Source organism: Pelecanus crispus, chromosome 8, assembly GCF_030463565.1.
Source record: "Pelecanus crispus isolate bPelCri1 chromosome 8, bPelCri1.pri, whole genome shotgun sequence".
Classification (NCBI taxonomy): domain Eukaryota; kingdom Metazoa; phylum Chordata; class Aves; order Pelecaniformes; family Pelecanidae; genus Pelecanus; species Pelecanus crispus.
Genome location: NC_134650.1, coordinates 1,078,411 through 1,221,388, shown reverse-complemented (window position 1 = coordinate 1,221,388; position 142,978 = coordinate 1,078,411). Strand labels below are relative to the sequence as shown.

Sequence of the window (142,978 nt, the reverse complement as noted above, 5' to 3'; positions counted from 1 at the left end):
GAACATCGTACCACTGTATTATCATCTCTACCAGCTCAAATATTGATCTAGTTAGCCAAATTCAGGAGCAGTCCCGCCTAGTCTATAGCCATATCTTGGCCCATCCAGCCACCTCAGTTAAACAGACTGCCCTGCTGAAGCTAAATGGTAGGTACTACACAGCAGATGAGATCAAAGGTCATGTTTTAATTCTAGCAGTGCTCGTAGACCTTGATAAAGACAAAAAACATGTGTCCAGTCGTGCCTAAGCATATACTGAAAGAAACAAAATGTTTGCAAGAGTTGAGCCAAGCAGGGGGCAAAGCACAGATTTGAAGGGAACTGCCCGGGGTCACAGGGCAGCTGCTGAGCTGGAGTGGAAAATAACATCTCCACAATATGTTCTCATGTTTTACAAGCCGGACCGCAGTGCCCCACACAGTTCTTGTCACTTGTTTGGTGCTGGGCCAATACAACTGAAACAATATCCTCCCTCTGTTTTGTCTCTATTTTTGTTGTTTTCTTATGTCCTAAGACTTTACAGATCATTACCACTGCCATTAGTCATCTCCATCTTCCCCTCAGCACGCATACATCACATTTCTAGTATTCTACACGCTCTATTACAGTGTCTGCCCAAGTTTAATCATAGAGAATGAACATAAATGCTTGACATTGCTCCCCAACGTGAAAGAGAAAATACTTCCAGATCCGCATGCGCAGTCACAAATTTAGCCATGGCAGCGGCACTTTGCAGTATTTTAGTCGCATTTGGTGTTCGTGGGGATTCGTAAGCAGAGCCACTGCTAAGGCAGACAGGGCACAGACACTTTGTTCCAATTCTGCACTGCTGTAAAACGGTTTTGTATCGACTACAACATGATTTTCCTTAGCAGTTACTGGGATGAAGCTATCGGAAAGGCAGAGACTTAAAGAAAAAAATAATTTAAAAATCAAAGAGTTAAAGAACCTTTAGTTACATAAACTGCACAGATTTTCACAGCTCTTAACTATAGAAGATACCAGAAGGAACATAATCTTATCTCCTTTAATTTCAAGGTTTTGGAGGGCCTGAGGTCCAGCTGGGATGATGGGAGTTAGCAGCACTATGGAAATCAGCTCCTATTCAAGCACTGAACATGCAGGTTTAAAATGCTGGCATTATTGTTTATTTTGACAGCTCCTCAGTTTTGTTTTTAAAATTCTAGGAAAGTCTCAGCACATATATAGAAGCACCTGTTCCTGAGCCAAGAGCTAAGAATATCTGTCTTTGTAGGATGGTCTAGACAGGAAGAATGCAATACCTGGTATACAAGCGATTAATGCAAATGGCTGTCCTGGAGATTAAATTATCCCCCCTTCCCTTCCCTTCCCATACACAGCACCTCCAATTAAAACCCATGCTGCTATTGCAAGAGAAAGTCCAGCTCTCATTCAGCTACAGATCTCTTAGGTTATGGGTTATTTTTAGCCACACAATATAAATTAAAAATAGTAGTGAACAATGGTCGCAACCGAAACCTTAACGCTAACGACAGCCTTGCTGTGCAGTCATGCACACCGGTTACTCAAAGGAACACTCACAGGTCGTGGCAACAAGCCACGGTTGTGCACAACTCTTTCCCCTCTTTGCACTTCGTAAAGTTTAACTCTTTTCCTGAAGATTTCACAGAAAAGAGTAAAAGCCTTAGCTCATATCCCTAGATGGATCTTACGACAGTAACTGCATTTGCGGAACAAATTGTGTCCTGAACTATAGGCTTAAGTTTTGCGTGATGGCAGGCGCACAGATGGGCAGTTCTGGAAACACTCTTCAAACGTGGTTGTAAAGTGCCCGCTGCAACCAGGCTGCATCAGGAAATCCTCAGAACTGAGGCAATACTTAGTAACCTATTTCCCCCCCCAGCAAATACCCTGGAGTCTTCCTGCATTTAATCATTGGATAGCAAGGTGTTTTTACAGCAGCATTCCTGGGCAACATCTCATCTACTCCTGCTGAACATATTAAGTGTTCCCACAATTCATTACGAGCACGCTATTAGTTTTCTTATTGAAGATTTCACTTCCTGACCGCATCTTCCCATTACCAAGTCAGCATTCTTCATTAATGCATCCTGGAGCCTTATCTGGCACTGGCCACAGGAAAAACAAAGCCTGTGCAGACATGGATGATGTTCTGGGTCAAACGGACTTCATCCAAAAGAACAGGGCAGCCCGGCAGAAATGAGCGGCACACTTTTATCCTCTTCTCTGTGTGTCTGGACGCAGCTTCATCCATGTCCTGGTTTCAGCTGGGACAGAGTTAATTTTCTTCCCAGTAGCAGGCACAGTGCTGTGGTTTGGATTTAGGATGAGCAGAATGCTGATCACACACTGATGGTTTAGTTGTTGCTCAGCGCTGCTTATGCCAGGCAAGGGCTTTGCAGCTTCCCATGCTCTGCCAGGGGCACACGAAGCTGGGAGGGGGCACAGCCAGGAGAGTTGATCCCAACTGCCCCAAGGGCCATTCCATACCATCCGGCGTCATGGGCAGTATGGAAACTGGGGGGGTTGGCCGGGGAGCAGCGATCGCTGCTGGGAACTGGCTGGGCATCGGTCGGCGGGTGGGGAGCAATTGCATTGGGCATCACCTGCTTTGGATATTGTTATTGTTATTATATTGTTATTTTCATTACTATTTTACTTTATTTCAACTATTAAAGTGTTCTTATCTCAGCCCAGGAGTGTTTCTCACTCTCACTCCTCCGATTCTCTCCCCATCCCACCGGGGCAGGGGCAGCGAGCGGCTGCGTGGTGCTGAGCTGCTGCCTGGGGCTGAACCCCGACAATCCAGCGCACCGTTCGCCTGCGGAGCACAGCCTTTTGTCAGCACCCTCAGCCCCCAGCCGGTGGCCCCGCTTGCCCGTCACTGGTGGCCAAGTCCTCCAGGATGGGCTGCGGGTCAGGCAGGTGGGGCTCGCTGCACAGGTCTCAGATGGCATCAGCATCATGCAGCTGATAAAAACAGCTGAACACCAAGCAATAGTGCCAGCCACTGATACAAAACCCCCAAACCACCCATTTGTTATTTAATTACAGCCACCACCCTCAGCGGCAGGCCTGCCCGTGCCCACAGCAGCTGCTCTGCCCGCCAGTGCGGGCAGCGCACGGTCACCAGCCCATCACAGCGGCTGTAGGAGCAAACGCTGCATTTCCTAATGAGCTGTTTTCATAAAATTGATTAACTGCCGGCAGACATGCAATCAACAGGAATTTATGGAGAGCTGGTCTGCAGGCAGCGCATGCGACACTGAAGCCCTGCAAACGTTGGAATGTCAGGTCAGGCTCTTACAGCCATCAAGCCCTAAGTGGCCGCCTGTTCCCGCGCAGGGCCACCGCGGGATTCGGCTCCGAAGGCCCCTGCCCCTTCCGCAGCTGGTCCCATGCACAGCCGACTGCTCACGCCTGAGCACGGCAGCTTTTTTCCCCCAGCACGCTCTTCAGCAAGGTCTCCGATCCTTTTACAATCTTAAAGGTAATTAATCAGCAAAAGGAAAAGCTCCGTGTGGGGTTTTTTTTCTTTTGCCTTTGTGTTTGATTTCTAACTTTTCTTCTTGCTTTGTGAAGAACAACTTCAATTCCCTTTAAAATACAAATACTAGATTCCAACTAGACCTCAGGACTTATGTTTGTTATTGTAAAAACCCTGTAATGACTCCTGGCTTTCTTATTCAAGCGACCTCTTGCCAAACTAGGACTTACTCAGTGCAGCAGCTGAAGTTGGCAGCCACAGCTCTCGGAGAAGCCTCAAGATTTCGCAGAGGATTAACTAAGGTGACATTGAGATTCAACAGCATCTTCGCACCATCTGTTCCCTGATAAAAACCTCCTAGAGGGGAAAATGCACTAAGCAGTTTTGTCTCGACCTCCACGCTCTACGGCGTGCTCCTGCCGCCGGGCAGTCGCGCCCTCCCCGCTTCTCCCAGCTGGGGCTGCCGCAGGGACCTCCGAGCGTGAAATGGGATTTGCTGCCTCTGCTGGGAAAGGGGCATCTCACCCAGGCTGCCGGACCTTCTCCGCATGCATCTGCAGCCTCAGAAGCAGCTAGCACTTTCCTTGGTTTTGCCAGGCAGCGTTTGGATCAGACAAAAGGGCTTTCACCGTTCAAACGTCAGACCCCCGCGCTGCAGCTGCAGGCTTTGGGTCCCTGTTGTGACAATCGATGATATTAAAGGTCTTTTCCAACCTAAACGATTCTATGGTTCTATAATCACCACTTTTACCTTAAGGCACCCCCCAGAATTATTTTTTGTTGCCCTTGGGGGGAAAATGCTCAGAGGTAACCCTTCTCTCACGATTTAAACATAAGCCTGGTTTATTTTCCTCTGGTCTTGCAGCCAGGACCCCAGCCACGGCTCTGCCCCCGGCAGAACCACTCCTTGTCCGGCAGCATTCCCTTCTGTCGGGGCTCAGCCCCAGGCAGCTCAGCCCCACGCAGCCATTGCTCGCTGCCCCTGCCCCGGTGGGATGGGGAGAGAATCGGAGGAGTGAGAGGGAGAAACACTCCTGGGCTGAGATAAGAACAGTTTGATAATTGAAATAAAGTAAAATAGTAATTATAATAGTAACAATAAAATAATAATAATAACAATATCCAAAGCAAGTGATGCCCAATGCAATTGCTCCCCACCCGCCGACCGATGCCCAGCCAGTTCCCAGCAGCGATCGCTGCTCCCCGGCCAACCCCCCCAGTTTCCATACTGCCCATGACGCCGTATGGTATGGAATGGCCCTTGGGGCAGTTGGGATCAACTCTCCTGGCTGTGCCCCCTCCCAGCTCCTTGTGCCCCTGGCAGAGCAGGGGAAGCTGCAAAGTCCTTGACTGGCATAAGCAGCGCTGAGCAACAACTAAACCATCAGCGTGTGATCAGCATTCTGCTCATCCTAAATCCAAACCACAGCACTGTGCCTGCTACTAGGGAGAAAATTAACTCTATCCCAGCCGAAACCAGGACACCTTCTTACCAATGCCCATACCTCGCACCGACAGGTAGGGTGAACAGAATCTCTTCAAAAGGCGATAAAACAACCGCACACCTCCACCACCAGCGGTACCTGGTTTAGCTTGGGTGCCCGAGCAGCCTCTGCGCACCCCGGACCCTGCGCAGGATCGTGCCCCCTGAGGGGAACAGGGCGAATCAGCTGCACGCTCCCACACTCGGCCCCTTTCTCCCACTGCAGCGACCTGAGGTGCCTCCGGCTGGGGTTTTTTGTTTGTTCTGGGGCAGGTTTTTTTAGTTATTGTTTTGCTTTTTTTGGAAGTTGAAGGATACATAGTAAATAGCTTGCAAGTAACGATGCTGTGGGCTGGAGAAAAGCGGTATAGTTAACAGAATTTAAATGATTAGCTGAGCTCAGGAGATGCAGCCACCTCCTAAGTGACTATGAATATTCAGGTAAATACGTTTAGCTGAAATATTGAGTCATCAGCAGACACCACATGCACAAAATGTACTCCTGCCTATTTTTCATTAATTTAAACCACAGTACTGGCCAGCACTCTTGACAGCTTGCCATGACACATCTGTAGTGGTTCTCAGGTATGTTATCGTTCAGGTAGGTTTGCTTTCTTCTGGCATGTTACAGAATACAGAAGATAACAGCTTCGCATACGGCAGCTACATCTGTATAGCTAAAACTCAAAAGCTGGGGTTGGAGCAGGGGGGGGAGGAAGAAAAGAGTTAGACAGCATGTTTTTCCTTGCAGAGAAAAGACTTATTTGCCATAAAACAGTGCTCCTCAAACGACAAGCTGCAAGGATTTCCAGACAGCAAGGATGGAAGTCTGACCCAAGGCATCCACCCTTTCCTGGCTCCTGTGTGCAATGTACGGAAGCACAGAAATGGCAGATAAGGAGTGGGATGAAGCGGGAGCATTGCCTTGCTCCTTGTGCAATCAGAGGAGCAGTGGGCACTGGGCAGAATAACATTTAAACAGAAGTAGGCAATGCTTGAGGATTAGGAAATGGAGATCAGACTATGCAGAAAAGGAACGTCGGGGTGGGGGTGCGGGCAGAACAGCATTTTCAGGGTAATATTTTTCATTAGTTGCTGAGAAATGGGGAGAGCTGAACTGGCTTGATGAAGTTCTACACAACCGCAACAGAATAAAGACAAGAATTTTCCAGGATGCTAGAAACAGGGAAAACCGGGCAAAATTAGAGGAGGAGCTAAGCAAGGAAGAAGTCTGAAACAATGGTCCACAGCTGTTATGAGCATGATGGAAAGGAACTAGAAAGGAGCACAGGAGGCAAGCTGAATCCCCTGCTCAGCCTGCTGAGAGCCAGTTGGCAGCTCAGCACATTGTGCGATACAAGGACCAGCTGAGATATGCGCCGTGAACTGGCAAGAGGAGCCGTCTCATGTGTTTCTCACTGAACTGTTTGAAATGGGCTTATACTCATTGTTCCAAGACAGCATTTGTTACACATCCTTGTCCTAACAAGTTGTTTTGAGTCATACATTGTCTGATCCCCCTGACAAATCTGGCCCCATATACTGATGCAACAAATTGCAGACCAACGTGCAGGCTGGAAAGGTGGTGCCTACAGGTCAACTGCCAGCGCTCCGCTGAACTTTGGAAATCTACAGCAGCCTGCACCAGGGGAGAGACAAGTGCTGCACTGATTTTTATTTATTTGTCTTAAAATAAATCGTTACTGGAGAACAGGAGCAGCTCCTGCACAAGCCCCTGCTGATGGTCCCACACCGCCGGGCTGCCGAGCAGGAGGCAGAGCAGCTCGGGTCACGCTGCCGCAGGGACACGCACCATCCCGCGTGCCAGCCCCGCCGACCTCTCCCCCCAGACAGCACGACGTCAGCTTACGGTGGCAGTGGCTTGTGGAGAAAAACATCATTCTGGTAATGCCAGTGCTTGGCCATGCGGCTCCCCCACTGGTCCCTGCCTTTCTGGTTTGGAGCAGATGCTCAAGCTGCAGTTTTACAGCCTGCTCTGAACAGAGGCCAATATAACTCTGTCGCTCTGGGACAGCACTAGGAAGTCAGACAAGTAAAGCAGGAGGCAAAGATGTGACTCAGATCTCAAAGGGAAAGTGTTTAATCCATTTCATTTAGAAGCCACATTCTCCCCTCTTCGAGTCTGGCAAAGCTTGGAGGCTGGCACTCAGCGGGGCTCTGGCAGTCAGCATCGGCATCTCTTCCCCTCTCAGCACACCCAGGGCTGGCTGAGGGAAGGGGCATTTGCTTTTTTTTTTTTCCTTTTTAAAGTCCATCTATTCTTCTAGAAGGGTCTACAGCTACCACATCTCTCCTCGCTCTGTGTTCGATTTGGAAGCCACGCATTCATAGCTGGAGAAATCCCTGTTCCTGAAGGACACGGCATTTGCCAACGTCAACAAATGGTTTGTGTTTGTTTCAGTAAACCCTGCCATCTCATATTTTTAATGTGCTTATGGAAGAGGACCAAAACTTTCCTTACTAGCTGGTGTAGACTTCAGACTGTCTGTGATCTATTTCTATAGCTTGGCTACATTAACTTTTCCTCCCAAATCTCTTGTTTCTGCTGCATGGAGTTTATGCTTTTGTTCAGCTGTCGTGCAACTCCAGTTCTTTCTGAGGCTGCGTACGGCCTTTGGTCATTCTGTGCTCAGTTCCCTATAAGAAAACCTCATCCACCATACAAAGCCTATATTGTTATGGAAGAACATCTCGAGTACTACGTAACCCACGCTATCTGCTGCCACTTCTCCAAGGGCACATTAAAAACACGCACTCTGCATTTTCAGAGTCACTCACTGGAAAGTTACCACCATCCGAAGCAAACCCATTTACTTGATATTGCCTTCTAACCCAGCCTTACACGCAGCAGCAGGTGTTCCCTGTTTTGGGGAAGACGACATGAGATGGGAGAAGAGGAGAGGCTATGCATTTTACTAACAGGTCTGGGCTAGAAGGTGCACAATGGGATTTCTTTAAAGCCTCCTTTGGCATCTTAAGAGAACATTATCTTGAAATTTGACCTCTCATCCCCAAGCCAGATTTTTTAATCTTACCAATAGAACGTGGTTCACATAGAAGCCCAATTTACTGTTGTGATTAACGCATGTCTTTACATCCCCCCTCATTTTAACAAGTGGAGGCTAGTGTCTATTCAGTGCAGATTTAACATGCAATACACTCATCTCAAAGCTTTCTGATACACAGTTATGCCATAGCCTTTCTTACCTGAAGTACAAGTGATATGAATACACTTAAAACAACGCTAGCGTCGCCTTGCCAATTTAAAGAAGTCTTCTGAGGATGAACACAAGAGGACCTCACCCTGCCACAGGGAAATGGTATCTCAAACCTGTGAATATGTGAACTAGATACCGCCAGGAACCACACCACAGATGTCTGCCTCCTGATGTGTTTCTCCAAGAACAACAAAGAAATTTAACACAGACCTGCTAAGCAGCTACTGCTGCATCACAACTCACCCCACGAAAGAAGGAAAGCCCAGACAAATCCATACAAGCCATACGACCCAGGAGGAGACAGCTTCTTCAGTGGGTCATCTCCTCTTGTTCAAACCAGCCGCACTATGCAACGGTTCAAGCGCTTTGTACAGCTGATGTCTGGGAAGTGTTGGCCTCTAAGGACTTGTGCTCAAAGCAGAGTTGCAGGTACCCAGCAAGAGGGAGCGGGCAGTAAGCAATAATAAGACAAGAGCAAGACACAGAGTCCTGCCCTGGTGTCCTGGTTTCGGCTGGGACAGAGTTAATTTTCTTCCCAGCAGCAGGCACAGTGCTGTGGTTTGGATTTAGGATGAGCAGAATGCTGATCACACGCTGATGGTTTAGTTGTTGCTCAGTGCTGCTTATGCCAGGCAAGGACTTTGCAGCTTCCCCTGCTCTGCCAGGGGCACAAGGAGCTGGGAGGGGGCACAGCCAGGAGAGTTGATCCCAACTGCCCCAAGGGCCATTCCATACCATCCGGCGTCATGGGCAGTATGGAAACTGGGGGGGTTGGCCGGGGAGCAGCGATCGCTGCTGGGAACTGGCTGGGCATCGGTCGGCGGGTGGTGAGCAATTGCATTGGGCAGCACTTGCTTTGGATATTGTTGTTATTATTATCATTATTATACTGTTACTATTATCATTACTATTTTACCTTATTTCAATTATTGAACTGTTCTTATCTCACCCCAGGAGTGTTTCTCACTCTCACTCCTCCAATTCTCTCCCCCATCCCACCGGGGCAGGGGCAGCGAGCAGCTGCATGGTGCTGAGCTGCTGCCCGGGGCTGAACCCCAACACCTGGTAAGTGCAGGGAAGGGGCCCAGTGCTCGAGCGGGACAGCTCATAGGGACATGCTCCACTCTTGCAGCCTCCAGCAGCCACCGAGTCCCCAGGGAAACCACAAATGCAGCGGGGCAAAAGAGAAGCTAAACTGCAGGCAGTGATGGCCACTAACAGTCCTTAAGAGCTAATACGCTACTATGCTGTCCTATTAATTATCGTTTAGTAAGAGTGGAAGCCTCAGGAGGGCTTCAGCCTTTTCCAACATTCATGAGCTTCTCTGTCCTCTCCATATCCCAGGCATCTCCCAGCTCAGCGTCTGGAGGACAACCATCTCCTGAACATCCACAGCAGCCGAGTCTCTCCATGGCATCTTGTGTGAACTTGGCACACTAGGACAGATCCCTCACCATCCTCCCCAAGGGGTCATCAGCCTCAGAAGTCCTGAGGGCTCGGCCCCACAGCCGCTGCAGTTTCAGAGAGCTTCACAACCTAACGGTTTAAGGAGGAAGGTACCAGTAAGGCTTGAGGTAACGTTTTGGCAATAAAAACTCTACACCACCCGTAAGTGGAGATTTAGCATGCATGGAGTATCTCTCCGGGAAATTGGTTAGCAAGTGGCTAACAGCCCTGGAAGACTAGTTTGAAAGTGAAAGGTCCCCGTTGCTGAGGTTAGCTAAGGAACAAAGAGAGGCACAGGGTAGCGAGGCTGATGACAGCCCAGCACACTGACACTGCACAGCCAGCTGGGAAAATAAGTGTTTGATGAAGCAAAGAATCCCTAGCTATGCCAAGCTCTTTTACTGACCAGCAGTGAAAAAATAGATTGTTAAGGAGCGGAGAGTATTGATAATTAATCTCTGGCACTTCATCATAATCGCATTCAGCAGAACTTATGATTTATTTGTTTTCAGCTTTAAAACAATCTTTACTAATAACACCTCTGGCTTGTTTTGCTATCACTTTGACTGACTCCTTTAATTTGTATTCTCCTGCCATTCCCGAGCATTTCCCCGCTCTCCCCAGCCGGCACTGTGCACTAACCCTGCGTAGGCTGCTGTGGTATCGCCAGCTGCATTGCTCATCGGCGAGAGCTGCGAAACACCACAAGATCAAGTTTGGTACCCAGACAGACACCGCTGTCAAGAATTCCATCTTTAGAAAGATTTTCATCCCCCTAAGGCCCACGACAGCCTCAATCGCCTGCAATGGTCACAGTGAGCAGAGCTGAACAAGGGCAAGCGCTGGTGAGCCAGGCGCAGGCGAAGCACACAGCAGCACCTTCCTCCTCCTCCCGCCGACGCTGCAGCGGCTGTCCCCGTGCCAGCCCCGCTCCGCGCGGTGCCGAGCTCCTGCGCGGGGCTTTCCTGGCCGAGGGCCATCCCTGCAAGGCTTGCTGCAGCTCCCGGCGAGGGCAGGCTCCTGCCGGGGCTGGCATGAGAAAACAAGCAATGCAACACTGCCTGGAGGGGAGAGGCTGGAGCTGGAAGGTCTTTGTTTGACGGCAACTCTACTGCTCGGATTGGCTTAGTTGTGAAGTCAAGCCACACCTTGAAGACAGGTTCTACGTGTGCAAACACAACTGTTGTAGGATCATTAAACATTATTATGCCGTTCACCTTAATAACCCCAAGGTATACGGTCCCGCTCACAACGGTAGCTCTGATGCTCCTCTATCCCAAAGCTGCCTGACTTCAGCCTGTTCAGAAAAGCTTAAACTCTCGCCAGATAATCATCCCTGGGGGCCTATAGAGCTGGCAGATGTTTGCAGCAACACAGAAAAGCTTGTTTCAGAGCAAGACCACCTTTTTTTTTTTTTTTTTTTTTCCACTCAACTGGAACAAGATGCTCAGGACCTTAAAAAGCAAAGTCTGTGCAAGCGAGAGTCACCCCCTTCCCCAAGGTATCCCAGACCCGTGATACCCTGCTCAGTACCGGCACTTTTGTCACCGCCTCAACGCCACAGGACCTCCTGGGCCAACAGTCAGTGAAAGTGAACATCCAGACGATGGTTTCAATTATTGCTAAAGAGCAACTCCATTTGCATACTGGCAACTCTTTACAGATCAACTACATTCATCCTGATGCCTGGATATTTCATCCCCAATACTATGAAAGGGAGAGAACAGAGTTCCGTAATCTCCTTAAAAATAATCCAGCCCTTTCTCATTATCTGTGAACTGGGGGGGGGGGGGGGGGGGGGGGGAGGGGGGGGCGGGGGGGGCAGAATATCTGTATTATTGACTGCAGAGAAACAGCTGTATTATCTCTAATCTTTGAGTAAGCTGTGTTGTAGCACTCAGTGAACATTTTCTTTTCACTCCACAAGCTCTTCTCACTTCACTCAACACATGGATCTTATTTAAACAGGCTTAGTGGTATGAGGAGTAACGGAGAATGGGGAATAAAAAGTGGTAAGGGGGAAGTTAGGAGAACAAAAAAGTAACAAGGTCCCAAAATCTTACATTTATTTACAGTTTTCTAACAATTTCAGGTCTGCAGGGTACAGAAACGTATGCTTAGGAATACCAGCCTGCAAAAGTGTAACAATTAAGAAAAATGGTTAAAAAGCAAACTTACAACAGAAAAGGGCAAACCCAACAACTAAGCACATGCAAATTTCCATTAACTTAAGAAAAATCAGGATTTTGCCCAAAAGTTAGTAGAGATTTAGCCAATAAATTGGCCAAGGAAAACAAGGTAGAGTTAGGAATGCCCATAGTCTTCCAAACGCTGGTTTAAGTATAGCGTATGGATAATACTGGACTTACTTGAATCGACTCCCACTTGGCAGGAAAGCTAATCTTTTTTCCTCCCACAGCTGTCTATATAGATGTCCTGTCTTTTTTTTTTTAATATGTCTAACATCTAATTTAATGCCTATTAAGTGTTCTCAATCAGATATCATTGCTTTCATTTTAGGGGGGGGGGCAGGGAAGAGATATAGCAAACACACAGAGTTTGCTCGCACCGCAAAAAGAGCGCAGAGACATTCACAGAAGGCTGGTTCCCAAGGAACGCTCCTGCGGGGCCACCTCTCTACCAACCAGCGGAACGCTGCGGAAGCTGAAGATAGAGCCAACGGAGCAAAGCCTGTGCCAGCCTCGGGCAGCAAAGTGCTGGAGGTCCTGGGGTGCTCAGTGGGTGTTCTCTACTTCCAGAAATACGATAGCACCTACAAAACGTTATAACAAGCAAATATCTGAAATGGTTTTGTGAAGGACTTGGTTACGTAGCATCACTGTGAATGAAAGCTGGCCCACTTTTTTGATGGGCAGGCTGAGAGGGTAACTCACCAAAATGTCTCATTACAAGCATTTCAAATGTTTCTCTTCAGTTTCAGCCCTTTAACTTTTTTTCCGGTGTAAGTTACCTACGGTTTCAAAGTGTTACTCCCAGCTTAACAGGTCATCTTCAAAAAGGTCCTCTTCTAAGAGCTTAAATTAGAAGACTTGGAAGAAACGTACCATTTTTATGAACAGTTTTTGGTTTATCAATTACTGTTTTTCCAATGGAAAAAGAGGTCTTTAAAACATTCCAGACACTGCCATATGCAAAGTAAACATTGCGATCACTTTGGTCATCAGAGACATAATGACTCCTATCATATGTTCCCTCAAATTCTGGTACCTGCATGCTGCTTTTCCATATTGTCCCAATAGCTTTAAGACCTGACAGCATTATTCTTCCCTGCCTGTCCCAAACAGCCAAGCGTATGTGTAAAATATGCACGCTTCCTCAGACTGTGGGAGGTGGAAACCCCTCTCATGTAGAAAATAAGCCTTGTTGAGTCCATCCAGATCAGACATAAAGAAGGCCAAGCCTATTTTGAAATGAACATAAAGCCAGTAAGATTGTGCCGCTCATTCTCTAACGAGGCTGGAGCGGATCGAGGGCACCTCTCCCTGCCTGGGCAACAGCGATTCCTTTTCTTTCGGGTGTGTTTAATTATTCCAGTTACACGACATTCTCGCCAAAAGCATCTAGCAAGAGGTCAAAATTTGAGGACACCATGCAAGTTAAAGGAAGCAAAACTTACTGAAGAGATGTATTTAGATGAACACTCTGAACTTTATAGAAACACACCTCACGCTACAGAATATATTAGCATAGCCTACGTAAGGCATGAGTGACAGCTAATGCTGCTGTTCTTTGCCAGCCCTATCCACGTTATTGGTATCAATGACGGCAACAGGATATCGGAACAGCAACCAGTTGAAACAGCTGGAAGTGCAACTTTTTGAGCCTGCTCCACCCCGTGTTTCAATAGTTTTAGCCTTGCATTCAAGTATAGCGACTCTTCAGTAGCACAGAGTCTTCCCTGGCAGTTCTAATAGCACATTTGTTTGCTAAATAATGACACTTCATCCATCAGGCTGTTGGCTTTCAAAAGAGTCCTAAAGGTAACATCATATTTTTACTAAAAGTTTGTTTCAAATCGAACTGGTTTTCTATATTTCAATACATGCATTGCTGTCCAGCAAGGGCACTTGAGGATAGAGAAGTCACCATATGGAGACACAAGTCTTGGTCCAGAGAGCAAACACTCTTCATAGAAAAGACTGATGGAGTAAATAGGGCAATAGTTCAAGCGGCCTCTTGGTTCAGCATAAAATGCAAACATCAGTGTCACACTGGCTTAGATCTGTGGCTCTCTGCCATTTCTTTGGATGTTTATGTAGCTACGCAGCACTGCAAAATAGAGGCCACGACTTTATTGACCTCTTTCAGGTGCACCAAGTGCCTATATCTTATGTTGCTTCCTCTTAAAATTAACGGTAGACATTTCTGTAAGCTAAGGGCTGGCATTTATTATCAGAGGTTTTTTTAGCAGAGTAAAGCTATTGGAGAAAAATAGTCTTATAGTTGAAACACAAGGTTGGAGATCCTGAAAAGTAGGTTGCTTTACAAATCATGCCATACATTTTATCTGCCATCCAGTAAAGATGTCAAGATCCTTCTGGACACAGACTCCTCACGTAAAAATGAAGCTGCAAATGCCTGTATTGCCACAGACAGCTGTAAAAGCTTTGACCTATCAAGTGGAAAATGTTTAAGTGTTACTTTAGGATAACCCAAGCTCCCAGCATTTACAATACGAGACAGAGGATAATCCCCCCCTTTTTTTTTTTACACTGGGGAAGCAGACCAGTCATTGCCCAGGCTGCCCCCCAGTAACCAGTGCTGGGAGCACAGGGGAGTTTGGTGGCACGAGACTGGATTCCCTCGGGACACTCATAGCCCCCAGAGGGTTTGGGTTTCCCACTTAGCAGCAGCCCTAAGAGTCCAGGGGCTGCTCTTACCCCTCCCACAGCCCTGAACTGGGACTCTGGTGACCTGGGGTTGTGCCTATACCTGCACCTACGCACAAGCTCGCCAGAGCCTCTGCAAACGCTGCTCCTTTTCACGAAGGGTAAAGGGCAGGAATTGCAGGTCATTAGGAAAGAAAATACTCCGGATGCAATGCCTCCTATGTAACCCACCCCTTGCCAACAGGGCTGAGCCCATCTCCCCACGCCCACCCCCCTTTCCCACCTCCTTCAACAAGCAACTTCCCTCGCTTTGAATTGCCGCAAGCAGCCCAAACCCACCGCTCCGAAACGAGCCAAGATACGCCAGGCATCTCCAGCAGCCTTTGACTGCTCTGCTACGGGCAGGCTCAGCCGGTCCCATCACATGAGGTTTTCTCAGCAGCTGCTGCTGGGCCCCCCGCGCCCCGGCACGCCAGGCTGCCTGGAGCTGAGCCGCGAGAGCTGCCCCACGCAGCCATCGGAGGCCCTTTCATCCCAAAAGAGCAATAGGAAAAAAAAAGAGGAGATGAGGGATGAAGAGAAACAGAGCAACAGTAGAACTGTGGAATCGCAGCAGGAGATTTTTAGAACCTTGTGCAGAAATCACAAGTTTTACTATTACCCCAGAATGCCACATCCCACTGCAACAAGGGAATGACTACGACAACCAGCAGACATTTGCTGCAGTCTCAGAAGAATGATCAAACAGACACAGCATCAGTGAGGGCTCAGACGCTCATTAAGAAAACACGAATCAAAGCCCAAATCCAGGAGGGGCTCCTTAGTAGGACAAGGCATACAAGGAGAATGCTCAGAGAGGGTGGAAAAAGCCCAACTTCTGCAAGCACAGCACCGCTGTCAGGCCATTGCTTCTCCGATTCAAAGCACTTCCTATCACAAGCAGCCTCTCTCCTCCATATTTGCAATTTTTCATGCTGTTGCAATATAAACAGTAATGACTATGGGTAAATGTTAGCTTTCAATGACAACCACTGTACATATAGATTTCATACAGTTTACTTTTCGTGTTTTGGTTAAAAGGTCAGAGTAGTGCTCAAATATTTGGAAGAGGCATGAAATTTATAGCACCTAAGAAATTACAGCACATAGTAAACACACATGCACCCTATTTATATGCCTATACATATAAAGAGAAACAGCATGGCTTTGGCAGTAACTTGTTCCTGCTGGAAGGCAGGATACAAGAAGTAAACTCATGCGCACAACCTCACCCCTCCATGCTCTTTGGAAGTGCCTTCATTCTATGGCATACATTAAGCTAATGCATATTTCTATTTACATTATCTTTATTTAATTAAATGCCGCTTTTCATACACACATACTATTTAGCTGACACTCACAGCTCTCCCTCTGAATCGAGGAAAATTTCCTTTCTGTGGCCCCTTCTCCAGATGTTTGCCTTTCAGCAGCGGCACAGGATTAACCCAGCTGTAGGAGAAGCAAGCAGTGTGCCTGAAACCATCCCCACCTCAACCCCAAACGTGCCGGGGAGGTGCGTGGTCCTGTCCTCAGGCTCCGGGTCAGGATAAAGGCAGCAGAGGGGCTGTGCTGCGTGCCCCCCCGGGCTGGCTCCCACTGCACCAAGCACCAAAAACCTCGCTCCTGACCTCCCCTTTCCCTTGGCACACTTTGCCATGGGCGGGAAGGGCGCAGGTTTTTCCCAACTTCCACACAGGCAGCGAGTGCTGGAAGAGCAAGAGCAGCGTCCCAGCCCGCTGGTGGGTGCTGGCTCCGGAGGGGACACCCCACTCTCGGGAAGGGTTTGCTGCCTCTCACCGCACCTATGAGGCTATGGAGATGTTTAATTAGGAAAAATTTCTTTACGGAAAGGGTGGTCAAGCATTGGAACAGGCTGCCCAGAGAGGTGGGGGAGTCCCCATCCCTGGAAGTGTTCAAAAAACGGGCAGAGGTGGCACTGGGGGACATGGTTCAGTCTGGTCTGCCCTTGATTGGTTTAGTGTGGACTTGGTAGTGTAGGTGAATGGTTGGACTGGATGATCTTAAGGGTCTTTTCCAACCTAAACGATTCCATGATTCTATGATTTTATAATCGCAGCACCACAAGTCAAGAAACCCCAGCAGCAGCTCATGCCCCTCTCTCCTCCTTGCACTGGATCCCCAAGAAAGGGCAGGGGTGGAACCTGGGAAATCTGCAGGGAGCCCAGGGGCCCCGCTGCCATCCAGGGAGGGTGCTACCTCCGGCCGTAAGGCATCCACCAAACCGGGACCTATAGGCAGGACAGGCAAAGCGCACCAAGCAGCCCCCTCCAAGCACCGTGAAACATGGGCGGCTTAACCCCGGCACACGCATGAGCACAGGAAGGGGCAGAGCCATGTCCTGCAGCCGGGAGCTGCCTATCTCAGCAATCGGGAACAGCACCGACCCCGGGATTTCCAGCTGGGTCACTGCAGTCTGCTGGGATAAGGGTGGAGATTCCATTCTTCAGTGTGAATTTGCTGTTCTGGCAAATGCTGTGACCAAGCATCCTCCCCGCAGCCCACCTTCCTGGCAAGGGAATTATTGCTCTCTCCGGCCGGCAGAGTGGACGGGAGCCCACCTGCGCAGCCCAGCTAGCACGTTCATGAGCAACCCCATGAAAGTTTAACTATGATTAATAAAAGGACTGCAGCTGCAGCTTGGATTTTTGACATAATAAAACTCATTTTCCAGTCATTCCAAGAATGACTGAAGTTCACTGTTCTTTGCAATTCCAACGTTAGTTCCCAAGCAGCACCCAGCGGTAGGAACAGCGGGCTCTTTCTGATACAGTAGAGCCTTAATGTTTTGCAATGCAAACCAGCTATACTTAGCGAGTCCACCAAAGCAGGAATTTGTTTATTATTATTAAGAGAAAACAATATACTCCATTTCAAGAATTGTCTTTCACTCTACAGAACTAGTAGAAAAAGCAAAAAATTAAAAGCTTCCCCTTCCCTTGTAGCCCGGGTCAGAAGTCAGCCAGTTCTGGACAAATACAGCACATGCAGAATAATGCAACCGGATGAAGATTACCTATAAAGTCACTTGTTCATAATGCCAATATACGATTATTGGGATTAGCATAATAATTGTTGTTATTTGCCTATACAACAGCCAGCCCAGAAGCCGTATCCTCCCCAGTATTTGTGGATCAAGTCATAAACCAGCTATTGCTGCTGCCCTGGCTGCTACCACAAAGTACAACGGGTCAGTTTTTGCTCACAAAAATTTTTAAGTTGTCCCAGAGATGAAGCTCCAGTTTCTTTTCCCTCAAATGGATTTTTATGACTATACATTCATATTCCAAGCAGGCACCCCCAACAGATTTAGTTTCTGGCCTTTATATTGCAGCATGGCAGCTGTCACCATGGCTGAGCTGCTGCAAAGGCACGGTAGAGCTGCCACTTGGCAGCCGCTGCAAACACTTTTGCAGTACCTGACTCCTTCTAGGCTGTAAGTTACAAGGGAAAACTTGAAAATAAACTTCAGAATTGTTTGCATAGAAAGCATTTTGAAAACCCCTCATAACTGAAATAAAATGTGGTCATTTTGATGAACATCATCTCTTTTTCCCTGGTTTAGTTTTAGAATTTTAGTTGCCGTAACAACATGAAGTATTTTACTGTACAGTACATACCAAAATGGGTTTGTTCTTCCTTCTAGTGCACAGCAGAGCCCTGACCACCATCTGTGCCCAAGGGGGAGGAAGGCTCCCCCTGCTCCAGGGCACTCCCAGGGTGCCCACAGCACCAGCGCAGAACATTGCTGTACTGCATGTGGCCAGCAAGAACAAACCCAAGAGCCAGGACTGCAGCTACGGTAACCTGGGCACACACAGCAGAGAAAAAAACAGCCTGAGAAGCAGATAGTGAGGTCCAACAGCATCAACCCAGCCATCTCCTGGGTTGCAATACCCATTGCACAGCCCCCAAGGAGCCCCTCTCTTGCCCCCCTAACGCATACCCCTGCTCCCCAGGCAGTCCCTACCCCAGCTCCCCCAGGGAAGCCCTTACCTGCACCCAGCACCCTCGCTGCAAGCAAAGCAACCCCCAGAAGAGGAGCAAGCCCCCAGGCTGGCTGCACAGATAAGCAGGGCTGCGTGGATGGGGCTCACCTGAAGCGGTCAGGCACTTGGACTAGATGGTTGTTGTGGGGCCTTTCCAACTGAAATAGTCTGTTCGAGCCCCTTCTGCTCCTTTCACCTGTGTGGATAGGGCACGCTGTGGATGGGGCACACCTGCGTGGATAGGGCACACCTGTGTGGATGGGGCACACCTGTGTGGATGGGGCACACCTGCGTGGATGGGGCACACCTGTGTGGATGGGGCACACCTGTGTGGATGGGGCACATCTGTGTGGATGGGGCACACCTGCGTGGATGGGGCACACCTGCAGTCCTTCTGCCCCTTTTAAAGCAAGCCCTGCCCAGCCTGCAAGCAGCACAAGCTGGAAGTGAGCAAGGTGCTCTGTGGCTGTGTTTGCTGGAGGTCTCCTGCAACAGTGAATGGGCTGAGTGGCAGCTGGGGGGCCTGAAGCAGGCAGCAATGGGTCTCCTTGCTGCTGTCCTGCCTCAGCTCCCCGGCCCTCATCCTCCCCATTTGCCTGCTCTGATTGCACCTGGCCTTTTGAATACAGATTTTTGTTGGTAAAGAGTGCTGTTGCTGTAGCCACAATGACCTAGGGCTGTAAGCAATGGAGGAGGAGATGCTAACGTGCCTCGTGTTGATGTTAATTGCGTACAGCTGGGGACCAAGGGGCTTGTTAAAACTTGTTCTGCCGGCCAGAGAGCTCACGAGGTGCAGGGGGAGCAGAGCTTTAACCCCTTCACTGGGTGCTTCGCTCCCAGTCCAGTGAATGCAGGAGGGCTTCGATGGGGTCTGCTGCCACCAGACCCTGGCAGCCGGCAGAGCCTCCTCGGCATTAGTCGTGTATATAAACTGTTTGTTGTTTCAGAACATGCTTTGTCTGAAATGCATTTCTTCTGCTTCAACAGTACTTTGCTTCCCAAGGGCTGCCTGGTCACCGGGTAAGGGAGCTGTGGATGCTGAACCTAACTCAGGTAGCTGCATGATTGCTAAACACAGTTTTTAAATGTTTTCAAACACTGACTTTCTTCTGTATCCCTTCTTTACATCAAAAATGACAGCGTTATTTCAAACAAAATAACCCAGAGGCAGTGACAGCAGGTTAACGCTCCTGGATACTCCTGCCATTTCATAGAATTGTTTAGGTTGGAAAAGACCTTTAAGATCATCCAGTGCAACCATTAAAAATTCCAACCATTTCAAATCAGTATGGAAAAGCTCTGCGGATGGCAGCTCCGGCAGCAAAGTAGGCTCCCTCGCCCAGACCCGGCGGAGACGGGTACGCTCAGACCCAGTGCGCAGCCGAAGAAAGCACATTCCATGTTCAAGCAACTGAAGGACTTTAATTAAAACCAGTGAAAAGAGTTTTAAGTATAGAAAATACTGATCTTCTCCAAAATTATTTGCTCTGCTTGAAAGCTAATGTTCTGCTTTAAGTCTGTTTTTAAATGTCTCTTGGACTTGAATTACGGCACATTAATTAGAGCCAGAGGCGATGAAGAAGTGTTATGCCTTTACAAAGAAGATGGAGAAATTCAGTTAAAAATAGATTATAAGACTGCGCTGTCAGGCGCAGGCATTTTCCTGCCTCTGCTGGATTTCCGTTTTCCATAGACCAAGGAGGAATTTGCTCACAGAACATATGGAATTTTTGTATTACTCAGCATAATTAAGTGTAACTGGTTAAATGAGTGCAGTGACTGTGGAGGTCACTAGAACAGCCGTTAACTTTTCCCTGCTAAGTGAAGTGGCAGTTGGCCAAAAAATCATTCTCTTGTTCTGCCCCTTTTTTTTTTTTTCTTTTTTTCAGTATTTGTTACACAGAATTTTTAGCTTCTGTTGGAAAGGATGAGGAGAAGCTGTGTGCACATAACACCCAAAGCACCCGAGTGTGCTGTAGGACTGCGTTTGCAGCATGAGACAGAATTTGTTGCAAGATCCAAAATCAGACCTAGAGCACCAGCCTGAAGTGATCCATTGAGTTCGTGTAGGACCTGGTGCCACCTGGAGACATTGCTGAGCTTTATTCGACAGGAAAGGAGTACAGAAACAACAAATGCCTACCACCACCTTTGGAGGAAGGATGGAGTTTTCTTTAAGCACGTAAGCCATGCAGCAAATGGAAACTTTTGGCAATTCACAGATCAAAGTAAGGATTTCTTTCCTTATGCTCCGACATATTAGAAAGTATTCTTAAAATAGCATCACTACTTCAAACATTTATTTGCTGGGCCACCATGTCATCCAACGCAGCTGAAGAGGATGTTCTGGCTTGTTCCCCCACCCCGTCCCCTCCTCTCGTGTTCTTGTTGCCCTGCCACAAGTCTGAGATCAGGGAACCGATTCAGCTGAAAATTAACTTAATCCAGTGAAACCAGAGCCAGTCCTTAGCAGAAGCAGTTCCTTGGTCCAGCTCCCCCAGCCCCGCACACCGGCTCTGGCACCCATGGTCCGGCATTAGCACTTCCCAGGAGAAGGCATCCAGCGGCCTCGGGAGCAGATCCTGTGATCTAGCAAACATTGTAAGAGCTAAGAAAAGTTGGTATACACAGATTGCCATCTAGTGGCATATGAAAATAGGCGCTCATAACTTTCCTCGCTCAAGTTTTGTTGACAAGGGATGCTGACCGAGCCTAAATATTGCTGGAAGGCTGCTCTGAAATTGTCTCACCGTTCCTCCCGCTGCCTGTAACAGTGTCCCTGCCACTGCGATCAGCAGGTCTGGAGGTCAAATTATATTTGCTTTGCTTTCTTCCTTTATTAATCCCGTGTTTAAAATTTTCAGGATATTTTGGGTAAAAAGTAAGGTCAAAGAGTGGCTTTGGGAAGAAGGTTCATTACTGGTGCTACTTCTCCTGGGTGAAACACAGATTTGAGGTCAGGGATGCTCTGACCACGCTCACGCTTTACACCGGGAGGTTTAGGGAAACCCGAGTGGCCTTGTCAAAACCCCCATGCATGTGGCCAGTGAGCATGGATCCGCAGGACGTTGCATTTTCAAGCAGCCAGCTTGAATTCAGCAATGGCACTGGGTCAGCGCGGTACTGCCCAACTTCTAGTTTGCTACGGAGCACAAGGCTCCTGCTCGCCCCCAACGGCCTGAAGTCACAGGTGCCACTGGAGACGCCGTAAGGCACCGGAGATGCCCTCCCGCCCGGAAAACTGGACAGGTGCTCTACACGAGCCAGCGGTGCTAAGCAGCGTTCTGCACACCTCCTCCTGCCTCGGGAAGGACCCATCTCGCAAGGTCTCGTGTGCGCGGCTGAGTCACCCTGGCTTGCCTTTACGGTCAAAGGGCGTGACTCATCTGACTTCCCATGGTAGTCTACTTTGAGATAAGAAAAGTGCCTTATAGAGCCTATTTCTTTCCATCACCTGTAAAGCCTCAAATGATTTACTCCTGTATCTACATCAGCATTACGGATATCTGTCTAATCGGGCGAATCCCACAGTAGGTGAGTTGAAACAAAGGCTGAAAACTGTGAGAAGTACTGAGAACCACAGCAATATAAATATAGCAGTTAAAAATAGTTTACTGGTTCAGAGGACGATGCAGATAAGTTGAATCATAGAATCGTCTAGGTTGGAAAAGACCTTTAAGATCATCCAGTCCAACCATTAACCTACACTACCAAGTCTACTCTAAGCCAATCAAGGGTAGACTAGACTAAAATTGCTGATAATGGTCTAGATTAATGAGCAAAAGGTGAAGATACACTTTTGTTCTGGTTTTGTTTTCTCAGCAGAACTGGCAACCTAGACTGTGGTTCTGCTTTGCCTGCTTAGTGTCCTCCAGAGAAATCGTTCCCCTTCTCCATGTCTCAGTTACTCTCTCTGTGATACAGAGATGATAATAATTCACCAACATCTTTGTAAACTGGATTGACTGAGACCGGGGAAAAAGGGAGAAGGCATTTTATAGTAGGAGAAAACTGGAGCAGAATTATAATCCATGGAGCTTTGTTGGCTTTCCAAGCTTCATAGGGTTACTCTTGTACTTGAAAGTCAACGCTCTTGCCAAGATGCATCACCTGAAGATTTGCCACCTTGCTGAGCTGCAGGCTGTAAGTAAAAGAAACTTGATGATAACAGAAAAAAGCTGCAAGGGCCAGAGCTGGGCAAAGACATCAGCTTTTTGCATTGCATGACCCGGGTCCGAGCCCACCCTGCGTGTGTTGCGCAAGCCACCTGGCCCAAGCCATGAGCAACGTTGAGGTTGGTTTGCGAGGGGCTGGAGCTGGGAGAGCTGGATGCACTGCAAATCACAGGCAACACGGCCGGGCTGCGAGCAGGCTCCGGCACCACGCGATGGGGTGGGGATGACGGGTGAAAAAAAATCCGCAGTGAGAAATCTTGGCAGCGGTGCGGAGGGGATTGAGATACTATATAAGCACAGGCCAAGGCTGTTTATACTGCCAGAGTTTCTTGGAAGAAACGAGCAGCGTTTCTGCATCTAGCAAGCCCATCTCTACCCAGCGCGCTCCATGCGGCATGTTCATATACCAGTCCTCCAACCTCTTGCGATGGTTAGGGTATTAATCAAAAGTTATATGAAAAAGAAAACAGGACCATAGCAACCAGACTAACATAGCCGGGTGGTATCTAAACATCAAGCCTGCATACACCAGAGTGAAATGAGTTGTTTGGGGGATTACACTTCAGGTTTCCATGGAAAAAATCTCCCATAGAACATACTTCTAGCCGAATTACTGTGTAAACTCAAGAGAGGTTTCAGAGCTTCAGCCTGATGTTTTTAATGAGTATTATCTAGCTGCTGCCAGCACTCTACAATTTCAAAATTTAGCTTAGCTGTATTTTCTCCAGGGTCTAGAATTCTGCCTGTATTTGCTTTGAAAATAATGAAGGAACAAGAAATGGCCTCTGTGGTTATTCAATCATCTGCCTAGCAATCCAGAGTGAAAACAAGCAAACAAATGTGCCGGAGGTAGCAGCAGGGAGAGCCCTGAATGTGACTGCTTCAGAGCTACTTACAGCGTGAAAACATCAGTAGCTCCTCAAAAACGCCGCACACACACAAAGAGCACGCGGACTCATACAGACAAAACAATCGAAAGAAATAGGCGCAAAAATCCCTACAAATCAGTGAAGCCAATTAATTACAGACTGTGGCAGAAAGGCAAAACCTGCTGCTGAGTTTCTCCAATGTATATTCAAGATGCTCTCGAGTGCCGTGGTTAAAGGGGAGTTCATCATAACTTAAGGAAGGTTCCGTCTCCGTTTGGGGATGCATCGCCTCCTCCCGGCACTGCAGCCGAAAGTCATGAGCGTGCTTAAGGGTAGCCTGCATTATGCACAGAACGGAGCAGCTCTGCATTGGCAAGGAAAGGAGCCACATGATTTTGAAGACTTCTTTTTCTTACCTCTGGTATTTGAAGTCCATCAGGATCGCCAGGATATGAAACTCTGCTAAGTTTCAGCCAGTGAGGTTCTCCAGGTCAGTAAAATCAGTTTTCCCACCCAGAGCTGGACTCCCAGGTAAGAATAAGGTATTGTGCAGCAGAATTACCGTACTACTGGAAAACAATATTTTTCGTATCAACTTGATGCATATTTCTGGCTGTGAGTTGCAGGTACTGTACAGTATTGCTAGGATATATTTTAATGACAAAATAAGAAAGTCTTCCTTGCTTTTAAAAACATGGTCTGAAATAATCTAATTTGAATATTTTCATGCTACTTAAAACGGTATAATTTTAATAGATTATGAATACTTACCGCATTCATATGTAGTTTATGATGGAGAGAAATTATTTTAATAATATTTATTATTTGGGAATAGGAAGGAATATTCGGTATGACTAGGTAACAGTTACAAAAGTTAGGTTGACCACGGTTTTTACTCCTCCTGTGATTCAACTGGAAATAATTATTTTCATAGCTCCTGGCCAGTTCTTCCCCCTCTGCACTCAGCAGCACGTAACCTCAGTGACGGCTCCTCGCGCCTGCTGAGCGGGGCGCTCGGGGCGCAGCGACACCGCTGCCGTCTGCGTGCCAGGGAGACAGGCCGAGGTGAAGGCAATAACAACGGCGCTCGCGGGCACCAGGCACGGCCAGAAGCGCCCGAGCTGGATCTGCAGGAGTGCAGACGTGGTGGGAGCTGGCAGATGTTGCCGCAGCTGTTTGTGCGGCGCAGCTGGGGGTGAAGCCTCTGTCCTGCTTGCAGCCGTGTCCGGGGGAGCGGGCGGCAGAGGGAGGTGGGGAAGGGCGAAAGCCCCGCGGCCGCGTCCCCAGGGCAGCACGGGCGCCCGTGCCCCCCGCACCTCCCGGGGGTCCGGGCTGGTCCGTGCGGGACCGCTGCCGCCCCAGTTGGGACCGGAAAGGCGGCGGGTGCGCTGGTGAGCAGCTGAAGCTCATCGTAAAGGCTGGTATCTGAGCACAAGTCGCATGCACGCCAAGTCAGACTTTGTTGATAATCGATAGTTTAAGAACTTTTAACTTTGCCTGTTCACCTCTTCCCAGTGTTGTCCTCCTGCTTCTTATCTGTATTCTGCAATAGATAATCTCTTCACGACCCCAATCGGCTTTAATGGCAAATTAACGTTCTGTTCGTCTACTTCTCTGGTTTTGGATTGGTTTCTGCCCCGCTAGCGCGGCTTTGCTGCGAGAACAGCGACGGGCAGGCTCGTAGCTTGTGGATGAGCTGCAGAGCGGGCTCTGCATCGCGTGAGCTCGCTCCGTGAGCACCGACTTCTGCGTGAATGCACCTGCCTGCTTACGGACGAGTACCTCGCCGCAGAACTCTTATGCTGGCCTAAAAGAGAAATGACAACTGGCTAAACGTGCTAGATCTGTGTTCAAAAAACGGGCAGAGGTGGCACTTGGGGACATGGTTCAGTCTGGTCTACCCTTGATTGGTTTAGTGTGGACTTGGTAATGTAGGTCAATGGTTGGACTGGATGATCTTAAAGGGCTTTTCCAACCTAAATGATTCTATGATTCTATGATCTAGATTTGAATTAGAATGTATCACTGTTACAGCTCTGCCTGTAGAAAAATTTCCTTGTAATTTATGGGAAAACTTTCATTTTGACTGTGATGCCAGGAGACAACCCAGCTCTTCCTTTTTTTGTCATCCATTTCTCAATCCCAAATAAAAGGAACCGCCAATAAAAAAAACAAAACAATACAAACCGCTAGTTGTTTCACCATTTGTGTGCACACAAACAGAAGAGGTGTTATTCTTTTCATCCTGTATTCCCTAATTAAACCGATCTGTTTTTTTTTTTTTTTTTACAGGGTAATATTTTGGGTCTCTTGTATAAATATCTGAAAGATATTGAATGCAAAAAATGCAAGGAAGAACCAAGCGATGTTTTTTGTTGGGGTTTTTTTTTTTTTTGGTTGGGTTTTTTTTGACCATTTATCCTCTGCATCCTGTCTGCAGGCACAGGCAGACGCTGGCAGGCAGGAGGCAGAAATCTGCCTCAGACCCCGTTATACTCGGACAGAAAGGGACAGGCTTGCCGTGCCTTCACAGGAGGCTTGCCCTCCACTTTGTGCGAGCTCTGCTGCATCCCCCTGCGCCGCTCGGCCGCCAGCCCCAGCCCCACCGACAGCCAGACACCAGCCAGGAGCATCCCACGGCCGCATCCTACAGCAGCAGTCCGGGACCGCATCCCGCGGCTGCTCCACGCACCACGCCCGGGATCGCACTCCAGCCTGGCATCGTGCGGAGCTTGGCACCGTGGCAGGGGAGGGGAGTGCGGGGCGAAGGGCTCTCAGGCTAGAGTTTGCTACGTACCACCACATCCACTGCGTACGCTGGGATGATTCATTTATGCAGGGAAAAGCCAAGAAAATACTCCCGGGCTGGACAGTGCTCCTGACTCTTACATTTAAACAACTTCATAGCCAGGGAATGTGTTTTTCCTCTCTCTTTTCCTGTGTTTCTATGATAATTTGTTAAATATATTACGACCCACTATTTACCTCACTCTGAAGCTCCGAGACCTTTCATGGCTTTATTCCCTCCTGGTGTTCTCTAAACAAACCGTGTATTTGCAACAAATCTTATGAGAAGCAATAGCAGCAACATGTGGAAAATGTAATCCCATCCCATACGTGCATACGTTGAAGTGATCTGCTGTGAACCTGCCTCAGCAGCTGAGCAGCGCGCCGGCACGGCTGCGCCGCATCCTCCGTCCCCGCGAGAAAGTTCGAGCCTATTCGTGGGAGCAACTAGTGGGTGGGAAAACTATCACTAGCTAATAGGTAGACGGGAGGATCATTTTCAAATTTAAGCTCCACATTCATTCCAGGACTGAAACAAAAATAAGAATAGATCTGAGGCAGAATTAAGCCTTTTAAGCTCAATTAAAGCTCAGGCAGAACATTAAGATCTTCATACTTACCACACGAGTTAAGATCACTTGATTGCTGCAAATTTATTCCAAATTAACAGTGGTGCGAAGGAGTGAAGAATTAATCCAATGATGTGGGCCTGGACCCATCAATCATTTATAATTATGATCTTCTTGCCTTTTGTCAATATGCATATTTAAAATTTAATTCTGATGCTTTATTCAGATATGACAGTGAAATCGCCAGAGATTAACGAGTGAAACGAGAGAGTCCTGTTCAATTAAAAAAAACCAAATACCCCCTGCAAACCTTGATATTTAAAGCAGATAATGTTATTTAAACATCAAATAAATGAAGAGAAATAAACTACCCCATGGCATTGGAATCGTTATCTTGATTGTGTAAACATGTGAATAAACAAATGCATTCAGTCTAAAAGACACTGAAATTAAGTCAACATGAAACATCTGCGTCTCTCAAAGCTGTTACTGCCACAGAAAACTGTGAATTCTCAACCTCCAGATCAAACCTACTATTACGTGATAGTTAAGTACATCTGGTTTAGATAAAAGGATTTCGAGTGTAAGAATTCCAGGAGAGTATAAAATAGCTGGAGAAAACATGACAGCCAATTGCAGCTAATCAAGCAGATGTTCTTGGTACTGAATCGTCGCTACTGAAACCCACGCCTGGGGCATTCTTCGTCAACGTAAGATCATGTTCACAGGCCCCTTTTCATTCTTTAGCTTTTAAGAACAATACAACTGCTGTGGCTTTTATTCAAATAAAATGCAATTAAATGATTTAATTGTTTTACTGAAGTGCTGGACCGATAACTTGCCCGAGCAGACCGCACTCAGAGCACGGTGCTTACCTTCAGCTGCTGTTAGAACCGACATTGCTCCTTTTGCTTCTGCTACTGCGCGCCGCCTTCAGACACCCCCGCTCCTCCGCAGATTGCTGCAGCTCCACAATTAGCAAACCCATTTTACAATTAACTGAACTCAGGCCAGTTAATTCCCAGATTTGTTTAATTCAAGGCTGGCTGCTAAAATCAGCATCCTGATTTGCAGAGCATTGAGCAAATATTCCTCTAAACAAACAACAACTCCAAGCGAAACAAGGACCCTCTTCTCGTGGGTTGCATAATCCAAAAGCGCTCAAAGCCACCGTTTTGCATGTACTTAAAGACTGAAGTAGACCCAAAATATTCAGTGGTGAAATTGTATGTTTGAAAGGCATTGAGTAGGTTAAAACACGGCACGCTATTTTTGTAATACTCTGGTCTGATTATTTCAGCTTCTTCTCTAAATAACATCTCAATGGTTGATGACAGTAAGCGAGGCCAAAGAAAATTTGGTGCATATTCTTCTGGTAAAGACGATGAAAAAATAAGCAGCCTATGCTGAGGTAAAAGAGTAGTAAGTGATAAGTGATCAATAAACGAAGCTGCAAACAAGGCTAACAAAAGGTGTTATGAATATATTAGAAGTAAAAGCGAAGTGTAAGACCATTGCTTAGCGGGGAAGGAACGGCAGTGCTGCGTGATGAGGAGGTTAGCGTGCCCTTTCTAAGTGAGCCCTCACCAAAACACCAGCTGGGACCAAAAGCTTAAACCCTTAAAAGGTTAAGACTATTTCTGTAAATTGTGTGTCTGTGGAGGATTATTAAATGACAGTAGAGGATTCTCAGGGATACGGATAGAGCCATTGCTCAGCCACCTGCAACCATCCTGGGAACGCGGGCAGCAAGTGCAGGGATGGGGCCACAAACGCTGTCGTTACAGAGTAAAAGTAAAGCTCTTTTCAAAAGGAGGACCCGAGGAACAAATGCTAATGCCTATAAGGAGGCTGGAAAATAATTAAAAGAATCAGTCCATAAATATGCAGAAGAAAATGAGGTGATAAGAAGCAGCCAAGATGGAATCGTAGGAGACAAAGCAGGTTAGGAAAACCTAGTTACCTTCTTCCACAGGTAACTGGTCTTACTAAGGATGGGGAAGCAGCAGATGTGACAATGCGATTTACAAAGAACACAGTTCAGAAGAATTTACTATAAAGGTGAGTGCAAAATGATGACTGCATCACTATTAAATGCAGGTGATAGACCCCACCCTCAGTCCCCACTATTCACTATTTTAATCAGCTTGGAGGTGAAATTTAAAGATGATAACAAAGTGGAAGGCATTGCAATCACTTTGGGAATGGGATTAGAGTTCAAATTGATCTACATAAATTGGAGAAGTGATCCGAATTGTTAAGATGGAATTCAGTACAGCATCCAACGCCATTTTAAAGAAGATATGTCAATGCCTGTAAACAAGATGGGTAACCGTGGGCTCAGTAGCATTTCTGTAGAAGGGGATTTGGGGATTGCAGTGGAGAGTCAAACAGGGTTTTTTCAAGAAAAGAGAATGACAGGGGAAATTAGAACGAGTTCACCATTATGTAAGGGGCTGCTGCCAAAAGGCAGAGAATAAGCTGTCTTTCATGTCTATTGTGGATTGAATAGTAGTAATAAAGTGCATTAAAGGAAGGAAGAAATAAGCCTGACATCATGGACCATTTTCTCATCATAAAGTTAGCAAAGCACTGACAAGGTGTTCAAGGGAGATTGTGTCATTTCCCTCCAGCCGGAGTTTTAAAGGACAGGTCAGACCCATCTGTCAGAAATGAGTTGCTCTTGCCTTTACACCAGGCGATGGGCTTCCCTGGGCACCATCCGGAGCCGAGAGCAGAGGAGGGTGTGGGAACCGCAGCCTTCACGGGGACGGCCAAGGGAACAAGGCATGGGTGTTAATCCAACAGGAGGCATTAGAAAACCGGCGCAACACCGGAGGGCTCCGCGTTCAGCCCCACACGCGGGGTCCTGCCCGCTCTCCCACGGTGGAGAAAGGGGGCTTCACCCTGCCGCACGTGCGCACCCAGCCCCGTGACGGGGGACCGGAGGAAGGGGCTGCCCCGGGGGAGCCAAAGTGAGGGCTCGCAGGAGGGCGATCAACAGGGCATCCATGTGATCTTCAGAGATCGGTTTTGAGGCCTCACTTCAGAAAATCTGGATCCAATTCCGCGAGAGCGGCCAGGAGACTGATCTTGCGCCGAGTGCGACGAGACAGTGACAAGCGAGCCAGAGCTCTGTGGTTTCACGGTGTATCTGCTGTGCAGAGAACCCCATCTGACTTTCCTGGAACAGGCTATTCCAAAAGATAAAAAACACTCTTTGTACCCTCAAGGGGCATGTTAAAATTTCTCAAATCCCATATAAAATGATTAAAGGTAATTCTGTACCTTGTAGGCTCAGAGCTTCGAAAATAAACCAAATGGGTGTTTGGCAGAATTTGGGTAAATGAATCTGAAAGAAAGAAGAGTGGCAAGTAATGTGACATCTGCTGTTGGCATTAGTTAAGTGCAGATGCTGCCGCCTTCTTCAGATCTCCTAACCTTGTCTGAACGAGTCATTTTTAATTGGGACAAAACACTGGAGTGAGAAAGTCATCCTGAATGTAAATGTCTCCATCTGTGATTCAATAAAGCAGCCATATTACCAGCAGAGCCTTGCCAAGATGCTAGATTATCTTTTCCTATTGACAATTAACATTTGAACTAGCCGCTAAAACAATCAGAAGATCGACTCATGTTAATAAAGTGAAGATTAAATGAAGAAAGGAAAAGGCACTGAAGTCATTAAAATCCTCCATAACCTGTTGTGAGTCTTTGGTGTTGGTCTTGACGCTCTGAGGACAATATGAGCTTCAGCTTTCTTGGGTAACTGAACATGAACAGGTTAATACAATAAGATTTTAAGATGGATTCTCACTTCTGCAGCTTGTATCCTTTAAGAAAAGTCCTCTATGAACATACTTTTCAGACTCTGTGTACATTTCTGAGGTAAGGAGCTGGCATCAATCTATCAACACTGAAATTCTTTTCCCTGTGGATGCAGCGAGTCCGAGCACAGGCTGGGGAGGCTGGGCATCGCTTGGCTCTGACGCTGACTGGAGTAGAGGTACTAGCCAAGTGTCCTAGCCTGTCAGGTTTATTTGTAAATGAGGATATTTGTCCAGATTTGCCTGACATAATTATTGGCCAAATATTCATCTTGTTGATTCAGCTAAGTCTCCTGTCGAGCTAAATGGGAATTCTGCCTGGAAAAGAACTGAGAAGCTGGCACCCACCGGAGTGGGATAAATCACGCCCCGAGTAAGAACGTCTGGATTTTACCCTGAGGCCCAAATGGCCTCGAGTTTGGATTCATAAAAAACTGCTGAAGATAAGCCTTCACTTGTGCTTGCTGCCAGCAGGCCTGGAAAGGCTCTGCCAAAAAGTCCTGGGAGCAGCGTTCCGCCGGACCATTGAACTGTGCATCTGCAGCGACCTCCGTCCGACAGGCTCACCAGCGGCCAGGCTGCGCGGGAGGAAACCCTGCGCAGCGTTCAAAAAACGGGCAGATGTGGCACTTGGGGACATGGTTCAGTCTAGTCTACCCTTGACTGGTTTAGTGTGGACTTGGTAGTGTCAGTTAATGGTTGGACTGGATGATCTTGAAGGTCTTTTCCAACCTAAACGAGTCTATGATTCTATGATCTCGGAGGCGAAACGTCCTCCTGTAATGCACTCAGCTACGTGAGATGCAAACCAGGCGCTTCCAAAGGGGAAAAGACCCTGTGCGCCTCAGGAGCTGCCTGACGCTGTGTGCTGGGGAACGGGCGGTCCAGAGAGGGAATTTCCCTGCCTCCTCTTCAGCAGTGAATCAGACCTTATCGCTCTCTACAACTCCCTGAAAGGAGGGTGTAGTGAGGTGGGTGCTGGTCTCTTCTCCCATGTAGTTAGCAATAGAACAAGAGGAAATGGGCTCAAGCTGTGCCAGGGGAGGTTTAGGTTGGAAATTAGGAAAAATTTCTTTACGGAAAGGGTGGTCAAGCATTGGAACAGGCTGCCCAGAGAGGTGGGGGAGTCCCCAGCCCTGGAAGTGTTCAAAAAACGGGCAGAGGTGGCACTTGGGGACATGGTTCAGTCTGGTCTACCCTTGATTGGCTTAGAGTAGACTTGGTAGTGTAGGGTTAATGGTTGGACTGGATGATCTTAAAGGGCTTTTCCAACCTAAACGATTCTATGATTCTATGATTATTCTCCAGCCTTGAGAAAGCACAGGTAGGTAAAGAGTGCCTTTGGCAAAGTCTGCTTCAGAGCCTGATGGCAACTCCACGCCACTGCAGTGGCCACGTGCAGTAGGGAGAAGGGCCAGCGGGAACTGGGGGCTCCTTGCCGACAGAAGCACAGAACGCTTCTCACCTTTGCCTTCAGCTCTTGCAGGAAAGCGGACACAAATTCCATGACTGAAAAGCGCATAGGTCTGGTAGGTCAGTAGGTAAGGCAGGTATCCAAGAAGATCAGATTTTCCTTTGCTAACTGCAGAAAAGCAAGAACATTGGGAAAAAAAACAAATAGAAATATATATGGCAAGAGCATTGTAATTCCAAGAACGATGTGGTAGAGTTCAGCGTGTAAAGAAATAGAGCAACGCCCTTCTTCCTAAAGACACATAATTACAGTACAATTTTTGAGAGGCCTATTCCAGGACTAGTGTCTAATTTCAGACAATCTTCCACTTCACCATTCCCGATGAGGACCAGAGAATCCTCGCTTTTCTAAGGTCAGTCCTTCCTGCAACACAGCAAAGAAATAATAGGAGGAAAAAAAAAAAAAAAGCCCTAAAGAGCACAATGCTTGCGGTCCTTCCCAAAGCGTGGACTGCTGTTTGGCCAACGGCCTGCTGGCTTTCATTAGGCAAGCACAAAGCTGGCAAACACAATCAACAGACTTTCCAATTACAAAACCTCCTCCCATTTTCAAACTGTATCCCAGAGAGCTGGACTGAGAATTCCCCCCTGGAGAAATACCCCGCTATGTTCTGCTGGCATAAAGATGGTCGAATGCAGCAGGACTTACACAAATTACATACATTGCTCCATTCCCCATCTACAGCACAGGACGACAGAGCTTCCCCATCTCCCGGGGCACTCGAGGATAACCACACACGAGCTGAGCTCCTCGCATCTTGACGCGTTGGGGCTTGCAACGCCTAAACAACAACAGAAAAAATCAAAACTCTTCTAATCCCATAGATTTTGTAAATAAATTGTTTTCAGTTCTGAGAGGGATGCTATTTAACTAAATTTAAAAAGTATCGCAGAGGAAGAATGCGTCAACTTACAGGGACAAAATGTACCGAGACAGTGCTACAACACAACGTCATCCACACTAGGGAAGAGCTTGCCTGTCGGCATCACCCAGCAGTCGGAATGGCAGTGAGTTACCCAGAGAAAAAATAATTTTATGTGCTTTTGGACTGCGTACAGAAAACTAAGGGACTTCCTGGTAACGTGAAAAAAAGGCCGGTCAGAAATATTACAGCTTTATACAAAGAATGAGAGGCAGCCAAGGCTCCCCGTTGCCAGGAGCGCTGCCCAGCACCTCCGCGAATTCGACAGGCCACGACCGAGACGAATCCCTTCCCCGCTGCAGGGAACGGGAACCCGGCTTGACAACACCAGCGGTTTGACCACCTGGGAACGCGATTGCTCCTGATGGTGTGGGAGACGAGGAAGGAGGGGAGAGGGAGGGAAGAGGCTTCCTGACGCTGAGCGGCGCCGCGTCCCGCCCGGCAGCGCACGGGGAGCATCGCGGCGCAGCGGACGTATCTCAGTCCATCGGATATATTGCAGGCCCACCCAGTGGAGAAGCAGGAAACAGCAAGCCCCAGTTACTCCATTCCGTCATTTTTTTGGTAAGATGCAGCATGTGACATCAGCAGCAGACCCCCCAGAGCATCTTGGTGCAGACGCAGAGGCTGCAAGCTTGTCCGGGTGAATCAGCCGGCACAGCGAACAGACGCTCCCGCTTTTGCGAACCCTGCTTCCGCCGTCTAACATGCGCGTTACGCCCCAAAGCGCTGGCTGTTCTTTTAGCTGGGTTCCGAAAAAACGTTAGCCAACTTTCAGACGATGGCACTGATAGGAAGTAACACGCCGCCAGCGCGTCAGCGAGCGACTCCCTCCCGCGGGCCGTGACCCAGCCCAGCCCTCGCGCCACGAGCGTGCGCCCAGCGGCGGCCGTGGGTCCTGAGAGCGGCGAGAGGGCCCGTTCCTTCGTGCACGGGTTATCCGGTGCAAATGTCCCGGTGCCTACACCTGGAGAGAGGTCTAGGGCTGCTCCAGCTTCTCATTCCAGGGCCAAATGAACGGCCTCTGCAGTAACCCATGGACCGCTCAGCTCCATGGAAACAAGGAGATCGTTCCGGAAGAGGCAGCGCAAAGCACGAGCGATACTGGTGCTCCCCATACAAATCCCGGATGCTCCTCTCCAGCCATGAGGATGGAGGAACATCTGGCTTCACACAAAATACCACATCAGTCCCTGCTCTCTGCAGCTGCTGAAGGTATTCATCCACCGCTAAACAAGCAACAGCCCCTCAAGAACACCAGTGCACGGATGAAAGGCGTAAGAGCAGAGAAAAACCATGCTTTTTAGTAAAGGACGTGCCGTGTTCTATGATTCTAGGTAATTTGTTGGTACTTACAGAAACCTTGCCTATAGAAACAAACTGATCTGCAGAGTGCAGCTGCCTCATAGCAAAACAACTGACCTGAAAAACAAAGTCACTGCCAAAAACATCGACACGGTGGGACAAAACATGGACAAACCGGGAAAGGCAACTTCTCACTTTTGTAGAGTAGGAAGTAACTTAGTAAAGTAAGTAAAGATTGGGTGTGATAACAAAAGTGGTTTTAAAAAAGCAACACCAGCATTCGTATTTGAATGCTTTAAGCTGAGTAACACAAAAATGGCAAGAGAGAATGCAGGATGGAAGCAAGTAATGTTAGTATTTCATCCGAAAACTAGATGAGAATACTGATGTTAACAGACTGTGGGGGAGAGTTCAGGTTTAGAAAGTAAAAAGAAAAAAAAGTCCTACTAAATATGAAAGGCAAATGTGGGAGTAAATTACAGCATCCAATCTTGTCACTCTATGTGATAACAAGATTAAATCGTCTGAAATGTAACTAAAATTGAAGCAAGACGTAGGACAAAACATTATTACAGAAAATCAATGGAATCAATTTTGGAAAGGCAATAAACAGAGTCAATGAAATCACATTAATTAATGTACCAGAAATTTGGGATATTTAAGTCTAGACATAACATTGTGTTTTTATAGAGTCCTCTATCAACAAAAGTGTTTGACCTTCTACTGCCACCCGCTTCTCTCCTGCCCCCAAGAGTCCAGGCAGCAATTCACTGCTGCATTCTCCACAACGCGAGCCGAAGAACGCAAGATGCTCCTGAAATTCACTGGCCAAACCTCACCGCTGGAGTAGAACACGCGTGGTATCCGCTCCTGCCAGAGCGAGCCCTTTGTGAACATCAACATCCAAATCAATACCTGCTCACGCGGTCTTTCCAAACTCAGCAGCTGTATTGCCAGCGCTATACCCAGACAAGCTAATTTTCCTGGTTTTCCTATGCGCTTAGTTTGCTCGCACTGCGGTGAGAGAAAAAGTTATTTTTAAGTTTAATGCAAGTAATCACCCTGGAAGCTATCTGCAGAATCAGTGCAAACTTAAAGCAATGAACTGTGTTCGCATATGCAAGGTAAGCTTAATTAGCCCGCTTCACAAAAATACAATATTTGAGTATTAGAACCTGATGTGCTCAAGAAAGTATGTGAGCTTTTATACTTACTGGAGCAATTCTGTATTTAATTAGGGCTCGCTAGTAAAGGTAATCACTGTAATTTATTTGCACAAATACAGGACATCATGCTCCATCAGCAGGTAATGTTCTTCATTAAAAGGAGTAAGAACTTTGTGCGCCAGGGCAGACGTGGTCTACTAATCCAAAGAAGTCAGAACTACAGAGGAAAGCATTTTGCTAAATAAAATCAGCTCACTGCTTTTATTTAGGATTATAATTTGTAATAACATATCAAAGCCGAAAATTGTCTGGGCTCTTGGATTTGCTCTGGAAGGAAATCAAAGTTTTTTATATGTGTGCGAGTTTTAAAATTCATTGTAACAGCCAGTTACAGTACATAACACAAGTCAGAAGAGTTTTGTGCGTCAGCGTTTGGTTCTTAAAGGCTTTACGCTCACACGACGCTTCCCACGGCTCCCAGTGACACGAGCAAAAGCTGGCCAAAGGACCCTGTCAGTAGCTTCTAGTGGCACTAGGAAGATACTTTTAGGAGAACGTGCAGAACTAAGGGAAGAGTAAACAAAAATGTGTGCCGAGCCTTTGAAATTATTCATTCGTGAGTCCGTAAGATGAAAGCTTTCCTTTGAAGATGCGTTCGCACAGTCTTACCAGAAGGTGTTAATGTTAACGCGTCTGACCAGCGATTCATCTCCTGAAGTCTACGAACAGATCATTCGATGGACACGACAGGCGAACATCAGACTAACACCTGTGGTCAACTTAACGAAACGAGATCCCCTGGATTAAACTACTGAAGGAACGGTAGTTATCAACTAGCACTTTGTTAGAACTTTACTGTTTCCAAGGCGGGGAATTGCTATCTGAGTAAGTAACCTCCCCTCCCCAGTACGAGTTAAAATACGTCTGCATCCTTTTCTCACTTATTTTAAGAATTAGCAAGTGCTTACATGAAGAACAACCATTTTTGCTTTCCCGCTTCTTATGCTTGTAAGCCTTCTTGTAAGTGACTAACATCACAAACTAGATTATACTTCTCATCTAAGATTAAGTATCTGTGACTAAAGCACGTATCAAATCCACTGAATAGTTTTAAATATGATTTTGCTTCAATACTGAGGTTTCTATTTTAGTAACTGAACTCCATTAAAAAAGAAAGATTAGAAAAATCAAACACCTTTTTCAAAATTTCAGGAAAATTTAATCAATATGCCTTAAATTATTTTACAGTAACTACAATACTGACAAGCATAACATTTTCAAAATGGTGTTTTTCTTGGAAGTACTGCAAAAGAGATTACTCTTCATCTACTAGTATGTGCACCATTAGGAAAAGAAACTCTAGTTGAAGTCACCTTCAGAAATCCAAGTTAACATACAGCTACTCAGACATCCAAATGTATTCATACTTCAAGTGTGACAGAATTACAGATCCCTTTAACTTTTAAGCATCTGTTTTCTAATTCATAATTTAAGTATCTTAAATCCTGAAATACTATCACATCAGATGAACAAATAAATGAGACCAAAGACCTTAACAGTGTATTTGTTAAAATATAGAAAATAATTGCTTGTGTTCATTTGTGCATTTTGCTTTTGGTAAGAGAGGACAGGAAATAGGTTCTTTATTACTGCAGATTTATTCAAAGAGTACCCCAAATCTACAGCATCTGCAGTTCTGTAACTTTTGCTGATAAAAATTTATGAATTTGTCACTGCAATCCTTCTCCCTCCCCTAAAAAAACCAAAACAACAAACAAAAACCCAAACTGCCAAATAAACAACCAAAAGTTACTTTTCTGAAGATAGAGGAATGGGAAAGAAATTACATTAACTTGTTAAGCATGAACACTTATTAAAGCTATAGACACCTCAGGTCAATTGAAAACAGTATTCAAAGTCCTAAAAAAGTGAACACGAGACATTTGTTTTCATTGTTCCAGATGATTCAAAACAGGTCTAAGTTTTGCGACAGCAACACTATACAGTTGTTTGCAGCTGTTTCTGGTCCAACTAAATGTTCCAAGTTGCTGTTTTCCTTTTGGCCCACTGGAATCCAACAGTTTGGACAGTCTATTCAAAAGACAGAAATGAGAGCAAAGACTCCATACAATAAAGCACAGGGGTATGCTACTAGAAGTTGTTGTCCTTCCATTGCTAAGGCAGAAATAAAGATTTTGGAAGCAGAAAAACTGCACCAGCCAATGATTCCAGCCGTGAGAATAATCCCCATCATTCCCCTGTAAAGACAGAAATAAAAAGAGAATTCATGTAAGACTTGTGTATATACGCTTATAGAAGTCGTAACTGGACCCCTTCTAACACCTTTTACAGATTATAAGATGAACTTTAGCTTTTATCTTTGACTTTTTAAATGAAATAGTTGCAGCAAAGACTTCAGAACGATAGTATTCAATTATGGCTGCATTAAAAAAACCAAAATTAACTCTGTACATATGAAACGTAAAAGTGGTGAGGGAAGTAACTGTAGCAAGTTCTTTCTTTTCAGTCCCTATCTCACACAGCTATGAGTAATCACACTGATCTTCTGTTTGTCAAATTCAAATCTGCATCTTAAATAATAATGACTTTTAGACTTTACAGGTACTGTCAGATTCAAAGCTGACTGAAAAGAAACTGGATATTGTATTTGAGTCTATGTATTTAAAAGCTGTTAATTGACTTACAGATAAAACCAGTATTCACCTGTCTTTCACCCAGTAAACACCCAAAGACTGTTGATATTAACGTTTTTACACTTACTACAAATTCCTGTTATATTCGAAGTATATGCAGCTTCATCACCAAATATGAAAAATCCTTTTAAGAACTTCCTTCACCATCTCACAGGAGAGGAATTTATTACCAAATTATAAAGTTTATGTACTTACTGCAAGGAAAATACAATTGCAAAAGTGGAAAGCAGGATCATAGGAAGAAGACAGTATCCAAGGACGCTGGCAACGCAGCCAAACGAGACACCCGTCATGCTCATTAAGTTCAGGAGACAAAACATCCCTACACAGCCAATTGCACTTATTCCATACACGTAACCAAACTGAATTTTACCAGCCTGAAAGTTAAGCAGATTGATGCATGTTAATTACCAGAACGAGTAATGCCTCCCACAAACAAAGGGAAAAGGAAAGAATGTTTACACAGTATCTTAATTTTCCCCGTTGTACCCAATTCCTACATCCACATTCAACAGGCAGTTATTGTCCCACAACCTGAATTCCAGGACACCTGTATATTCCACGCCCCCAAGAGGCACATTTATCCTAACTTTACCTATCTTGATGAACAGATTTTGATCGAATTGTTATTCTTTGATTTGGGCTGCAAAAGCCTATGAATTCTTCAGGGTTTAATCCACTAACTTCTCATGCCGATTGATTACTTGCAATAATAATCCTCAACGGACTAGTGTATAAAGACCAAAAAATTGTAATTCAGGAATTTCTTGACTAATCCAGAGCTAAGGCCTTTAATTTGTGATAGACTCCACAAAGTTATAGCACAACGTAAATTATATAAAAATTCCCAGAAATAGTTGAAGCTGAGCTGTAAAGCACTGTATAAGAATGGCAGAATTAACTCACATGACTTTTTAAAAAGTCAAAATCAGAATTTTGTTTACTAACAAGTATGCAGAAAGCGTAAATGCATTATTTCAAAACACGTGTATCCTATGTCATCATGTTTTTCCACCGAGATCAATGCTTCCCTTATAACATCTATCAAAACGCGCACAATGCGCGACGTCCACCCCCACGGGAGCACAGGACCAGGAAGTTGCTGCAGCTACAACGGCGTGTAGCTCCCAGGTCTGTCTCCCACTACTAACTTCCAAACTAAGTTTACTTAGAACCCAGCCCTCTTCTTCCTCAAGTGCTGTAGAAAATCTTATCTGCTTTAATCTTTTTGCTAGGCTAAGCTTGTTTTCTTTCACTACACTCAATATATTTAAAAAAAAGAAAAGCACACAGAAGAAAGCAATCATTTCTCAGGAAAAGAACATTCAAACATATCTATTATAAACACGTGCATTAATTCTACTGGCCTAGTTTCCATAAATAAAGGTTACTTATAGAAGTAGGCTTAAAGTCCCCTTGGTACCAAAACACCATGTTCTAAGCATCGTAGCAATGTGAAATTCTAGGCAAAAATTAAATGCAGTGCCTGAAGACACTTACAGAAAAAAAAAACTGATTAAAAATATTGAAGCTTTCAATGACAAGGAAGACTGTCTGCTGCTACTCTGTCATTTCATAATTGACACTTCTGAGACATTAAAGCACAATCTTATTTCAATTAAGCTCAACTAAAAAAACCACCAGGCTTCAACAGCCGCTGACCTATTAAGAAGCATAAACAACATGAAAGCAGGTTTACTTTAGAAGTGTTTTACCAGACTGACTCTTGACACTGAAAGTCATGCCTAATGTATCAGTGTTTATGAAATCACTTTTTACACATGAATTTTGAGTTTCCTTGCCTCTTGAATATCAGTAAAGAACAATGAATAAAGAGTATGGAGCAAAGAAATACAATGAAACAAAACAGAGAAATCAAATCAAATATTAAACGCAATAAGAGTTAAAAAATAAAAGAAACTCCTAAATGAAGAAATTAAATAAATATTCAAATATTTAATGTGAGCATTGTTCTGATTCCTGGTAAGACAGAAGGTAACAGAGACGCTGCAAGAAGACAAGGTATGATTCTGAAAGTAAAACATCTCAGTCTATAAAAAAAATCCCAAACAGGTTAAAATCTGAGAACACGGGTCACACCCATTCATGTGACAAAAGGGAGCCATATTCCTCAAAAGTATGAAAATAAATATGAATTACAGGCATAACTGCCATGCAAAAACCAAGCACAAAGACTCGGATTCAAACCTCACTGAAATGACCGTGAACTCATTAATTTCCGTCGGCGGTGCATGAAGCCCCAGCTCCTCTTCCATTTAGCTACAAATTCTTGGTCAGGATGTACTTTTTTGGCCTCCACGCCAAGAAGGCACTTCCAATAAACTTACAGGTAACTTGGCTTTTTGCCCCAGTGTTTCCAAGAATATCAAAGCACAAACAGTAATATTTTGCAATCAATATCTTACCAGTAATAGTGTGGCTCCAAAAGCTAGACAGAAGACCATTGGTCCAGCCAAGTCAGTCTCGTTCATGATGCTGCCATCTGCTACTTTCAACGGGTGCAGCACTGTTAGTGTCTTCTGCCAGATGTGGTCAAAATTGATCCCCAATTCTGCAAGTTACATGAAAAGAATTATCCATATTTATTTCAAATTTTCCCTTCCTGTCACGCCAATTTGCTTCGCTCTTAGTTTTCCCTGCCTCTCCACTTATAAATCTCCTCCAGATACCATCCTATGAGGACCAGAGAATTGAGTCATTCCATTTTCCCTCAAGCTACTGAGTGTGCTGCCTCCACAGATTCCAGGTCTCGAATGCTCAGAACTGACAAGGTGGTTTCTAAAGGACCAGGTAAGAGCGTAAGGACAGTGTTTTGGGTCAGCCCAAAAGTTCATTAGCCCAGTACCGTGTCCCCGTCAGCGGCCAAAAGCAGGTATGTCCGAAAGAGTACAAGCACAGAACATGCAGATTCCCCAAGTCTCCAGTGACGGGTGGTCAAGGATTTCTAATTCAAAGTAGTTTCTCTGTAGTTAATTACCCTCAGTGGATTTCTCTTTCATAAACCAGCCATTGAGCCTGCTAAAAAAACCCACCCACCCCTTTTAACACTCAGCATCTCATGACAAGGAGTTTCACAGCTCCCTCCAGCTAGATACGATTTCAAGTCTCCATCCATACAGTTTGACCACAGTTGTACGTCAAAAACTAATTATGAATGCAGCTACTATTCACCCACCTCAGGCTCTGCGAAGCATCTATGTAAACAAAATAATTTTTTGAAGAATACAGAGAAAGCACAGCAGGGTGGAAAGTATCGTGACTAGGTATAGGTGACAGCTATCAGGAATGCCTCTCCCTAACCAGTAACAGTAAGGGTTTCTTCAGTTGTTTGGTACTGAACAATGAGCTGGAAATTGAAACCATCAATCCAGACACTAACCACGTATCTCTTCTGGCATTCTGCACAGGCTGTATTCCACACAGGAAATTCTGCAGTGTTTAGCATTCCTCTTGAGTAATGAAAGACTTCAGTTCTAACCAAACAATCAGCTGAAACTAACTGCATCGATTTATTTTACAAAAAGTGGGCAATTTTAAGTATTATTTCCAACAACAGAAATAGTAAGTGTTTTGTCGTAAGTCAGGTTATCCATTTAATTGAATATGTCCTCCACAGAACAGCTGGCACGAAGCAACAAAACACAATTCTAAAACTGCAGAAGTTCACACAAGAACACGTATTTCATATACCAAAATACAGTTAAATAAAAAAAAAAAACCCTAATGAGAACTTCAAATCAACTGTGCATCTTCAGAAGTAGGGAACACACACCCTGCTACTCAACTTATCCCCAAAATGGGAAGAGTTTTGGATTTTGGCCATAAGTTATACCTTCTAATAGAGGAGGCTCATCCTCAAAATTACTTCCATAAAAAGACTGTGCTGAAGTTGGAGTGAATGTCTGTGTTGGCTGGTAAATCTGCCCTGTGTAAGGCTGCTGCTGCTGCATCATGTCGGGAGGGACAAATCCACTTTGTTGAGCGTATTCATAGCCTCCATACTGCCTACAAAGAATGACACCGCATTACGGACAGATACAGACTTTTACGTTAAACACCTCCTGGCAAAAGCTAGGCTTATTTTCAGTAAATAAGTTGCACCAAGCAATCCTTTCTTCTTTTTTAAAAAGTCACATTAGATGATCCCCTACTCGGATCCAGGCCCGTTAGGCACACAGCCACACCCATCAGCTAACCCCTTATAAACACAACCGTTAAGCTAAACAAGGCAATTCTTGCCATACATGCTAGTATTGCTTTTTGGGTTTAAGTCAGAGGCCTGGAGAAATGAGCATTACCCATTGACTGAATTAACTGTAAAAGAGTAGGAAAATTTTACTTCTCAAACTTATTCAAATATTGTCCATTAATTACTACTGACTTCCCATTTGATGCCGACATTATTTTCCTATTTAGAATGTTTATTTGCAAACTCACTATTAGGGAACAAAGTTGCTCACGCTATCACTTTTGTTACCCTCTATATTTAAAAAATTAACTTAGTTAAAAAAAAGCAAAGCGCTGCTTTCCCCTTCACTGCAGCACCATGTGTATCAGATAGCATTATGACATATAAGGAGGAATTATGATACGGACATTGAACACATAATGACAACTACCTGCGGGAAATGACGCAGAGGAAAAAAAGGGCAATTTTTCAGATTCTATTTCACATATTCTCAAATATTTACTAACGAATCAATTTATACTGCCTTTAGAATACTTTCTATTATAGATTTGATATGTATAAAAACGTACATTGCTACCTTTAAAAAAAAGCCTAATCAAAGCTATCTTCTGTTCCCAAACAAAATCCTAAGTTATTCCTGCCACTAACCATTTCCAAGCCCAACTACAGAGATTTCAGTAAATGAGTCCACAATATTTAACTACGTAAATATGAATATAAAGAAGGAAAACCCAGAACTCATTCTCCTTTCTTTCCTTGCGTTAGCAGAGTTCAGCCTCATCACAGCACCGTAATCTTTTTCAGGACGCAAACAGGCATCGGCCTGCTCCGTCTACCGCAGGGAGCACACGGGTCACATAACCCACCAAACCCCGCGGCCTGAGGCTGGATATTTGCAAAGCGCTCAGAGCTCCGAAGAGCTCCCCTGGCCTAGAAACGCCCGCCACGCTTTCCTACTAAAGCTTAGGAATTACTACTGACGTCGCAGGCTCGCTGATGTGATGCGGTAACTAATTTTTTACTCCCTGAATGAGTGGAGATGGGCTTGCAGAGCAGCAGTGTTTCTCTTCCCAAAGATGTGTAGATTATTCATATAATTAAGACTACTCCTATAACCTTTCTTCCACTTTTCTAATCCTGGCTTTGAAACGCAGAAGGCAGAGCGTTCAGCACACAACTGCTCTGTGTCTCCATTTACAGAATGGAAGTTACGCTCTGTGTAAAACAGAGCGACGGGAATTCAGTCCCAGGCGAGAGCAGCCGGCTGACCCGCCGATCCCCCCCGCACACCCAGCCCCTGCCCCAGGCGTCTCAGCTCGGGCCCGGCCGCGCACGCTACGCGGGCTCAAAAGGCATGCACAAGTTACTTGCTGTACGGCCTCCCGCTGTAATCGTAAGTCTGCGTCTGGTCATCGATGCTGTAACTGGTCTGGAAGAAGTCCGTGTTGAAGCTGTCAAACCCGGACATCGCAAGCTGTCTGCAAGGGAAGGGCCAGGTTTGCTCGGCGCCCCGCCGGACAGGGAGCGCGGCTGCAGCCCGCCCGGCCCGGCCCGGCCCGGCCCTGCCCGCCCGCTGCCGCGCAGCACCCACCGGGGACCCTCCCTCGGGGCCGCCCCGAGCTCCCACAGCCCGCGCCGGGAGCGCCGCTCCCCGCCGCCCAGCCCCGCAGCGGCCCCCGCCGCCCTCACTCCGCCCGGCCGCAGCCGCCCCAGCCCCCGGGGCCCGCAGCCGCGCTCCTCCGCGCAGAGGGGCCGGGGGAGGCGGCGGGCGGCCCCACCTGCGGCCCCTCCGGGCCCGGCCCCGCTCCCGCCGCCGCGGCCCCTGCGACGTGTCACCGCGCCGCCCGAGCACTTCCGGCGCCAGCGGGGTCGCGCATGCGCACGGCGCGCTCGGCGGAGCGCCGCCACCGGGCATGCGCCGCTCCCCGGCCCCGCCACCGCCCCGCCCACGCCACGCCCCCTGCTCGCGTGACGCCGCCGCGTTGCCAAGGGGACGGGGCGCGGGGCGGTGGCAAGATGGCGGCGGGGCGGTGGCAAAATGGCGGCGGGACGCGGGATGGCGGCCCTGGTCGGGGGCCGCTGCCCGCACCGTCCTGCTGCCGCGGGCGGGCTGCTCCGGCGGCTCCGGGCTCGTCCTCGTCCCGCCGGAGGGCTCGGCCACCCCCCTCGGGGCTGCGGGCGGCGGCGCAGGCCCCTGCAACGGGGGGAGCTGGCGTTTTTCCCTGCGCTGCTAGGCCTGCCTGGGAGAACTGAGGCTTCGTGGCTTCTGTCTCCCGTTGCTTTGTTTAAAATCTGAAGAAAGGCAAACCATTGGCATTTAAGTACATGCAGAGAATAAAGTTCTGCCTGTATTTCACTCGGCATTAAAGCTTTAGCAGTCAGTGCCTCCTTTTGCTGCTTTGCCTCATCTTAGAATCATCGAATCGTTCAGGTTGGAAAAGACCTTTAAGATCATCCAGTCCAATCATTAACCCAACACTACCAAGTCCACCACTAAACCAATTAAGGGGAGAGTCATAATTAATTTCATGTTTCCTGCCTTGGTGACTGGATTGTTTTTAATGAAAGTAAAACTAGGAATCATTAAGGTTGGAAAGGCCCTCAAAGATCATCAGCCCAACACCACCGTGCCCACTAAATCTTGCGCGCCGACGGTCAGGTACCCCAGCTGTGAAATAGGAAGAGTAACACCGATTTATTGAGAGGCGAAGCTGTAACGCACCGTGTAACCGCTGGTACTGATTTTTACTGTTCCCTCCTGCTGCAGCCACCGATGACGTGTAAAAAAATTAATTGCGGTTGTAAATCCTCGCATCAATATCACCCTGTCTGAAAAGCCTGCAGAAACCCAGCCGCCAAATCTTGCTGTGGTCACGCTGAAGGCTAACTCTGAAACTTAGCTAACGTTGCATCCGGCCAAGATGTTTTTGTAAGCTGACGAGTAAAGGACACTTAATCATCCCCCATCAGAAGAACAAACATTCGGAATCCTTTAAACCAAAGACATCCCGGAGCAGCTAGACCTTGAAGAAGTACTGAGAAACTGATAAAAGGGAACATCCTACCCCAGCAGGTGCCGGAAAAATTGGACAATTGCCGAAAAACAGTAAATGCGGGAAGGGTAATTCTGGCAAGGGAGATCACGACCACCGACTCAATTTAGGACCAAAAGGATTTGCCTCCCCTAAGGAGGCTCCCTAAGGAGCATGCGTGCTAATTTACATAGCAAGCGAGGCTAAATAGAATATAGCTGACCAATAGCAGATGGGATGGTAATTACTAACCAATCATCGTAAAAAGGTTAATTACTAACTGTAAGTTTTGTGATAAATAAGGTGCAGAAAGTCTCATTCGGCGTGCCAACTTGGTGGAATTACCACCTAGCACCCATCTCCGCGCAGCAATGAAGTAAAATCGCTCTCTCGACTGGGTGTGCGGATTGGAGTGTTGCACACCGGGTACGAACAACCTTTGTGGGACAACACCCGCGCCTCCCTCCCACGCCACGGCATCCTCGCAGGGCCGGGCTGCTCAGGGCGCCGGGACGCGCTGCAGCCCCGGCAAGCAATGTACTCGCTTTTCATGTAACGTCCCGACGTAAAGCACGAAGGCTTATGGCATAGTGCCATAATGCCATAATACCTATACCATAAATACCAGGCTTGTGGCATCTGCCAGGGTCGCTGTGTTTCTTTACGCTCAGCGGCGGCACCTGCTTTCAGCTGGATGCAAAATCCTGGTTTCGCTACAGTTTACGTACACAGGAAACATCAGAAGGTTTTCAGTAAGAGTTTGGTATTAACACATTTGAGGTCACAGACTAATTTATTACTAGGCAACTTTTTAATTGTCAAGAATTTCTTTCTTTCCAGGATTTTTTTTCCCTGTTATTCATGAAAAAAAAAAAGGTATTGTGAATCCTTGTATAAATGTGGAACAGAGCAGGGATGAAATGCCGTTCACGTGATTCAGACAGAATTCTTGTTGACGTCAGTGAAAGTAAGAGAGTAGACTTTGGCCCTAGAGATATTATTTTGCGTAATGTTCATTTCAGGTTTTTTTTGTTTGTTTGTGGTTTTTTTTTCCCTCAAGGCCACAGCTTAGTTACATGAAGTGGTTTTGCCAGCAAGTTTAGCCCTTTGCCCCCTGATCTGTCGGGATCTCCTAAAGGGAACAGGCTGTGCTCTGCTGCATGGATGGGACAGTTCATGTGAAACCGCAGGTACTGAAGGAAACGGAGCAGGTGATGGTGCTGCTGAGTGAAAAGTAAACAATCGCTGTCATTTAGTATTAGACCTTCATACCCTTTCACGTATCCACATTAAATAAAATTAATACTTTCCTGAGGCCAGACAAACAATTTGCTAGAGCCATGAATCTTCCTGTCTTTACTAAAGACCAGCTGTTAGCCTGTCCCTCACAAGTAAGCTGCAGGAGCTGGGAATGCTGTAGACTTGAGAAAAACATGACTGGGACCATGAAGACCTTCTCATGTGAAGAAGCTCCTTTCCTTCAGTCTGTTGTCACTCTGTTTATCCCCCTAGTTTCATTATTTTGCTCCCTTTTTTTCATGTAGGGCCAGGGGGAAAGGCCGTACTCGCACTGTTAATTACAATTGTTTTTTGTTACCTACCTAAGGTCCTGGTGCTGAGGCAGGAAGATGTGAGTGTGCACTGCTGGCTTCGGCGGGCTTTGTCGTGGACAGAGTCGGGGAAAACCCTGGCTGAGGTAGTTCAGCCGAAAGTGAAACGAATCGTGATTGCTGCTTTATTGGTGCTGCTGAATAGGTACCTGGTAATGAGGTTTAGAAATGCGTTAGCTGCTGTCCTGGTTTCAGCTGGGACAGAGTTAATTTTCTCCCTAGTAGCAGGCACAGTGCTGTGGTTTGGATTTAGGATGAGCAGAATGCTGATCACACGCTGATGGTTTAGTTGTTGCTCAGTGCTGCTTATGCCAGGCAAGGACTTTGCAGCTTCCCCTGCTCTGCCAGGGGCACAAGGAGCTGGGAGGGGGCACAGCCAGGAGAGTTGATCCCAACTGCCCCAAGGGCCATTCCATCCCATACGGCGTCATGGGCAGTATGGAAACTGCGGGGGTTGGCCGGGGAGCAGCGATCGCTGCTGGGAACTGGCTGGGCATCGGTCGGCGGGTGGGGAGCAATTGCATTGGGCATCACTTGCTTTGGATATTGTTGTTATTATTATATTGTTGTTATTATTATTATTTTACTGTATTTCAACTATTAAAGTGTTCTTATCTCAGCCCAGGAGTGTTTCTCACTCTCACTCCTCCGATTCTCTCCCCATCCCATCAGGGCAGGGGCAGCGAGCAATGGCTGCGTGGTGCTGAGCTGCTGCCTGGGGCTGAACCCCGACAGCTGCGCACACATAAGCAGTTGCAATCCCATGCTTGACGTAGCCTAACTTCTTAGATGCATGCTGGAACCGAACGCTTGCCACTTGGGCACACGTGCTTCTGCAAGTGCGAGTCCCTGTTTTGAAGTAGATGTACTTTTTTTTTTTTAAATCATTTTGGCTCAGGACACGATTACAGTTATTTTGTTACAAACTCATGTATGTAATCTTCTAGTGAGATTACTGTATTTAAATTATAGTCCTGTTACAAGCCTCTCCTGCAAAACGTATCTTGTGGTGCAGCGTACGTGGTATCTCCTGAGAACAGCTTCCCAGAAAATATGTGTGTTTGTTGAACTAAATGAAATAATGGTGGAGGAATTATAGCCACAGATAATAGAGATCAGTGGCTGTGGCATAAGCTGCTTCTTGCAAATTTACACTCTAGGTAAGTTAGTGGCTGGAGGCTGAGAAGATCCCAGCTTTTACGGGAGACCTGTGGGGTGTGCAGGCTGCATCTGATGCTGATGACTTAGCGCTACTTTGCTGAACTGTGTGACTTCGTTGCAGTTCACTGGGCAGCAAAATGAGACCCAAATCCCAGGCAGTGGGCTGTGTAATTGTGATCTGCCAGCGAAATTCTCTTTGGCTAGAAATCTATTTGGATTTGCTTAGATTATTAGAATTTACTCACAGCTTAGGCTGAGCTTTCATTAATTAGTTCTCTGCACTAGGCATCTCGACACTGCTTTAGGGTGTCAATTGTTTCGGCTTTGCAGGACAAATCCACACTCGTCTGTAGCAGTGTGTAGTCTGATGCAGGCCCGTGGGTTCAAGGGGAAGCGAGACGTCGCAGCTATACAACTGCTTGCTTCCTGCATGACGCGGAAGGGGCACTACGTGAACAGCCTGTCGCACCGCGCCTAGCGTGCAACCTGGCAAGGCACCAGACATCCCTGGCAAGCACCGTCCCTTGCTTGAGGGGCCAGCTCCAGCTGCAGCTGTGGTTCTCTCACAGGGGATCCAAGAGGCCTTGAAACGGCCCCACGATGGGAAGAGTAAAGATACTCAGTTAGTACATGGGTTGCATAGCGCGGATATCACAGTAATGCTACCCAGTGAGGACTGACCGCTGTTTCAGCTGTAACGTTAAAAACTACACTATAGTTTCACCACTGTTAATAACGGGATAATTTGAACCAGACTGAGAATAAAAGTATTATTCACACAACTTTGGGAATGTTGGAGGAAGGGAAAGAGGAGGGGGGGAAGAAGTCTGCTGAAGTAGGCTTTGCTGTGGCAGAACGTGCGAGAGAGAAAGGAAGTCCCTTACAGAAGGGTGACTGAAAACAACCATTTTCATTTGAGTTTAATCCTTGGATGGTGATGTGAGTGCGCAGGAGGTCTCTGTCTGCCTGTCCATGCTGGGTCTGTTGAAGTGTCAGAGACCCCCAGGATTGTTTGTATAGCGGATTGCTTTGTTGAACGGTGTCTGTGAAATTCTAAAGGATTTGTCAGCACCGGATATATCAGTTCCTGGTCAAAATGTTCTCTGATGTACAGCGATTGTTATCTAAATCAGTTGAACATGATTTCCCCTTTACTGTCAGTTTTTGAAAACCTAGAACCTTGTGCAATGAATTTGCTCTGGATTTGGTGTTTGACAGAAGGAGCATACGGTTTTATTTGCAGAAGCTCTGCCCACACTCTGTATGTTACATGATGGAAAAAAAATGTTGTCGCATGTCTTCTATTTGAATTGCCTGCCTTGCACCATGCCCGTGCTCACGTCCTGAGCAGCTGCAAAAGATCTTCTTCACCTTTGCCTTTTTTTGATGCAAATACATTATGAATTGAGTTATGAATAAAAGATCAAGGGCAAACCTGTATAATGCTTCACTACGTACTTGTTAATAAACCCTACTTTATGGCACTCGCGCTCTTTTGCTAGCAGATCCTTTCTTAGGGAGATTCTGCCATTTAGTGTTTCTCTACGCTTTTTCTTCAAAGTGAAAGATTTTTTAGGGCTTCTTATTCACACATACTGCTGGATTTCAGCAGATGAGATTTTCACTGTATGTAATTCACACTGCTGGATCAGAGGATAACGTGTTATTTTAGCTCAGTATCATACTTTTTCTTGCCTGGCTCACTTCTTGGGAACTCAGTTTATGGAGCTACCTGAGCTACCTGAGCGATGTGAAGAGCACTCCACGCTAGGAATGATATACCCCTTTTAGAGAACTGTCTCGGTTAAAGGTCTGTGACTCTGCAAGAGCCTGGAATTTATTCCCACCAGGGCTCTGTGACCGTTCTTTGCTATGGATTGGGAGAGATTGGACTGGAAGTCTTGTCTGGAAGCGCTAGCTTCTGCCTACAGGACCTGGTGCGTGGTCCTCACGGAAGCCCCTGTCCCTTTACGTTGCTCTGACAATAAGCCAGAATCGGGCCCAACACATCTGCTGGGGCCAGACACCTCTTTTTCTCTTTGCCGTGCCACGCTTCTCAGAAACTGCACTCTTCTCTCTGCCTTGATGGAGTTTTGCCCTGGCGAAATGGCACGTTGGCTCGGTATTTAGGTATGAGACTGCTGAGGAGCGCTGAACGTTACAGGATAGGTGGCTGAAGGATCTTTAGGTGGCACCTTGAAGTCCTTTCTGAATCAAAGTGTAAGCCTAGAACTGCAAGTACTGTTTTTCTTTCTTCCTTTTTTTTTTATTTTAGCTATTATGTGTAAAAGTCACCCAGAGTGATGAACGTTCCCACGTGGCTTTTTAGCTGAAATCTTCTGTCCAAAATCCAACTTAGATTTTTTTTTTTTCTTCCCGGAATTACTCCTTCCATTTCTGCTGGAAATTATTGCTACTTCTCTGAGTGCCTTGAAGTTCCGCATGGTGTTGCTAAATGCTGATAAACAGCTTCAATGGTTCTCATTATGCGTGGGCGACTTGATTCGTATTTATAGCTTGTGTATTCACACTGCAAGATGTGAGGTGATACGTATACGTACCGTTGCTACTACAGACCTAGCTGAATACTACCCTTGCTTTCTAACATTCACTGCTGCTTCTTTTAAGACACCTTTTTTTAGCACCCACAGAGTTTGATGAAGTCAGTTGTCCCATGATTTCCTGAAAGCTCGAATGCTAATTTAGCACTTTATCATAAGGAATGACCTCAAACCTGTGAATGACGTCACATCATTCGTACACCGGGTTTCAGCATAGCTCTGCGGTGACTTTTGGAACATACACTTTAAGCTCAGGCTAAATTTTCCCCGAGCTATATTGAAGGTTGTGTAGGCATCTGTTAAAAGTGGAACATGCTTCATCCTCCCCCCTTTGATAGATGCTGCTTTTCTTTTCCATCAGAGCCGTAGCTGCTCTTCAAACGAGCTGCACTGGTTCTGCAGCTGAATAGGTAAGAACCGTAGCGTGGTCCTGACACATATTTTTACATTTAGGTCACCGGTGGATTTGGCCCAGATTTTCAAGTTTCACTCTTCTCAGGCTGCATTTTGATGGATTTGGCCAATGGCTTGCATTTAGCAGGGAAGCGTTACGCAATGCTTTTGCTAATGTGGTCATTTCATCAAAGGAAATTATACTATGTTACAGTAAAATGGTTGGAACATCCTGTGTAAAGAAATAAAAGCAGGAGTTGAATTCCTTTCATTTGTTATTTGAAAAGTGCAGATGCATTTCTAAAGCCATTGTGATTAAAATGCTAAGGTTTTTGTTCTTTTCAAAGGGCAATTCTGATTATAATTTTTCAAAAAGTCCTAGAGCTTGAATATCTCTGTATTCACTAATCACATGGTATCCATGTCAGAATGCTTCATGGAAGCTTGTCAGGAATCACAATTTTTTATAAGACTCTCTTATCCCCACACCATTGCCTAAGCACCTGCACGTCAGACTTACTGTGTTGTCTCCACTCGGCCCCCAAAACTTCTACCCCATCGATCTTTATCCCCCCGCCTCGGTGGTTTGGATCTTAATCGTACTGTGCGGTCACAAATGGCTTTGGCGCTTATTTGAACAAGATCAATTTTTACTGGGCAGAGTGAATTGATTCTTCAGGCCCTGCCAACATGACATCACCGGCTTTATGAAAATTGATTTAAATATTATTACAGCATATTAACAGCCATTAATAACTGACGTATTTGAAAAAGCTGATGCAGTACTCCTTGCTTTGGACAGGGGCAGCACTAATGAGCTTAAATCCCCAAGGAAGCTATCATTTCATCTGACCGGTCACGTAGATGCTAAAGCCTGTACCAGACTCTTAAAAAAGTAATGAAGACATCTAGGTTAGCATCTTCTCACAGCCCACCTTTAAATCCGCCTTGTAAGGGTTATTTAGCAGGGAAGCGTTATGTGATGCTTTTACTACTGAAGTCATTTCATCAAAGGGAATTATGTTACGTGACAGTAAAATGGCTGGAACATCCTCCGTAAAGAAATAAAAGCAGGATTAGGGATGAGGGTTGTGGAGCACTTGCCGAGCACTTCTGCTGCTGGTCCACCGGAGCTGCAAGTGAGGACGCACCATACTTTAGCTTTTCTCTTTCCGAGGTACAACGAGCAGCCTCCGTAGTACCAGATTCTGCTGGTTTGCAAATTAGAAATCAGATCCAAAAGTAAGAGGCAGAACCTTGGCTCAGGAGCCCGGCAGTTGCTTCAGAATTAGTGAATTAAGGTGAAGACCCGAGGGTTTGATTAACTGTTCAGCTCTCAGGTTTGAATTTGAAAAGTCTGTGAGTAAGCAAATTAATGATTTTCTGCCTTAGCCTTGAAAATTGTACTTTTTACGTTAGCATGTTATGTTAACTATTTTTTTTTTTAAATCATGGCCAGGTTTTCAGAAGAATCTTGCTGAAGTATCAGCAACTTCAGTGCAGTCAGCAAAAAAAGCCTGCACAGGGCAACTTCCTCACACAAAGATTTCGCTCTAAAGCTTCCCCTCCCGGTTTGGGTTAATGTTTTGAGTAAAAGGCTTTATTTTATCATACATCCATCATTCCCAGTAACCCTTTTTTGCCCAGAACCGCTGCGTGCTGGACGCAAAGCCGGACTCCCGTCACCGCTGCCCGACCGGCCGCGGAACTGCGGATGGGCGCGTCCCGTGCTCGCAATTTGGCGAGCAGTTGGTGCCTTCGTTTGGGGGCCGGTTTGTGTAACCCCAGCCGAGTGCGGGCCGGGGCGGGGGGTCCGGCCAAGCCCCCCCGAGCCCGCAGCCGGCAGTGGGAAGCGCCGCGAACGCCGCTTGCCCGGGGGGTCCCGGTCGCCTTTGTGGCTGCGGACGTGAGGTGGCGGTGCCGGAGCGCCCACGGCTCCCCACTCCCCCCCGCCCCGTGAAAAACCCGGCAAATGAAGTGGGTGCGGGACCACCGAGCCCCACGGAGCCTCCTCGGGTGCCCGCCTCCTCCCCGCCGCCGTGGCCGGTCACCTTGCCGCTGGCTCCGGCCCTTGCTGGAGGGATGCTGGGGGGATGCTGGGGGGATGCTGGGGGATGCTGGGGGGATGCTGGGGGATGAGGGGGGCGAGCGGCCTGAGCAAACCGCGGTCCCGCGGGGAAGCCACGGGCCTGCCCGCCCCCGTCGGCGGCTGAACGGGGCACCGCTGCCGGTCCGGGGGGCGGGCGGGGCCGGGGGCTGCCGGCGGGAGCGGGGCGGAGGGGAACGCAGCGCGGGAGGAACTTTCCCCGAACGCGAGCGGAGCGGGGCTGCAGCGCCTGCCGACCCCCGGAGCGGCCCCGGTGCTGCCGCTGCCCCCGGCGATGCCGCTGCCCCGGCCCGGGCGCTGGCCCCGGTGCTGCCGCTGGCCCCGGTGCTGACTCCCGACCCAGCCCCGGTGCCCTCCCCGGTTTCTGCCGCTGTCCCCGGTGCTGTCCCGGCCCCGGTGCCCTCCTCGGTGCTGCCGCTGGCCACGGTGCTAACGCTCGCCCCGGCCCCGGTGCTGCCGCTCTCCCCGGCCCCGGTGCTGCCGCTCTCCCCGGCCCCGGCGCCCCCCTCGGTGCTGCCGCTGTCCCGGTGCTGTCCCGGCCCCGGTCCCCTCCCCGGTGCTGCCGCTCTCCCCGGCCCCGGCGCCCCCCTCGGTGCTGCCACTCTCCCGGTGCTGTCCCGGCCCCGTTGCTGTCCCGGCCCCGGTGCCCCCCCCTCCCCGGTGCTGCCACTCTCCCGTTGCTGTCCCGGGCCCGGTGTCCCCCCCGCGGTGCTGCCACTCTCCCGGTGCTGTCCCTGCCCCGGCGCCCCCTCCCCGGTGCTGCCGCTGCCCCCGGTTCTGCCGCTCTCCCCGGCCCCGGTGCCCCCCCCGGTGCTGCCGCTCTCCCCACCCCGGTGCCCCCCTCCCCCCCGGTGCTGCCGCTGTCCCGGCGCCCCCCCCGTGCTGCCGCAGCCCCGCTCCCGGCGCGGCCCCGACCCCTTTAAGATGATGCAATCGGCATCGCCCTCCGCGCCGGCCCCGGCCCCGGCCCCGGCCCCGGCCCCGCACCGCTGAGCAGCGCGGCGGGAGCGGCCCCCCCGGCCCGGCCCAGCGGGGCGGAGCGGAGCGGAGCGGGGCGGCCCCGCAGCGCCCCGGCCCCGGCCCCGGCCCCGGGGAGGCGGGGGGGGGACATGGGCGCGACGGCGGCCGCGCTGCCCGGCTGGCTGCGGGCACGGGAGCCGCCCGAGCCCCGCCGCCCCTAGCGCAGCCTGCGCTGGGCTTTCTGCAAGTCATCTGGGGCAGCTCCGCGCCCGCTCCCACGGGGCCCGGCCCCGTTTATTCGGGGCTTCTTTTATTGGGGGATTGTCGGGGTTTTGTTGCCCTTCTCCCCCATCGCGCTGCGTGCGTCGGTTTCGCTTCGTCGCCTGCCACGGTTAACTTTCCTGCCACTCGGTTTAACTCCTGAGGTCGCCGTGGATGTCGCTACGAGCGCTCCCCTCGCCTTTGCCGCCCCTCGCTGGGGTCGGCTTTCCTCCTCCCTGGGCTCCGTGTGCCTGTGCGTGTGCTCCGAGCCTCCTGAAATCGCGCTTTCCTTTCCAAGAGCTATGCATTAATTGTAACAAGGTAAGGCTCGCTGTTCCTGCTCCCTCATGTGCATGTCTGAATACGGTGTTTCCTTAAAGGCGAACTATGTATTTGCTTCTGAACGGTGGAGTCGTGTGTAGTCCTTCCATTGATTAGTACTTGTGAAAAAGAAGCGTAGAACTTGCAAAAAAAAAAAAAAAATAGACCTATTTAGCAGGAGGTCTAGCTTGGCTTTCTAAACTGATCTGCTTTTCTCTGTTGCAGCTTCTGTGATGCTTAGAAGAATAATCTCTGTCTTATTATGTTTTCCCTTTTCACAGACCTGTGAATGACCATAGGCTTGGCTTGACCTTGATTTTGATGGCTTTGTTGGAAGATCTAACGACGTGATTGCGTTTCATGAAGTGATTGCTCTCCAGCCTCTGTGGCTTAGCGTATAAGCCACTTCTGCCACACTGTCACTCATGGACAATTCAGATTTTTTTTTAAGCAAACCTTTTGGCTATTCTTCTCTTCTCACTTCCCCGTTCCCCCCTGTTTCTCCTTAATGTTGGGAGCCTTATTCTATGCTTCGATGTGATTGATAGTCCTGCTGCTTCGTGCTGCCGGTTTCTGTTTTAAAGTACAATGGCTCTAAGTGGCAACTGCAGGACTTACCTTCCTCCTCGAGAGCAGGGGACTGGGCTGCACTCCTTCCCGGAGGTAGTGGAGCTAAACGTGGGCGGCCAGGTTTACTTCACTCGCCACTCCACCTTGGTTGGCACCCCTCACTCCCTGCTGTGGAAAATGTTCACCCCAAAGAGAGACACAGCCAACGATCTGGCCAAGGACTCCAAGGGAAGATTCTTCATCGACAGAGATGGTTTCCTTTTCCGCTACATTCTGGACTATCTCAGGGACAAGCAAGTGGTTCTGCCTGACCACTTCCCAGAGAAGGGAAGGCTCAAGAGGGAGGCTGAGTACTTCCAGCTCCCGGACTTGGTCAAGCTCCTGACTCCCGACGACAACAAGCAAAGCCCCGACGATTATTGCCACAGTGACTATGAAGAGGTCTCCCAAGGCAGTGACACGAGAATATGCCCACCCTCATCGCTCTTACCGCCTGATCGGAAGTGGGGATTCATTACCATCGGGTACCGGGGGTCGTGCACTGTTGGCAGGGAGAGCCAAGCAGACGCCAAATTCAGGAGGGTCCCGAGGATTTTAGTTTGTGGGAGGATTGCTCTGGTCAAAGAGGTCTTTGGAGAAAGTTTGAATGAAAGCAGAGACCCAGACAGGGCTCCAGAAAGGTACACCTCCAGGTTTTATCTCAAGTTCAAGCACCTGGAGAGGGCTTTCGACATGTTGTCCGAGTGTGGATTCCACATGGTGGCCTGTAACTCCTCGGTGACAGCCTCCTTTGTCAACCAGTACACAGACGACAAGGTCTGGTCCAGCTACACTGAATATGTCTTCTACCGTAAGTACAAGACATTTCTGAGGGAAATGCAGCTACCTGCTTTAAGCCGCTCTCTTCTGCTGACTGTACGATTCTCAAAGCACAAAGAGTGCAAATTTCCTTCTGTCCGCTGCGGACTGAGGCTTTATTTAGATCTGGAGGGGGGATACGCTTCAGTTCAAGCTTTCAAAACGTAAAGCAAGGCTGAACTCAATGGCTTGGTCTTGGCTAGGTGGCAGCACAGACTGCCGAAAGCGCCCCGTCCTGAAGGATGAGGTGGCTGAAGGGTGCTGCTCTCTCCGGCTGCGTAAATCAGCCGTCCGACTGCCTCGCACGCTTCCCCCGTACGTGCGGGAGGCAATATAAGCCTCGCAAACACACTGCAGATTTAATTACAGAAAATCTTCAAATGGGATTCAATTTACAAAGGTAATAGCTGCTTGATAATGGTCAAGCACAGTCAGCCAAGCCATCTGTCAACAAACCTGACGCACTTGCAGACGGGGAAGGGAAAACAAACCCCCATCCCCATGGCTGCTTTTCAACAGGAGGCCTTCTCGGAGCCAGCTGATGTGCTCCGAAAGGAGGGCTCGGCGCGGAGAGAGGCAAGTTGCTGCGCCTTGTTATGCAACATGCCCACGAAAAACAAACTATCCTCATAATGAGGAGTATCTGCCCCGCTTACCGCAATCACATCAGATCACATACTGTTGTGGTAATTTTAGCTGATAGCTCTAGCAGGCTCATTAACTTTGTAAGTTGATATTCAGGTAGAGGCACCGTTACCAATGGTAACACGAGGGTAATTTTGATTCTGTAATTCTGTATCAGAAAATCATGCCACAACTGCTGTGCTTAGATATTTGAGAGCTTCATGAGGCTGTTTTCTTCCATTTTCATTTTGAGCGGGTGAAGGATGGAACATTTCCCCCATCCATTTGTAGAAATGGGCTTTAGCCAGCTGCTGCCTTGGACGGTGGGGTTTAGAGAAGGATAACGCTTCGCCGGCGGACCTGCTGCGCTGTGTGCGCTGCTTACAGTTGGCAGGCTCGGTAATGTGGAGAGCTGACAAAAGTTTTAGGTGAAAGATGTATCAGGAAGTGAATAGTTTGTGTGTAATGCTGGATTCAGTGCCATCTACCCTCGTGTCCGGGCTCAACAGGCAGCCCTAATCTGCTTAGGTAATGATGCTTAAGTTAGCATCCTGAAAAACCGTCTGTATTTTTGACATGCAGAGATTTACTTAAAATTAGTTTTCTAGCTGGATTCCTTAGGAAAATGCTTCTAAGGTCATGGATCTGCTTATATTCTGACAGGGATGGGTGATTTCTGTTATCAGGCTGCTTCTGTTTGAAATCATAGTGCCTTGTACAAGTTATAGGAGCAGAATTAATGTAGTTAAAGGAATGGATTAGAATAAATTGTGTTTGCATTTATATTTCAAATCAGAAAAAAAAAAAAGTAAGTTCGTTATAGGCACAGTGGTTTTCTAATTGAAGAGAGGATGAAGGTAGGTTTTGCATGAATTAGCATAGACTCCTGATTTTCATATTACTCAGATTTTCACCTTCAAGGATTGCTCATTGCTTCCACATCCCTACAGCTGGGGTTAGGAACCGAGATGAGGGGTACCTTAGAAATTTTGGAGAGTGAGAGTCTACAGTCGGTGTCACAAAATCTTTACTCACCAATGCAGGGAAAGCCCAATCCAATTAAAGTTCCTGGAAAGACTCTTATCCAGTTCAACAGGCTTTGCATTTGGCTCATATCAGTTTTGTGGATTTTTGACACCGATACAGTTTCAAGAGATGGATTTTTCAAAGGGTCCTTCCCTAGGTAAAAGCTAAAGCAATGACCGTGATGCCAAATCACTCTCTTTTATCTCGATCCAAATCGTTCTGTTACACTTTGGGCCATTTTCTGCTTGCTGGCATAAAGCTGCCGGTGGGCTGCAGAGCTTCTCCAGCCCTGTGCTTGGGGTCTGGCTGCAGTCAGACGACCTGAGAGCAGGCACCATACCTACAGAATTCACCTGGAGCCAAAGAAACCCCTTTCCGAATTTCCCAAAGTCATTTCATTTGAAACTTTGAGGACCAATAAAATTGACATCTGGCTTCCAGTGGAACATTACAACTTCTCCGCAGCTGCTTAGCCATAATTATTTAATTAGAAGTTGCCAACTGTGTCTGTATAAGCATTAATTCATCAAGCTGTTGTGATCAGGTTAATGTGCCTAAACCTGGGAGGTGTCTAACACAACTGGGTAGGCAGATGCAGAGGTGGTCTTTGCAGAGCTGCTTAGCAGCTCCCGTGAAATGCACGGTTGGAGGGACTCTTCACAGCTGGGAGAGGATGATTATTTCCAAAGGAGGAAGAATAGAGGGAGGAATATTTTTTTGAAACGCCAAATACGCTGTATGCTCCAAATACTACTCAGAAGGTGAATGCCTGTGGTTGGCATGAAGATAAAGAACATTCTTCATGGGCAAATCCTTTTGAAAGTAGATCAGATGGACCGAAGGGGGTGTAAACTGTGCAGCTACTCACATGGGTACAGTGTGTGCTGTTAACAGAATTGCACGATTAATATTGCATGACGTTTTTCTCCCCGTGTTCGAATTTAGGTGCTATTAAGGCTAATGGGAGATTCATGTTCTCTGTGGAGGAGGCTTTCCCGAAATGCAGGGCATGCAGAAAGCATCCAGCACAGCAAACCTGCCGCTGTTTTTCTGAGTGGGCGGCAAGACGGGCTGCAAAGCCGGCGCTCGGGGTGACAGTGCGATCCTGGGAGCGCAGCTGGGCTCCACTCCCGTTTCAAACAGGCCGATGCAAAGGAGGGTTTGGAGACAGGCTGTGTTGATACAGTAGAGCCATAATTAAACAGTTCTTTGAGACACGGATCCTGCGTGGTGGGCAGGCAGGAGGCACAGCCTGGCTGCTGCTCACAGGTGGAGTATGAGTTGAGGAAAGGAGGTGAGGTTCTGCTCATGCATTTTCTTTCCCTCCAGTTTCTTTTCTGTCAAAGACGTTTACTTAAATTTTATACTGGCTAAGGTTGGATTTCTGACTTGAACCATTTTGTGGTGTCCCTCCCCCCGTGGTTTTGATGATCTTGAAGTAGAACCTCACCTCCAAACACTCTCATTTTTGAAGAGGGTGATAGCCTGTGCTTGGATCTTAGTTTTTAAATGTTTTTGACCTTTATGACGGGATGAATCAAAAATATGCACTTGAACATCTGATAAATATTGTGGTGGGGGTAAGGGGTGTTGAAGCATGTGGGCTGGCTCAGTCTTTTGTAGCCTGGCCCCATTCCTGACTTCGCAGCGGCAGCAGCACGCTCTTTTCCACCACCTCCCATAACCTACGAACCGGCCCTTTCTGCCTGGTTCCAGGCTTGCAGCATTGCCAGTGGGTGACAGCCCTGCACGTCGATGCTGTGATTGCCAGAAGAGCAAAATAACAGGTTGGAAACAGAGAAGGCTGTAGCTTCAGACAACGGGTCAGCAACACGGCAGGCTCTGTGCGTGTGTCTGCAGAGCAGCTGGGAACCGAGTGACATGGCAGTGGGATGGAATGGGATGGGATGGGATGGGATGGGATGGGATGGGATGGGATGGGATGGGGAGAAACTGCATGGCAGCCCCTGTCTGCATATTGCTATTGCCCCCAAAACCCTGATGTCATGTCCCTTCTCTCCCTGCTTGTCAGCGGCCGAGACTGCAATAGGCTCTCAGAACAGCTCACAGTACAGAGGGGAGATCTTGACTCTAATATATCACATCAAACCACTCGCTTTTACTCTCGTGGCTCAGCTGTGGGTAGCACCGATAAGGAGCGCGGTTGGCACCTCAGTGAGCAGGTTGCCCTCTGCTCAGCTGGAGCAATAAAGCCAGGGGAGAGGAGAGCTGCTAGGCAAAAAGGAACAAATATAGAAGAAGTACAGATGGAGGAAAAGGAGAGAAAATTCACACACAATCTGGAGAGAAAAGACTAGGGAAAAGATGCGGGTACTGACAACTATGCCAAGACACGGCGAGGGGGAATTTGTTAGATACATCAAGCCTTCAGTTTAACCCAAATGTTTTCCCGCAACAAGCAGGTGGAGAGGGGTTGACAAATGCTCCTTCAAGTTCACTAGCAGACAAGAATACAGAGATTTAGACAGCTGATGTCCCTGCCCTTCCTAAGGCCGTGTTTCAAAGTCTGAGCAAGCACGAGAAAATCAGGACGATCGGTCTGATTTGCTTAAGCCTTGCCTTGCGCCAGCCACTTCACATCTGCACACGTGGAGCAGCTCAAGCACCTGCAGTGTTCAAAGGAAACTGTGAGACGTTCCTGGCACTGTAGCTCTGAAAGCCAACGATTAATTAACAAGGCTCTTGCTCCTGAAGGACATGTGCTGCCTCTGCTCGCTCTACGGATAGTTGTAAATTTTGGCCTTCTCACTTTACTCTTTCAAGAAGATGCTGGCTGGCGTGCTTTTCACTCACTGGTAGGAGGCTGATGGGCAGAGATGTTTGTTAAGTAGGTTTCAGATTATCCTGGGATAAACAGATGAATCCTCTGCGGTGGGGCTGTGCGGGAGCGAAGAGAAACACCAAGTGGTACCCTCTGCAAATGCGCTCTGATGGCCATTCGTTGGGCATGTATCTTGGGATAATCCTGGTGTCGTTTATATGAGATGATCCACTCGGGATTAATGCAGCCAGCTGCAGCCCGTGACTGTGTATGCGTGAACAGACCTAAAAGATCCCGTACTGATGCACCTACCACTGACTCATAAATGACTTGTGTGGTAGAAATTTGACTAACAAAACTGAATGCCCTTGCACAGTGACCCCTACAGCTCTGCTGTCAAACGGGTTAGATGTGGAAGAGGAATATCACCTATTTTCCTTTCTCTTTAAAGTGATACTCTTCTATGTTCTAGTAGTTCGTTCTGTCTGGTTTTATATCAGTGAATATCAAAATAACCCGAAAGATAACAAAATAAACTCTAATCCAATGAGTAATGCAAGCTTCCTTTCCTGTTGACAGGAGATGTTTCTGTTTCCAGGTAATTATTGTCATCATCAGTGAATCTGGTCCATCTTGCCAAACAAAATTCTCTCGCACAAGGATGCTCGTCTGCAGGTGGCGGGGCTGTAATCAGCCAAGTCTGCTAGCATACTCGTGTCAGAAGGACCTTGCTCCTAGCTTTTTCGGTCAGACTTGAGTGATGGTTGATTTTTTCCTAGTTTGTCATGGCAGACTGAAAAGCCTGTAGAGTTTGCTGGCTTGATAAGACTTATTCCATAGACGAAAAATGCTATTATTTATTAGAAACCAACCGTGTCAAATCTGATTGTTAGATCAGTCTAACAGTCTCCAGCTTAATGGATAACTGGAAGCAAAAATTGGTAAACAAGTTGGTTGGATATAGGACTCGGAGTTCATTCTAACAATGTCTGGGTAGCGATGTTCAGGAACGGGCAAGGATGGCTTTTGGGTACTGGCCTTTGACTCTACCCAGTATTCACGGCATGGCTGGTTATTTCATAGCCCTTGGGATACAATCTGCATTGGCCTGAATGTTTGAGAGAAACGTTCAGCATGATTGTCCGGATCTGTTACCTTACTGCTCCAAAATACCACTTGGCAACGCAAATCCTCCCTCTGTCACAACACCTGCGCAGCAGCGAGACGGATTTCCTGCCAAGGAAAATCCTTACCCCTCTGTCCCGTGCCTGCGGAGCGCTCTGCGGTGGAAGGGGGTTTGCGAGTTCAGGAGATAAAACCAGCGCTGCCCGAAGAGGTTGTTGAGTGGGTTTTGATCTGGTCTTTGCATCTTCTCTCTCCTTCCAAGCTGTCAGGAGGGCTTGGTGCAGTGCGGGTATCGGGGAGGCAATGGAAATGTGCGCGCAGGGTTCAGCGAAGCGAGGGCCTGGCCGCGGGCATGGGCTGCTTCCCCAGCCACCGCCTCTGCGGCTGCGGGATCAACAGGTACGAACGGCAGGCAGAACCTCGCCTGTGAAGCTTGCATCGCTGCTGCTGCTCTGCGATCCAGAAGAGACTGTAATGGCTAAAGGATTAACCAAGGAGGGATGGCATTTAGGGGAAAAAAAAAAAACCAAAAACCCAATGTATTTTAAACTGCAGTCTTGAGCGGGATGTTTTCCAGGAACAGCGTGCGTGAGGTCCCACAGCACCGTTTCGGTAGGCTGATCAGAGGAGGGGGTTGCTGTAACAAGTGATGTGTGCCTGTGAGGTGTTCCCTCGCTGGTGTCCTGGGGAGGTGTGGAAGTAGGGAATGCCCAGCCTGCTGCCCTGGGATGGCAGAGTCACGGGTGGAAGTGGCCCGGCGTCCTTGGGTTGGTCTCTGCGGAATGGTGTGGAATGGCTCCCACCAGCCGCTTTTCTGCAGCTTTATTCAGCCTGGTGAGGTCTGGCCTTTTTTAAAATTTGCTGAAATGTAGTTGTGGTTCTTATGAAAACAACATCTGAAAGAGCAAAGGAGTGTAAATAAGAAAACATAACACAGATATTTGCCATTCAATGAATATCTGCAACATATTGTATACGCAGACAAACACTTCCTTGTAGCAGGTTGGGTTTTTTTTTTTTTTTCCCCCAACCATCCTGGATTTGTTTGAATTTGTAACCACAACATTTTCTCAGTTTCTTTGCCTTTTTTTCGGCTTTTCAAGTTCAAGGCTAACATGCAGTAAACAAGGAGAGAAGCAGCAAAATCTAAATTACATCTTTGCAAAGAGCGAGAGTAACCTTTTATGAAACTTGTTCAAAACCGTATTTTTTGTAAAGGAAGAAAATAAAATGAAGTGAGTTAGACTTGGTGGAATTGCTTAAATTGTCACTAAGGTGTAATGGCAAATGAGTTGGCTGGCCCAAGGAATCCTGCTTGAGTGATTTCACCCTGCTACTTTCAGAAGATGTGCTCAAGTTAATGCTGGAATCCAATAAAACATTGCTGCCGTTATTATGCCTCCTAATGTTAACCCAAGGGCTTCAGGAACAGTGGAGCTCGAGCTTCAAATCTGATGATGTAAGGGAGCATGTTGTTTTGATGATTTGGGAAGTGCTGAACACCTGCAATGCCTCTTCAGACCATAAAGATTCTGGTCTGAATGTGAATATGCAATATAAAAGCTTAGTGCATAAGATAATGTCTTCCTTCACTGGTCCAGTTAGGAGGCTGGTGTTTATTTCTGTGCTAATGGCCCTTACCAAGGCCTTCCTAGGGACTTTGGACTTTTCTTTTGGTACTAATGTCGTTTGGTTTTACCTCTGCTAGTAGGATCTGGGTAAATAAGAGAGAATGAACAGCAGTATACTGGGCATCAGAGTACTGTGTAGGCTGTTTTCCTTAGTCTTCCCAAATTAGCTTGTTATATTAGCTTTCTATTAATGTTTAAAGGAAAGCGAGAAGTCTAGAATTGTGAGAATATGTTTTACATTTCAGTAGCGGGGTATAAGCTTTATCAAAATACGCATAAATATAAGCTGTTCAATTAGAGTGTGATCCTGTTGACCACTTTCTATTGACTATCCCTGATGTAAAATGCCTTTCCGTCCATAAGCCCAGTGCTGGCGTGAGCACTCTACAGCTGTAATAACCGGCTCGACTTAGGAAGCCGGTTCATAAATCACTAGTGTTACAAATTTTCCAGTGCTGCTTCTGAATCTACTAACAAAGCCATTAGCGATTTATAGGAGCTCATTGATTAGCTGCTAAGGCAGCTAAAAAATTCCCCTACCCAAAATATAGTGAAGAAAACCCTGGCCATCCTGGTTTGCAATCCATCCTGAAAAACCTCGAAAACAAACTCCTTTCAGTCTGCAGTGAAGATTTCTATAGCTGTGCTCCAGACACAGGGCTCCGGAGTTTGTCGGAAAAAAAAAGTACAACATGCCCAAACCTTTAATTTCAAAGAGGAAAATGAACCTGAGTTTTGGTGCGTGCTTCTAGAAGAACAGAATTACTTTGGAGGGAGCGGCAGCCCGAGGGACGCTCTCATCCTGGCTCTGAGCTCGGGCTGTGGGTGGGAATGGAGAACCAGCACAGCTGTTCGGGCGTTAGTCTTTGGCCAGGGCCTGAAAGCCAAATTTAAAGAAAAAAATCTCACTCTACATGTTTTGGAGGAGACTTATTTCAAGACTTCAGATTGAATTTCCATCAAACTGAACCAGAGTATATTTTTACACCAGAATTAAATCAGGCCGAAATAGAACCCAGTGGAACATGCTCATTTGGACTGAATTTTGCACTTTAAATATTCTCAAAGCCAAAACTCAAAGCAAAGCTTTGGGTGAGCAGAAAGTATGTCATCAGAGAGCTTGAAAAACATGTTTATTTGGGCTCCTACGAAGGGAACTTCACTGAATTTTTCTCAGCTCAGGGTTTTCAACTGGTGGTGTGGGAAAGTCCAACGCTTTGTTCCACAAAGGACCAGAGGGATTGCAGAGGCTAATCCCGAGACTGGGAAGTGAAGGTGGCTCTTTGCAAATTTAGTATTTGCGTGCTCGTGTGAAAATGTGATTACTGATCGTCAGTTAAACTAAATATAAGATCTGTATCGATAATGGCTGTTTTCATATTACATTTGAACAGTTTTCTCTTGCAGTGCTGCTGCCTCAGTGCGGTGTCATATGGCAAATAAGCGTAGGCTGGGCATCAGAGCAGAAGACTGGGGCTTCTGAAAAAACTGAGATGCTTCACTGAAGATCTAAAACCTCCTTGCTTATAACATACAAAAATCAATAAGGAGGAATTTGATAAGTTGCTGATTATTTTATAGGTATGTTGGCTTTGGTTTTCTTTGGTTTAAGTTCTTAGTTTTTAAGTGATCATCAAAGACAGTGCAGGGAGCTGGTCCTCAGGAGGGTGCCTGGTTCTTTCCGTTTGGTACGATGTTGCAGCATAATTGTGGGGGGAAAAAAATTACCACTGTCTTCTTGCAGAACTGAAGAGTGAATTCTGTTTCTGAATTAATGACCCAACAGTGGTCAGTGGTAATGTAATTGTAATGCATAAATAGTACTGTTTATTATATTATTTATTACATTTATGGTTAATATTAATAGTGTTATACACTATATTTATAGGCAGAAGAGCAACTATGAAGAGCTCAGGTTAATGACAAAAGCTCTGCTGAGCCCAGTAGAGCTGCACCAGCTACCGCAGCTGGAGGCCCGGCCAAGCATTTCTGCAGCCCATTATCCCTGTGCCGCTGCTTACCCTGACAAAAGGGAACGCTCCCATGTGGTTTGGCTAATTAGAAGGCTTTGCTATGGAAGATATCTCATTGTTTGACATAGCAAATATATTTAATGTACTTTATTTAAGTACAGCTGTGCTTTCTTGAGAGGTCACTATTGGAAACATGTTGCTGACAATTTCTTGGAAGTTGGGTTCTTTTCATCTCATTAGTTTTATCATGACGTCCTATAAGCTGCGTGCTTTCCTCTGACTGATTTACCTCTCTGTCACTCCTGCCAGTATTGGATAGAATGACTTTCTCTCAGTCCCACCATCCCCTCTTAAACCACAAGACTTGCAGGTTAGAGAGGTTTTGTACCCGTGGCTCAAATAAATTCTTTCACTCCCTTGGACATTGTTTAACCTAAACCACATGCAGCCCAAGGGTGTCTTTACTTTCCCTGGTGAAGCCACAATTATCAAGATGCAAAAGCATGTGTTTCCTAGCTGGGGGAAGAGTAGTTCCTAGGTGTTCTTGATTTCATTCATTTGTGAGCATTCAAGAGAACGAATCCTCTGTTCTCTCAGGTCAATGCACTTATATTATGTGAGGATTAAATCATTCCCTTCCTTTAACTCAGAGTCTGCAGATTGAAAGCTGGTCTGCCTTACTTTAAGTAGACAAAGAATATTTAAATAAGGATGCCGATAAAATGCTTTCACCAGTAAAGATTTGATGAAAGACTCTGTTGCTTTAAAGAGTCCTGTAGGTGAAGGCAGAAGTCAAAAGATACCATTTCTTGCAGAGAGACTGAAAAGTTGGTTTAAGTTTGGTCTGTGGGAAGAAATTCCACAAGCCAGTGGTACCCCCACTGCTGGGGAGAGACCAGGTCCCTCCGCGCTGGTCACCGTGCTCCTCCGCTGCAGCCCCAGGGCGGCGTTTTGCTAAGGCCAGTTTGCCTCTGCCAAGTGGGGCAAGGATGCTTCTGCTTTCAGAAGTCCAATGAACGTTTTCACATGTCATTGTAAAGATGAACATTTAGTAGCAATAGCGTTTGTTCTGCGCGCTGCTTTTGATGTCCTGCCTGATAGAAATAAATAAAGTAACCTTCCTCCCAGAAGGACAGTATTGTCACATTATTTGGACTTAAAATAGAAATGGATGTCACAACCAGTTTTTTTCCTGTTTTATATCTGTAGTTGGTTTGGATTTTTTTTTTTTTTTTCGCTTGCAGGATGGGCAATGAATACAAATGACTCTACCTCCCATTATAAAGATAAAACAAAATTTCCCAGGTATGGGATTAGGCAGCCCATGGTAGTCTGCATCCTGTTGAGACTGGCAGATCTACTGGAGGTCATTAATGGGGAGAATCAAACCCTACCCTAACTCCCACTTTTAAATCTTCAAAATACTTGACTTGTACCCAGGAAGCATCAGTATTTACTTGATAAAGATTTTCTGGGTTTAAGAAGTCAGAATAACCTTTCCTGTGCTGAAACCCGAAGGACTGGAGAAGATGATCCATTTGAAACTCTTAATAATTGCATCCTTTCTTCTCCAGCAGCAGCCCACGTTTCCAGTCAGGCTGGTACGTTAGCAGCCAAGTCCTGTTCACGTGGGCAGGATCGCTGGTTCCTCTGCCTCTCCCCGGGCATCTCTGCAGTCTCTGATTTCAACAGATAAGCCAAGGGATCCAGACGTCTGGAGTCTGAGGCTGCGCTGTTCCCTGGCCATGAGATGTTTCCCATCCCCTTCAACCGCGCGTTGCATGCCGCTGCATTGCTGCCCTGCCCAAATAAATTCGCTGGAGTAGCACAGAGGTTTGAGCTTGTCTATTCGCAATTCAGCAACAAGAGACTCGGGATCAGACCAAGTCTAGATGCAAACAGGCAAAAGCCGTGGCTCCCGCAGCTGCTGGCGGCGATTCTGAATTCTGTTCACTTGTATATTCCTTGTCCAACTTTTGCCAGCGGCTTTGGTACAGACGGCATTGTACTTGAAGTGCGGCTTTGCAAGAAGGCCGTCACATACAGACGGGGAAAGAAGAGCAAACCTTCCCGCAAACGCTTTGAGAAGCAGCCTCTCTGCTGCGCGCCTGCTCATGAAAATGCAGCGGAAACCAATCATTTTCTGGATGAAAGCTAAAAGCTACGTGGCAGATAGTAAATAAATAATTGCAGGGAAACATTGCACATAGATTTCTTGGGGAACAGGACTTAATTAAATTTTGTGAACATGCCTACGTTGTTCCATTGATCAGGAAAAAACGGGTATGTGCTAGGTCTTTAAAATTTACTCGCTTGACAGTGTTTTGCCTTCCTCCCCTCCCTCAGTTTCATTCAGTTTATATCCTGCAGTGGTAAGGGAACACGTTTCTATTTTTCTTTCTTGAAGAAATTGATCCTAAGAAGCACAGGACATGACATATGGTTTGTAACTCGATGGTATTGCTAAGCAAAAAAAAAAAAAATCACCGAAGAAGGCTTGGCAGATATTATATTAATATCCATTTTGAAATGGATTTTTTCCCACTAGGACCAATAAAAAATATGCAAAGGCTTTCACCAGCTTCTCTAGTAATAATTAGCTAAAAGACGGTGTAAATCTTGCTGGGTTAATTTAGCAAAGTAGGTTTTTTTAGACACTTCACAAGACCTTTTTTGCCATTGAATTCAAACTGATCCCTGAAATCACGATTCCAGCCAGTGGGGGTCCTGCCGGGATCTCGGCATCTCCTCTTCGGTCCGTCACGGAGGCAGACGGGGCAGTGGAGGTGGCCACAGTGGAGGTGGCCACGGCTGGTGCCTGGCAGCAGTGCGAGGCTCCGGGCAGTCACAGCCCCCGCCGTGGCCCGGCAACGGGCACTGGGTTGTGCCGGGGCGCTTGAGCCTCGCCGCTGGATCACCGCTGGATCTCGCTCGTCTGAAGGGCTTCGCTGGGGCTGCCCACTTTGCAGGATGGCAAGCGCGCTGCTGTTGAGAACAAAACATATTCCACGGGAATCCGGAGAACTTTTTCTGTTTATTTTTCAGTCTTCAGCTGTCCTACCCCAATTGCCTTTTTACCTCAGGGCCGTGAGGGCGGCTCCCGCGGTGCCACTGGGGGCACGGGCCTGTTCCCCCACCCTGGGGTGAGCAGCAAGCACCCGCATTCATTTGGCTCCAAGCTGGCTGCTCTTCGTTCCGTGTCTCATTAAAGCGTGGCAGCAAGTTGTTTGGTAAATGAGGAGGCTGCTGTCCTTGCTAGCATAATTGTGGTTTGGCATATTGGTACAGTATTAAAATTCCAATTGAACAGATGGTGTCAGGATTTTAACTTGGGCTTATGAGATGCAGATGGTCCAAGGAGTGAACTTGTACACTAGTTATTTTTATTTTGAACAGGTTAAGAACAAATTACTTTTTGGCTATTGTTATTATTGCTCTAGTCGTCACCTTTTCTTCCCCTGTGCACGCGTGCGTGCGCGTATGTGTGTGTGTGCGCACATGTGCAAAGCTTCTCACGATCTTTTTCCCTTGTAGCAGCCCTATTTCTTCCTAGAAGTCCTCTCTGTATGTTTGCTGTTTCCTTCCCAGTGGCCCTTTGATTTCCCCTTGGGCCTGTCGCTGCTCTCCTTGCGAGGCGCGGGGAGGACCTGCTGCAGGGCTGCCGACGGGAGCTCTGCAGAGGTGCCGTGCTCAGCCCAGCCGCCCCGGGGCAACGGGCCCCGTCCCCAGGGCGAGCAGGGAAGGCGGCCGCTCCGAAACCTCCCGTGGCTCTGAATCCGGAGGCAGGGCTTGCGCAGGGGCGTGCTGAGTGGGCCATGTACACCCCGTGCGACGGAAGCTGCTCGGGCAGGCGTCTGGTCTTGGTTGCACTGGAATAAATCCAGATTGACCCCACTTTTACGCCAGTAAGGTTCTGATACTTATCTAATCCTGTCTTGAAACACAGGGTTATATTTTTGTCATAATTTATAAGCTTATTTAATCTTTTCTAGAAAAAAAAAAAATACAATCTACCGCTACAAATTATTAATGCCTACCTGAATATTTTACATCTACTACATAGTACTAATTTTCATGCAAAGATACCGGTGTTCTGCATAAAGCACCTGTGTACATTTTCCATACTGTTTCCCCTGCCCCACATCACATACTCGGGGGAAGGACTTTGGAGCCTTTTTTTTCAGGCAAGTCTCTTGATGCTGCTTTGGCTTCGTGTCTGCTGGGGGCTGCAGTTGGTAGCGCCTTCTCGGCGGGGTGAGGTTTGCCGTGGCTCGTTGATCTTCCTTCTTGGCAGGGGGGTTTGCTGTGTGCAGCTGGTCACGGGGAAGCTTGTGCCAGTCTGTGGTGTTGGTGTTTAATTTAGAGCCCCATCCAGAAAGCAGGAGAGTCCCAGTGCCTCCCGCATTTCAAACAAGCTGTAGATATTCGAGCTCTGTAGGTTGGGGAAAACAGCAGTTCCCAAGGGTTAAATCATTGAGTAAGTGTCTACCCAGCTTACTCCTAACAAGGGAATGTATTTCTGAGGTCTGACTCCGATCAAGGGACTGGACCAGCAAAAATAAATCTTAGTCTGTTACCTGTCCTTGATGCATTTCACGTGTACATCCTGGCAATATCGGCTGCAGGGAAGGTTTCCACGAAAGGCGATGCAAACATATGGCGTAAGGGCAAAGACGCCAGTCGCAGGTGTAGGTATAATCAGGTTCATTTATTCCTCCCTCGTGCCTGCTGCCATTACTCATTCCTCTCGCATGCAAATGTACAAATCTCCCTGCTGCTCATTAAAGCCCACGGTGTTTTAGAAGACGCTGTTCCCGTCCTTAAAACACAGCGGGCCCGGGAGCACTAACGGGATGGAGGCACTTTCCCACGGCAGGGACCCGGCACCCAGGGACCCCATCTCCCCAAGTCCCCACTCGGGGCCCTCGGTTGCCATTTCTTCTGCTTCCTGGGAAACGGGTGGAGAATGTGAGGGGCTTTGGTGGCGGCTGGGCTGGAGGGTGCAGCAGGGGCTGTTTGGGGGCTGGCTGGGGGCTGCAGGGACGCTCGGGCAGCCTGCAGACCAGAGCGCTGCTGGAGCGCATCTCCGAAGGCTGCGAGGTGTCTCGTCCCCATGGGGCTGGCACGTCCCCTCTTGCTGGGGCAGCCGCGCTGATGCAGAAAGAGCTTTTGGGATCGCCTGGAGCGCAAAAAATTGTCTTCCCACCTATTTCTGATAATTAGTATTTTCCATAATTATCCTGGATAACATGACATTGACCGAGAAGCCCGTGCCATAGCCAGAGGTGTTTGAGCTAATTTGGTTTTCCTCGGAGCACCCGGGAAGGGTAGGCTATGTGCAGCGCCGGGGCTGCCCAGCACCGCGCCGTCGAGGGGCACGCATCGGCCTCTCCGCTGCTCAGGTGCTTAAGTACGAATGGGGACCGGTGAGTGGGGATGAGTGATGAATATTTCACGGGAAAACATTACAACACTGGTGTACGAGAGCAGCTGACTCCATCACATCCTCGCAGCTGCCTCCTTGCTTTAGACAATGTGTTTTTTCTCTCTGGTTACGTGATGGGGAGCTGTCGTGGTTCAGCCCCAGGCAGCAGCTCAGCACCACGCAGCCGCTCGCTGCCCCTGCCCCCATGGGATGGGGGAGAGAATCAGAGGAGTGAGAGTGAGAAACACTCCTGGGCTGAGATAAGAACAGTTTAATAGTTGAAATAAAGTAAAGTAGTAATAATAATAATAATGATATAATAATGATAATAATAATATACAAAGCAGGTGATGCCCAATGCAATTGCTCCCCACCCGCCGACCGATGCCCAGCCAGTTCCCAGCAGCGATCGCTGCTCCCTGGCCAACCCCCCCAGTTTCCATACTGCCCATGACGCCGTATGGTATGGAATGGCCCTTGGGGCAGTTGGGATCAACTCTCCTGGCTGTGCCCCCTCCCAGCTCCTTGTGCCCCTGGCAGAGCAGGGGAAGCTGCAAAGTCCTTGCCTGGCATAAGCAGCGCTGAGCAACAACTAAACCATCAGCGTGTGATCAGCATTCTTCTCATCCTAAATCCAAACCACAGCACTGTGCCTGCTGCTGGGAAGAAAATTAACTCTATCCCAGCCCAAACCAGGACAGGAGTGAGCCAGTGAGAGGAAAGTCACAGTGCACTGATCCAGGCTGCCACCTTCTCCCTTGCGATCATAAATATTTGAAAGTTTGTGTTGCTGCTTATGAATGCGGGGATTAAAGAGCTCTGAAACATTAACTTCTTGCACTTTATGCTGTGTCTGAAACATTGCCTTCAAAACCACAGCCCCTCTGCTCCGTGGGGTGGGAAAGGGGTCTCCCTCTGCCCCCGGAGTTTACGGCAGTGATGACCCCGTCTCTCCATCCCCGGTGGAGATCTCCAAGGTGTTGGGGCCCTGGTCTGCTCACTGGTGGCTGGGTCCTGGCTGCAGGGAGCAGGTTACGGCTTTACACCATCCCTTCTGCCCGCTGGGAGCCTTGGGGACTGTCCCCTGCAGCGTGTCCCCGTGGGCATGAGCGTTGGTGGCCGCTCTGCCACCGGGGTTTGCCGCCAGCAGCTCTTCTCCACGCGGGTGAAGCTGTCGCTAAGCTGTCTGCTGGCACAGCCTGGCACTGGGTTGCTTCATCCTCGCTAACGAAGTCCCATGTCCCATGTCCCGTGTCCCCTCAAGCACACGTGCACCTCCTGCCTGCTCCCTGCCAGCTGTGCCCACGGGATCATCGTCCCACGCAGATCTTCCCATGCTTCGCTCCACCTACATCTCGGCAGCTTGAAATCAGACCAAGCCTTGAAATCGGTGTCAATACATCTGCTTACTTTATACAGCCATAAAACCAAAGCTGAACTCCAATATCGCATTCCCAGTGTCCACCACGCTGTTTAGTGACATAAACTGTCACCCTGGGGGGAGAGAAATTTTCCTGTACTCGAATTTCCTGTGCCTGACCCTGCCAGGTTTCTCCACTGCATGAAGAATCCCAGAAAAAAATACCAGTGATGAAGACGTTTGCAAGTTCTGTGACCTGATTTTGAATGTATTCCAAAAAGAAAAAAGTGAAATTTAATAAGTAATATATTAGCTAGAATGAGTTTGCTCAGCTGTAGTGACAACTTTAGTCACACACTGTATTTTTTGTTTGCAGGTGCAGCTTTTAGAGAGCCATGGCTATAGGAGAGATTAAACCTTTTTGGAAAAAGTGATCAGAGATTTTGTTTGCAATCATGCTGTAGCTCTTCTCTAAATATTGGAAGCATTTTAAATTGGTTTGTATTGATAATGGCATTGTAACGCCTTTTCTTGCTTGTACAGATTGTCAGTGTTTTAATGTGCTTATTCCCAAGGGATGAAGTGACTGAAGAGAACAGATTAAGTTAAACCTTAAAGAATGTTTTGTTCGGGAAAATCATATTTCCTCTAAAATGGCTTTGCATAAGGTTATTAGATATTTGATTGTTTGTATTTCTTACTGCTTATGCAAACAGTGCTCATGGCTAGAGCACGGTTATCAGTTTTCTGCTGCAATGCTATACATCCACATGCATCAATATGCATGACCTAAGGCAGGGATATTTCAGGAGCCCTTCAGGAAAGGCTGTTCCCACTGCGTCCTCTCTGTGGGACCGGGAAGTTTGTGCTGACCCTGACCTCCGCCGTGCTTTTCTGCGCCCGTCCCCTCCCTTTTCCCTAGCAGGGTTGTGTAGGAGCCAGCTCCTGCCGCTTCCCGGGCTGAGGGGAGGCAGGCTGGAGCCTACGGACCTCAGCAGGCACTGCATTTTTAATGTAAAGCATTTTCTTTTGCTCCTATCTGAAAATGCAAACCAGGGGATGCTTGCGTGTATGTTGAAGTGCTCGTCCGTATTTTCGCCTGTCATACTACGCTCCATCACCTTCTGCGCTCACTTGGCGTGCAGTGACACAGCCACCTCGGAAAGGCAGATCAGCTTTGACAAATTCATAAAGACACAGTTTGCCAAAAGCTGTTTGGATGTACAGGAGTCACATTTTTACTGAACTGTTCTGAACACGTCCACCTGGATATAACCTCATATAAAACAATTCCCTTTTGCAGGACAGGGACGTGTCCCATATGTCCCCCAAGGAGACCGAATCCATCTGACGAGCCCTCGCTCGTCAGCCCTTAGAGCTATGTACTAACCACGAGGTCCCGAGTGAAAATCATAGAATCATAGAATCACAGAATCATAGAATCGTTTAGATTGGAAAAGCCCTTTAAGATCATCCAGTCCAACCATTAACCTACACTACCAAGTCCACTCTAAGCCAATCAAGGGTAGACTAGACTAAACCATGTCCCCAAGTGCCACCTCTGCCCGTTTTTTGAACCCCTCCAGGGATGGGGACTCCCCCACCTCTCTGGGCAGCCTGTTCCAATGCTTGACCACCCTTTCCATGAAGAAATTTTTCCTAATTTCCAACCTAAACCTCCCCTGGCGCAGGGGGAATGTGTAAACCTCTTGGTGATCATGGGATCAGAAGGATTGCTGTGCCCCTTCACTAGCATTGCTAAATTGATTTCAATGAGAACTTTAAATTATTTTCAGCCTTCATAGCTGAAGTTTTATTTGGCGTGTATTGCCCACCCTGATAGCAACGTGCCAAGTAACGCGTGTATTCATTTGACCCTCCCAAATTCGCCAGAAATACAGAGCTAGCTTCTACAACAAGGAAGGGTTTCCCTGTGCTTGGAACAGTTGTTTAAATATGGGATGATACAAAACCTGTCTTGTCAGCATGTTTTCTCCTCAACAACTTATTACGGGGCATTAAAGACCACCCCATGTGCCTTCCCTAAGAATGCATCACTGGCTACCAAAATAGGAAATACGGAAATGTGACATGGGTTAGCAGATCTTTAAAATGACACAGAAGGACCACTTCCATCCGACAGCCCTCTTGGATTTACTGACAGCAGCGAGCCACATGCCCCCATCACTGGGGATGGCGGTGTTTCCCTGCTGGCTGGTTTACCTGGGCAAAGCAGGAGGAGAGCGGGAGCCCGGGCTTATGAAACCGTGGCTTGTGAAGCGGCTGTGTTGTGTTTGGCGCGATTAAAAAGCCCTCAGCAGTAACCTAGCCCCCAGCTGCAAGCTTGCAGGTGGTTCCTGCAACCCCAGGGTCAACACTTGTGTACTTCGGTTAAAAAACCCCACAGAAATTCCCCCAAAACCCAGAAGCGCCCGGTCTCTAGACAGGTGGATGAGGAGAAGCATCAGCTGTCACGGAACGCTCAGAAAAATGAGAAGAGTTGGCAGTGTTGATGCATATGCGATACTCTGTTTATGTTTATTGCAATAAAGAATATGATAAAAATCCCACATAACCAATATTTCGGCGGATCAAAAATGGGCTTATTTGTTCATTTTTATTGATGCTCTGATCTCTGGTGAGAAAATAATTGGCCTAAGCAGCAGAAGCCTATTCCATTTAAAGTCAATGACAGCTTTGTTCAGTGGAAGCAGTAGGTGACCCCACATAGAGTAAACAAACAAACATTCTTACTTATGTACCAATTATGTGTTAGATAATTTAAACTCTGAAGTATGCAGTTTGCTTTTCACTAATTATTGCGCTGTCTCCTCGCATATGCCTCCACTTGGCTAATTGTAGTTTTTAAACTCTTGATTGCACTGCACAATATCGGCAGGTTTGCAAGCTCTGCTAGGAGAGCACGCGTGCTTGAGAGCAGCACGTATGCGTGCGTTCACATTTACATTGCAGAGATCTGTGTTGTGCGCGGGACAGCCACAGGCTGTATTTTAGCAAAGCTCAGACTGGGAGGGGAGGCAGAGGAGGCTGGCTCTGAGCTCTTTAGCTCCTCTTTCAGCTCAGAACGAGTTTGCCTGTGCGTGCAACAGGTGGGCGATGGCAGGAGCAGCAGTCCCTCGCGCGTGCCAGCAGCCACCGAGGAGGTGATGAAACAACCTGAGCACAATGAAGTTGTGTGAACTGCACGGAGCGTTGTTGGGGAACGAGTTGTCTGCTAAAAATAAGTGTCTTTGTTTCCTAAAGTCATGTATTTTTGATAAACGCCTCAGCCTTGCATTTGTTTAGTGGCAGGACACATTCCTGTATTCCACTGGCATCGTCTTAGCTGCAATTAACTTCTGGAGCCTAAAAGAGCTGATTTAGATCTTATGATAGTCTTTAAGTTCCTCCAGTTGTTGCTAGAGATGAGCCTGTCTACGTCTCTTTATTGGAAACAGCCCCTATCACCACCTGTAGCCCAACTTCTTCTATTTGGCACAGCTGTGGTTTAAAGCCAGGCACATTTATCTGCAGGGGGTGAGCTCTGGGGAAGTGGTGGAGGGCAGAGCACTGGTGAGGTGTGTGCTGGGAGGTGCGAGGGGTGAAGGTAAGGCTGGAACTGTAGTTGGAATGTGGGCCTCTCAGTTGCTTTGAGCATTTACATGTGAATTTTTGGAGTGGTCTATTTTAAAGATAAGCCTAACTTCAGCATTTTTGATAGGGACTGGAGCCTGTGTCTGTTCTCATAATGTAGAAATATATAAGCTAGCTTAATAAAACTTAAAGTTCAATGTGTGATTTAACTATGTGATCAGCTGAGTTACTCTGTGTATTGAATGTATTTTGGTGTTTAAGTGAGAGCATAAAGAACCTGAGTAGTGTAGAAACCTAATTTTCTGTTAAGATAATCTACAGGCATGTACAAGTGTTTCATAAGAAAACCCAACCTAAAGGAGTGATTTCTTTGCTGCTGTTACAGGTGGAAGAAAGAACTTGTTTTCACATCAGCTCAGAGTTTTGCTCTGCTTAGGAATGTGTGAGCTAAAGCTGATAATCAGAAATGCAGATTCTCTCCCTAGCTCTTAAAGCCATACTGCTAGTAATGATTAACATAATGAAGGCATGTGCTAGTATTCTACTGCTTTATGGAAAGATGTCAGCTAGGGACGTTAAAACATCTGTGCAGCCACCAGCTGGTCTCCCAGACCTGTTGGGCAACTGCAGTTTTCTTGAAGGCTGCAGGACGTGGTGCATGTCGCAAGTCGCTGTCCCTTTGCGGCGTCGGGCTGGGCTGGGAGAGAGGATGGCGATGGCAGGGTGGAGGATCCTCTGGGCTGTGCCTCTGGCTGGGGAGGGCTGGGGTTTGTGAGGGTTTTCTTCTTCCTCTTTGTCTTAGCTTGTGTTTGTTATTAGCTTTTGTGAAGGCTTATTCTGCTTTTTGTTCTCAGAAATTCTATCCAGCTTTTCTGCTTCCTTTTCCCAATAATCTGGTCGATAAAGTGGCATGGGATTGATTAGAAGAGAGGAGGGCTGCCCTGTAACCTGAAGGCATCGCTGCAGTAGTATGGCTTAGAGAAACCAGCACGCCCTAAACAGATGGGGATAGTCACATGGAGGTTAAAATATCCTTTTTATTGAGGAGAACAGGAGAGAAATTACGCTTTTGTCTATTTTCACTTTGTGACGTAGAAGACAAGCTGCTGGGTCTTCAACTTGCAGGATGGCTCAAGTGAGGCACAACTCGGCTGAATTATCATAAAGCTATAGGGAGCCGCGAGCTCCAGCAAACGCTCCTCTGGAGCTCCTGGTCCCTCCGCAGGTCTCTGCCCACCCGGCTCAGGCTTCACCGAATGCTCTCGGTCGTGAGGAGGGCTGAGCCCCTGCTCATTTGCTCGTCAGCCTTCTCTGCACCAGCCTGGTCCACCACCTTTCCAGCTTTCCCAGCTTTCCCTGTGAACCACATCTTCAGTAAGACTTTTTTTTTTTAAACAAAGTCCACCAAAGTGGGGCTGTCTCAAAAAAGTAGTTTTGTTAGAATTGCACTTAGCAAATCAGCAGCTCTCGTGTCCCCTTAAATGTGAACATTACTCAGATAACACTGTTCACATGAAAAGATTTCTTGAAACTCTTTAAGTACACATTAAAATGCAAATCGGTCTTCTTATTAAAGATTTCTGGAAGTTCTCTGACAACACATTTAAATGCAAATCACCGAAATGTAGACTCAATATTAAAATCCAAACAATTATTTGATCCACACGCTGAAATTAAAATGGGACCAGGTTATATGTCTCCATAAAACCAATGCCATTTTAGTAGCATATGGGAGGCAGCTCTGCATGGGGCTGGGCTGGCCCTTTGGGGAGCAAGAGGGGCAGGATGGGGCGTGTGGCTCACACAGCTGAATGCATCTGATCTGGCTTATTTTAAAGTATGATAATCCATTAGGAACAACAGGCTTTAAATATCTTTTAAAACTGAATGAAGTCCTTTTTTTCTTTTGCTCTGCTTATGACATTCCTTCAGAAAGACTGGAGGGGAGCAAAAGGTGCTTTTCCACCACACTTTTTCCCCCCTTTTTTACCACTCTGAATTTGTTTAGCTGCTCCCCCTTAGGCTTTGATTTCCCTGTTAGTAACTTGGAGCAGGGGTGTGTGTGCAAGTGCCTTCCCAAAGAGTGTGAGACGGGCGGAGCCGGTGCCCCGATTGCCAAGTGCTGTCCACTGCACTAGGAAAAACCTGTTTGTCTCCTAGTTTCTTTCAGTCCTTAGACTGTCTTAAAAATAAGATGCAACGCTTTCAAACAGAACTGTCGTATTCCAAGTTGACGATGTTGTTTGGAGGACACTAATGATGTGGAGCTATGCCAGGAACTTAGGAGCAATATATCTGGGGAAAACGCTGCCTGAAGCACGGCTTAGCAAAGCTCTGGGTGCGTGGGGTGGAGGATGCCGTGGGGCAGAGCCGGCGAGGGGGATCGCGTCCCTCGCTGGGCTGTGTCCTGCCGGGATTGCTGCTGTGCACGGGCTGCCGCAGTTTAACCGCGGGTGAGCGCAGTGAGCGCGATGGCCCGCAGCCCTGCTGAAGCGGGGCCGTGCCTTGAGGGATGCCGTGTGTCTGCAGGGTGTCGGGCATCCAGGGACGCAGCGCGTGCTCCATCGTGCTCTCACAGCCAGCCCCGGTAGGTTACCGAGGCAATTTTCTTGGTCTGATGTTGGCATACAGCCTTCCCTTGCTAATCTGCCGAAAGGAGATGCGTACTCGCTTGAGCCCATGGCTGGGTAATGCCGGGGGTGTTGTCCTTACCCCAGTATCCTTGTCGCTTGCCGCAGAGGGGGGTCAGTGTGCAAAACCTGCTGCCTGCTCGCTGATAGACTCTGTGCCAAGCGGTGGCCAATGGGTCTCTTAGACCTTGGCAAAAATGGAGGAAGAGCATAAGAGTGACACCAAGTGAGGAATGGGAACGAAGGCGTAGATAAAGTGCTCCCACTTGGAGCAGCATCTGACAAACCCCAGGTGTGACAGATGCAGCCTTTGGCTTAGAAGCTCATTGCCCTTGGTTTGCTCAAAACTCTACGATATTAATCGCCGCTGGGTGGTTTGTGAGCCTGGCTTTGCTGTGTGCGTTCCTGCACCAGGAAGGCTTTGTAACCTGGATGCTGTGGCTTCCCATGTGGTGTTTGTCCAGCTGCTTGGCTGCAGGCAGTGTGTCCCCACAGCAGATGTACAAAACGTGGATGACAAAAGGGATTAAAGATTAGCAAATCCATGCTAAAAGTTGGCTAAACATGGAAGTTTCACAGATGTTTCTTATCAGTACTGGTTGTGGCACATGAAGGGTCTTGCGCATCATCAAAAAGAACAGAAATGGCTTGACTCTTGAGCTGTTTCTTCACAAATAATTAGAATTGTTTGCATTTTTTCAGCTTTAGCCAGGCTGAAGGGAGAGGGGACAGTGCAGGATTACTCCTTAATTGGTCATGTCAGTTTTTATTAATGGCTGATGTAGAGTTAACATCTGAAGTTTCTCAAAAAGAAAAGGGGGATCCTTTTCTCTCATGAGTTGGACATCCCATGAACCAGCTTTGCCAACACCAAGGTTTTATTTATTTGGGGTATTTGAGGGATCCGAAGCTCTGCTTTTGTTGAATCTTTTGTGTTGTTTCATGTGCTAATCAGAGCTTTTTCACTTGACTGTCACTCAAATGTTTCTTGATGACGATGAGCAAAACTAAGCTGTTTTACTGCTGAGTGTGTATCATCAGTGAATTTTAATTTTGAAGCAAAAAGTTGGCTTTTTCCATGTTTTACGTATGATTAGCTAAAAAAAATAGATAGCAGTGTTGCACACATAATAATCCAAACAAAATTGAATCCAAAGTACAAAATGAATCTGGTCGTTCCCCCCTCTGTATACCATTTGTATTACATGAAAATAAATGTCATGCCCAAGTAATTTTGAATGACACACAAGGACAAAATGTACTGTAGCTGGTATTTATCAGTATTTGAAAAAGAAAGGGAAGCATTTCAGCTCATGATACTCATGGGTTACTCGTCTCTGCTCCACCCTTTATTGCAAATATTTCTGTGTTGGGGAAAATTGGAAATCAGCTCATAAACTGTAAATGACAGAAAGGGAATTTTATATGTAAGTGGGTGGGACCCTTGGGAAAAGGGGAAAAAAAAGTGATAGGGTATAAAGAGAAATCCGGAGTTTCTCGTGTGTGAAACCAAAGTCGCCTCACCTCCCTGGGTGCGGGTTCGCTGCGGTGTAGCTGGAGGAGGAGAGGGCAGGGGGTCTGCGGGGGCTGTGCTGGGCGCACAGGGCAGCAGCAGGCCACGCTGGTGGCATCTGGTGCTCGCCTTCAGACTCCTTCGGCATGGGTGCCGATGGCAAGACAAGCACAAGCCAGGTCCGTCCCCACTCGTGTTTTTGTGGCCCTGATGGGAAGGAGCCGGGTACCAATTTCTGCCGCCTCTCACCCTCGTGTGAAGGTGGTGCATCTCCTCTAGCAGATTTGGGGGTGATGGGGTTGGGTCTCCCCCTTCTCTGCAGCTGGGCCGGGGAGACCAGCATGGCTAACCGCCTCTTATAACTTGATGGATCGAGCCATTTTCTTCATGCTGCTAGGTTTTGAACAGGGGTTGCTGATCTACTGCTCCGCAGGCCTTCATTTACAGCAAAGATCTGTATTTTCCAGTGACATATACTGCAGAAGTACATAACGGTGTTTTTTACCTTCTTAGCCGGTGAGGAAGAATAGCTTCTGCCACTGACTGTGGGCGATGAAATCCCTGACATGTGCTCTTTATTATGGGCTTAAGAAGCCTGGAAAATCAGGGAATCGGCAATCCCTCAACATAATACATGCTAGCTGCAGCGTACAGTACAAATTATATTGGGGAAAACTGCATTATTCTTGAGCTGTTTGTCTGTGGCTTTTGTTGCTAAGTTGGTGCTTTCTCATTCAGAAAAGAGACAGAAATGCAAAGTACCTGTCTTCTGTGGGCGCTTAGATCTGTGCGGAAAACATCTGCGCACGGGGAGCGTGTTGCTTAGCTCTGTTCTCCCTGCTCAGACCCCCGCATCCTGTCTCAGTACAGGAAATGCCTTTTGATGGTGTCGGGAATTTGTAGAAATTCCTGCAAATGGTCACCTTTTGGGGTGCTGGCATGGAAACAGCTCAGCACCCTCCCCTTGAGCATCGCCAGCTGCCTGCACCCACCCACCGCAGCGTGGGCAAGCCTCCGCAAGCCGAGGAGGGCTCCATCACGGATACGGTCGTGCGCTGCTTTATGGGCTTAGAATTCAATTTCCCATCCTCTCAGACAGCATTTCTTATGCTCCTTTTTTAAGTGCTGCTTAAGCATTTGTCATTACATTTGCTCCAGTCGTACTTGCTCGCTGCAGAGGCAAATGCAGTGAGCATCGATTGGAGCCTCGGCTCTCCCTGGATGGGGCTGTGGCGGTGCCGGGGGCTTTTGGCATCTCGGCGCTTGTACCTTGCCAGGCGGGAGCAAGGTCCGCGCTCGCCTGGGCGAGGCAGCCCCTTTGCCCTGCTCGGGCAACAGAGCACAGACCCCCAGCTGCTTCACGCAGCTTTTTGTTTTCTAGATCTTTTTAATGCCTTTTTTTTAAATTTTTTTAAAACATATAAAGGAAAACTGCAGCTCAAGATGGTGAGCTCTGCTGCTATGAAAGGCCTCTGAAAGCCAAGCAGAGGCTGCTCTCCTGGGACACTGCATGTTGTATACCCTGGTCTCTTTTTTTTTTTTTTAAATCTTCCTATGAGCTACTTGGTCCCAAAGTCACTCCGCATGTATCTGTTTCCCCCCTCCCAGCTGAGCTGCTCTTGCTTTTCCCTGTAGTGCAGTGGAGGATATTTCCATTTTGCTATTGAATTCTCACTCTCTGCTTGACCCAGCTTAGGAAACTGCTCTCCTCAGGCTTTATTTGAGATTTCAGGGGGAGGGAAAAACCCAACAAGAAACAAACAGTGACCAGGTCAGCCTGCCCTGCTGCCCCTTCTTCCTTACTGGGGTAGAAAGGACATTTATCCCAACAGAAATCACCCAGCCCCCTTGACCTGCCCTGGAAAATACTGCCCAAACACATTTTCTGTAATGATCCCGGAGCAGCAGTCGATATTTAACAGTGGCTCTTCAAAGCTGCTTGCTGGGCTCTGAGGAAAATTCCAAAAGAAACAGTTTGTAGGAAATGTGTTGGAAAATTAACTTCATGTTCATCAACACATCATTAACGGTTTTCTCACCCTAACAATCAAAATGCCCGTGATTGTTTCCATCTTGGAAAAAGGTGAACGCTGGCACCGGGCAATATGTTCTCTTGTCATTTACTTATGGCAGTGCGGTTCCCAGGGGGCTGCAGCTTCCTAATGAGTGGGGACAGCAGAGAAAAAGGCATCTGGCGTGTTTATGAGCCTGTTTACAGCACAGAGTCCAAAACCAGTCAGTGATGGAAGTGATTTTTTTTCCCCAATTTTTACAAGAAACAGGAATAATTCATTAATTCCTTTTGCCATTCTCAGTTTTCCTTCTTTCTCTTCTCTGTGTCTCCTTAGCCATCCAGTGCAGCTTGTGATCTCTTCTTATGTTTTCTGACATCTCTGTGTCAGCCTTCTCTGCTGCATGAACAACACTTCTTTTTTTTTCCTCTATTTGGATGCTGCTCTCTGGATGTATGGTTAGCTAAAGATGCTGAAGCTTACTTTTCCTTTTACTTGCATGGGATAAATGTGAAGACAACCCCCCCTCCATGCACACACACACAAAATTTTTGATGAGTCTTAAGCGAGTTGTCCTAGAGCCCGCGATTCTGTCTGTTGCTTCCTATGAATAGTGACAACCAGAATCACCAGGCAACTTGGCTGATGGTGCCCAGAGCAAAACTGCAGATGCTGGCAGGCTGGGTTTCTGTGGGGATAAACGTGGGCTGTGGAGCTCCTTCCTGAGATAGGTCACTGCGTTTGGGGGTTGGTATGAGAGGCTGTTCCCCAGTAGCCTTGGAGAGGTCATGCTTCAGCTTCCTGCGGGGCTCTCTGGGAAGATGGCTGTGAACCCTGTTTCAGGCAGGAGGAGGGAGGTAAAGTGACAGCTTACGGTTGTGAGGAAGAGGAGGCAGAGAACAGGTTTGCAGGGTGATGTGGCTGAAGGGACACCTGGGGGTATGAGCTTTCGCAGGGTCTTCTGGGAGCGTGGGAATGGCAGGAAGGTAAAACAGAAGAGTTTTGCAATTATGGAGATGAGGATTTTGTTTACATGGAAATAGGAGAGAGATTGCATCTTTAATCGTTGGGGTAGAGAACTGGCAAGGTGTGGATATAGCAGGACATGGGGACACAGGGACACCCAAGCTGAGGGTGATCCCAAATGATGAGGCCAAGTTAAATGTGTGGTCAAGATGTTGACCACAGCGATAGAGAAAAGTGCATGGCGAATGCAGTGACAGAGTGATCTCTTCAGTGTTCCCTAGCCCTGAAGGACAGACCTCGGGGCTGGGAGAGAGAGAGACTGGAGCTGGGGTTTGAACTGAAGGAGAAATGTATCTGAAGCTAAAAGGAGCATCTGGGAATCAACACAGAGCTGTTAAAGATATGTTGGTGGATGAAATTATGCGGAAACAAATGAGAAGCAGAGAGAAATGAGGCAGTTTGCTGAGAACTGCGCAGAAAACCAATGGAAGCGCTGAAGAGGATTCTCCAAATGACAGGCTGCAGGAGAGACCTTGTGTAAATATGTGGAGGCTGGGGAGAGGAGAGAAGAGCTGTCTGAATCCCTGAGCTGGAAGGGGTGACAGACATGTACCCTCTCCCGTGGGCACTGGGGGGTCAGGAGAGGCTCCAGCTGGGTGTGGTGGCCAGGACTGAGATGACATTTTGGGGTGGAAGTGAAAGAAGGGGCACCTCACAACTGAGACAACATCTGTAAGCAGCGCTGTTAACTACCTTGGAGAAAGAGGACAATGGAGAAGAAGTTGGGAGGTGTGTGGGGCAATGGGGATGTTGTTCCCTTCACTACAGGATGCAGGTGGCCAGTCTGGTGGCAATGGAGAAGTAGGGTTGTGTTGGAAAATGATAAAAACAAAAGAAGTGACACAGGACTTCAGGTGAGGGAATGCTGTATGGTCACCGAATTGGTATGGGATGCCTGGCCTGCCGGGTTGACTGAATTTGGCAAGAGTGCTGTGAGCTGTGCCCTCATTTGCATTTAAACTGCATCTTCCCTTGTGGGTGAACATCACTAAATAATCTCCCATTTTTCTCATTCTGACATTAAAAAGGGAATAACAATGGGGTAACAAAAAAGATTAATTTTTGAACAGCAATTGCCTTGCTGTTGATAGCACTGACATCTCCCTAGCACCTTCCAATTACAGTGGTTTTGTCTTCCCTTTGCCTCAGCTCCTGCAGCTGCTGTTTTAATTTACTGCTGTCCCCCCTTGCCTGTTGGGAAGGTGAGTGTGGAAGTGGGGTTTGTCTTGTATGAGATGAAATCTCCTGCTTGTAGCAGTTGTTACCAGTGTTGTTTCTTCTGACTGCAAACAGCTGCACGTGTTGAGGGACGTTGCTATCAGCTGATGCACATGCATTTTGTTGTCTTCTGGGCTTTACATATCTATTTCTTGGTCCCTTTGCTTCCCCAAGCACCATCCCCTGTAGGGACAGCGCAGGGGGACAGTGGGTCCCCAGCAGGGCACAGAGGGAGCAGGGTCTGGTGGGGACCCCTCTGCGTGGAGGGGCCTGGCACAGCCGCTGTCGCTGATGCTTCTGCACTGAACCAGTAGCTCTGGAAGTCCCGAGGTGCTACTGTCTCCTTCTGCGTGAAGGGCTCGTCATGCAATGAAGGCTGGTGGGAAACATGATGTATATCCACAAAATGTCTTGTGATAATCTGATTTTTGACTGCAGAAGATACGTAGTAAGGATTTGTTCTTGAAGAGTTTTAATAATGCCTTGTATTTACTGTAAGTGGGCTTTCCATGGGCTGTCGTAGGGTTCTGCTCTTCTAAATACCTGCTGCACTGACCTGGCTTTGTTTATAGCCTGCATTTAATGCTTGATAGCATGAGCTGCTTCAGCAACGTCTGCTCCTTCTGCACCACTGTGGAGCGCACGCACAGTCCTTGTGGAAGCAGCTTTGCCAATGCCTTCTAAACATGATGGTCATGATGGGTTAAATGTGCATTTGGTGGGCTCGGGGGCCCTGTTGTCCCCAGGGTCTGGGCACTGTGGTGGGGTCAGGAGCGCTGGTGCCTTGTCCTGCCTGGGCTGGGACAGCCCTGGGACTTGGTCCCTCCCTGGTGTCCCTGAGGAGAGGCTGGGGATGTTATGTTGTGCCTCAGCTTGGAAGCGGCACATCGGACTAGTCCAGGTCAAGGTGAACACATCTGTTTAACAGTCGGGGAATTACTTTTCCTTTCACTTCTGTTTTTATTTGCATTTGTAAACCAAGCAAGTGTTCAGGACAAATGGATCTGAAAAAACCTGAATGCCGGTTAGCTGTGATTCTAGAAAGGCTGCAAGCAGCACAGTAACCTTATGCTTAAACAGACTTTGAGGACATCAACAGACTTCTAATAATGCCTCTCAAATTTTGGGCTCGCTTTCTGCATGCATACCATCCAGCCCTTCAGCTCCCTCCCTTGTTCATGTTTTTCAGTACCTTAAATCCTGACCCCGAATAGGGGCAGGATGTGCTCCATGGCCCAGCATCCCTGTGCCCCGATGCGGCGTTGGCCCTGGGAATGCGGTGCCAGGCAAGCACTGACGATTGGCTTTCATAAAACACAGACTGGTACCATGGCAGTGTTGCAGATTCACACCCAGAAAAAACAGTTTGGTATTTGCAGCCAACTCCAGTTTCACCACGAGTGCTGCCTTTTCCCTTTTTCCCACAAATCTGTTGCTTCCACAGTTTCAAATGGAGCGCCTTGCTCTGGTGCAAGCAGATGGGAAGTGTGTGTTGCCCTCTACTCACCTCTCCCCAACAGTGATCATTTTGTAGACCTGGGTTATTCACAAGACTTAAAATTGAATAATTCAATAATTTGAATAACTATATATAATTCATGCCTATAGAAATAAATTCCTCTGAAACAGGGTAGTAGCGATAGCGTAAATTAAGTTATTTTAGCACTTACTTGTTTGTACAGTTCAGAACAAATGATTCGGGATAACTGATGTTGCCAGTGAAGAGACCTGTGCAAATGCAGGTGTAACATGAGGGGAAAATAAGAGTGGAACAGATAATCTGTGGAATAAGAGAGCGAAGATTTCTGAGCCCTGAGTCTGCGTCAGCGCAAACAGTAATTCTGGTGGTAGGGCGTTGTGCTGGACCCTGGGGAAAGCCCTTGGCTTTAAGTGGGGCTGAGCTGGCAGTAATTGTGTTTCAAGATCTAGAAGCAGATTCTGGACAAATTACGCTAATGCCTTCAAGGGGAAAGGCTTTATATTCAGACCTGTGCAACTGAAAGCCGGATCGGACCCGAATGGGCATGTTGCGCACGGTGCGGTACGCGCGGCGCCATGCTCACACGTGTGCCTGGCATGCTTGCAGGGTCGCTGCGGGTGGTCCTTGACGTCCCGACCGCCCTGCTGACGTGCCGGAGATGCCCCGTTGGGCAGACGAGCTCGTTACAACATGCGGCTATTGCACTTATGTTTATGGCTGCCATAATTACACGCACAGACTCTCTGTTCACATAGCAATGATGATCTAGCCCTAAAATGAGAATAGACTTTTCTTAAGCTTATTTTCTGTTTAAATGAGGTGATTTCATTCTGGTCCCTGCTTCTGGAAATTGGTATGATGTACATGATAAGCATGAATGATATATGTAATGTATTGCCTGTGGGAAGCATTGTAGGTTATGGTAATGCTGGGATGTATGTGGGAGGGCTGAAGGAAGCCGAGGAGATGTGGAAATGCACTTTGTCAAGTGTAATTAATCCCAGGATAATGTAGGCATATGCACATAATGGATTCTTGGCTCCTCTGCTCGATGCCCTTTGCTACGGGACAAGGGTTGCATTATTATGCTGCTGTTCCCGCGCTCATTACGTCCACTCCGCCAGAAGCCTGATGGTGCCATCTCTTCTGGCTGCCTTTCTTCCTTAAAGCCATTTCTCTGAGATCATCTTTCAGCCTGTGATTTATCTGACTCCCAGACTAGGTGGCTTGAACACTGCAGTTCTGCACGTGAAGACATTTCCAGCATGTCTGCAGTTGTATATTTCCCAACTTCCACCAGCCTTTTAGTGTTTCCATTTTTATGGGTTCTAATACCTTCCTCTTCACAGGGGAACAAAGCTGGTTTTAGGGAAAGAAGAAAGGATGGAGGACCTGGGGAGCAGCAGGGATTTCCACAGGCTGAATGCAGTTGCTCCTTTCCTACAGCCCTGCCATTTGGAGGCAGCAGATCCCTCGTGAGCTGGCGATCGCCAATAACACACCTGTTCCTCCCTGGATTTCCGAGTGCTTTTGCTGAGTAAAATACAGTGGCTCTGTAATTCTACCAATGTGTTTCATGCTGTGGCAGTTGTCAGCACCGCCCCTTGCCCGGTCTACATCTGCTGGCTCCACTTCATCTCCCTTTTCAGTGCAAAAAAGAACATGTGAGAGGGGCTGGAGTCACTGGGGGATGACAGCACCCGAGGCTGGTGTGTGCTGCTGGGAGCATTTAGTGAGCAGGGGCAGCGCTCCCATCTGGAGGTTGCATTGGGAAGCTGGGGGGGAAGGAGATGCACAAGAGGTTCTACAAGCCAACAAAATCTGATAAAAGCAGCTTTTAGGAAGAGCTGGAGTTGGTATTTGTGGTCTGCATTCATTTATTGCTTTCATCCACCCACCTGTCTTATTGCAGAGGTGCTTGTATCCACATAAGTGTTGGTATGGATTTATACTTGCACGGGTAAAACCAGAAGTACTTTAAAAGCTGCATTTAAGTTCTAGCTGGGTGATCGGACACCACTGCCAGCAGGTGCTCTCTGCTGCTGGGGATTTGGGAGACTGCCCATCAGCATTGCCCAGGGCCTCCAAAATCCTGGCTTGCTTTTGCTCCAAGTTCTTTTTGGAACAAAACCAAGGTGGTCCACTTGTAAATACTTGAGCACTGAGAACCAGGAGCTAAGGAACTGGAAATGGGAGGTTGTGTTGAGAACTTGCTCTTGGCATGCTGACTAGCAATATGGCGATGAGCCTGTGACCTGCTTCAAAACTGTATGTTCTCTGCAAGCCCTTGCTCAGTAAGGTGGCAGGAGAAGGCGGTGCAATAACCAGTGTGAGGTGGGGGGAGATGCAGACACTCAGCAAATGCAAACCTGTACACAAAAGGTGAACTTTTTTTTGTTTTGTTTCAAGGAGAGCTGGCATGGCTAGGCTGTACTCCTGGTCTCTCTCCATGGAGAGCTGGAGCAGTGGGTTTTTAGGTTTAGTTCTGTTTGTGTTTGAATGCACATCAGTAAATATTTATCCTTTTGGATGCTCCAAGTCATTTGGGGTGCAGTTTTAGGGTCTGAATTCACAATTCACTCAAGTCAGTGGGGAGACGCTGCCTTTGGAGGAATTTGGACTGGGCACTGGAGCGCTGGCTGTTGGGCTGGGCTGCGAGGCAGCTCCCAGGACCAGGCACCACATAGCAGCCTCTCCCAAATCCACTATTTGGGATTGTCCCAAGAGCAGCATAGCTGTGTGCGGGGTGTACGGATGTTCCTTAGCTCAGCCTATGCTCTTTCTCCACCACAGAAAGGAGCAAAGCTTAAGTCCTGACTTAAACTTTCAGCAGACACTGGACACCCTCAGATACAGACCCTTGACTAATTTTATCACAGGCAGCAGGGCTGGATGTGGAGAGCCAGCTCTGAGCTGGAGCTTGCTAACCTGGGGAGGGTGTCCTGAGGAGTGCAGCTGGTCAGGAGCTAAGGACCGTGCCTGTGGCAAGCCCATCGAGCTGCCTGCCAGCCCATGGGCACCTGGCAGCATCCGCCGCTCCCCAGGAGCTGATTTTGGGTGGGTACAGCCCTGCGAGGGATGCAGGGAAAGCCCCTCCACCCATCACTCCTGCTTCCTGCACTCAGGAGTGATTTATCTTCCTGTTTTGTGAAGCTTCCTTTCTAAAGAATCTTCAGTGAAGTATTTCCTAAGATAGCAGCAATCCTTTCTGCCTGGTGTTGCGGTGACAACAGCCAATATCAACCTGGCTCCCGCTGGCTCTGCTTCGCTGCTCCCTAATGAGCAAAACAAATGGGATGTGGGCACAAGCCTGTGCGGAGGAGCAAATGTACAGGAGCGGGAATAAGTGACCCTGGGTATGTGTTGCTGTAACCAGGCTCATGTCTGTTGGTCACAGTGGAATTATCACCCTGCCTATCTAGTCCTGCATGCGTGTCTTTCTCCGAGTGCCAATTACAGTATAAATAATTATTTGATTACACAATTTCTGCTAACTGCTTTGTTCTCCATCTTGTCTTTGATCGTTCAGGAGCCTTTCAGGGTGAAATAATTGCATGTTCAGGGAATTTGCTTAGAAGCTGGTAATTATTAATTTCCTCATCGATTCATTTTCCATGTGCATTTGCTGCATGATGGGCTCTGAGAGCAGCAGGTCGTGCCGGAGAGTGGATAATGGAGATCGCAGGCCACTTCTTCCCTAACACAGAGTCCAATTACAGATAGTGACTTTCCTGCCGCCTCCGAGGAAGAGCGGTGACATTTACTTTGTTTTACTGCAATTACATCATCATGCTTCCAGTCAGCCTAATCATTTCTTGGTCTTAACTAATTTTCCATATATTTTCTGTGCCTTTTCAACTGTATGGTTATGTAATACAGTTATCCTGTACTCTTTATTTGATGACCCTGATTTATTAGTAATGATGTGCTAATTATTCTGGTTCTCTGTCTGTTGATAATTGCTTCATACTATGATAGTAGTTTAAAGATCATGAATAATATGTAGCACCTCATCTTACGGGCCACTATTAACTTGTACTGTACCCCACTGAAGAGTTTAAACTCAGTTTAAAGTTCCTGAGTAGAGGTAATGTATAGGTGTGATGAGTGTGATAAAATCCTCACTCCACCTGCCTCTAGACTTCATTCCAAATGCCTAATTACTCTTTCCCCTAATTAGACCCATTCTCAACTTCCTAACTGTGAAATTATAAAATCCAGTTTCTTATGTCTCTTAAATGTGGTAACAAACCTTTCGTGGATGCTCGAGCCAGGTGCAGGGTGAATGTGGGGGGGAGACCTGAGGCTCCCTCCTGGCCCTGGTGCTGTGTTTCACTAAAACTTTGTGCTAGGAACAGTGAGGTTGCCCTTAATTCTTCAACCAGGGCTTTAATCGATGAGCGCTGAAGTCGATGGGCCTTGAAGACCATTGGGCTGTGTGTGTGGCCAGCAATCCTTCGTGGTGGAGCAGCGTTACAAAGGGGGAAATCCCCCAGGCAGGGCCAGGTCCTTGGCGATTTGTGCTTCCATTCCTGTACCATCTTGGTGATCGTCAGAAGCAGATTCCTGATGAGAGAGAGAATTAAACTCCTGGTAAGCATCACTACATTGCTCTCATGATAATATCTTGCCACAGGTTTTCTAATGTCTTTGACTGTCAGGTGGAGTGAAGAAAAGCTGCACAACCTAATTTATTTTCCACATTTTATGCTCACAACTAAATTTCTGAATTTCACTAAGTTCAGATTAAACAACCAGATAAGTCAGCATCACTGTTTATATTTAGTTTCTTCTTGGATCTTCTAGTTAGCAAACACTGACTGAATTTCCATAACTGTTGGAATAAACTTAAATTTTAAAGAAAATGCCATCGTGACTAAAACATTTCAGGGGAAGAGAATTGGTCCTGTTAATGATAGGGAGAAATACGGGGGCTTCTGGAGCACAAGCACTAGCGGTACCTTGCCTGGAGCAGCGGGTGCTTTGGAGGCAGATGCAAGTTGTCATCTTTCCCATAGGTAAGAGTAGAACTGGCTATTCACAGGGAATAATTTCTGTTAGATACTCTTCCATGTGCTGGAACATGGAATTTTATATGCTTGTTTTATACATCTAAATCCCTTGTCTGGCAAGTTTCACAAATGCATGAACCGTAAAACGTTGTCTTGCAGCTGCTGCCCACTCTTGGCCGCAGCGATGCCCAGCAGCCACCAGTCCCACGGGGAAAGGGCAGGTTCCCTTGGAAAAATGCTGTGGTCTCTCACTGAACTTAAAATTTTGTACTTGTGCTCTTTTTCTTTTAAACCAAGATCAGTATCTCAGCCTCTGGAAGATATACATGGAAACACTTAAATTCTCTCTCCTGTATTTTGTGAGAGTTTAGAAAGACTAAATAAAATCTGACAGATGAGACAAAACAATTATCAAAATGTATGGATAATTGCTGAATACATAGCAGTGGAGGAAGATGCTTTGCCATGTGTTCTATAACAAATAAGAAACAAATAATTGTTTGAGAAGGATTTAATTCACCTGAATGAATTTAGTTAACAGGCATTAAATGTTTTGCCCAGGGTATATGCTGTCTTATTTTCACATATAAATGAAAAAATGTTCCTTGCTATATTTGTGCATGCTACCTTGAGATTTTTATTAACTTCAATGGCTTCATTAGCTACCTGTAACTAAATATTTATGGTACAGTACGTTGACATTTTTATAAAATACTGAAAACAGAAAGGAAATATGTTTTCAGAAAATGGAGAATCAAGTTAAACCAGGTGTAGAGTTCAATGTAATGCTGGAGGGGGCTGATTTTGTGCCCCGCAAGGATGATCGGGCGTGATTTTCAGCAGCGTTAGGTTCTGCTCTCCCCAAGGTTCATGGTCAAACTGGGGGCTCTGACCAACTGTGAGCCTGGGGCCAGCTGGGTCGTGAGCATTAAGAAACAAAACACAGCCATCGGGAAGGGCAAACAGCAGCGGTCTTTTACAGCAGCAAACTTTTCTGCATGGGCTCTGTTTTTCTTGAATTCATGTCTTCTGCGGGGATGTGCGCTAGTTTGTCAAGAGCGCTGTAGCATTTAGCATTTGTCCTCTTAAATCACACTGTCAGTGTTTGTAATTCAGGTTAGTAAAATAGGCATGAAATACTTGTGTGGTAGACCTCACAGGGCCATAAAATTTGGGAGGTTTGGTTAGATTTTAATTAGTGACATGAGATAGTCTTTCCTTGCAGAACCCTGTCCATCTTCCTCGGCCGCGCTGGCTAACCCAACGCAGTCCTTGCAGAAGAGCCTCCTTTGGCTGAGGCTGCTGCCTCCGAGTCCACAAATCAGTTGGAAAAGGGACTGCTTGACAAGAAGTGAACCTTCATATTTCACTGTGAATGGCTTCCCAAGATGAAACTCAAGCCCCCGGCCCCCTGCGGCAACCTGGGGCTGCCCCATGGGTTGTGCCTACAGCACAGCTCTCGTTTCCTCCTGCTGCTGTGTGATGTCAGGCAGAATACCTCCCCCGTGCAGCAGAAGTAAATGACTTTTTAAAAGCTACAGTATTTGTTAATTCAGAGACCTAATTGGGAATTTCTGAGAACAAAGGAAAATCGATCAGAGACCGAAATAGGATGCGTTTTTGCCTTTTTGTCATTGATTTCATTATGGTTGTGTCAAGTGTAGTTGATATTATAGAGGGCAAAGAATTCGGAAAACTGTTTTGGCTTGTTGGTTTGGAAAAAAAAAAAAAAACAAGGCAGCATCTCATTTAGGCAAAAAGCTCAGTAGCTATTACAGCAAGGCTTTTTTTCTTTTTAAACGAGTAATACATTTTTGTTTAAATAAAGGAAAGAACAGACTATTTATTACTGTTCAGAAATCTGTATGGCATTAGCAGCTGTGTAAATTAGTTTAACTTCATTGACTTCCGCAGAAATAAACCGATTCATCTCTGCTGAGAATCTGGTTCCATGGGACTTAATTGATTTTTCAAGCTGACATTTTTATTAGTAATAACATTTAAGGTTCAGATAATACTCATCAAATATTTGCTTACTAGTCTACACAACATCCTTTCTAGGTAAATAAGGTTATTGTGTGTGTCTATAAATCTGGATAAATGGATAGATAAAAATCTAGAAGTTATGTTTATAATTAACCAACAGATAAGATGTAGAAGGTGAGGTTGCCTGTTCTGAACTGTACGAGAGCTGCGGTTACAGTGAGCAGCGCGTGGCGGCCGGCACGTCCTTGGGACGAGGAACTGGTGGGCGTTGTCGCTGAAATGAGGTGCGTTCAGCTCCCAGGGTTCTGGTTGTGAGACAGACCTCAAAGATTCAAAAGATTGGGTTAATTTGAGCACAATCACCAAATAGCCTCCATTTTAAGCATATATGCATTTTAAGCAGGGGTGTGTGTGTATATATATGTCATGGTTCAGCCCCAGGCAGCAGCTCAGCACCACGCAGCCGCTCGCTGCCCCTGCCCCCATGGGATGGGGGAGAGAATCGGAGGAGTAAGAGTGAGAAAGACTCCTGGGGTGAGATAAGAACAATTTAATCATTGAAATAAAGTGAAATAGTAATGATAATAGTAACAGGATAATAACAATAATGATATCCAAAGCAAGTGATGCCCAATGCAATTGCTGCCCAGCTCGTCCCTGAGCAGCGATCGTGGCTCCCCGGCCAACCCCCCCAGTTTCCATACTGCCCATGACACCGTATGGTATGGAATGGCCCTTGGGGCAGTTGGGATCAACTCTCCTGGCTGTGCCCCCTCCCAGCTCCTTGTGCCCCTGGCAGAGCATGGGAAGCTGCAAAGTCCTTGCCTGGCATAAGCAGCACTGAGCAACAACTAAACCATCAGCGTGTGATCAGCATTCTGCTCATCCTAAATCCAAACCACAGCACTGTGCCTGCTGCTGGGAAGAAAATTAACTCTATCCCAGCTGAAACCAGGACAATATAAAATATGCATAAACCCCATGTTATGTCATGTAAATGGTTTGGAAGAACCTCGTGGTGTTTCCGCTGGTGCGGTTGCAGGGATGTCCTCTGTTTCTCACCCTGCTGTATTCACCTTTAGATAAAGGGAAAAAGAGCCCAGTTCTCGTCTGGGCAGCTGCGGACAGGCTGCTATGTCTGACCCAAATCCATGCGCAGCTGCTGGGCAGCTCCAGTGTCCCCAGTACCCTTACTGCCAGGCTCATGCCTGCCTTGGCTCCCAGCAGGTGAGGTCAGGGGCAAGGTCCTTGCTAAATTAATTCTGAGCCCCACTGGCTGTGTTCTTGGTGCGGATGGGATTGTGCAAGGCACAGGTTTTGCATCTATTCTGGGCTTTACTCTTGCAAAAACTATAACCTTTTCCCCTTCGGTATCAGGGAGCTCAGACATCCTTGCTCCTGTGAGCACGGTCACAGTCCTGTCTTGCTCTGTGGAAGCGGAGCTGCGTTGAGGTCATGACTACCAAGGTTTCCAGTAGCTGAAAATAAGGTTTATTTCTTTATTTCACTGCGTAACAGCACGGAGTGTTGTCTGCAGGCTTTCGGCATGAATGCAAGGATGGAGGCTGCTGTTCCGTAAAGCAGCACCCAACTCCCTTGACATCAAATTGGTAAACTAGCATCCAGACCTTGCCCAAAAGTTGTCCTGGAAGCAAAACTCTCTGAATGAGTCCCTGGGAAAGAATGAGCGTTTTGTATATGTATATGCACACACATATTATAATAAATATGTTACATAGAATAGAATCGTTTAGGTTGGAAAAGACCTTTAAGATCATCCAGTCCAACCATTAACCTACACTACTAAGTCTACTCTAAGCCAATCAAGTGTAGACTAGACTAAAATATATAGTAGTATAACAGTAATGTTATATATTATATTACTGCTCTGGGTTGCTTAAAGGTGGGAGAGATGGTGAAATCCAGTGTATACCTGTACAGGATAATCCACCGTACAGGATAATCCACCATACAGTCTCCTGTGTGTGCTGGTGAAGCACAAGGTAGCATTGGCGGGGTAGGGTGGCTGCGACCGCTGCCAGGGCTCCTGTTTGGACATTTGTGTCTCTAGGAGTTACTCAGCCTGTCATTAATTCCAGCTATATGTTAGCATGTGACTCAGGGGCTAAAAGAAGTAGGAGGAAGGAATTAAAAAAAAAACAAAAACCCAAAGGAGGGAAGTGGATCAGATCGATGCTCGCTGACAGTATTTAGTTTTAAACTGTAAATTCAGTGGCATATATAAAATACTGTCTCTGGCACCACCAAATTGTTCCTTGAGTAATTGTGTTATGTACTTCAGTGCTTCTTTGATAAGATGTAATTTGTGTGAGGTGATAGCAAGTCGGTAATCCCTAGTGTTTCAAAGCTGTCTTACAGGGCAAGTGTCTACCGATGGAGACCGCTGGCGGAAGCCTGCAGGGCAGAAATGGGCTCCTTTCAAGGGGGAAGTGTTTCTTGCAGCTTAATTAAGGTCACCCTTGCATTTTGAACCTGATACCCCTTACTGGTTTGAAATGTAAGGAAATGCAGTTCTTACCCGTTGAAAAGAGGGGCTGGAAGTGTCATCTGCCCGGAGCAGGGGTTTCCGCCTCGGGAAGGGGATGCTTTCCTCCCTGCGCCGCTGGATCGCCGTGGCGGGGCACGGGAGGTGCTGGGCTGCCCTGGGCAGGTTTCTGAGCACCCCCGCCCCTCGGAGGGGCACGGCGAGCCACGCTGGAGGGGCTGGGTGGGAACAGGGCGGGAAAGAGTCAGGAAAGGTGCCAGCACCTCCCCTTACTTGTTATTGAGAGGTGAGATATCGACCCTTGCTTACAAGTTCTTGTTTTCAAGCATGCTCTGGGTTTTGTTGGAGTCTTTCCAGAAAAGGAAAGATGTGGATTTTTTCGTGGGTTTTTTTTGTCTTCTAAACATCTTCATTTGGCAATGATAAGACGTTCCTGCTTTGTGGAAAGCAGGGGTGGGAGGGCTCCCCGCCACCATCCTGGGTGCCCTCGCCAGGTGTTCTGGGCACGGGGCTGGCAGCGGAGCAAAGGGCTGTGACAGGCGAACCCCGCTGACCCGGCCGCCTGTGCGTGACGGGCGTCAAACTGAACCGCGGAGAATGGGCTCCGTGTGCTCTTAATGCAGATTAATTGTCTTGCTGTTGATCCTGAGCCAAAATGTTTGGAAGTGGAAGAGACTTTGAATCGCTGCCTTTAGCATTTTTTTTAATTTAAGGTTTTTTTAAATTTAACCATTTTGTGTCCTAGCTGAGTCGCAGGAGCCAGGCGGCATTTATATTGGGTAACCTCATGGTCCAAAATGATCCCCAAGTTGACCATAGTGCTGGAAGACTTGGACATCATGGAAATATTTGTTAAATTTCCTCCCTATTGATTACTTGCCAGGATAGGCAGCCCGAGATCTCTTCAGGGTTGGGTTTTGCATTCAGTTTAGGTCTTCATAGTATCATAGGCAGAAATAACAAAACCAGGCAAATACAGGTGGATGCCAGGTATTATTTTCCCTTTTATTGCTACTGTATTAAATGCTGCTACTCTAAAAACAAATGTGTTGTGCAATAGTTTGGTTAAGTGCCAAGAACAGCATCTGCATTTGCATTCTGTGAATTAGAAAGCAATCTGTTGCTAGAGGGGAGCTTCTGTATTCATTTCTACCTCAAAGTACTCTTGAGATATTTCACTGAAAATATTGTGTGTCCAAGGCCTTTCCTTCCTCATGTCTTGGATAAAAATGGCCACACCGGTGCTCTCCAAAAAGAATAATTTATCGCTTCTTGTGTCACTTGCCTCATCTTGCTCTGGAGAAACAACTGTCCTAAGATGGTTCCAAGGAAAAACAGATTTCTTTTTTTTTTTTTTCTGAGAAGCTTTTGTTAGTGAAACTAAATGCTTGGATTGTTTTATCTTTCTGTGCAAAAAATGGCAAAATGTTTGCTTAGATTCTTACTACATGGATAGTACAGCAAGCAATGCAATAAGATTGGGCTTGTGCTATTTGCAACACGTGAAGGTTTATATTGTGACAGAGGATGACAACACTGGGTAGCTCGGTTTGACACCAGCCTCTTGGCTGCTGCTTTTCATCTCCTGGATGGACATCGTCAAAGTCTGGAGCTCATTAGGGCTGAACTGAATTACCAGCTTGCTGCAAAACTGGATGTGGCCTTCTACCTGCAGGAAGGTGAATTTTGGGTGATGCTGATGTACAGCTCCTGCATGGCCTGGATTAACTGTAAGCATTATGAGCCTTACCGATGGCCTTCCTGAAACGTGCTCCGGGCTTTACGTTGTACAACAGTACAAAATTGATGAAGCTGTTCTGAGTATGAGGGTGTCCTGGCTTCAGCTGGGGCAGAGTTAATTTTCTTCCCAGTAGCAGGCACAGTGCTGTGGTTTGGATTTAGGATGAGCAGAATGCTGATCACACGCTGATGGTTTAGTTGTTGCTCAGTGCTGCTTATGCCAGGCAAGGACTTTGCAGCTTCCCATGCTCTGCCAGGGGCACAAGGAGCTGGGAGGGGGCACAGCCAGAAGAGTTGATCCCAACTGCCCCAAGGGCCATTCCATCCCATACGGCATCATGGGCAGTATGGAAACTGGGGGGGTTGGCCGGGGAGCAGCGATCACTGCTGGGAACTGGCTGGGCATCGGTCGGCGGGTGGGGAGCAATTGCATTGGGCATCACCTGCTTTGGATATTGTTGTTGTTGTTATCATTATATTGTTATTATTATTATTATTTTACTTCAATGATTAAACTGTTCTTATGTCAGCCCAGGAGTGTTTCTCACTCTCACTCCTCCGATTCTCTCCCCCATCCCATGGGGTAGGGGCAGTGAGTGGCTGTGTGGTGCTGAGCTGCTGCCTGGGGCTGACCCACGACAGAGGGGTTTGCAATGAAAGCTTTATGTACGTCTGTAGGGGGAATTCTGCTGTGATATCTCCCTGCGCCTGTGGGTGGATCACAGTCCCACAAGTCGTGCCAGCGTTGCAACATGCACAGCGCTTCCTACAGATAGGGAGTAGGGTGTGCTACTCATATCCCAGTAGCGTGTTATTCTTTTCCTTGTGGGTACTTGGAAATGCCACAATGATAACAGCCCTGGAAAGAGTGCTCCAGCTTTGCTGCCAGGAGATCAAAACCTGCTGGCTTTATATGTGAGCACATATACTTTGTAAAATGAAAATAAGTGTCTGAACCTGGAAATACCATCTGGGACAGTGAGCGCTGTTTCGGTGGGTTACACAGATCCTCTGTGCGGGAGTGATACCATATGTGACCCAGATATATGGGTGGTCAATGGAGACTTTTAAAATGATGCCTGTTGCTGTTCTGTGCTGGAATAAAGCCTGTGGTGATGACTTTTCCCACTGAGCCTTCAGCTGACCGTGGCTCTCGCTTGCAGCCTTGCTGGCCATGCTGTCCCCGAGATGGCGATTTTGGGCAGCCCTGATGGAAAAAAGCAGCAGAGAGTCCGGGAGCTGCCGCTCCATCTGATCTAACCTGACTGCAGACTTGTACATAGGAGTAATTTTTCCTCCCACTCTTTCAAATAAAATAAGCAAAGCATTGTGAGCAACCGAATTCACTGGACCAAAAGGAACTGAGTAACAAAAGGGAACAGTACCCAGTGAAAGCCAGCCCAGGGCAATGGGTGCCTTTTAAATCATTTGCCTCGTGTGCCCTCTTTGCTGTATCAAAAGAAGAAAGTTTTCTATCGTGGCTCAGTCTTACTAATTAAACTGGTCTGTTCAGCTCCCGCAGCGGCAGCCGGAGCAGCCCCACCTCTGCTTTTAGCCTCTCCAACATGCTGCATTTTAAGATAATACGGGCTTCGGGAAGGGTTTTTGAAAGCATGCTGCATTAACTTCCTCTGCTTCCCTTGAAGCCGGGGATTAGAGTCAGCCAAGTCCTCAATGCTTTTGAAACATCTCCCTCCGAGCCTGTGTGACCTTCAGACAAAGGCAGGGTTAAAACAAAGGGTAAAAGCCTTGGTTTGGGTAAATTGCTGTAGCGTGGCTGGAGGCAGCAGAGCCTCAGCAGTTGAGACTGGGAGAGAATTTGGCCCGGAGTGAGGAGGCAGTAAAGGGAGCAGCCCTCTTGAAAAACATACAAGTTAATTGTTATGCAAAAGTGGTACATATTTTTTGGCTCTCAAAGATCAGTGATTGTAACTTCCCCATAAAAAGTGCAGCTGGCCAATATATTTTTCACTTTTTTCCTGAGTGAATTGAAAATGAAGGCATTTCTCATGCTCTCAGATGAAGCTTTGAAAGAGAGCTGCTCTGAATAAAGCCTTGGGGCTCGGTGGGAGCTCAGCTGGTCGCTGGACACCCATCAGCGGTACCTGCGGCCGTGCGGCTCCCCTCCGCTGCCCCGGAGCGGTGGTGGGAGGTGGGGATGCTGTGGGGCTGTCCGGGCACCGGCAGCTGGACTCGCCTCTGCTCCTCCCCTGCTCTTCCAACCACTTATCCCAAACCATCGGCCCAGAGCTTGTGCTCTCCTCCTTACCCTCTCCACGGCAGCTCTCAGATCCCGGTATGAATTTGGCCTCAGCAGGCCTTCAGCTGCAGGGGCTGCCATCGATTGCTAGACCTTTTGGGTGCCATCCAAAGCCTGCTGGAGCTGACGGAAGGGCTTCAGTGGATTTTAGGTCGTACTCTAAGCGCTGGATTTCTTTCATTGTGAAAGAACAGATCCTGATTTTAATGCGTTTTTTTGTCAGCATCCCTGGAGGTTTTATTTACTTCAGCTGCTTTCTTTGCAAACTGTGCCGATTCATTTAGCTGAATCCTTGTCAAGTTGCTTGAGCTAAAATTGAGATGCAAATGTACAGCAGCTATTTCTATTTTTTCGGATGTCGAAAGCAAGCGTTGGAAAGATAAATTACCGTAGTTCCCTTTAAGCACATATTGCTGAGAAGCAAACACTAAAACATCAAAATAAAGCCTTTTTTTCTTTACTCTTTTTAAAGCAAGAATATAATTATGCTCTGTGGATCTCACCAGAGCACAGATCAAAGCAATTAAGTAATTGCTCTTGGCATTTTGACTGGTGTTGAGTGGCGCATACGGTGTTTATACGGATGCCATGGGATGTAGCTGTCGCCACGGGAGCAGCCCTGGCAGCCGGGGAAGGTTGGTGGGTGCGTGGCACCTCTGCCCTGGCCACCCTGCAGTGCTGAGAGGAAGAGGAGGCCCCAGAGAGTTGGGGTGGCCCTGTCCTCAGCTGTGACAGCCTTTTCCAAGGCAAAGGCATGTGGTTAGGGGAAAATGCCTGCAGGCTGATGGTAAAATGGATGCTCGTATTGAAAGTCGCTTTTAGTTTCAGTGGTTGCTTGGCATATTTCTCATTTTAGGATAAAAACCTCTCTCTGAATCTTGGGGATGACTATAATGCAAGTTTCATGACTGATACTTTCCAGCAGGACAAATTGGATCCTAAATCCAAGCGCTGACAACCCTCAGTTTGGAATCTGGCAACAGGCGATGAGTCAATTTTACTAGTACAACAAGGAGACCGAGCAGAGACAAGACTAACCGTAATTTTTTTCACATAGGAAGACTTGGCAAAAAAATGACACTTCGAAACTGAAAACATTTTATATTTCCCCATAGAAATGCTCCCTTATTTTAAAAAAAAAAAAAAGTTCCCTTCTTGCCTTGCTTCTGAATGCATGACTCTCTTGCAAGGCAAGTTATAGCATGGTATTGTTTCTAATTGCAGGGAAAATTCCTATTTCTGATTCACACTCTGGTAGTTGAAAGGCTTTGTGCAACTGTTCCTTTCATGGTGCTCCTGGTACAATTGGTATATTGAATGAGCAGAGGATTTATGACAGCAAATTGCAATACAGATGACCTGTGTGATGCTGTTTGGAGGAGGATTCTGTGCTCGGCGTTCAGCTGCGGTTGCAGGTACCTGCCTGCCCGCCCCGGGTTGGCACCCGAGAGCACGTGGTGGCTGCGGGCAGAGCTCCCGGGCACATGTGCCCTGTTGTCCTATCGGAAGGCAAAAGGAAGAGGCTGAAGAGAAAAGCCAGCTGTGGAAAGGAGAGATGAAGAGAAAGGATGGGAAGGAAAGGGAATGGCCCACACAGGGGGGAAAAGAGGGTGGCCCTTGCAGACACAGGAGCTGTGGCATCGCACGTGTCCTGGCCGTGCTCAGCTTTAAAACTCGGCTTCTGAGAAACCCACCTGCCGCTGGGTTAATGCAACACAACATTTGGCCAAGACCCAGACCAGGTCCCAGAATTCTGCTGTGGGATCCTTGGGGATCCACTTTGACCCATGTGCCACATAATTGAAAACCGGCTCCAAGCGCGCTCTGTGGTGTAGCGGTGATGGCGGCAGTGGGTCTGTGGTTTTGCTCAAGATGTCTTTGAGGAATGACTCCTGATAGCTGGCATGGTGACCTCACAAAAAAACCCTGCAAATGTAAACTTGTTATGCTGCAAAAGAGGAGCTTTTCACAATCAAGGGTATGTGAAATAGGTCGCTGTTTGTCTTGGATTAAATTCAAAATCTTCATGGGGGGAAAAAAAGAAAAAAAGTTTTTGTGAGTGATGTTCTCTATCATTTGCACTTTTTCCCAGGCTGCTGGAGCAAAGCTCTCAAACCACAATACAGATGCAATCTGATTGCCAGAAAACTAGACTTAAACCCAAAGTTTCTCTGAAATGAACAAGGATATTAATTAAAATATGTAATTGTGGGGCTCCCTTAGAAAGCAATGATAGGATGCATAATTGTGTCTCTGTGATTCTTCTTAATCAAGAAGCGGGCCAAAGAAACAATATGTTAATCACAAAGGTGAAGATTTTTGCGGACATAATGACTGATAAGGACCCAAATGTCATTGATTATCACTGGGAGTTTTACACACATCAGTCTCTTTGTGCCTTTCAAAATCTGCCTGAAATGGAAAAAACGTGAATCCTTTCTAAGTCTGGGCAATGAGGAAGGGACAGTAATTTGTCTGCTGTAATTGCATGGAGGTTTAGTAATAGGAGGATTTGAGCTTCTATCTGGGCACCTGCAAATCTTGAATTCCTGCCATCGCTGCTGGTTTGCTGAAATAAAAAATGCTTGCCAGATAGCTTGGCTGGAAACAGTTTTACCTTAACTAATGTAGGCGATCCTCTGTCTGGTTTAATCAAAAATCTCCTCAATGGAGCTGGAGATTGTTGTTCAGCAGAGTACCCGTAATAAAAAGTACACTTCTGACTGCTCCTGGAGGGGCATGTAATCTAGCACTTTCTATGACCCCTGAAGGCACAGGATTAAATTGAAGGACTTGCACCTAATTTCTGAGGTTTAAATAACTACCAGAGTATTTATTAAGATGTAGCTGCAGAGCCTTTACAGGGCTTTGCTCTGCCCCTTGTGTAACTGGAGGAACAAGGACTCAAGCGCGTCGTTTGTCACGGCGGTTTGGTGTGTTTGCAGCACCGTGCGCTTAATTACAGCCCCATTCACAAGCTCTGAGTGGAAGTGGGAAGCAATAAAAACAAAACCAACAGGTAATTGCTTTATAATTATTTTTAGGAAAAACTGTCTCCCCAAGAGCAGCTGGAGATGAATCTTTAACCTGATAGAGCAAGCCTCAGCTGAAATACCTTTGTGGTGGATCCCCCAGCCTGCTGGGGGTCGGGTGGTTTGTTGGGACCTTCAGGATTGCCCAGCTGAGCAGAGGCTGGGGAGCAGCATCGTCTGCTCAGGGCCATTCTTCCCTCCAAGGGATGAAGAGCTGCAAAACAAATGGTCCGACCCAGCTCTGTAGCAGCTCCTGGTTCCTGCGCAGGGTGGTAGATCCTCTCCTGGGTTATCTGAGGCTCTCCTTATCTCTCAGTTAATTCTCTCATCTCAGTTTTACTTCTGGTTTGAAATGTATTTGTTGAGCAAGCAGTAAATCTGTCATTCCCGCGAGCGCTTAATTGAGCTATTCAGTCCTGGGAAGTCTTTGTTTCCTTTCAGAGGATAAATAAATACCATCTACCAATGCATTTCTTCTTCCTTCCCTCCTCCATTCATCCCTTTTTGAAACTAAATGCTTCCAGCAGTGGTGGTACTCGTGTGTTCTGTGTTCCTTCTCGGACGTGCACAGGCTGGTGGCACCAGACGTGAATCCCTGCAGCAGAGCTGCTGCGTCTCCAGCCCAGGGTGGGAGCGGTGGGATGGGTCCAGCAGCTCCCGTCGCTGCTCCCTGCCTGCTCTGCATGCTCCTGTCGCTTGGGGCTGCCCCTCGGCTCTGCTGAGGATTGCTCCCAGTGGCCTAAATGAGAGCAGCCCTGGGCGTTGTCTGAGGATAACGTGAAGAAACGTAAGAGTGGGCAGAAATACTTGTGTCTCCTCTGCTGGTTCCATTCAGCTCAGTTTACAGCCTGAAATCGGGGCCAAGGTTGTTAACTAAGGCAGTTTCTGCAGGAGGAGTCATCTTGCAGGCTGCCGTGGACCTCGCTCAGGATTGTCCTTTTCGGGCATGCCAAGGTGGGCTCTTTCAAAGCCCTTGGCTGCGTGCGGTGACGAGCTCGCCCCCGAGCACCTGGCTGCGAAGGATGCAGATGCTCGGTCTCCAGGGCCAGCTCTCCCTGCTGCCCACACACGCCTGCACGGAGCTAACAGAGCTCTTCAGCTAGAAGCTGCCAACAGCCCTTTTTTTTTTAAAAAAAAAAAAAAAAAGGCAGAATTTTCTTCTCTTAGTGCTAATTAGATCAATAGGGATCTTATTCACCAGTTATTGAGAGAGACGGTTGTAACCTAATTAGGCATGCGCTGGCTGAGCACTGATGCTTCCTCTCCTGCCCCTCGCTTCCCACGAGCAGGAGGAATTGCCCTGGGGGGCTGCGGGCTCGGGCAGCAGCACAGAACAGCTCCTGCAAGAGGGTGTTTTCTTTTTGCAGCCTTAATTCCTGCAAAATCCTCCTGCTGCCTGTGATGCCGCGGAGGTGAGGTGCGGAGGGTGACGAGGCTGGAGCCCGGCAGGTGATGTTTTGCTATATTTAGATTTTTGCTCTGAGGACAACATTGTGAAGAGGCGAGAGCTGGCTGGGCTGGAGCAGGACAGAGTCTGTTTTTCTGGGCCCTCGTACTGCGTGTGTAACGCCCTGCTGCCTGCGCTTCCAGGCTGTGCACGCTAACCCGAGTACGCGCGTCCCGGCGAGTGCCTGCTGGGACGCTTGCCCATGCGGTGATCTATTGCATTAGGCTAATTGGAGAACAACGCTATTTGCTGTTACAATAATTTTCAGTGTCAAATATTTTACTGTTAATTTGAGCACACGAGGCTTTCTTTAATGCTGTTTAGGGCTTTGAAGTTAAATTGCAGTTTCATCAGTTGCATGATAAATCACTAAATGGAATTTCCCTGATGTTTTGAAATTAAGTTTATATTTTCCTAAAAGAATGTCAGGCTCGCTGCTGTGATGGGAGCTGGAGGATCTCTCACGGTTTACTAGAAATGGAAACTTCTTTCTCAGTAGCTCAAAGTCCCTGTTCTGTGTGCGGCACCTGCAGAAGCACAAAGCAGTGCCCAGTAGCTGCTCCTGGAGATGGGCTGATGCTCACGACTCGGATCGCAACAGATTTAAATCTCAAAGCAGCACAGGCTGCTGGTGGGGAGTTGGGACCCACTTCCAGGGTATTTTTTTTTTGCTCTGATAAGGGACCTATTCTTTGACCCGTCTGGTGCGAACGTGGCCAAAATCTCCCATTCCTGCAGGCTGACAACGTTGCCTGGACGATTCAGTTGTATTCTGAAGAGTCACTGGGGTGGTTTTTAGAAACGTGTTCAATTCTTGTAGTATGGACCTGAGAGGGAGGAAAAATCTTGCTCCAAGTGAAAATCTCAATGTTGCCAACCAACTCGTACTGAAGAAATGAAAATAAGTGAAATAAATACTACTGTGAGCCTTTCAGTGCCGTGGGAGCGAGGGGAGGCAGTTTGTGCCGGCTTTCATTTAGTTTGAATGCAGACGGAGTGCACAGCAGATACCTGCTTGTGCTGGGCAGCGCTATCGGTGGCTGCAGAGCGGGGATGTGCGGGCGGACAGCGGCAGCCTTCAGCCTGGGGTCCCGACGTGACCCGCAGCTCCCATCCTTGCCCGCTGCCGTGGGCAGTGCCTGGCAGCAGCGCGGAGAGGAGTGGGATGAAGCATCGGGCCCCAAACAAATTGGTACCATGTACTGCAGGCTGCCACGTACTGTGGATAGAGCAGGTCGGCTAAAACCACTGAGCTTGCTGGCTTTTAGTTCAATAATCATGTTGCTCTGGCTTGTTTAAAAGTTGCCCGTTGGATATGAATGCCTCAAAATGTGATTGTACGTAGAGAAGATGTCAGGATTCAGACAGGGGGTTTCGGGAGATCGATCCGGAGTGGCAGTGCTGGCTGGCTCGGAGCAGGCACGTAGCTCAGATATGCTTATGCATTTGGATGGCTGCTGGATTTGCCCTTGACTTTCGGTCTGGAAGCGCGGGTTGAAGGGGAAGCAGGCGTTGCTGTGGCAGTCCTGTTTCAAGGCGTCAGTCTTGCTTTTCCCGTTTGATGTATTTGACAGAGTTTGTCTCCTGTGCATCCTATAGCTGGGAAGGCAGCTGCAGCCATGATGCAAGGAGCTGATAAGGTAGGCACTAGAAATACCAGTCTTCAGCCACCGAAGCGCTGCAATCACAGCGCAGATTTGTCAGTGGACATAGTGTGGCTGTACAGGGACCCATTTTAGAGTCATTAAATGGCTGTGCTAGACCCAGCACCCAGGGCATGAATCGTGGTATCTCTGACAATGCCGGTGCTTCTCAGTGCTGGAGAACAGGCAGAATAACTGACCTGCCTGTCCTGCCGGCCAAGCTCTCCAGCCGTTCCTTCTGCTGGATGAACTGACCTGCCTCCGCATCACATGGTTGTAGTGCCCAACCTGGAGTCTTTGATTAAACCCTTTATTAGCGATGGACTGAAAGAGGGCCAGGTAATGCACTGGGCCAGCTCTCATTCGTTAGCACGGTACTTCTGACTATCTGAGTTCAACTCCTGGCTGAGGTTAATCAGGCAATGTCAGTCGTGTTGCCTTCTTCTAATCCTCTCTTGTGCATATCATACATTTATCAAGCATGACTGTGCAGTTAATAATTGTAAGGCAGTGGGGCAGTGCTGGGATTTGAGGAGGAGGAAGCCCAGCCTGAGCTGAGGACCTGCTTTCCATATGCATTTTCTTTTCCTAAAAGGTACTGAGGTACGTGCTTTCAGACTCACATGGCAGCATACATCTGTCGTGGTGGGCATAAGGATGTTATCTGCTTTTAGCTGCCTGCACAAGCTGTTTCCAGCAAAAGACTGAACACTGGTCCCTTTGGGCTTGTCTACGTGACATTTCAGACATGCTATGGGCTCTTTTAGACTCGCTCTCCAGCGCAGACTCTGAGCTGACTTTGCTCTTCCCAGGATGTTAACGACTGCCTAAATCATGTGGTTTTTCCTTCAGTCCACCATCAAAATGTTTTTAGGCAGGGGGCTTCCAAGTGAGGACTAGCAGTCAATGGGAAGCGAGTAGTGCCTCTCTGGCATGAGCCATGCTCCCCTAAAGCCCCAGGGATGCGTCCGGCTGTGCGGTGTGAACGTGCTGTCAGCCGAGCATCTTCGGATGAGACCTGGCACGGCCCCACGTCAAGCAGCAAGGCAGAGCAAGGCTGAGGATCTCCCTGGTGCTGGCTGCGTGCCAAGCTTGCAGCCGCTGTGCTGAGTGAAGGGAGCCGTGAGCCCCGCGCCGTGCGCAGAGCAATGCCAAAAAGCGTGTCGGAGTGGTTCTCCCGTGGAAAGGCTGTGGGCACTGCCACAGCTGGGGCAGCCGCTCCGAGGGACCCGCTTCCTACCCCGGGAGGGCTTTGTGCCACTGCATCCCCGTCCCTGTGTGCATCCCCGTCCCTGTGTGCATCCCCATCCCTGTAGCACAGAGGCTGCAAGATGCTGGGAGACAAATCCCTTCTGCTACTCTCATGTGTACCTCTTCATCGTTTTAATATCCACTTCCCTTTTTTCGGACACGTGCCGGTGCAGAGATGGGAGGAGGCAGGGGCTCTCTCCGTAGGCGCGGAGCAGGAGGGTCCTGGGTGCGTGGGGAGCTGGCGCTGGTGGCAGCACGCAGCCTTGCCGGGATTCCTGTGCACTCTGCTTCACGTGTTGGGGCTTTTGCATCAGCTCCAGTGCTTTCATAACAGTTCCAGAGAAGCCATCAATATTTAAAGAGACTGCAACTGCTCATTTCCAGAGCTCCCTGGATGCAGGCAGCAGCATTTCACCGAGCGTAGCCCTGCGTGTAAGACTTCTGCTGCGTCCTCCTCCCTTTCTTTTCCAAGGGAATGGATTTGACTCTTATTATGTATATCCTGAAATAAGGATATGAGAAAACATATATTAGACCAATAACCACATCATAAATATGTATTTGCACTGGAGTGGACAAATATACCTGCTGGATTTTTTTTTTTTTAAAAACAAAATAAATTCATAGGATAAATTATTCAATGATTAATATTTGACTAGCTGCAACGTATGCAGAGTTATCTTAATATGTTTGTAGGCCAGAACTGACTCAGTAATGCATAGCATTTGTGCAATATTTTTACAGCTGTTAAATATTAAGGGCCTGTCGGTCATGTGCATGGAGGCGGCATAAATCATTTTGGTTCTGTAAAGGGGCCTTGAAGCACAAGTACTTTACATTGCTGCTTATTTTATGGCCCTTGTATGCAGTAAGAGAGGTATAAAAAAGCTTAATGTGTAAATGAGAATCTGACTTCACTGGATTTGTGAAGCTTTCCAAATGACAAACTCCCCGCAATAAGCGGCGTTTTGGCCGGAGGCAGCGTGTGCCACGGTGGAGCAGCTCCCTGCCCGGTCCCACGGGCTGGCAGGGGCCCAGGGTCCTCCCCGCCGGCTGCCCCGGCCCCCCTGGGCACCCCCTGCCCGGCACGGGGGGAGCCCAGTCCCAGCAGCTGTGTTGGGAGGATTGGGTGGCCCCAGGGTTGCTCTTGCAGTGACAAGGTGTCTCGGGTCAGCTGATCTGCTGATCGTCAAACCACATCTTAAAAACGAGTAAAATTTGGAATGGTTTTTAGGTTTGGCAAGTCATTAGCCCGTGCTCCTTGCGGTCCTTTTCGCCCCCTTGCTAAGGACCAAAGATCCATTCTGTAGAACAATCTCAAAGAAGTGAAACCAGCCCAGAACTGTGCTTCATTAAAAAGACAGAGTACCTTCTTCTGGTTTACAGTTTTTCAAAGCAGTGCCTGCAGGCGTGTAACACAGCTCTGTTTTGAATCTCTGAGCCTGGCAGGATCTTTTCAGAAGAGCCTGGTTAGCCCTGTAAGGCAGGAGACCAAAGAGGATCGACTTGAGCAGTGCTGGAGATGCGGCCGTTCCCTAGAATTGCACTCCTTGGCATCATGGGATGGGCGCGTGCTACTATGGATAATGCTGCAAGAAAAATCTGTGCTCCTGCCACTTTTCTGGGTTCCCGCTCGGAGGACCAGAGGTGGGACAGGACTTGGTGGGACCTGGATGAGGTCTTGATGCTTTATCTGCCGGTCTAGAGGAGCGGCGCACATCCTGGCCATGCACGTCGCTGCTTTTGTCTGTCTCCAGGCCGGGGCTGGTAGGAGGAAATCGCTGCTGCTTGCTCTGCCCCCAGGAACGCTGTGTCTGGGTCTCGCCCTCCACATTGCAGCTGAACTGCGTGGGGTGAGGAGGCGCGGTCCCTTTGCTCCAAAGCCCCTCCTTAGTAAGGTTGAGCAACTATAATAGAATGTGTGCGTCTCTCCCAGATACTGCTAATACTTGTTTTAATCTTATTTTTGCTTGATATGTAAGAGAAATCCATTAAATTCAATGAAATACATAGGCTGGCAAAGTGAAAACTGTTTCAGCCCAGATGTCACTGTGATATCATAACTAGTGCAAATGGCTTTTGATTTGGTGATGGCGATGAGACAGACCTTTAGCTGTAAATTATTCATGTAAAGGACTAATACAGCAAACATTACAGATCTATGCCAAAATACTACTTGGTTATTTGTTATGCCTGACTGCGATGTAGACGAATGATTCCTTTGTCTTAGGCGGTATTTGGCGATACGCCGATCTTCAACTAATGCTTATCACAGCGCAAATGCAAGAACCCATGAAATGAAATTTCACTGTATTAATTAAATATTTTGTGTTGGAGATTAATCTCCCATGTTGAATACGAGTTTGTTTTATTGTTTTTGAAGGCGATAGGTTGAACTTTGAGAGTGTGAAATGCAATATTAAGCCCCGGAGAGTACATAAATCCCGCTAACCCGTGCGCCCAGCTCTGAGCGTCCCACACCCAGGGAGCCTGCAACTTTCCAGGTGTAAATGGTGCGTTGTCTCCTGGCTGAAGGCTGCTGAGTTTCTCCCTCCTTTCTGTGAAGAAGGGAGCTGGGCATACCCGCTGCACCCGGACCCCAATGGCTCCAAGTCCTGGCTCCCCGCACAGCTCTGCTGCTGCTCCTGCTGCCCCAGTCCTGGGACCCCCGCGTGCCTCGGGCTGCGCAGGGACCCCGGTCTGCACCTCCCGCCCAGCACCAGCCCTGCCCGAGGCCGTCGGCTGCGGTGAGCCCATGCGCGTGCGGCACATCGTGATGTGTGTGCGTTGCTCCACATTAATTCACGTCTAACAGCTCCCTTTAGAAATTACGCGCTGGATTTGCAGTTTCTTCTAATGGCTGCGGAGCAAAGCTGTCAGGAGCATTGGCTCCCCCCGGGAAGCAGGAGATGCCTCTGGCCAGATTCGTGCCTGCCCGACAGCAGCTTTACCAGGGTGCAAAGCCACCAGAGACAGGTCAGGATGGAGCAGGCTCCCACGGTGGTGACTTGGGCCCGAGCAGCTCACAAGGGAGATGAGAATGGTGGAGTTTTTATTACACAGTAACGCGTCGAGTTCAAGCTGAAACATTTTGACTCTCTAAATTATAGTTTGGGCCTTTTTCTTCGATTTAAAGATCATATTTCTATTGTCCTGCCACCTAGCCCCTGCTCCCGTTAACTCCCAGCCCGCCTCGGGTAGCTCGCAGTACCAGACCTGGATCTCTTGGCTGATCAATAAATAAAGACCATAAAACACTAAAACAAGCCTCTTGAACAGCAGGTCATGCATGCATTTAGAATATAATCTATCTTTCCTGAACAATACAACTAGGTTGCAGCGTTTGTTTTTCACCAGATAAAGCAATAGGAAAGACCGGAGCAGCCACTCCCCCTGTTAGCATCAGTGACTGATGCAAAAGAAAATGACTCCCAAAAACCAGCTCTAAACGACTTCCTTATGTCTAGGAGTTGAGAAGAGAGCCGAGGGAGGCATTTTAAAGCATGGGCTGCTGAGGTACAGAGGAAAAAGGAGAGAAAATAGACTTGGGGAAGCAGCGGGGAGCTCATTTCGGGATCTGTGCCAGCACCCAGCCTCCGCGCCATTGCCGGGATGTGCTCAGACATCCCAACAGCGGGCTCCAGGGAGGTGGAGCGGGACCTTGGCCACCCTGGCAAGGCTGTCGGAGCCCGAGCTGGGTCCTGCAGCCCTTCGTGGGCGGGATGAGGCTGCCCTCCTCCTCCTCCTTCCCCTGCACCGAGTCCTGCCCTGCCATAGAAAGCCCCTCTGCCGTGCTTGGGTCCGTCAGTCTGTCTGGACATCAGGGTGGATGGACCGTAGGGGCGTTCTGCGTTTTCCTGTGCCGCTGAGCTGCATCGTGTGTTAATAAGCTGCTTGCTTGACCAGATTACTTTGTTTCTGTAGCTGATTTGAAGGCAAAAGGGCCCAAGAGGGTGCAGGAGGGAAGGGAGAAAGGAAATGTCTCAAGTAATTAGTATGATTAGAGCAGCTGAACACTCTGCTTTGCTAAAATTGCACTGTTTTCTCGGGAGACTTTTACTATATAATCGCCTGCGTGGCTTTCGCGTGAGTGCTTCCCCATCGGGGGGGCCGGGAGCCTTTCCTTATGAGCTGGGCTGGTGCGTCTGCCTTCCAGCGTGGCCCGTCCTCCCATACCATGGCCTCGCCGTCGGGAGCGAGAAAGGCCTTTTTGAGGTCATTCCTATTCCTTGGACGTGACTTGATAGCACCCGTGAAGCCATGTTTTGCAATTTTAAATTTAAATTGCGTGTGGGAGCGTGCCTTTGCCGGCGGCGCCCCGTGGGCTCTCTTGGGCCGGAGCCGGAGAGCGTGGGGCGTGATGGCCCCGCGCTGCCCGCACCCGCCCCGCGTGTTTGCCAGCGCATCCCCTCCCAGTTACGCTCATTTTTCATCTAGAAAGCATAAAACACATCAGAACCAAACTGGCAGTGCCGAGGCCCCTGAGCTATCGCCTGCTCGTGCTGCAGCCACGTCCGCCACGTCCTCGGGGCCTGCGTGTGCGGCTGAGGCAATGCGCGCCCGCAAGGAGTGAAAATGTGAAGCAGGATTTATGGGAGGTGTAAACGTGGAAAAAAAAAAAAGCAATATTTGATGAAGTCCCAGCTTGGTCGCAGGCCGGTGCAGGGTCAGGAGGGGTTTGGGATTTTGTATTTCTGGCGAGCACTTCCCCAGCTGGCTGCAGGGCCAGGAGCGTGGGGCCATGGCCCTGCGCTGGGGAACGGCCCTTCCTCACGCTGCAGCAGCTCCGGGGCAGGGACGGATTTACACCGCTCCTTTCCTTCTTTATGTGTGTCGGGGTTCAGCCCCAGCAGCTCAGCACCACGCAGCCGCTCGCTGCCCCTGCCCCGTGGGATGGGGGAGAGAATCGGAGGAGTGAGAGTGAGAAACACTCCTGGGCTGAGATAAGAACAGTTTAATAGTTGAAATAAAGTAAAGTAGTAATAATAATAATAATGATATAATAATGATAATAATAATATCCAAAGCAGGTGATGCCCAATGCAATTGCTCCCCACCCGCCGACCGATGCCCAGCCAGTTCCCAGCAGCGATCGCTGCTCCCCGGCCAACCCCCCCAGTTTCCATACTGCCCATGACGCCGTATGGTATGGAATGGCCCTTGGGGCAGTTGGGATCAACTCTCCTGGCTGTGCCCCCTCCCAGCTCCTTGTGCCCCTGGCAGAGCAGGGGAAGCTGCACAGTCCTTGCCTGGCATAAGCAGCGCTGAGCAACAACTAAACCATCAGCGTGTGATCAGCATTCTGCTCATCCTAAATCCAAACCACAGCACTGTGCCTGCTACTGGGAAGAAAATTAACTCTGCCCCAGCCGAAACCAGGACAATGGGGCTGCTTTACTCCCCCTCAGAAAGCGAGCACGCCTCCAGGTGTGGGGAGGGCTGGCTGGAGAGTTGCATTTCTTCCCAGTATTAAACACCTGCACTGCACAAAGGACGCCATCTCCCTTCTTGAAAGAAAAAAATGCATCTTTGGGTATTACAACTCCAGGGTATTTCTTAGATCCAAACGTTTAGTCTGTCCCCTTTGGCGGTGACGGAGCTGTGTGCAGGGAGGTTTCCTCAGCCCCGGGGGGCCCGGGGTCTCCCTTGCCCTGTGCAAAGCCCAGCGGGCAGCGTGCAAGTTGCTTCCGAAGGGATGGAGCAGAAGAGTACGTAGTTGATTTCCTCATCATCGTATCTGCTAAGCTGCTTTTCGTCTTTACCAAAGGACGACAACTGAAGGTACAGCTTTAGTCGAGGTGGACTTCCGTAGGTACTTCTTGTTTTGCTGTCGCAAGCCACACATGAAACTCTCGATGGCATTTATTCCCAGCCTACTTGTCAAATTAATGCTATTGTGCCTATAGCAAAACAAAAAATACAGAGCACTTCTATGTGAGTTAATGACATTCCCAGACACTAACAACAGGTGAAATGCTTTTCACGGTGCAAGAAGTAAATACGTGAAAAAAAGTGTAAAAGCACCTGTAATGTGTCTGTTTTATTCTGAATCTTTCAGGCACACATGGGAAGGTATGTTTTCCTCAGTCTTTCAGGCACACATGGGAAGTATGTTTTCCTCCAAGATAAAATATTTAGAAAACATTGCAAGGTGTTTGCTGGAGCTCCAACTGAAATAGCTCGTCCATCGTGGCAGCCATAAGGCAGTATCTGATATACGCTGAAATAATTGCGTTGCCCACTTATTGCTTCAGCTAAGCAGTTACATGCGTTTTACTATTTCAGAAAGCCTTTATGTACTTGGGCATGGCAATCCCTCAGCCAGGATCTGTCCCCACCAGCACGAGGGTCTTGCTGGGGGCACTGGTTCATCGCCCACCCAGCACCCTGTGCTGTAGGATCCGCTCCTCAGGCAGCAGATGAGGACCCAGAGCTGGAGGCTGCGGGGAAAGTGCCTTGTGCCTGGGAAACCCTGGGGAATTGGGGGAACATGGAAATTCCCCCGTAACAGGCAACATGAGCGGTGCTCCGTGTCTCGGTGACGGCTCCTGGCAGTACCCTCCCTCCAGCCCTGCTCAGCCCTGGCCGGATCGGTGACATGATGTGAATTCCTGCCAGCAAAGGGGCCCCCTCCTTAGTGCAACTTTTGGAAAGCGTGTGTCTGCAGGGGACGGTACGCCCATGCTGCTCGCGGTCGGTTGCCTACGCTGTAGATTGAAGATGACAGGCTGCGGTGTGAATGCATCGTTCCGTGAGCGCAGGTGACGCCTCTGAAGTGAAGAGGAGCAGCGAACGACGGTGAGAGCGGCACGGGACCTCCAAGCACCGCTCTGTGAACTGCTGGAAGGAGCAAACGTTTGCGTGGCCATTGCCTCGGGCTCTGTCACGCGTCCCCCCAGCCCGCGCCTGCTCCCCGCCAGGTCTGCAGGGCCGTGCGGAGCCCGGCCCGGCTCCAGCTCTCGAGCACAGCACCGAGCTGCCCCGCTGCACCTCCGGCTTGTGACCAGGGGCTCCTGGCTTGGCTCTTGGGGCTGCACGCAGTCGAAAGCAGATGTTCCCGAAGAGCAGCCGAGCGCAGCGGGTGGGAGGCGCAACGGGAGGAGTGACTAATGCTCTCCCCTTTAATCACTGTTTTTATTACCAGTGTTGTCTACAAAACCAGGGTGAAATAAATTTCCACTTCGTAGAAAGCGCGGTTCTCCTTCTATCTGTTTCCATTTTGTGGAAATAGCTGGGGGAAAAAATTGCTCAAAATCACAATGCAAAGAGCTATTTCTTAATTTTGCCATGAATGGAAACTTCTAAATTAAATGCAAAATTAACCCAGGACAAACAATTTTTCCTCCAAATTTGATTTTATAATGATTGTTTTCTTTGAGATGTGTCGTGGTTTAGCCCCAGGCAGCAGCTCAGCACCACGCAGCTGCTCACTCCCCCTACCCCGATGGGATGGGGGAGAGAATCGGAGGAGTGAGAGTGAGAAACACTCCTGGGCTGACATAAGAACAGTTTAATCATTGAAATAAAGTAAAACAGTAATGATAACAATATAAAAATGATAGTAATAATAATATCCAAAGCAAGTGCTGCCCAATGCAATTGCTCCCCACCCGCCGACCGATGCCCAGCCAGTTCCCAGCAGCGATCGCTGCTCCCCGGCCAACCCCCCCAGTTTCCATACTGCCCATGACGCCGTATGGTATGGAATGGCCCTTGGGGCAGTTGGGATCAACTCTCCTGGCTGTGCCCCCTCCCAGCTCCTTGTGCCCCTGGCAGAGCATGGGAAGCTGCAAAGTCCTTGACTGGCATAAGCAGCGCTGAGCAACAACTAAAAACATCAGCGTGTTACCAACATTCTTCTCCTATTAAATCCAAACCACAGCACTGTGCCCACTACTGGGAAGAAAATTAACTCTGCCCCAGCTGAAACCAGGACAAGATGCAATAAAAAATCAATACAAAGTTTTTCAACAAAACAAAGATTTTGTGTTTAAACAAATGTATTTCTATCAGTTACTTTTATTTTGCTAGAAAGCATATGTCATCCGGTGCTAGGACATTCTAGGGAGTCAAGGTAGCCTGTCTACAATTCAGCCCGAATTCCAGCATCCCAGATCCTTACTTGCCTCAGTTTTCCATCTCCTAAGTATTTGCTTTTCAAAATATAAGGTTCATGGATTTAATTGGAAAAACAACCCATAAGTATTACTATCTGTGTAGATACCACAGGAGGAAATACATGTACGGGGAGGTGAACGAAGATGTGTTCGTTTGGCAGGTGGGGAGGGTGGTGCGGGCGTACAGAACAGCACGGAAAGAGTCACGGTGATGACTGAGAGCAAAAGAAAACAGGATCCACAGGCAGCTGAGGAAAAACGTTTTTAAGAATTTTGTAGGATCTTGGCTCTAGTTTAGTAAATGCCTTTTTCTTTTGTGGGGAAAAAATTACTAAGGGAAACCAGTGTGGAAGACCATGGTGAAGGAGATACCCCGCGTCTCATTCCATGTCAGAAGCAGAGTGAGTTTGAGGACCTGCAGAAGGTATGGCCGTTTCCCCTGTTGTGAGAGGGTTTCCTTGAGTTCTGCTGCAGATCCTGTTTCTCCTCCGTGCGTCGCACCCCGTCGGTGTGCAGGTGGGTGAGACCAGTCTGGGTCCCTGCTCAGATCCAAGGCCAACGGGGCTGGACCAGGTCTGCCTTGGCTTCCACTCTACCGAGTGCTGTGCTTCATGGACTGTGTGGAAGAGGCTTCTGTACTTGCTGATTTCTGATGCCTGCTGGAAGCACTGCATTACATCGCTCCAGAAATGCCTTACAAGCACTTCTGTTCAAACCTAAAATGAATAACAGAAATCAAGAAAACACAAATTGTATGTTCAGTTACTCCTCGGCTCCACCTCTTCAAGCAGGCAGAGGCAACGCCGGCTGCTCTTCCAGGGCTTCTCTGGCACCTCCACCCCATCACTTTAACGCGATGGTGGTGAACCTGACTGCCTCATATTCCTCTCTGTGTCTTGTTTCCTGCAGATGAAGGTTTCCTCTGCAACATCTGTAGGTCACGTTGTGCAACCAGACCAGTTATCCAAGCCGCCGTACCCATGACCTGCTCCTGCTCCACTGCCAATCTACTAGGTGCTATGTTGAGGAGTAATTACTAAACCAGCCTGGGAAGCCTGGCATACCAATCCTGAAATTAACTCTCTCTCTCTATATATATATATTTTTTTTCTCTCTAAAGATTTCTTTAGACTCAGCCTGCCTTCACAATCTGCCTTATTAGCTTTTGGGTAGCTGTGAGATGTAGTGATTTCTAAAGAAATAAAGTGTCTATAAAGTAAAGAGCACAGAAGTACACCATGATGCTATAGCTGCAGCTGGTGTGCTCTTTTGAAGTCTTTTTCAGTCAGTGGAAATGCTCACATTATTTCCAGAGGGATTAGGATCAGGTCTTTACATAGCTGAGAGCTTACTTAAATTTTCAACATTTCTTCTAGGTCAAAGGACAGTTAGTCCAATTTTTCCATGTTTGATGCATTTCCACATTACAGCGTGTAGAAAAATCCTTCCATTATTATTATTTTGAATACATCTGTAATGCTCTGAGATTTTCTGTGAATACATTTTTCATCCACAGAGGTACTGGACTCATAATCGTTGAGATTTTCTGCATTCTCATGGAGAAGTTATATGGAATTTAATAATGCTGATACCAATAGAGTATCTGTAAACGACAGTAAAAGCCTGCAGAGTTTAATAGGAACCGCTAACATCTCTAAAGACTTTTTGCATCCTCCAGTAGAAATATAAGGAAGAGAATATCTAATAATCTGTCAGATTCAGCAGGAAAAAAAAGAAAAAAAAAGTGTATTTTCTTCTTCAATAAATGCAGGGCAGAGCGGTATATTAGTTAACCAAAACCAGTTTAGTTTCCCCAACCCAGTGTGCCCACCTCAAAAAAATCAGATTATCCTCTAGACTCATTAGGGCAAAACCCTACAGAACCTGGTAGAAAAAGCTCGTGGTAGGATATGCATGCAGCTGCTGGTGTTCTCTACCAAGTGGTGTCACTGCCTCGGGATCTGGCGGGTGCAGACGGCAAAGGATGCCGCATCTGCCTGCCTCTCCTCGTGCCCTTCTCCCCCTCACCTTCCAGTAAGAGACTTCTCTGGTTTGTGCATTCCAGCGCATCCCCTCCATCACCTAGGCATGGGCGCTGTGTTTTGTTTAGTATTCCGTCTCTAAATGGCACTCACTCCAGATTTCCCTTGGATTTACCTCCACGGAGCAGGCTCACAAATGTTACTGATTCATTTTCTGGAATTGTGAGTCTGAAGGCTGCGTCCCCTTTGCACAGTGCCTTCCTTGAAGCCAGAAGCGGTGGGACAGGTTAGGCTTTCGCTGGCTTGTACATTTATCTTTTATGCATTGCAAAAATAGAAATAGTCGGGTATTTCATTCATGCTAACGCTGTGTGCTCGAGAGCTTCGGAGTGACCTACATAGACCTGCGGTGCGATGGGAGGACGAGCCCCGCTGCGGGGTTTGCTGTCCCTGCCAGGCTGCTGCCACGGCTCAGCACCCTCCTCGCCCCGCTCGAGGCCCTCCACTTCACGGAAAAGCTTGTGATCTTGGAGCATTTAGGATTGCCCAGGCACGGGTAACTTAATTGGTCTTGAAGCAGGTGCTAAAAATGTTTGGAATAAACTGCTGGATTTTTTAAAGCAGTATCTGGAGGGTCTCCTGCTGCATGCATTTATTTGATGCAAAAGTGCTTTGGTCTAGATGCTAAAACTGATAAACCAAAGCATTCATTTCTTAAAGTTCAATTCACCACTTAGAGGATAGAAAATAAACCAAGCTAAGCCACAGCAACATTAAACAGCAAGATACAGGATTTAAGGCAAAGCCCACTGTGGCTGGGAATGTTTCTCTCACATAAACCAAATTTATCTCTATAGAGCAGAAGGCTATTTTATGAGGTTCAGACAGGGAAAAAAAAAAAAAAAAGAAAACTTCCAGAGAGAGTGTCTTAAATAGCTCATAAAAACCAGACATCTGCCCCTATGGAAAGGGATATCTGATACTCCCAGGAATGCAGCAGCCCCAGTGCAGAGCTCCGGTACCGTCCGTGCCCCCGGCTGCGGGTTCGCACTTCCCTCCTTTGTTCTGGCAGCAGCTGCCTTTGTCATGCTCCAAATAATTAATAAACAGCAGCCCTGCAGGGCTGCTCCCTCATCTCGCAGCCCCTCGCTTTCTGATTTTCTTTGTAGCCGCGGTGTTTACCTCGATGCAGCTGAACCGCGCTGGTGGGTAGCAGGGTCCGGCGGCGCTGGGCAGCGCGGGGCTGAGCATGGGGGCAAGCTCGGGGTGGGCGCTGAGCCACCACTGCTGCTCCCTGCGGCACGGTGCCAGGCTGGGACCCACTGCAACCCATCGCCTGGGATGCCGGCGCCACACCACGTTGTTCTTAAGAAGCCGTTTATGAAAAATGAGGCTTGGTCCGATGCTATTGAAAACACGCTGCTACAGCAAAGAACACGAGTTATTTATTAGTGCCCGTTGTCGGAGTGAAATACCACTGTGATCCTAAGCAATAAATAAGCAGGGAACGCACAGCAAACACCGCTGGCCAGGTACTGCAGTCAACCGTGCTTCTGTTGCAACATTAATTCCCGGTAACTAGGGAAGTAATTTATGACTTCGTTTAGGGATGCATCCTTAGGATGGAGGAATGGTGCCTTATGTCAACTGGTGAAAACCACCCAACGTGCAGCCTGTTTGGTCGGGATGTGCCGCAGCCACCGGGCAGCTGCTGGCTGTGCAGCTGGTGTCTCTGCGTGGGGTACGTGTGGCCATTTTGTGCAACACTAAACGATAAGTGAAGGATGTTAGATTGCTTAAAATAAGCCCAGGATAAGCAGAAAACTATATCATGGCAATTAGGAGATTAGTAAGGGCTTTAAGCAGGGAAGAAGAAAGTGATTTCCAAAGTAATTGTTTTCAATAGGCAACTTTTTCAGTTGGATCTTGGTAGGAGAACCATTTCTGGCTGCTTTGCTGGTCCTCTACCCTCTCGCTGCCACCTGGTCCAGGTGCAGAAGCCATGGTTCATCTCACTCCGTAATAGTGACATACATCACGTCACTGTGCACCATCCAGGAAGCAGCTGCTCCTCTCAGCTCTGCCAGTGCCATCCAGGCTCGGAGGGAACACCGGCAAACAGGGCTAAACTAGGCAGGAAAGAAATGCCACTAATAAACTCATTATGGGTTGATAACTCTATGCTGTTCCTGCAGCCGTCTCCGTTGCCTGTGCAGGTGATGCCCAGCGGTGCTTAGCAGGCGGCTTCAGCCGCTCCGAAGGGTAGCGGCTCCCCTCCAGGCACACGGATACTGCTGGCAGACCCGCAGGAGCAAGCATTAAGGAGCTGGTTTCTTCCATCTCCTGCCCTTTGCAGGGCGTCCAACACGGGCGTTGAGTTTTGCTGGCGCGCTGGACGGGTGTAGTAGGAAAGAGGGGAGCCCTGGAGCCCCCTCCGTGGGGATGGGAGATGGGCTCACTGCAGCCATCTGCAGCTCTCCCGGGAGACCACTTGTGCCCAGCGTTACCCCCTCCCAGGTGCAGAATCCAGCATTGGGACTTGTTAAATTTCATCCCATTAACCATTGCCCAATGCTCCAATCTATCTAGATCCCTCTGCAAGGCCTCCTGTCCCTCAAGAGAGCCAACAGCACCGGTGGGAGCCAGCGGCTGCTCCCCTCCTCCCCGGGAGGCTCTTCAGCCGGCCCCGCGCTTCAGGGGTGAGCGGCGTGGCTGCATTAACTAACCTTTAGTAACCTTGGTTTTAAATTCAAAGAATCTCCCCCCCCACCCCGCCTTTTTCAACTGAGTAATTTCAGTTGTGAACTGTAACAGCTCACTGCCTATTATTACAGTCTAATTATTAATTTATAGCATCGTAAACCCCCACGCTGCCTATGTGTAAAGCGAAGGAAAAGGACTAGTAAAGGAACGAGGCAAGAAGTCGGTAACCCCAAGGAAAAGGAAAACTGGACTGCAGAGTCCAGGCAGAGGCCTGACCGAGGAGCCCCTGTAAAGAGTTCATGGAAAGGGTGACTTTTGGGAACAGCACTGGAGCAGAGACAAAGAGGCGATGGGATGGTACTCCAAGAATAGCAAATTGCTTGATACTAAAAGATGAGAGAGAAGCAACTGGAGCAACAGAGAGACTGCAAGAGCAGAACAAATAAGAGGTGAAAGGGGGTGAATTTATTCATGTGATGATGGCAAGCATAATTGTCCACAGAAGCCGCTGACAGGATCCAAGGACATATATATCTATATATAGTATATATTTATATATGGGGACTAGGTGGAGAATGAAAGGGAAGAAAGTATGTGATTAAATAATCAGGTGAAAAATGTTTAACTCAGGTCTTTTAAAAGGAGAACTGAGTTGGCTCCAACTATGGGTGTAATAAAATGCAATGAAAAGACAGCAGAACTGTAGATTGGGTAAGAAAAATATCCTACCGGTTGGTTGAAACCAGCGCTGTTAGCAGAAACTCCTCATTTAAGAATTAGTTATCTCTTTCCCTGGGGATTTTTCTCCTTGACATCGTGAAATAGCTTGTCAAGCTGGTGCGTGTCTGAATGTAGATGTTGAATGACACACTTGCTGTCTTGGAGCACGCCGGTCTTACTCAAACGCCTCTTGCCGCCGAGAGTTATAACCCTGTTGGATTTGCCTGCTCCACCAGCTTTTGCAGCAAGCATCCAGCCTGTTGCTGAATGCTGTACAGTTATTAAGGTCATTTGATTTTGATGTCGAACTAACTCTGTCAGGATTTGGGGGCCTTTCTTGTAAAGCCAGTCAAGCTAAAGACACAAACCAAACCACTGTGTTGCCCAGTAAACCCATTCCAAACGGTGCTTCCTTCCCCCGTGAGCGAATGCACTTGCTTGTAAAAGCCATGTGAAGCATGAGTGTAGATTTCAAGGCGGTGGCTTTGGACAAGGCTGCTGGGAGCACGCTCCTTCATGCCTCTTGGTTTCAGCTCTGGAGCATTGCACACTTACTTTGTTTCATTTGGAAATCACTATTTGGTTAATGACACGTTTGTTGCCTATGGCGTTTGCTCAGAAATGTCCCTCTGGGGTGATGGGCACGTGTGTCCCCATCTGCCCGCACCCCTGCTGCCACGCGCCCGTCCTCCTCCCCGCCCCGCCCCGGGGTCGGCACTGTCTTCATCTTGGCAGCTCTGGGGGCTGCCAGGTCCTGTGCGAGTGGTGCCATTGCAAACCGATTAATGTAGGTATATTGTAAGCTTTTCTTTTTTCTGCCTCTAAAACCAAATTTTCCAACCCCTCTCCAGAGTCTGTGGCATCTCTTTGGACAATCCATTCCCACACTATAATATAAAAAATGGGCTCCACTTTGCCTTCTGCCTTTGACATTGTTTCACTATTATTGCTCGGATTTGGGGTGCAATGTTCTTTGAAGATATTAGTTTCAACAAATGAGACATTTGTACTGTCTGGAAATCCAGGGAGTGAGCAAATGAATTTACTCAGTAATATCAGAGCTGCCATTTTGGAAAGTTTTAGAGGTGGAGCCCCAACAAGCGACTGAGATGCCTTGTCTCGGTCCTTGTCTTTTACATTTTTTAAATCTACAGATTTAAACAGACAGAAGGAAATCAGGAACCAGGCTCCCGTTACCCTTTTTTACTCTGTTTCCTGAGATTTCTTTGCACCAATGTCATCTGTGGTGGGGGTAAAGGGGAACGCAAATTATTCTACATTATGCTCAGAGTAATGACAATTCTTAAAATAGCTCTCAATTAGCAATTGATCGCAATTAATTGGAACAACATAGGCTGACATGATATCTTCATATCTCCAGAGCATTTTTGAGTTCATGAGTTCTAATTTTCAAAAATTCAAAAATTGTGGCTTCCATATTACCATAACCATCTGTTGGCAATTTATGATAGTAGCGGGAGTAATACACACTTTGGCTTTGCTAATTAAAACAGGTGTCCGAAACAGGGCTCAAGTTTGAATGTAAACTGGTTTTTTTACATATATGTATGCAAATATATATATATATATGTATGTATGTATCTATTTCAGGGTCTTTCATACTAGATCAGAGCTGCGTGCAGTCACGCATACAAAGCGTTGGGGTGGGCTCCCGCCCTGGCTCGGCGCCGAGGGTGGCATAGCTGCGCTGGGGCGAGTGCCCCGGGTTTGCATTTAGGCATTAATGCTTTGTTGACGCTCATCTAATTCTGAATTTCCTTGCTTTAGCTGCTGAGGCGTCTGCAGTAAGGCTCATGCAGGTAATTCTGAAATTAGGGCACTGGGAGAGGACAGGTTTTCTGATTATTCAGACTAATTTGTTTTTGCCTGTGTTTTAATTAACGGATGATTGGAATTTCTTTCTTAATAAGCATCAGGAATATGTGACTGCAAAACAACTGTAGGGGTTCAGTCCATGATCCGCATGCATTACTCCCCTGGCTTCTGGTCTGGTTGAGTTAATGTCCTGCCAGAGGGTTTCACATCTTTTGCTAACAGAAGGGCGGTGCAGGTCTCAGCTCGTGCCGTGGTTAACTCCAGGGGATTGCTCAGAGAAGACAAGGAAAGCCCTTGCTCTTTAACCCAGGCTGGCTTCATTCAATCAAACTTCACTTTCAAGTTCTTGAGAGTAAATTTGAAGTAACAGAAGGTAAAGGGAAAGATTTTATTAAGTTAAGGTATTAATACAGCAATAATGAATCAAAAAAGATACAGAAAAGTCTCAAATTTGAGGGGGCAAGGCTGGACTTGAAGAAGGAAGATGCTTGTCATTGCAGCTATTAATTCTCTGTGCACCAAAATTAAACCAGCTAGAGGTGTTTGACAGAAGGACAGACAGAGCAAACGCTATTGGCAGAAGAAAACTTGTATGTCAGTTTTTTTCTATCAATGTAATTTTTCCCGAGGAAGATACACTTAAATACCACAGTCCTGATGGTGAAATGTTGTTGCTAATCACGGTATTTGGAAGAGGGAGTACAAAGCAAGGAAGCCAGCAGCACTGAATTACTCCTTGAATTACTACTTCTTATATTGGAAATGCTGAACAGTCAGACCTCTTTAGCTCTTCCTACAAACCAGGCTATTCATTTTACTTTTCTTCTTCAGGCTAAATGCTTGCTAAACTGTCAATGAAAAATACAGGTGAGAATTGAAAGAGTATTGCTCAGCTATGCTCTTGCTTCCATCTGGCCAAAGATTTTACTTAGTGGCTGAGAACTAAAAGGTAGAAAGGCAGATAAATCTGGGTTGTGCAAGCCTGAATGATTTCTACAGTGCTACCAGAAAAGGATTTGGTTAAGCAGACAGCTATGGTTAGGCTGATAAAGAGGTTGAAAAAAAAAAAAGATTGATTTGAAGAGACCATAATCAGAAACAATTAAAAGTTGACAGATGGCATGAATTAATGATGGAGACGTTTGCTGAGGTATCACCACACATATTCATAGTAAGAAACAAACCAGAGCTTTCCTGATGGTGGAAATAACCCCCTCAGGGGTCACGCGTACTGAACCACAGGGTCTCCTGCCACCCTCCGACCTCCGTTTAAAAGCTGCACGGGCTCCGTCAGAGCCTGCCGAGAAGACTGCATGGGGTCACTCTCGGGGCTGAGCCTCCACCGCCTGTGCTGCTGAGCGAGGGTGCAGAGCGGCGCGGCCACCGCGTTCCCCGGGCAGGATGCTGCTGCGCTGCTAAGGGCAGGCTGCTCCCGCAGCCGCCACCGTCACCGTCTACTTGCCTGGGTGGGGGACGCCTGAAGCTGCAGGGTCCTCCCAGGACCTGTTTGCTGGTTTAGACAAGTGCTGAGTAGCCCAGGTGCAGGCTGCGTCTCCAGGCAGGCCAGCACGGGCAGCTCCAGGTAGAGTCAAAAATGTTTATTGCACAGCAAAGTGATGCCCGAAAGAATGAGTTGACCACGGAAGCGTTTTTCCTCTGATAAAAAGGCTTTTGTTATGAAGCGCAAGGAGGAGTCTGTATGGCTTGGGGTATATCACAGCTTTCAGAACTGGTCTGACAACGTCAATGACCACAGTTGACCAATTTCTCTAAACGCTTTCTGTTTCTTACCATGCCGCTGCTCACACTTCGTGCCGCTCTTTCCACCCAGAATTTTAACTTCATCACATGTTACTTTGCGAAAGATCCATATGTAAATATTTTGGCTCATTTAATATGCCTTCTGGTATTTTAACACCAGGTCTCATATTTTCTCCACCATTTGGGGAACTTATTTTTATTTTCAAACAAATCTGATGCTCTTACAGAAGTTCATTTCCAGAATTGAGTGTTTTAGGAAAGATCGCAGGAGTGATAATGGTAAAATGACAAAGTGCTGGGAGGCTCCTGATGAAAGCCTGTGTGCTGGCTAGGGACTGGCTGAAATTCTCATGCATGAATCACAGACCTCCCCAGACAGAGAGACCATGGGAGAACAATTCTGGTTTTTACACTGGGTTGGCAAGATCGGAAAATATAAATGGAAAAAACTTTAAAACAGAAAGTTTAAATTAGTAGAATGGACTAGGAAGGAGCCAGGTATCTGTGGAGAGCAGCTCAAGTCGTGGCCACAGCAGCACCCAGGTGGCCACGGCAGCAGCCAGGTGGCCACAGCTGCTCCCAGAAGGGTACAAAATTGTATGAGCTTACAAACTGCGCCTGGCAGCAGCCGTTTCCTCCGCCGATTCCCTTCCTCCCCCTTCACTGCTGTCTTTGAACATATGGGAGAGTTCAAACCAATAACATTACTGTCAAGTCCTTCCCTGGTTTTGTTTGCTTGCTGAAATTTTACTGAAGATACTTGATCCTAAATGCAAATAAATCTACCGCATGTCCATCCTGCTGCCAACACTGATCCCAGAGCCAATTACTCGCATGGCATTTGTCATTGTTCCTAAGCTTTACCTTGGTAATTTTATTTAGACAGGGGCATTTTCTGCTGATAAATCTGGCTCGATTACCAAGTCAGAATATATTTATTAAAACACCAATTAGACCTTGGTCTCTCATCAATCACAACACCTTTAATTCATGCATGGATGCAAAAACTGTTTGAGGCGTTGCGCATGCATGAGTGAGTGATCTAAATCAAATTGTCACTTCACCAACATTACCTTATCTTCAGACCTGGAGGCAATCAAGTTTTTATTTACCATATGAATAATGTGTGATCTTTTTTAAAGCTTCAACACTTCATTTTTTCGGTGTTGAAAGGAGAATACTTGCTTCACATGGTTGGAAACAAAGCTGAGCATGGAGGTGAGGGCGCTGGCCCCCCAAGCACTCAGGCGATGGGACCCCCGTGGGATGGAGGTGATGAGGAGCTGGCTCGGGGTGGGGGCTACCGCGGTGGTCCCGGCTGCCTGGGCAGTGTTGTTAATTACTGCTCAAATGGGGATTAGTTGCTGCAATTCACCCCAGCAGAAGAGAGAAAGTGTGGAAGAGAGAGCAAAACCTGAGAACAGTTGAGAGGTTAAGGTCATGGGGACAAGGAAGAAGAAAAGGAATGTGAAATAGAAATAAGAAACCAAAACCAACAACAAAACTCTGAAGCAGAATCATAGAATCATCAAATTGTTTAGGTTGGAAAAGACCTTTAAGATCATCCAGTCCAACCATTAACCTGACACTGCCAAGTCCATCACTAAACCAATTAAAGGTAGAGTAATAATTAATTTCATGTTTCCTGGCTTGGTGGCTGGATTATTTTTTAATGAAAGTAAAACTAGAATAGAAAAAGCAGTAAGAAGAGTAAGAGGTGAAAGGACAACATAAATGGACAAGAGTGGATTGAGAACAGAAGGATGGGAAAATGGCTCAAATTAGGATGATCACAGACTGAAAGGTTGGTACAGCCCACAGACGTAGAGGTAGGGAATGTCTGGAAGTGTTCATCCCTTTCTCCTGGGATCTGTCAGAGGTCTCACACATTTGGTTGTGTTCCCTCTGCATTTCCAGGCGGGCTCGGAGAGCAAGGGGTGACGATTTCTTCCCAGTGCAGCGGCTGGATAATTTGTTAGAGGGATTAAATCCGGGGGTGATCGCTGGCACTGGTGCCAGTGCCAGAAGTGGGTGCAGCCACATGGTGAAACAGCACATGGGTGGAAGTTACTTACAGGTGGCTGTAGCAGAGGGGCTCTGTCTCCGTCGGGCTGTTTATCCCAGGCTTAGCACTACAAAATTCAAACACCGTCGTATCTGAGATGGACTTACTGATGGCTAGGGTGAGGTTCTATATGCTATTTCTCACAATAGAAACTCTTCGTTGATTTTGGTTTGAAGGTCCTGTGCTAGTTTTATTTTATATCATAACTTCTCTCTCCTCCCTAGTTTTCTGCACACCAGCCATCCCTCTTCGTGGGGATTTCCCGTTCCCTGCTTGCGGCATGTTTGTTGTGAAAGAGGGCGAGGAGAAGAGAAAAACTAGATGGCTGGTGGTTTGTGTGTCAATTATATATCAGAAGCTTTACTGCTTCTTCAGAAGCTTCTAATAATAATAATTATAATTAGGGCACTGGGAGAGAAATGTGCTGAGATCAGGGAGAAAAGCAGGAAAGCCAGGCCATAATTAATTAGCCCCTTTTATCCAAGAATCTCGAAGCATTTAGACATTAATTAATGAATTCTGTGTTAAATCGGCACCGTGTTTGGTTTGCTGCTGGGATGGTGGCCGGTCTCGGGGCTCAGCACCAGTCCTTGCTTGGCCATGGGTCCTGCACGGGTTGATGCTGCTGCAGATGCCTTCCTCTCGCTGCAAAATACACAGAAATAGTTCTTTTTTTCTTATCGGCTCTGTCTGTCATCCTGACAGCACCCAAAATGGGATGAGGAGACCCGGCCCCGTGCAGCAATGCAACCGGGCAGCTTTAAGCTGCTGGGAACTGCACGAATCCTCACAAGCCCATGAGACGCATGTCCCCTGCGCACCGAACGCTGGTGGCTTCTCACAGTGACTAAAGGCTCTCTGCTGACCCAGACCCACGCTCAATGAAATCTCCCACCTGTGGCACTCAGATTATCCCTGGGACTCCAGCAAAAATGTTCATTGCATGACAAAATGGTGCCCAAAAAATAAATTGACCCTGGATTTTCCTCTAATAAAAAGGCTTCTGATAGGCAGTGCAAGGGGGTGGCCCAGCTTGTAAGCTTTATGCCTCCCCTGGCCTTCTAGGTGTGTACGGCTTTGCTTTTGATACGGGGTTTAGTAAGAGAGCTAACTGTTCTCTAATTCAGAGATGCTTGTGTGTCAGGCACCGTGCCCCTCTACGCGTTTCGTGGCAGCGCGCAGCCGAGGCAGCAGCGCCAGCGAGCAAGTTCCAGCAGTCGTGGTACGGAGCAGGAGGGAGCGCAGGTTCATCTCTGAGGGCTGCGCATCCTCTCCTGCACTTGGGAGGACGCTTTCCCTCCGCGGCACGGGGATGTCCTGCTGAGATGGCCCTGCCTGGAGCGGTGCCGCCAGCCCCGGTGTAGCCAGCGGCAGCCTTGTGAGGGTGTTGGCGTGGGGACTTTAGGCTGGAAGTCACTAACTTCTCCCCCAGAATCACTTTCCAAGAAGCAAATGGGTGAAATGTCCTTTAAAAAGTGATCTGGAACATGTTTGGAAAACACTTGAAGAGCAGCAAAGCTGTGCTGGCACAGGGCTGAATGACTTGCCTTAGCTCTTCTTTTTAATGACTACAATAGTCCTTATATTTTAATTGATTTCAGTTCAGTTTGCAGCCATTGCTTTTAGTTAGCAGCAATCTGCATTTTCTCAGTAGTGCTTCTTCGATTTCCATTTACACGTGGTCACTCCACAGCACGTACGGCTGTCAAAGACTGTGCTCCCCGTCTAGAGAAGCTGGTGTAGCCCCGAGCCTAAACTTGTGCCCAATCCTGCTCCGGCACAGGCCAGGGGCACCAGGAGGCTTTGCAGTTTGAACGCTGCTTTTGCTGGCGGTCGCCTTGTCCCCGCACAGTTCTTGCTATTGGAAACTCATCATACCCAGCAAAATAACGTGTAACTTGTGTGCAGGGAAGGTGTGAAGTGCGCTGCTCTGCTCATTTCGTGACAATGTACTACAGAATCATTTTCTGATGCAACCTGAGATTTGGCAGCAGCTTCCAATTACACCCAGATACGGAGGGCTCTGCGTGCAGGTGACACGTGGCACAGCCTTGAATCAGTAGTCCTTTGCCTCCCATCCTCCCTTCCATGCTCCAAAACATCTTTTAAAAGTGACTTTTTTTTAAATAGCCAAACAAAGTTTTATTTTCCTTTGGCAAGGGGTGGCTGAAGTGTTCTGTTTCAGCACTGCTAGAAAAAAAAAAATCAGCCTGAGCCAAACAGCAGTGAATTTTTTTTTTTTTTTTGCATCCCTCTTTGCCAAGCGACCTGGCCGTGCAGCGACCGACCTGGCTCACTTGCTAACGCACATGGGACCGAGCACGCCGTGCTGGTGGTAGCGCAGCTCTGGAACCTGCTACCCATCTCCCCGATTCCCAAAGGGCTTTTTCCTTGCGAATGATAGTGTTGAGGACTTCATTTCTAACAGGCTGCGTTGCAACCGTGCATACCGTTATCTGTAATTCCTGAGTCTGGTCCACGTCTCTCTGTCAGACTGACCGATCGCTTTCCCTCACTTTGATGTCAACTAATTGATGTAATACAGAGAGTAATTTAGTTACTTAAAAACATAAAATTAGATCTTGTATGATGTATCTAGAATCTCCAACTTTCTTTCCTTGTTAGAATTTCGTCGTTGTATTTCCTTACCCCTTAGTCCCTGAAACTCTGTAGGCAGAAAGAGTGTATCCATCAATAAGTTCATTTAGCTGCTGAATTCGTTTGACTGACAGCTGGCTTCAAATTTAGGCTATTAAAAGTGTTTTGGCAACTCTGGCTCTGGAACACCCTGGCATCCTCTGGCTCCCGCGGAGGTGCCAAAAGCCATTTCACTGAGCCGATGTCTGGAGCTGTTTGTCAAAGTGCTGGGGGAGCAGAGGCTTTCGCAGCCCGTGCCCAACTGAGTCAAGCTTAGGCAAAGGGAGTTTGCAAAGCAGTAAATTAGACAGCTACGCCCGCGCTTCTCGTTGTGCACCTGCAACAAAGCGGAGCTCGGCTTGTTTGACTTGAGATCAGATAATTTTACAGTACTGTTTTAACTAACAGCGCAAACTTCCTAGCATGGTAATTACTTTGATCCTGGTTGGCACAGATGTATTTTTCATGTATTATTGCTTAATACTGGAACCTTTCTTTTTTTCCTTCCTCTGGTATCTGAAGATAGCCTAATGAATTTCCCCCCCCACTTCATTAAATGCTAAAGGACAATTCAATTTTCTCCATAGCTTTCCCTCTCTCTTTAGATTTTCTTAATGGACTGCTCTGGCTAGGCTTATATGTTGTTCTGGTAATGATTGTATCAAGGTCTTTTCAGCACAAAATTTAAGCTCTCCCCATTTTGTAGCTGAAAGTCAAAGCACACATCTGGCCATTCCTGCTGCCCATGCAGCCAGCCGGGGTTCTGGCTGCGTGCTGCTGGGGGGGCAGCAAGGGCAGGGGTGTTAGGAAGGCTGGCAGCCAGACTGGCAGGATGGCTTTTGAGAGCGTCTTGAGCTGTGCATACAGGCTTCCCCACCATTTAGAGGTATCAAAAACGTATTTATCAAAAGGAAATCTGTTCACTTTTGCCCCTTCTTTTTCTGCAGAGTGGAGCAGATTTTCAGGTTGCAAAAAGGAGCTCGCTGGTCTTAGCTCTCCCTGCTGCTGCGGCAGCTGCTCAGCCAGGCTCTCGCCTTTCCCCAGGGCGTTTGGAGATCTCCTCCTGCATCCGCTGCAGAGATGCTCTGTGTACCCAGAGCATCCGCTGCGGGACACAGCGCTCCGGCTGAGCCCCGCTGCCGGCGGGAGGTCTCTGCCCGGGGAACCTCTCCGAACCCCGTGGCTGTTCCCAGCACCTGGATCTCGCCCGGTTTTGCTGTTCTGCCTCGTGAACAGATGAATTTCTGCCTCCCGGCTCACCCGCAGGATGCCCATCGTTGGTGAATATTCATGAAGTGAAATTAGCATCTATTAGGTCTTAATTAACTTATAAAAGGCTTGTTTTGTGGTAATGAAGTATATACTCTAGGTGTGCCTCATGGCAGTGGTGGGTCTCCCTGCCCATGCGGCCATCCCCAAGCGGGGTCCGACCCCTCCGGCGGGGGCGCAGGGGGGCTGGACCCCTTTTTCATCCCCATGGCTGTGAGGTTACATCTGTGAGGAGGGGGCTGCGACCTGAGTGTGTGCCGAACATGAGCTCAGGTCTGCAGAGTTTCATTAGGTGGTCATAGCAATGTCCTGCGCCACTGCAGTGGTTTGGTATTTGGTGTCTGATATTCGGTGTCTCATGTTCGGTGTCATAGAATCATAGAATCATAGAATTGTTTAGGTTGGAAAAGACCTTTAAGATCATCCAGTCCAACCATTAACCTACACTACCAAGTCTACTCTAAGCCAATCAAGGGTAGACTAGACTGAACCATGTCCCCAAGTGCCACATCTACCCATTTTTTGAACACTTCCAGGGATGGGGACTCCACCACCTCTCTGGGCAGCCTGTTCCAATGCTTGACCACCCTTTCCATGAAGAAATTTTTCCTAATTTCCAACCTAACCCTCCCCTGGCGCAGCTTGAGCCCATTTCCTCTCATCCTATCACTAACTACATGGGAGAAGAGCCCAATACCCACCTCACTACACCCTCCTGTCAGGAGCTGCAGAGCGATCAGGTCTCCCCTCAGCCTCCTCTTCTCCAGGCTGAACACCCCCAGCCCCCTCAGCTGTTTGGGCACTTCAGGCACCTGCTGGAGTTTTGTTCCACGGGTGGGTGAGCACAGCCCTTTGATTTGGGTTTCATGGGCTGTCCCGCTGCAACGGGGTATGGATGGGCTTTAGCTGAATGTCCCGAAGAGTTTGCTTAGAAACTGTTAGGGAGGCACCGACGATGGCCGTGCTGAAAGCGAGCGCTAGGATGTAGGAGGAGGTTGCGCGGCGCGCTAATGGGAACCGACCTGAGCAGTGACCTTTTCCCTCTCGACTCATTTTTCACCCTTTTTCAGACTTCATTCAGTTCAGCGTGGGGCGGGGAAGCAGCAAAGGCAGCGGGAGCGCACCGTCCCGGTGTGGGAGCCGGTGAGCATCCCCCGGAGCTCGGCCCCGCTGTCCTCCAGGGCCGTGACGGGGAGGGAGCCTGGCATGGAGGAGGAAAAATGCACCATTAAAGAGCTGCTGGCAGCAGTGGTGCTCGTCGAATGTATTTCCTCCGTTAGGTTTCACTCTCGTCCTTAAATGCACACAAGCAGCTGGGGGAAAATGACTGACTTTGCAGGTGAGAAGAAAAAAAGTAATTACAGGCAAGTGCAGAGCAAACACTGAAAAGGAAAGCAGGAGCTGCCTTCCTGCTGGCCAGAAGAGCCGTGACGGGGACGCGCTCCCCTCCCAGCACCTCTGTGTTTCCACAGGGCTGGCCAGAAACACCCTGGCCAATTCCCTTCCACCTGATTAATTTTTGCCTTTCAAGCGCTGGCGGTTGTTTGCTGGAATAAATGGTTCTGTGTTTAGGAAGGGCAGAGGCTCTGGAGCAGTCCCTCGCCCAAAGCACTCTGTAGCTGCAACACAGGAAAAGCCTCACCGAGCTGTAATGTCAACTGCAATAAGGAGCTGCAAATCAACGCAGCTCATGGGCGTGTTTTTCAGAAGCATGTGTGATCAGAGTTTTACAAAGGCTCAATATGTAATGCCTTTGTCAAAGCTAAGCAATTTATAAAAAATTTCATTTGGCCATTATTGACTTTTTTTGGACAAGATATAGAACAGGTCTTGAAGAAAGTCTATAAATTAAATTTGGCCCCACAGCTCACAGACTGAAAGACTCCGTCATTGACAAGGAAGAGGAAGGAAGAGATGAGGAGGGGATTCCTGGCTTTTGTTTTTCCACCTGTTTCTGTAAATTATATGCATTGTGTTCATGGTTGCAAAAAAGATGGAGACATGGGAGAGCGGGGCAGTGACTGTCAGTGGCGCAGCTTTTAAACGTTTTGCAGCCATGAGCTTGCAGACCCCCTTCCTCCAGGGTCTGCTCCCAAGGCTTGGGGGTTTGAAATTGGCATCAACAATTTTTTTTTTTCTTTTTCCTTTTTTGCCCCATTTGTTTGATGGGGACCTGTTTCTGGAGTGGTGGCAGCAAATGGTCACCTTGGACCCTCCGTGAGGAAGAGATTCCACATCAGCCTCACCCCCCTCTGCCGCCCTCCCCACAGCTGCACGGGAGCTGCCGGCATGGCCGCGATCCCGGCACCATGCGTTGCCTGTCACTGCTGCAAAAACCACCGGGGCAATGCTGCAGCTCCGACCCGACTACTGCCCCTTCCCCTGCCCCTCGTGCCGCTGTAAGAGATGCCACAAGCGCCGGGGTCCGATCCTGTCCACGGGGCCGCCGGTTCCTTCTCATGGGTGAGAGCAGGGGCTGTACGGCTGGTACGAAGTTGCTAACCTGTATTACGCTTTTCTTGATCTGGGTAATGTTACCAATCTGCAGGAGTTGGAAATGATAATTACATTTTAGTGGGAAGATGGATGCTTCCAAATGACATTTAAATCCATGATTATTGCAGTGGTTTGGTCAGGGAACAGTTGTTATCAATGCCAACTCTTCCCCTTTGTCACGGATTACTGCGTTTGGGCAGGTCTCCAGCTGAAAAAGAAGAAAAATCAAGCCATGCACTACTTGAATCGGGAAATAAATTAAGTACCACTCAGGGGTTCCCATCACCCATGGGCTATGGAAATAGAATCATAGACTCATAGAATCATAGAATCACAGAACCATGGAATGGTTTGGGTGGGCAGGGCCCTTCAGAGCCCACCCAGCCCAGCCCCTGCAGTGCCAGGGACAGCTTTAACCAGCCCAGGGTGCTCAGAGCCCCGTCCAGCCTGGCCTGGGATGTTCCCAGGGATGGGGCCTCCACCGCCTCTCTGGGCAACCTGTGCCAGTGCTTCACCGCCCTCACTGTAAAACATTTCTTCCTTATATCCAGTCTAAATCTATTCTTCTTTAGTTTAAACCCATCACTCCTTGTCCTGTCCCAGCAGGCCTTGCTAAAAGCTTGCCCCCCCCCTTCCTGCAGCCCCTCTCAGCACTGCCAGGCCGCACTCAGGCCTCCCCGCAGCCCCCTCCTCTCCAGGCTGAGCACCCCCAGCCCCCCCAGCCTGGCCCCGCAGCAGAGGGGCTCCGGCCCTCGGGGCATTTCTGTGGCCTCCTCTGGGCCCGCTCCAGCAGCTCCGTGTCCTTGTGCTGAGGGCCCAGAGCTGGGCGCAGGGCTGCAGGGGGGTCTGCCCAGAGCGGGGCAGAGGGGCAGAATCATAGAATCATAGAATCGTTTAGGTTGGAAAAGACCTTTAAGATCATCCAGTCCAACCATTAACCTACACTACCAAGTCCACACTAAACCAATCAAGGGTAGACCAGACTGAACCATGTCCCCAAGTGCCACCTCTGCCCGTTTTTTGAACACTTCCAGGGATGGGGACTCCCCCACCTCTCTGGGCAGCCTGTTCCAGTGCTTGACCACCCTTTCCGTGAAGAAATTTTTCCTACTTTCCAACCTAAACCTCCCCTGGCGCAGCTTGAGCCCATTTCCTCTCGTCCTATCGCTAACTACTTGGGAGAAGAGCCCAACACCCCCTCCCTGCCCCCTCCTGCCAGGAGCTGCAGAGCGATGAGGTCTCCCCTCAGCCTCCTCTTCTCCAGGCTGAACACCCCCAGCTCCCTCAGCCGCTCCCCACCAGCCCTGTGCCCCAGACCCTTCCCCAGCTCCGCTGCCCTTCTCTGGACACGCTCCAGCACCTCAATGTCTTTTTTGTATTGAGGGTTAGGTTGGAAAAGCCCTTTAAGATCATCCAGTCCAACCATTAACCTACACTACCAAGCCCACACTAAGCCAATCAAGGGTAGACCAGACTGAACCATGTCCCCAAGTGCCACCTCTGCCCGTTTTTTGAACACTTCCAGGGATGGGGACTCCCCCACCTCTCTGGGCAGCCTGTTCCAATGCTTGACCACCCTTTCCGTGAAGAAATTTTTCCTAATTTCCAACCTAAACCTCCCCCGACACAGCTTGAGCCCATTTCCTCCCATCCCCTCCCCTGACCTGCTGGCCACGCTGCTGGGGATGCAGCCCAGGATTGGGTTGGCTTTCTGGGCTGCAAGCGCACGTTGCCAGCTCACGTCCCATGCAGGACCATGTTTCCCAAAAGCCTCTGTGCTGTGCACGACCGAGCCCTCGTGCACGGGGAGGCTGGAGTGAGGTGAGCTGCCCGCGGGGCTCGGGGTCTGGGTGGGCAGGGGGACGCTGGGGCCGTGACGCCCGAGCTGGCTGTGCTGTTGAGCCTCGGAGGAGAAAAGATGTCTGGAGAAATGAGGGGTGCTGTAGCCGTCAGTAATGGAACAGGCAATTTCCCGAGCGCTATTCCCTGGGGGCTGGGGAAGCCGGGCACCTTGATACCCAGTTCTGAATTCTATAGCGGGCTGTACATACCCTTTTTGTTAGGGGAGGGATGTTTATTGACCTAAGCAGCCAATGGTCACCTGAACGCTGTTTGATTTCTTCCTTTAAAAACCAACAAATAGTCATATTTAATCGGATGAAAGCATAAAGGCTGTGGTGATTATGGACTGGAATAATAATGAACATTTTTCTGAGCAGTGGGAATGGAGCAGTATTGTCTGCATGTTTTGTTTCGACACGAGGACCATCTTGTTTTGTTTTGTTTTGTTTCCTGCCGTTGGGAAAGCGTGTGATTTCCCGGGCCGCGTGTCTGCGCGTCCCGCGGCGCTGTGCCGAGACGCAGGCTCCCCGTGCTGGCGTGCCTCCCGCAGCCCTCCCGCTTGCTTGCCACGTGCTGGGGATCAGATCGAAACCCATAACACTGAATTTCTTTGTGACTGCCAGGATTTTACCTGTAAGATCCAGAAAACAATCCGTGCGAGCTGCCTGTACCCAGGATCTGTGCATTTTGCTGTTTGCACGCATTCCTCTGCCATTCCCTTCTCGCGGTTACTTTGCTGTAGCCGCTCACGCTGCGGTGCCAGCAATGACCCCGATGAGCGCTGCTGCCGCAGCATGTGGCAGCACGTGTCATGCCAGCAGGAGACGGAGGGAGCGTGTCTGGTGTAACCTCTCTGCTGACAAACCCACCAGTGGGGTGGCTCTGAGCCCGGCATTTCCATGCATTTCTCCCTGCGGGGCGTTTGCTGGGAGCCAGCTTGCTGTGGGGCTGCAGGGGTGTGCCACGGAGCAGGCGTGAAGCCTCCGTGGAGCGGTGGTGCTGGTGCCTGCCCTTGCAGCAGGGCCAAAATTTCACCTTGGCCATACAGAAGAGCCACCAGCCCGTGCCACATTGCTTACACTGCTCTGTCCTGGGGCAGAGCCCGTGGCAGGGTGTTTACCTGCGCTGGTTCGTTATGCGCGGTTGCTAAGAAGGGGTGGCACTCTGCAGGTGTGTGTAATTGTGCAAAGAACTGTGCAAACTGTGCAAAGATCACCGCAGAACCCACGGGTCTTTGGTTTTAACCTGAACATGGAAAACAGGGAAAAAAATGAGATAGGTTGGATTTAACAGCATATTTGCTACTAACCTTTTAAAGGCAGAAGGATGACTTAGGCTCGGGGGGTTCGATGGGATTTAAGCAGCCTGGTGTTCCCAGGTGAGACCTGTCGGTCCCTGCAGCCACCGCGGCAACAGCCTTGACTTCTTCGCACGCCAGCACGGGCAGACCCTTCCTATACAAACAAGTTTTATTCCCTCCTGTCCAGGCTTGTCTTTATTAAACGCAAACCCAGGGAAGACCGGTGCCAACACGAGTTGTTGGGCCCGTCGTGTTTTGTGGAGACAGTGGCTGGGATGGGAAGGGGCAGCAGGCTTTGCCATGTCCTGCCTCCTGGGTGCTGCCTTCCTCTGGCAGCCAAAAATTCATCATTTGTTTGTCTGTTTTGAACCAGTAACCTCGGCCTTGGCCCTGTAACCTCTATTCACACCTATGAGTTTGTTGGCTTCAAAGGAACCCCACATACCGGTAAAACTTGGGGGAATGCATCAGGAATGACAAAGTCAGAAGTCCTCATTCTGTTCTTTCTCTGTCCTTCCTCAGGCAAGATTTCTGTGGACTTCATCAGGATTCTCTCTTAAGGGAGAAAAAGCCCCATGTGATCTGCTCAGGGTTTGGCCGTGGGTTGGTGGGTGGAGGTGGTAGCAAACCATTACACGCCTGAAAAGCAATTAGGTGCTCTCTGTTCCTCTTGCAGGCGAACCCTCCCGATGGTCCTCGTCCCACTGCGACTGCTGCTGCAAGAACGGCAAAGGCGACAAGGAGGGAGAGAGCGGCACGTCGTGCAACGAGCTGTCGACGTCGAGCTGCGACAGCCAGTCGGAGGCCAGCTCCCCCCAGGAGACCGTCATCTGTGGCCCCGTCACCCGCCAGCCCAACATACAGACTCTGGACCGGCCGGCCAAGAAGGGGCCGGTGCAGCTGCTGCAACAGTCCGAGATCCGGAGGAAGAGTGACCTGCTCCGGACTCTCACCTCCGGCTCCCGGGAGTCCAACTCCAGCAAGAAAAAAGCAGTGAAGGAGAAGCTCTCCATTGAGGAGGAGCTAGAAAAATGTATCCAGGATTTCCTCAAAATCAAAATCCCAGACAGGTTTCCAGAAAGGAAACATCCCTGGCAATCTGAACTGCTGCGGAAGTACCACCTATAGGCTCAGGGTGGGGAAAGCACACGACCTTATTACCATTAGAGCAAGATTCTAAGTAATACGAAAATAATTCCCGATAATAATTATTTGTTAGGTCACAAAAAAAAAAAAAAAAAATCCATCTCTATAGTACTGCCTAATTTGCCTACTTCACCTTAACATTTATAGTCATAGGGTAACGATATTTTTCCAGTCGTGGAAGCACAATGACAAACGCTTTTCTTTGTAAACTCTGAGTCTTACACAAGCTGAAAACCTTAAGGGCACAAGCACGCCGGCAGCAATTGCTGCTCGTGTGCGGATGCTGCTGATGCCGGCGGGAGCGTGGCACGTGAGCAGGCAGCGTCCGGGGGTGTCTGTGGGCTGCATGCCTTCTGCGTTCTCCCTGTAGTGCGTTTGTTTGGAGGGATGTACACAGCTCAAAGAAACAAGCTATGCCATGGCAGTTTACCTTAAGCATGTGTATATATATATATGTGCATATATATATATGTGTGTATATATCTCTCTGTGTATATATATATGTATATATATATCAATATATATTGCTTAAAGATTTTTCTGGCTCTCTCCTTATACCTGCACTTTCTCAGAAAAGAGCATTTTTTAGCAGTCTGTGGATGTTCCATTTCTTCTTCAGGTCTTTGAGGGTTGAACAGCAGAAAACCCATCTCTCCCCCCGCCCCGATCCCTCCCTCTCCCCCCCTTCTCTGAGACACCATCAATGCATTTCAGCGGAGACCAGGGAAAAGCCTGTGGGCCTTTGTTGCAGTCGGCAAAATATTCCATTTGTTTTTTTTATCATCTTGTTCCCCCCGCGTCCTGCCCACGCCTCTTGTCGTGTTTCTCAAGGCGCTCTGGTGCCAGTGAGTTAAACGCGTGATGATCCCCGCTGGAAAGCTGTAGCAATTCTTCCGGGGCCGAGTGCGGCGGCAGGCGGAGGGGCCGTGCTGGGGACGATGCCTGGTTTCTGCAGGCTTGCCAGGCGCGTGTGCCAGCGGTGTTTGGCCCCAGCTGGCAGGAGAGCGGGCGCTGGGTCCGGTCCGGCACAGAAGCAAACACAAGAAATGATCCGCCTAACAAGCCGTGCGTAGTGCTTTGACTGCCAGGGGATCGATTGCTAGAGGACGGGGCCGCGCCGTTCCAGCCGTGCGCGTTTCAAGAGAAAATGCAGACCCCAGGAGGAGGTGCCCGTATTCCCTCCTGCAGACGCCCGTCTCGGCGTCGGTCCCAGCGGGGCGTTAGCCAGCAAACTGCGCCGTGTCCCGCGTTATCCACCGTGCGCTGGCCGGGGAGCCGCGGGAAAGGCTGGTCCTGCACTGATCGGAGCGGGGGTCCCGCAGCCCACAGCCCCCCGGGGCGCGGGAGCTCGGGGACGGGGAACGGGTCGGTCTTGTGGGGTACAACGGGCTGTCGTGCCGGGTAACGCACGAGCAGCAAGGACCGGAGAGCGCCCAGGAAACGGGTGTTAGCAAGCGGCCAGAGGTGTAGGGCCAGCAAAGCCGGGAGCAGGCAAGCGTCGGGGGGCTCGGCGCAGGGGTGAGCGCGGGCTGCTGGGGCGGGCGAGCCGCGGAGAGTGGCGGAAGAACGAATTGCTCCGGCTAACCTATTTTAGCCATTGCTGGGAACAAACCAGCTGGAGTGTTTGAGGTAAATTATTCGTTTTCTAAAGGCACAGGAGGAAGGAGATTTTATATATATATATATATAAAAAAAAATATGGGAAGTGATAGTGCTGGTGACACAAAGCACTTGGATTCTGACTGACTTAGCATCCTGCAGGTTCCAGGGCTTCCCCCCTCTTACATTTCAGCGACTGCTATGGGAGATGACGTCAAGTATGCACAGATTATTTCTGTTGACCTTCACGCGGTTTCAGCAAGGCGGTACCTTCGTGCTTGCAGGGCTCCACCGCGCCCGCCCGCGTCTTTGTTTCGCCAGAAGAATCGTGAGGTCTGCACGAGCGCGCCGGCAGAGGTTCATACCCGTCGCTCGGCTGCAGGCGTGATGCAGGTGTTTATGGGTGAGGATGCAAATTTTACCAGAAAAAAAGGAAGCAATACTTGTTCAGAGTGATCCATATGCATAAGCTGGCGGTAGGGAGGCGGGGAAAAACCCTCCCAGCAATATTATCTCCCAGTCTTTGGAGAACAGGGCTTGCACGTGGCGGCTTGGCATCATCTCTGCTGAGGTTTTACGCGCGAGAGGGATGCTGTTCCCTACGGTGAACGCGCAGTGTTGGTAGCGCAGAGTGAGGAGTGTGAAATAGAGGGTGTGACCTGGGAAATGCTGGGCTCGCTGAGAAAACTCAGCACTTCTTGGGATTGGGCTCTAGAACCAATTCAGGTGTTAAGACATTCACTCACACTGCATTTCAGGCGTGGCAGTTGTGCAGCCCTCACCTGCTCAAAGTGCACATTTTCACATGGAAATCAAGGTTTTGCACGAGATCCACAGATCTGGCTCCTCTCAGTTATTTGTTGGTTCGTTTGCAACATTTTTCTTTTCCGGCTCAACATTTCCTGCATCTTGCCCCCCGCCCCTGGCTCCGTCACCAAGCAAATAAAACTGGGGAACAGATAGGGCTCCCCCTCGGGATTTCCAGCTGAGTATGCAGTTCGGGATGGATCACCCCTCTGCCTCGGCAGCAGACTGCAGCTAAAACCTTGTCCTCCCCACCGCTCCAGACCATTCCCCGTCTCTTTTTAATATCACAGATATTTAGGTTACAAAATATGCATGACGAGTGGAAGAACAGGCGCTGGATGCATGTGTGTGCGTGCGTTCCCAGACTGACGTTCAGGGTGCACGGGATTGCGCGATGATTAATAACTGTAGAAAAATTAGACCAAACGAAATGCGCCTGAATGGGCTTGATTTATGTGGCCTTCACGTCTTCAGTTTTAGATGAAATGCTTATTACTCTCCAGTGCTACAGAAATAAAGGTCTTAAACTTCAGTAATCACAGGCAGGCCAAACCTGCTAGGAAACAGAATTTAGGATGGAGCCGGAGGAGAAGAGGTGCCCAGGCGTGCGGGTGCACGCTCGTGTGCGTGTGTTTGTGCGCGCTTTCTGCTGCGTTATTGCAGCGATCTAATTCTGGTCTAACTCCACGTTGCAATTGTCTTACGGGCGGCTTGCTATGGGAGCCGGGGGCTGTGCTTGGTGGCTTTTTGCTGTTTAGACTGACTGCAGGCTGTGGGTGCAACAGCCGCTGCTGTAGAGCAGCCCCCGGGCAGTGGCCGGGAGCCGCCCACCCCTCCCCGACGGGGGCTAGCCAAAACGCTGGGTGCTCTGCAGCACCCACTACTGCTGCTCAAAGGTCCCCTTCTCCCCCTCCTCGCCTCACTGCTTTTCTCTGGACCACCAGTACCCCACGGCAAGAACTGCACCCCATCAAAGAGCCACGCTTCGGGCACCTTGTTCTGCTAGCGTCAGGCGGCCGCAGCGCTGCTGCCGGACACGGGACCCTGCCAGCGCGGCTCTGCGTTTGGGGCTGGGGGCAGAGGATGGGGTCACCGTGCAGAGGTGGGGAGAAGCCATGGCCAGGCAGAGGTGGGCACCAGAGCAATTAAAAATGCTGCTCCGCAACGGCCCCGCAGTTTACGCGCGGGCGGCAGCGGGTCAGGAAGGAGGAACCGACCCTTCTGCTGGCGGTGTCCTCGCCGTGCAGGCGCCGAGATGGGGAGTTTTCTTATCACAGGAGGGTGATGCGTTAACTCTGGAAGACCTCTTCCCCAAAATAATGTCATGCACACATACATATACATATATACATATATACAAGTACATATACATATAGTTAGATAGATATATACCCGCGCCTTGGGATGAGGCGTGTGCTTACGCCTTTTCGGCAAGGTTGCTCTCCCCCGTCTGCAGGACCTGGCACCACTCACTGTTAGGAGGGGCAGGAGGAGTTCCTGCCATAGGCGGGTGTCGAAGCGGTTCCTCAGCCCAAACCGTCGGCTCAGCAGAGGGAGGGAAACGCAGCCGCCGCTCCGCACACCAGGCGCCTTCGTCCTGCGCTGTCCCCTGGGGCTGCGCGGGCTGGGGGGCTGCAGCCCCCCTCTGCTGAAACGAGGGGAAGAAGGGAGGCGGATGCGATGCAGTGGGGGGAAAATGCAATGGAAATAGCAGATTTTTCTAAAAGGTAGCTGGGTTTTGAGCTCTAAAAATATCCAGCTCAATTCTACCTTGTTTCAGTGAGAGAACCCGTGTCTATCCCTAGGACATTTTTGGTCACTTACCGGTAGCAAGCCAAAATGAAACTCAGTTAACAGAGTACTTTATTCCTTCTAAAATATCTGGGGAGTAAACTGGGCTTTGGGCTACTTTCCACGCATAACAAAGACCAAATATAAGTTCTGTTGAAATTAATTTGAAAATTTACATTGACTTCAGTGGGACCGAGCCTCTACTAAAACACCTTTTCTCAAGAAAAATGGGCACTTGCGTCAGTGAGGATGAGAGAAAGCCATTAAGCTGTAATACAATTCACATCCACCTACGTTGCTCGCGATGCTCATCGCTTCTCCGTGTGCGGCGAACGGGTCTGGTCGTTTGGTGGTGGTCTTGCATAGCCAGTCTTTAATTATTCTGCTCGGCTCAGTAGCCTTGCTTAGGCTTTGCGTGGGACGCGGGGCTGAAGGAGCACGGCAGGCACACGTACCCTGCACCAGCGCACCGCTGGCCTCGCCCGCCGCGCCTGCGTGCGCCTTTCGCGGTCAGAAATACCCGTTTTCCAAGGGCGCTGCCACGTGCCCAAACGCCTCGAGACAGACACCTGAGCAGGGCTCAGAGCATCAGGGGAGGCAAAGGGAGAACACGTGCGTTCACGTAGACCCATGGGGACCAAATGATTTTACTTTTTCCCTGAATCATCTGCACGCACCGTATAGAGGCTTCACAGCACTCTTCAGACCACATTTTGGGTTTTTAATTCTAGATTTGTGAGTCCATTTATTAATTTCATTTGCAAAGCTGCGGGCTGAAGGAGAAAACAAGGTTGATTTTTATTGGCGATGACCGTAACGTAACCGAGACCTTCGGCCGTATCTCACACTGCTCTCCCGGCCCTAGAAAGGCTGGGGAAAACTTTCCAACTTCTTACCCTGCCCTGAAGCCCTTTCCACCGTTGCGAGTATGCACGTGGACTTGGCTCTCGGAGTACTTTATGCATAAGGCCCCATGTATATCATGGTACAAAATAATTGTCCAGTCTTATGGATAGTTTATGCCCCAACGGGGTTTTGTAGATTAATAGTAAAAGAACGAAAAAGCACTTTTAAATTATTTATATTATAAAAAGACATTGTTTATTTTTCTTGGCATCGATATCACTTAGCTAAAAAAAAAAAATCAGTTTATAAGTATGATATTACAGATTTTAAACTATAGCAATGATAAAGCAAACACGACAAAGCAGAATTAAGAATTAAACAGACAAAACTTACCAACGTGAAGCAGAAGGACGGCAGGGCCCAGCTGGTTGAACGGGAATTGCTGGCATTCCACCGGGGATATCCTCCCTGGCGTCCCTTCGCCCGTCTCCTCCGGCCGTGCCACCCTGGCCCCAGGAGCGGGCGCGCGGGGCAGGGAGCGGAGCTGGCCCCTTCCCCGTGCTCGCAGGACGGGATCCGACCCGGGCGCTTTGGTTCGTACAGACATACCCGCGTTAGAGGAGCGAGTGCTGCGAGTGCAATATTTTCCCAGCCCACACAGGATTTAGAGGGGGGTTTGGTGATTTTGTGATCTATTCGGGGCCTTGCTCATGTCACATTTTCGGACCTCATACAAGCACTTAATGACTTTGCCGAGGCTGAGTCAGTCTGTTGCACATTGATGTAGATTAAGTGGCACCCACTGAATTACCTCTCTACTTTCCAACGTGGTTCACTTGTACATAAGTGTAATGTCGAATTGTTTACAGGTTATTTTGTGCGTAATTGTGGAAAAAAAAAAAAGTTTTAACTACAAATTTAAAGGAATCGATTTTACTGGAAGGTGTTTAAAAAAATGAATGTGCTTAATACAGTATAGACATCATTGATTATGGTCTCACATGAATGCATGTATCTCCGTGTTGTCAGTCCCCACCAGTGAGGTTATTGGCAATATTCTGCAGTCTGTGAATAGCAAATATGCATAAACTACTGTGACTCTGACAAATATAACTCGGTAACTGTTTCTACTGTGGTATGTTAAAAAAAAAAAAAAAAAAATCATGTAGCTTTTAGCCTGCTGTATTTCCCCGGTACAAATAACACCATGAAAGAGAGACGTCTTGGAAAAAACCAAACAAGTCATGGCTGTGACCTGTGTGGAGTCATTCATGCAATGGCACCTGCCAGGTAGCTGTGGTCCAACTGCTAAAAAAAAAAAAAAAAGCCTATTTATAGAGGCTCGGAGGTGGTAAATGA

At 48.1% G+C, this 142,978-nt stretch overlaps 2 protein-coding genes across 3 annotated transcripts; one reads left to right on the top strand and one right to left on the bottom strand.

The window, feature by feature from the left end:
• Positions 1–36,850: 36,850 nt before the first annotated feature.
• YIPF5 (Yip1 domain family member 5) lies at positions 36,851–44,376 on the bottom strand. Of its 2 annotated transcripts, XM_075715040.1 has the most exons (6): positions 44,351–44,376; positions 43,940–44,050; positions 42,216–42,388; positions 40,789–40,934; positions 38,558–38,739; positions 36,851–37,906 (listed from the first exon to the last, which is right to left on the bottom strand). In XM_075715040.1, the coding sequence occupies exons 2-6, from the start codon at positions 44,038–44,040 to the stop codon at positions 37,744–37,746; spliced, it is 765 nt and encodes a 254-aa protein (XP_075571155.1). In that variant the 5' UTR covers positions 44,041–44,050; positions 44,351–44,376; the 3' UTR covers positions 36,851–37,743. The 2 variants fall into 2 exon arrangements, with proteins under 2 accessions (XP_075571155.1, XP_075571156.1); XM_075715041.1 differs by lacking the exons at positions 43,940–44,050; positions 44,351–44,376 and adding an exon at positions 43,689–43,737.
• An 11,190-nt stretch (positions 44,377–55,566) lies between these two features.
• Positions 55,567–136,558, top strand: KCTD16 (potassium channel tetramerization domain containing 16). Its single transcript, XM_075715527.1, has 2 exons — positions 55,567–56,398; positions 136,107–136,558. The coding sequence occupies exons 1-2, from the start codon at positions 55,567–55,569 to the stop codon at positions 136,556–136,558; spliced, it is 1,284 nt and encodes a 427-aa protein (XP_075571642.1).
• The last annotated feature ends 6,420 nt before the right edge of the window (positions 136,559–142,978 follow it).

Coding starts and splice junctions, on each gene's coding strand:
- KCTD16 (XM_075715527.1), top strand. CDS start 55,567: ATGGCTCTAAGTGGCAACTGCAGGACTTACCTTCCTCCTCGAGAGCAG. Junction 56,399..136,106: donor CACTGAATATGTCTTCTACC/GTAAGTACAAGA, acceptor TTCCTCTTGCAG/GCGAACCCTCCCGATGGTCC.
- YIPF5 (XM_075715040.1), bottom strand. CDS start 44,040: ATGTCCGGGTTTGACAGCTTCAACACGGACTTCTTCCAGACCAGTTAC. Junction 40,935..42,215: donor TGAGCCTCCTCTATTAGAAG/GTATAACTTATG, acceptor TGTAACTTGCAG/AATTGGGGATCAATTTTGAC. Junction 38,740..40,788: donor TTGGAGCCACACTATTACTG/GTAAGATATTGA, acceptor CTTAACTTTCAG/GCTGGTAAAATTCAGTTTGG.